General features: G+C 36.7%; 3 protein-coding genes across 3 annotated transcripts in view; all 3 read right to left on the bottom strand.

Moving 5' to 3' along the window:
* LOC123937515 (transmembrane protease serine 11B-like protein) overlaps nt 1–6,882 on the bottom strand; it is an 8,928-nt gene extending 2,046 nt beyond the window's left edge. The window contains exons 1-6 of the mRNA XM_045998422.1: nt 6,759–6,882; nt 5,243–5,361; nt 5,077–5,144; nt 2,048–2,208; nt 1,297–1,335; nt 613–787 (exon numbers count right to left, since the gene is read on the bottom strand). Of these exons, the coding sequence (XP_045854378.1) occupies nt 613–787; nt 1,297–1,335; nt 2,048–2,208; nt 5,077–5,144; nt 5,243–5,361; nt 6,759–6,882 (686 nt within the window). The remainder of the gene's footprint in view (nt 1–612; nt 788–1,296; nt 1,336–2,047; nt 2,209–5,076; nt 5,145–5,242; nt 5,362–6,758) is intronic.
* A 21,702-nt stretch (nt 6,883–28,584) lies between these two features.
* On the bottom strand, nt 28,585–52,866 carry LOC123936789 (transmembrane protease serine 11B-like). Its single transcript, XM_045997372.1, has 10 exons — nt 52,862–52,866; nt 44,513–44,631; nt 37,337–37,452; nt 37,184–37,251; nt 35,461–35,621; nt 33,982–34,020; nt 32,049–32,223; nt 29,868–30,127; nt 29,375–29,517; nt 28,585–28,746 (listed from the first exon to the last, which is right to left on the bottom strand). Exons 1-10 carry the CDS (start codon nt 52,864–52,866, stop codon nt 28,585–28,587), a joined length of 1,248 nt encoding a protein of 415 aa, XP_045853328.1.
* A 22,073-nt stretch (nt 52,867–74,939) lies between these two features.
* On the bottom strand, nt 74,940–143,638 carry TMPRSS11E (transmembrane serine protease 11E). The gene is made up of 10 exons (XM_045997371.1): nt 143,565–143,638; nt 104,210–104,334; nt 100,043–100,164; nt 98,491–98,558; nt 95,347–95,510; nt 91,846–91,884; nt 89,993–90,170; nt 88,547–88,806; nt 87,826–87,968; nt 74,940–75,101 (listed from the first exon to the last, which is right to left on the bottom strand). The coding sequence occupies exons 1-10, from the start codon at nt 143,636–143,638 to the stop codon at nt 74,940–74,942; spliced, it is 1,335 nt and encodes a 444-aa protein (XP_045853327.1).
* Nucleotides 143,639–144,179: the final 541 nt, after the last annotated feature.

Genomic DNA, 144,179 nt, shown 5'->3' with positions numbered 1-144,179 from the left:
ATTCATTTAAAAATCTTGTTTGAGTCCCTATACCATATACTAGGTAAAGTAATGGGAATATAGAAATAAAAATTAGTAGTCATACCTTCAAGAAATGGGCATAAAATGAAAGATGGGCATAAACACAGACATTTATAATTGCTTAGTGCTTTGTATCTCATTAGTGGGACAACAAAACAGGTGGAATTAAATCTGCATGCTCTAGGGAAGAGATTTCTTAGGGAAAGTAGCATTTTGGGTAAGACTATAGAGCTGAGTCATAGTTGCCTAAAAGACCAGGAGATGGGGACAGGCATGTGCAGAAGGGGAGGGAGGTATGACATAAGATGATGTGTTTTAGCAACTATGAGTGGTTAGGGATGTCTAGAGTATAAAGTGATGAGAGATAAGAATCATGTGAGAAAAAAAAATGTAGTATCAAGAATTAATGACTCTTGCATTTTTAGAGGTAATGCAGAAAAATCTTAGATTGGCTTTCTATATAAATTGTCTTCCAATCCAGGACACTTGAAATGAGAGTGCTACTGATAATGAAGCTGGGAAAACAGGTGAGAACCGCAACTGTTCCAGGGTCTTTGGTCTCCCTATCCTCGGACAACATGAAGAACTTACTTTTGAAAGCAGTGAGCTGCAGTCACCAAGTATCTTTCACTGATCAAAGATGCCCCGCAGTGGTGTTGGCCATTTTTTTTGAGAGTTGCTTGCCATGGCCATTCTCCTCTCTCAGCGTTGGAACCTCCCCTGATTCTGTCATACGTAGCTGACATCCTTGCTCGTGTCCCACAGCCTGTCAGAGTCAGTTTTGTTCCATTGAGAGTAGGGAGATAATGTTTATTTGATTATAAAGCAGAGAGTAAACTGAATTATTCTTGTATGGTCCTATCTGACAGTATCTTGCACTGAAGAGGATAGGTTATAATTTGCATGAGAATCACTAGCAGCCCTTGGATCACCTCCATACCCAGCATAGTATCTCCAAGATTCTTCAGCACTTGGAGAATATGAGAGCTGTGGAAGGCAGATAAAGTCACAGTTAAGTCCACCCTGATCTGAATTCTGACCATACCATTCTCAAGCTGGATGACTTTGGGCAGATTGTTTCACTTCTTTGTGCTTCAGTTTCCCCATCCTCAAATGGGATGATAACAATAATATCTACCTTTGGGATCGATGTGAGAATTAAATGATTTGTATGTAAAGCACCTGATTAGAACTGTGCCTAGTTAACAGTAACAACTCTTGACTGTTATGTCTTAGATCATCTCACACATTTAATTAAGAAGTATCTGAACTTACGGTTGTTGATAATCTTTTCAGCATCAACCTTACTGATTTCTGAAATAGAACAAAAAGCTCATGGTAAATATAATACCTAACATTAATCCATTGACCCTAGGGCCAATGAAGTAAGATGCTTAGTTCAGCAGAGCAGGAGGGGTCCAGAAAATAATTTTGAATCTCGCGATAAAATGTCAGTAGAAAAGAGAGAGTTTTGGCTTATTTGAACTGTTCTTTTACTTTATGTGAATATGTGATATGGAAATACCACCTTCATAGTTCCACATGAGAGACTTCTTTTTTATTTAATTGGAACTGTATTCTTTATCAACTAGGGTGGAAAATTGCCAGTAACTTTTCTTGGTGGAACAGGAAGACCTGCAAGTGAATCTGATTCCTGTCAGTGCACAAAAACAATTTTTAAAAGTGACCTGTCTTATAATGGCGGATTGTATGCTATTTTTGAATGTTATAGGAGATCATGAAAAAATATACAAGATACACTATTACTTTTAAGGACTGTTCAGAGCTTTACTATTTGCTTTATAAGGAGAAGCAGTTTTCCCCCCAGAACTGCTTTCAGTTATGCTATTATTATGATTTGAGTATTATGTTCTCAATAATAAAGAACACAAATTATTGCTCTGATATAAAATAATGACATAGTCATTGAAAAAATTGAATATCAGCTTTGTGCATGGTACTTGTGATGTATGTTAGAAATAACAAGATGAGACTAACACTGCTCCTGTTTAGTACATAAGCTTACCCATGAGCCTAAGAGAATTAGGATCTGTAGTCAGAGAGCCTGCATGGTTCCTCAGCATCTGATGTAAGATGCTTTCAATTCTTCTTCTTGTGTTTTCCTTCATTGATCTGGAAGCCTTGAATACTAGCCATATATGTGCAGTGACACTGTTGTTATGAGGACTAGAAACAAGATAAATGTTCCAACAAGATAAATATATTTCATATATTGTTTATTTTTTTTAAAGATTTTATTTATTTATTTGACAGAGATCACAGGTAGGCAGAGAGGAAGGCAGAGAGAGAGAGAGAGGAGGAAGCAGGCTCCCTGATGAGCAGAGAGCCCAATGTGGGGCTCGATCCCAGGACCCTGGGATCATGACCCGAGCCGAAGTCAGAGGCTTTAACCCACTGAGCCACCCAGGCGCCCCCATATATTGTTTAAAAAATAGCATTTCCTTCCTCATTCCCTGTTCTTTTATATTTTTATTTCTTCTGCTTTTTTATGGGTTTGCGTAGTAACTTCACTTTTGGTTAAACACAGGATCATCCATCTGCCTACACTTATTTGGTGACAATAAGCATGCAGCTCTAGTAATCTTAGAGGACACGTCGTTCCTAAATCTGAAAAATAGGGAAGGCCTGAGTGTAGGGTAGAAGTACCACAGAAGAGGGATTGAGCCCTGAATCAGGCTTTGTGCTTAGTGTGGAGTCTGCTTGGGACTCTCCCTTCCTCTCCCTCTGCACCTTCCACTCATGATCGCATGCGCTCTCTCGCTCTCTCTCTCAAATAAATAAAAAAATCTTTTTCTTTTTTTTTTTTTTTTTAAAGAAATTCCACATAAGAACTGGGCTCACTTATTCATGTATTCACCAAACATTTACTCAGCAACTTCCTATAGACGAGTGACGAATAGGTACTACTAGGTCTTGCAAGGGTGATTAACACATGGTTCCTATCCTCCAGGAATTTCCAGATGTCTAGGAGATAAGACATGTATACAAATTACTACAATAAATTAGGCAGAAGCAATGATATTTATTTTATCTTATCTGCAATGGAAGGGTAACTCCTTTTTTACTTAAAGAATCAGAGAAATTTTCATGGAAGAGGTGACATTTACACTGGACCCTAAATTATTGTTTCACTATTTCATTATCAAACAGAAAATTTCATCAGGCAGAGACTACCCCTGACTAACTGGAGAGCGGTAATTAATTAGCATCTACTGGGCATCTGCTGTATTTTCACATTTATTATCACACTTGGACTTCGTCACAACCTTGCAACGTAGGTGTCGTTATCTTCATTTTATAGACGGGGAAAAATGGATGCTCTGAGCGGCTACCTAATGTGCTTAAGATTACACAGCTACTGAATCAAACCAGATTCAGTACAATTGACTCTGTAACCCAGGATTTTTAAACTGTACTGTCTCTTTGTGCCCAGTCACAGAGACAACAATGTCTAGGAGATTGGGCTCAGATGGAAGAGGACATTTAAGGCTAGTCAAGCAGTAGCAGTAAAGAGAAGTTGTTGAATAAAACTGTGCTTGAGGAAGATGAACCTGACTCTGGTGTTCAAGCAAGATTGGTTTGGAATTCAGAAAGGGGTGAGCAACCTCAGAGGTTGACCAGCAGACATGTAGGAATTGTAAGCAGCTTTGAGGCTAGTGTCTGAAGTGGTACTATTATGCTTTGTCTCCTTCTGATGGATGACTAATGTTTTGGCATATAAATCAGTAACTAGTGCTAAGAAGCACTCAGTACACACAGGTTTCATTATCATAGGAGGGTGTACCAAAATGAAAACCTCTGACCTGAAGCCTCTCCATCACTTCCTTTGGGCCTGTCCTTCCCATAGATACCTAAAGTTACATGCACGGGAAGAAAAGCAGAAGCTCTCCAGGGGTCACGATGATCTCTGAAAGATACCTGAGCCCTTCCACTTTAGCCTTCCATCTCTTTCCAATACTAAAACCAACCCTCCAGGTTAATTCTAACTGAGATCTTGATGTGTTCTGCAAGCCCAGGAGTCCCATGAGTTCCAGGAGCAGAGGAAGAAGGCAGGCATATAGTCTGGTGCCATTGATGAAGGTAAAAGCAAAAATTTCCTTCATGGAAATAGGTTTATTTGCAAATATTCCCATAGATTTCTTCTTTGATCCCGAGTCTAGTTTTATGAGAGGCAGTGACTGTGCTATTTCATGGATCGATGAGGAGAACCAAAGTGATGTAGTAACTCACCCAAGGCTCTGGGCCTGCTACGTGACAAAGGCTAGGCTCAGGTTGACTAATTCCTGTTCTTGGGCTCCTCTGCTATCTCATGTATTCTAAACCCCCAGAAAGGGGACACACAGCCTGTTTTACGTATCGACTAGAAGGACCTCCTTGTCATCAAATCTTGATGTAGGTATGCTCTTCTCTACCCTGTAAGAATTCTAGGGTAGTTCCACAAGGTAGCTGACTTGCAAGTGAAAAGACATGAGAAAACAGGGTCTGTATTTACACTACTGCTAAAACATTAGACTATCAAACATTGGTCAAAGGGATCGTCTGCTATTTGCTGGACATAAAAACTTAAGAAACTTGAGTTATGAGGGGTTTAATGAATAATAAGTTCTCAATAGATCTAATGAATAGAGAGCCCAATCTTTGTTTTTGTTTTTTTTAAATTAAGATTTTATTTATTTGAGAGTTGGAGAGAGAACACAAGTAAGGAGAGCAGCAGGCAGAGGAGCAGGCAGAGGGAGAAGTAGAAGCAGGCTTCCTGTCAAGCAAGAAGCCGGGTGTGGGGCTCGATCCCAGGACTCTGGGATCATGACCTGAGCCGAAGGCAGACGCTTAACGAACTGAGCCACCCAGGTGCTGACCTTTGCTTTGGTTTTATATTGAACAATTATTCTGACATTTAACTTAGGGTGATACTGTTTATTAGTAATTTATTGACTAATGACTATTATATTTCAAAATTCTTCTTACAGAGGTACTTGAAATACATGTCTACAAATGGGTTGATCTCTTTTCTAACTGCTATTATTAGTTACTTACACCAGTGTGATGACTTGAGAATTGATATATTGTCTGTAAATACTAGAACTTTGAAATGCATCAACCATCTGTTAAAGAGAACATAGAGCCAAACATCAAATTCCAATAATATATTTATATTTTAGAAAACTAACAATGAAATAAATATAGGAAAAGACTAATTTACCTTAGTCTCAAGAATTTTGCTAAGATAGTTATTTTCCAGTGACGTCTCTCTTTGATAATTTCTGTTATATGGAATATCCAAAACTGTAAATCTACCTTGGTAGTAATAGGTTGTATTTTCTGTAAGTTAAAGTGATCCAAGAATTATTTAAGTGAAATGGATTTCAAATGCAAATATAGATTGCCTAGTAATACCAACTAGTAAATATTGTGCTTGTATTTGACATTGATATAGCCCATGAATCCTTCTGTCACAGTTGATTAGATATCCTGGGCATTGTGAGAAGTGTTTATTGGACCCATCATGCAGCAGATATAGATATAGACGAAGGTAAGAAAAAAGAGTAGTATCTTGATTGAGACAGATAGGACTATATAAAAAAATGAGATTTATGTCCCATAACCATCAGACTATGAATAAATATAGTTATCATTTATTATGTACATGGGAAGATACTTTATAAAACACATATGAAGTATACATTTTTTTTTTTCAGGAGAAATGTGGTATCAGAGATATCTAGTAACTTATCTAGTATATAGCTACTAAGAGACAAGGATCAAATTTGATTTGAATACAGAGTCCACACCTAACCATTTATATTTCCTTCCAAAATTTTCATAGACACTAAGCCATTTGGTATATGATACATCCTGCCCCAAATATGTGATAGATATTAAGCTGTTATATAGCACCTAGCATATAGTAATCACTAAATCAATATTAATACTATTTTGCAATATGATCATTGCTTTTAAAGACTGTGATGAAAGAGACAGGCTCAATATGGATAAAATCATTACATGGGACAATAAGAAGGATATAATTTTAAATGATAATGTTAATTGTTTCTCTACAGTTTCTATCTGAATGCAGAGAATTAAAGCACCATAATGAAAATAAAATATGACTTACTATTATAAATGTGGTGAAAATATTTTACATTGAGAAAGGCAATAGAAAAGGAAGTCAGAAAGTTCTAAAGAAAATGCTGGAAATGGTTTGTTTATGAACAATAATTTGTGAACCAACATTGTTAATTGTAGTTAGTCTGTCTGGGGGTCATGATTCTTTTATTATAAAGACCAAACTTTGCAATGGTAGGTTATTTGATGGTACCATAAGTAATAAAAAAAATACATCTTGAAACAATTCAACTTTCTTTTTAATTCAGTGTTCACAGTGCACCCTTTAGTTCTTTATTTAGATTCCTTTATTTTAATATTTTAATTATAAAGTCATATAATACCATCTAGGTAGATTACATTTTCTGGCCATCAGTTATCTATCTGTACATTCATGTCTGTATATTGTATACATTCTTTTACTCGTGTATATTCAAAAGATGTCTGCAATACAGTGCTTGGTATATGCATGTTTCTGGGATCTTGGGTCATTGATGGCCATTTTAAAGGAAGATAGATAATTTACTGTTTGCAATTATCTTTGTCTTTGGTAGAAATGGAAATAAAGTTTACAACAAACTGAAATAAATAAAAATGTATTCTTTACCAACCTACTGCCAGGAAATGAACCAGGAGACCAATAGTTATTCCCAGGATTGCCAACACTCCAAACACAATGAGGGCAATCATCCATATTGGCAAAGATGGACGGGAAGCTGTGACTGGCCTGCACATAGAGGATAAAAATATAAAAAGGTATATAAGAAATTCAGAAATACATCACAGTCATTCCAAGTCTTTATTTCTTTCCTCTTGCTCACTCCCACAAGCTCAGTTTAGACATCATAGTAGCAAAAGGTATATGAAGAATGTAAAGAAAATGAAGAAAGGAAGAAAACAAAGGAAAGAAAGGAAGGTAAGAGGAGGAGGAAGAGAAAGAAGGAAAGAAGTTTAAAATCGAACCTCTCTGGATTTATGCTATGAAATTATTTTTCAGGAGTTTGATGGTGTCTATCATCCTCCTACCAGTGACAGAGTTAGTATCAGTAAGTGAAGAACTTGCCAAGTTGGGGAGGAAGGAGGGAGGAAAACAGAAATGTCTTAGAAGTTCTTTATGCCAAAGCCTATCATAATTTTTTGAAGTATGATCATGATTCTATTTTATTTGCTATGTCCTTAGGTACAAAGAACACACACAAATATAAATTACTATATTGGGTGAAAGCAGTGTCCATCTTTCTTACTAGCTTATTTATGGCTGTAGTTTAAAGAGCTATTTTGTAGAAAAGCATGCTGTGTTCAACTTAGAGTAAGTATTCTTACCATGTTTCATTTGGACAACAAATAAGTATTGCTTAAATTGAAGTAGGGATTTGGGGTAAATTTCCAGATGAAGAGGCATGAGAAGATAGTCTAGAAAGAGGGAACAACAAGTGCTTAAAGCATGGCCAGCAATTCAATTTTATTGCAGCAAACTATGTGTCATGGATTGGCCAAAGATGAAACTGGATAGTATAATGGCTAATTTTAAGTGTCAACTTTGGCTAGGCGATATTGCCAAGTTGTTTGGTCAAACACAAGTCTACATGTTGCTGTGAAGTATTCTGTAACTATAATCAACATTTATAATCATTTGACTTTAAGATATAAATGGGTGGGCTTCAACCAATCAGTTGAAGGACTTAAGGGCTGCAACTGAGCTTTTCATGAGAAGAAAAAATTCTGCCTTGGAAGTAGAAATCCTGCCTGAGTTTCCAGATTGATCAACCATAAAATTGTGTGAAGCAATTCTGTTAAATAAAATCTATCTTAGATACATAGACCCCATGGTTATATGTCTAAATATATTTATATGCCTAGCTAGCTAGCTATCCATTGAGAGAGAAAAGAAGAGAAAGAGAGAGAGGAGGATTAAGAGAAAATAGAGAGAGGTATCCTATTGTTTCTGTTTCCCTGGAAAATCCTCTTCCTCTGTTGTCACACAAAGGTGTTTATATTTTGTTTTAACTATTGAGGCTCCTCCAAGTGTGACTGGAGGACAGCGTTTATCAAAATCACCTGGAAGTGCTTACTAAATATGCAGAAAATTATATCCTACCTCAGATCTAGTTAATTCAAACTCCTGAAAGGGTCTGTGAATTTGCAGTTTAACACTTAGTGACGAAGATTTTTGCTAAACTATAGGCTATCTTCACAACAAAATTGGAAAACTTTAATCTAGCCAGACCTATCACCAGGGCATTCAGATTAGAAGTGGCATTGAAGGGGTAGCTGTGTGGCTCAGTTAGTGAACCATCTGCCTTCAGGTCATGAACCCAGGGTGCGGGGATGGAGCCCTGCTTTGGGCTCCCTGCTCTGCAGTGGGAGTCTGCTTTTGCTTCTCCCTCGTCCTCTGTCCCTCCCCACTGCTCATGCTTGCATGCTCTCCCTCTGTCTCTCTAGCGTGTTCGCTCTCAAATAAAAAAAATGAAATCTTAGAAAAAAGAAAGAAGGGGCATTGGAGGAGGGTATGTGTGATGTATTGGATCTCAGATAAAAATAAATTGGATTGATGCTTTCAGGAGAACAAGTTTTTGTATCTGATTTTTTAAAAAATACATCCCCTGTTGATTTTTTTCCCTCTCTCTTTGAAAACTATTTCATACTTCTTTTTTCCTCAAACCTTTAGCACCTTTTATCCCGTCCTCAATCTGAGCTGACCTGGTCCACTGAGAAAATTAAAGGTGTCAGAAGAGAATATTTACAACTCCATCATCACATTTGTAAACTTCTCATCTGTATCCCACACTCTGCTTTTCCCTCACATTTCTGTGGGTAAATTGTGCCCCCGTCTTAAGGCAACCTCTCCATCATCTCATCTCATTCTCCAACCTTCTTCCAATCCATGTTCCAGCCATTTCATACTACTCAGACTTTCATGGACAAACAAACTCCTTCATACCTCCATGTCCTTATGCATATTCTGATTCTTCTGCCTAAAATGTCCACCTCATTTGAGGTCTACTTGAGGTAGACCTCAAGTCTACCCAGTGAGCTCCCACTCAGACTTTATCACTGAACTCTGTCATCTCCTCCTTACTGAGGTCTTCCATGGCTCACCCTAATACGATCTACACTGAGAGTATTTTGTATTTTACATGGCAGTCTTTTCACCTCTAATGGAGGCCATGCTATTGTCTGGCCCAAGTCATTAGTTAGTGTTGAGTTGTTACTGTTTTATACCTAGGCCATATTGTGGGGTCTAATACATTATAGATAGTGTTTGTTGAAGCAGAGAATAAATGAAGCCAAGGGCTATTGAGGACAACTAGATTATGAAGGATATATAGATCAGAGGGATACAAATTATGGAAAGCCTCCAGTGCTAATCAAAAGAGTTTTTGATTTTATCTGGTGGAAATGACTGACATGAGTAGATTCAGTGCTTAGAGAGATAAATCTGCAGTCTGTGTAATGATGGTTTAAAGAAGGGAGAAAAATAAAAGGGGAGGACCAATGAGCACAGAAGCAAATATAATCAATGGGAATGGAGTGATGGCATCTTGGATTGTGGTAGTAAGAAAAGAAACAAAGTGATGAATTTGAGAACATTTACAGTAGAAATTTGTCAGAATGTGGTAATTAATTAGCTGTCATGGCTAAGGTAAAGGATAGGGATATGTCAAAGATGACACAATATTTTATCTTGAGAAGTAAAAAAGAGTCAAATGAAGTCTACGAGAGATAACTCAGGGAAAAAATTTAAGTATTTTATACCTGAAATTTAAGAGACCTTTAAATTTCCAGTACACAAATGGAGATGTCGGACTGGTAGTTGACTGAGTGAGGCACCACAGTTGGGGTTAACTTAGGAGTCACCCCAAAACAGGGAACAAACAAAGCTGTGAAACTGGATTAGTAAATTTAGTGCTTATTATATAAAATAGAGTAGAAAATTGACATTTCTCTTCCTGAGACAAACATTTGTTTCCATTCTAACTACAACTAATTTATCTCAATTTTTTCATGCCTTACCTGATTTTCACAGTCTCATTATTTGACATCACTCAAAAGACTTTAAATTTTCAACATATGTTTCTTAAGAATAAAAATTTAAGACTTGTCCACCTTTCAAGGATGGGTAAGCACTTACTTCATCTTCTAGGCATTCAGCTCCACCTAGATGACTTTGCTGTCCACTTGGTTCTCTAATCTTTGCTCCACACCCTTTCCTTACTTTTCTGCTCCTATAAATTGTCATTGATTACTTTTCTTTTCTTAGAAGTCTCTTAACTGGGGATATATTTATATATTTCTTGTTTTGTCTAGTTTTGTTTTTAAATTTTTAGATGAGGATAGGACTTCATATAGATTTGGGCAAGTTTTTTCTTTTATCTTTACGATTTGTTTTAGGGCTGGTATTCTTAGAAGAACAGAAATAAATCTAAATCTATTAAAAGGTGATCAAGTAAGATATCTTAGAATTCATCAGACACTATGGCTTGAAAGAAGACTGAAATATCTTCCTAACTTTCATTTGTCTTTCATCAAAAATGCTGTAGAATTTTATGGTTACATTCCCTATCCTCTTTTCCATTTTGATTATTGTTTGTCACCAGCTCAGATGTTTCTCTCAGATGCAGCTACCATTAACTGATAACCTAAAGATCTTACACACCATGACACAGATTAAATATCTGTTTAAAAATGACAGACTTCCCACAGAGAAAAATCACTCAACTATTTACCCAATATTTCTGGTACTCCATAGTATAAATTCTTTTGAGAAACCACATAAGGGAGATTACTAGAAGAGGATATAGAATATCTATTGTATCTTGCCATAAAAAATAAAAACAAACAACAACAAACTCCTGTCCATAAAATCTTAATGCCACCTTGGCAAGGATCTAAAACACCACTTTCTCCTGTGAATTTTTCCATTCTGTCCTAGAGAACTACTCTAAGAAAACAATTGAAATTGATAAAATATGGCATTGAAATCTTTACTTCTACTTCTAGTTTACCTTTTCTTCCTCTTGTCCATTCATTATTCAGCCACTCATATGCAACCACAAGATTGCCCAAGGTCTCCTCAAAAGCACCTGCAGAAACAACTATGTTTCCAAATCCCCCCAAGCTCTTCAGGGCAAAATAATGCCTCAGTCTGTGGGAAGTTAACCACTAAATTATGGTTGAGCCTTTCCTAGGTAACTAGGAGTACTTGGAAACAATGGATTAATCCTTTGAAATCTTTCAGGTGAAGACTTTACACAAGTGTTAAAATGTTAAAGGAGAAGAATATGCCCTATTTAAAAAAAAAAAAAAGGACATCCATCCAGTGTAAAAATGATGTCTATCTTATAAGCAAAACAACAAAATAATCATCTGTTTACTTTCCACTTATTAAATGTGTATGATCACCCTTTCCTTTACTGACAGATCAGAAATGCAGCTAATAAGAAAACATCGGTGTTATAAATAATATGACATATCTAATAAAGAATTTGTATAACAGTAAATTATTTACTTTAGTTCAAAAAATGTCCTTAGTATATTCCATCACAGAGCGTATGCTCTTTCTAATCACGTTTTTACATGAATAGTGATATTGTAAATTATATGTGTGTGTGTATGTCATAAAGGGCTAATAAATTGACTAAAGATGCAAATTTTAGAGGAGTATTGGTATAAAGCCTGCATTTATATTTTATAGTTATCTGAACATTAAATATTTCATAAGTAAGTTCACTTTATTTTGTATATTTTGATGAAAATGTCTTGTAGGTTGAAACTGTTTTTTTTAAAAATAGCATTAGGGGTTCTGGGTGGCTCAGTCAGTTAAGCCTTTGGCTCAGATCATGATCCCAAGGTCCTGGGATGGGGCCCTGCACCAGGCTCCCTGCTCAGTGAGGAAGCTGCTTCTCCCTTGCCCGCTGCTCCAACCCTTGCTTGTGCCTCTCTCTGTCTGTCTCAAATAAATAAATAAAACCTTTAAAAATATAAGTAAATAAAATGGCATTAATAATCACTGTTCACTTAACATAATAATTATCTAATTAGATACTTTAAAAATAAATAGCACATGTCCATAAATGATTCTCTTCTAGTTCATGAACATTTTACAGATAAAAACGCATGGTTTATAAACGATTCTATATAAGGAACGCCTATGAAGCAATGGTACTGTGAGATTCAAGACAGTATTTTTGAAAGCAGTTTAGAAAGTACAAGATATTAAACAAATACAAAGGAGTCATCATCATTATCACCACCAATAACAATTTAGCATTTAACATTTAACAATTTAACATTTGATTTCTGAGAGGATTTTTCCCTCTGCTTCCTCCTTTGTATTTTACACCAGCCACACAGTCATTTTTCATTCACAGGATGTTAAGCTGCTTGTCACCCTTCTGAAGCATTCTCCAAAGCATGACATAAAACTACAGATCCAGACTCAAAAGCATATGTGTTACAGGGGTGTCTCCATGCAGAAAATCCAAAATGCTATAGAAAAAATTGCAAATCCCCCTCTGAACTCAGTTACTTTACTGCAACCCTTGGGTGGGAGTCATACTGGGGAAACAGTTAATTCTAATTATGTCTAATTAGAATTTGGGGCAAGGTAATGTCCACTTACCTATACATAATGTGCTGATATAATTTAGGCTGTTGGTCTTAATAAGATAAAGGAAACTTCTGCACTTCTTTTGTCCTGGTCAGTGGTTCTCAGGTAAATGTGCTAACCACAATGATACTTGGGATTTTAAGGGTTGGGTGCAATAGCAGCAAGCAATTAAAAGGAAACTCGTTTAACAAGTGTTGATGACATCTATGGAACTGTGGTTTAAAGGAAGAAATGAAAATTCCCTTTGAGTTGAATATTTAGAAAAAGAATAGACATAACTTGGATTGGTTGCCTGAGAGGTCCACCCAGGAAATACCACCGCAGATTGGTGAATCAGTGCTCTGACTCAGATCCCATCCAGCCCTTTCACGGAGTAGAACGCCTCCTCTGTGAAACCAGCTGTACCCACCAGAGCAGTCTCTGACAAATGACTTAAATATACATTATTTTTTTAGTATGAAAATTCTCCTACAGCATTACTCATTTGAAATGTGCTTAGTCTAAAAATTCTCACTGGGACTATATACATAGTATTGTAAAAATGGATTTACACTATATGTAATTAAATTTAAATTAAAAAAACAAAAAAATGAAGTGTGACACTATGTTAATATATTACCTACTTAAAAATACATTAGCATTTTTTAAAAAAATAGATATGTCATCATGATCAAAAAAAAAAAAAGAAATGGATTTATAGGTGGAGATAGGTTTTAGTGTAAGAAATACCAGTTCTCTTTTGGTAATTGTTCATGGGAAATGGTACTAATTAATCTAGTCAAGAGTTGTTTTATTGGGACAGCTGCGTGGCTCAGTGGGTTAAGCCGCTGCCTTCGGCTCAGGTCATGATCTCAGGGTCCTGGGATTGAGTCCCGCATGGTGGTGTGTGTATGGGGTGGGGTGGGGGGGGGTCCTTGCTCAGCAGGGAGCCTACTGCTCTCTCTGCCTCTGCCTGCCTCTCTGCCTGCTTGTGCTCGCTCTCTTTCCTCTCTCTCTCTGACAAATAAATAAATAAATACAATCTTTTAAAAAAAGTCTTTTAAAAAAAAGAGTTGTTTTACTAAATGAATATGAATTATTTTAGGTGACGTCAAATTCTTATAAAAACAAAAAATCAGGAGGTCGCTAAGATATTTTGGATACAAATATCACATCTTTAGCACTATCTTTCTTCTTTTTAACTATCTATTCATTCCATTCATGCATTTAATAAATATTTGTGGTAAACTTCCTGAGATTTACATATTGTTCCTAGTAGTGGAAATACAACAAGGAACATAGTAAAGTCCCTGCCTTCACAGTGTTTATACTTTAAAGAGAAAAGCAGGCAAGCACTCAAGAAAATAGTAAATGCATAATTTAATATGAGACATGTCATAAAGAGAATGAAGCGGAGTAATTGGGTAGAGAGTGGTGAGTGTGCTGAGAGGGTAGAGAGTGGCTTTCTTTAGGGTGGTCATGAAAGTCCTCTCGGAGGAAGAGGCTGTTGAGCAGAGACATGGATTATAATATTAATTAGCACGACTCATCTTCCTAAAACAGATATTCATGACATTTCTCTATTTAAAATCTTCAAAACTTTCAATCGCTTTCCGAATAAAATATAAAGTTCTCTGGTTGATAGTCAAGGCTCTTCAGGACGTCTTCTCTTTTTATTTATGTTGTTCCATGGTAGTTTGGTGGAACAAGGGGGATAAAATAATCTGAACTTCAGCTTTCTTACAGGTAAAAACGCAAGCTAGAGATGTTCTACTTGTTAGGTACTATGTCATCTGAGGCCATGTATACCAAGTGCTCAGCACAATATCCAGGACATTATATTATCTTAACGATGACTTTGTCTAAAGTATGACTTTAGTTGAGCCATTTCTCACGGTTCTGTTCCTTGAATGGCAAGTGCTTTCCTACATCCATGCTTTTATTCATGCTGTTTAATACTCTCAGAATTTGTCATTTCTACCCGTTCAATGTTTATTCATGCTTCATGGCCCAAATAATTGCCACTTTCTTCATGAAGCTTTCCCTGTAAAGCATTCTCTTTGATCTCTTTTTTCTGGTTTCTAATATTTACTGTCATTAGTACTTTTATAAATTATAAAATTAGTGATTTTAGATTTAATTATCTGCTATGTTGTATTGATTTCTATTTAAATATATCCTGCGAATGGTAAGATTTGGTAACATATGGGCTCCCATATGTTCATGGTAGGAGTTAGAATCAAGGCCGAAACTTTAGAGGGAGCCTCTGTTTAATTTTACAGCTATATCCTCTGTAATTAACAGTTTCACTTCTAGGTATCCACCTAGATTTCTATCCTGTCATAGGTAATTAAACAGGAATATATGAGGGGCGCCTGGGTGGCTCAGTGGTTTAAAGCCTCTGCCTTCGGCTCAGGTCATGATCCCAGGATCCTGGGATCGAGCCCCGCATCGGGCTCTCTGCTCGGCAGGGAGCCTGCTTCCTCCTCTCTCTCTGCCTATCTGTGATCTCTGTCTGTCAAATAAATAAATAAAATATAAAAAAAAAAACAACAAACAAACAAAACCAGGAATATATGAGGATGTTTATTACAAAATTTGCAATAGCAAAAAAAAAAATGGAAACAAATTATTAATTGGTAGAGGAATGGTTAAATAAACTATGGCATATCAATATTCTGAAATGTTATTCAGTTGTTAAATGAGGTTATAGTAAATATATAGTAAATATGGTGGATTGACTTACTCATGCTTCATTCTAGGTCCCTTTTTTTGCTGCAGAGATTGGAAAACCAAAAAATGACATCTTCCAGGCTCCTTTGCAGTTAGAAATCTGGCTGCAGTTTAAGTTCTGTCAGCTAGATGCACTCTGGAAAATAGTACTGAGGTTCCTTAAGACATTAAAAACAGAGCCACCCTATGACCCAGCAATTGCACTACTAGATATTTACCTCAAAGATACAGATTTAGTGAAAAGAAGGGGCCCTGCACCCCGATGTTCATAGCAGCAATGTAAAGAGCCTTCAGCAGATGAACGGATGAAGAAAATGTGTTATATATACAGCGAAATATTATTCAGCCATCGAAAAAGATGAATATCTACTATTTTACATTAACATGGAAGGAACCGGAAGGTATTGTGCTAGGTGAAATAAGTTAATCAGAGAAAGACGATTATATGGTTTCAGTCATATATGGAACATAAGGAATAGTTCAGAGGACAACAGGGGAAGTGAGGGAAAAATGGAAGGGGGAGAAATCAGAGAGGGAGACAAACTATATGAGACTCTTGACTCTGGGAAACAGATGGTTGCTGGAGGGGAGGTGGGCAGGACAGATGGGGTAACTGGGTTATGGGCATTAAGGAGGGCACATGGTGTGATGAGCACTGGGTGTTATACGCAACTAATGAATCATTGAACATTATACGAAAAACTAATAATGTAAAGGAAAAAAAAAGAAACAGAAGAGAGAAGCATGTCAGATGCCTTCTAAGGCAGAAATGAGGCCACTTGTGGATTTATGCTGGTTAAAGTTCATGGATATTTGATGTTTCCTATAGTAGAATTTCACTGTCCATTCTTCAGATTTTTGGGAGCTAAGAAACAATTTTAGAGTAGGCAGAGACCCGACCAGCTTGTGGGTGTCAGGAGGCTGCAGTGATGTTATCAATGCTTGTGCTCTTTTCTTTTCCTTCCTGCCTGCCTGCCTGCCTTCCTTCCTTCCTTCTTTCCTCCCTTCCTACTGCCTGCCTGCCTTTTTTTTCTATATTAATGAGTTAATTAGTTGGTATAAGAAAACACACATGTTGGAGAGCCTGTTTCCTCTTCTCTCTCTGCCTGCCTCTCTGCCTACTTGTGATCTTTCTCTCTCTGTCAAATAAATAAAATCTAAAAAAAAAAAAAGAAAACACACATGTATCTGCTATCTTTGTTAAGAAATGGAAATTTGTCTGTCACCCCAAAATCTCCCCCAATACCCTATCACAGCCTTAACTTCCCACCTTCCCCCAAAAGTAACCTCTACCCTGAATTTTTCCTTTCTTTTTTTTAGTAGAAATATAATTAAAATACAGTGTTATATTAATTTCAGGTGTACAATATAGTGATTAAACAATTCTACACATTACTCAGTACTCATCATGATAAGTATACTTTTTAAAAAAAATTTATTTATTTCCAGCGTAACAGTATTCATTGTTGTTACACCAAACCCAGTGCTCCATGCAATACGTGCCCTCTCTATTACCCTCCACCTGGCTCCCCAACCTCCCACCCCCCACCCCTTCAAAACCCTCTGGTTGTTTTTCAGAGTCCATAGTCTCCCATGGTTCATCTCCCCTTCCATTTTCCCTCAACTCCCTTCTCCTCTCCATCTCCCCATGTCCTCCATGTTCTTTGTTATGCTCCACAAATAAGTGAAACCATATGATACTTGACTTTCTCTGCTTGACATATTTCGCTCAGCATAATCTCTTCCAGTCCCGTCCATGTTGCTACAAAAGTTGGGTATTCATCCTTTCTGATGGAGGCCTAATACTCCATCGTGTATATGTACCACATCTTCCTATGATAAGTATACTCTTGATCCCCTTTACCTGTTTCACCTTTTCCCACCCATCTCCCCTCTTGCAATCACTAAGCTGTTCTCTGAATTTGAGTCCTTTTTTATTTTGTTTCTTAAATTCCGCATATGAATGGAATTGTGTGGTATTTCTCTTTCTCTGACTAACTTATTCCACTTAGTTTAATACCCTCTAGCTCTGTTTATGTTGTTGCAAATGGCAAGATCGCATTCTTTTTGGGGGCTGAGTAATATTCCATTTTTTAAAATTGTATCTTCTTCCTTTTCTATTCATCTAAGGAGGGAAACTTGGGTTTCTTCCATATCTTGGTTATCATAAATAATGCTGTAATAATCATAGGAGTTCATACATCTTTTTGAATTAGTGTTTTTGTATTCTTTGGGTAAATACCGGTAGTGGTATTATTGGATCGTATGATAGTTCTATTTTTAAGTTTTTTAGAAACTTCCATACTGTTTTCCACAATAGGTGCACCAATTTGCATTTCCCACCAGCGATGCATGAGAGCGCCTTTTTCTCCACATCCTTACCAACACTTGTTATTTCTTATGTTTTTGATTCTAGTCATTCTGATAGGTGTAAGGTATATTTCATTGTGGTTTTTATTTACATTTCCCTAGCTATTAGTTAGTTGAACATCTTTTCATGTGTTTGTTGGACATCTGTCTGTCCTCCTTGGGAAAATGTCTATTCAGATTCTCTGCCCATTTTTAAATTGGATCTTTGTTTTTTTGGTGTTGAGTTATATAAGTTATTTGTATATTTTGGATATTAACCCCTTACCAACTATATTATTTGCAAATATCTTCTCCCATTCAGTAGATTGCCTTTTGGTTTTATTGATGGTTTCCTTTGCTATACAGAAGACTCTAAAAAGCCAAATCAATCTTGAGAAAAAAGAATGGGACTGGAGGTATCACAATTCCATATTTTGAGGTAAACTACAAATCTGTGGCAATCAAGACATTATGGTACTGGCACAAAAGCAGCCACATAGTTCAATGGGACAGAATAGAGAGCCCAGAAATAAAGCCATGATTATATGGTCGATTAATCTACAACAAAGGAGGCAAAAATATACAATGGGAAAATGACAGTCTCTTCAACAAATGGTGCTGGGAAATTTGAATGGCTACAATGCAAAAGAAAGAATGAAACTGGACCACTTTCTTACACCATAGACAAAATTGACTCAAAATGGATATAAACCTAAATGTGAGACCAGAAACCTAAAACTCCTAGAAGAAATAGGCAGTAATTTTTTTTTTATATGAGCCATAGAAATACTTTTCTAGATATGTCCCTTCAGGCAAGGAACAAAAAAAGCAAAATTAAAGTGAGACCACAACAAAATAAAAAGCTTTTGCAGTGAAGAATACCATCAACAAAACAGAAAGTTGCTGGTGCTTTCTGATCTCTGGATCTTATCTATTAAATTCAGAAATGCCAGTTACAGTCCCTTCCTCTGGCATCAGTTCTCTAGTATTCTGTGAATTATCCTTGAGGCTTAGCCTAGAGTCTGGATCCTCAGTTGTTCTGACAGTTTTTGAAGTTTGCAGTTTTCTGCTTCAAACTTCTGTTTAACGAGCCTTTCCTGATCTGAACTCTGATTGATACAATTGTAGATCAATATAACGAAATACTGAGTGAAGGGGTGTCTGGGTGGCTCAGATGGTAAAGTGTCTGCCTTAGGCTCAAGTCATGATCTCCAGGTCCTGGGATGAAGCTCCACATCAGGCTCCCAGCTCAGGGGGAGTCGGCTTCTCCCTCTGCTCATGCTTTCTCTCTGTATCTTTCTATCTCAAATGAATAAATAAAATCTTAAAAAAATATATTGATTGAAAATATGAAATTCAGAATGATGATTCAATTATGATATCATAATTCATTAATACTTAAAAGGAATAGGAACTAATAATTCACATTTTAACTGGGTTTTAATAGATGTACTTAAATCCGTGTGTTTATTTATGAAATTTTTTTTTTATTTTATTTATTTGACAGAGAGAAATCACAAGCAGGCAGAGAGGCAGGCAGAGAGAGAGGAGGAAGCAGGCTCCCCGCGGAGATAAATAGATGAAAAGATCTTGAAGAATTCACAAATCAATGACTGCTCCTGAGGAGAAGGATAGAGACCAGAATTTCAAATAGTGATTAAAGCAATTTTAGCTTGATCTATAATGGGTTTATTTTTTTCATAAAGATAATGTATTAATACATTGGTTATATAATTAACTTTTTAAAAATGTGCTTGTTGAAGTGAAATCAAAGTTTGTCCTCAATATGATTTGAGTAGAGGAAAAGGTAGAATTAGCAATAAAATACAACTTCTCAGGGAGTCAGGGCCAAGTAAATATTGGCTAAAAATAAATTATATTTTTTGGCTTTGTAGGACTTTCCAGGATAAGATGATAGCTTGATGATAATAAGCTCCAAATCCATGAGAACACAGGAGATAAAAATCTCACAAAGGTGTGAGCTATTTTTTAAAGAATGGAAGGAGTTTACCAGGGGGGAAAATAGTCAGAGAAAGACATTCCAAGCAAGGAGTACATCATTTGGAAAGGTCCAGGATAGCATGTTTCAGAAATCTCAGGTAATGGTGTGATTGGAGAACAAATGAAATTTAAGGGCACAATGGAAAATAAAAGAGATGTCTCTAACAGCCAGATCCCAATAGTGCATTTCAGCATCATTCCTTTTGACATAATGATTACCTCTGTTGAACCAAACACAGGTCTAGGAATACAGAGATGAAAAAAAAAAAAAAAGCCTTTGAGAAGTTCGTGGTCTAGTAGGATATTCAGATGCATATAAGAAGTTTTACAACTTGTGAAATGTGTTATGACCAGCCATATGCCTGGGTCAATCAGGAGCGCCAGTGTGGGGATGTCAAGAATACCTTCTCGTGGGAGGAAACACCTGAGCTCTCTCTTGACTGAGGAATAGGAAGAGCGAATCAAGCTTTTTAGGGTTTTGCAAGTTATAATAAAGAGTCTAGGTTTTATTCTCTGAGGGTGTTGAGACCAGGACGGAGTAGGATGTTAACAGGAAAGAGAGGAGCTCCTAGACTAATTCTCCCTGATTACTAAGATTTTGTCCCTGCTCTGATTGTGACTTGGTTTGATTCCTCCTAATTCTCTTTCTTCAAATGACATGGGAAGAAAATATGGGCACAATCTCTCATTACCCTGGCAGGTAATTCCTGCCTTACTGAATCACTTTTTTGGAGATAAATATTACTTAAAAAGCATAAACATAGGCTTATAAAACCAGGATGGCTATTTAATTGAATTCTTACATAATATGTACTCCCATGTTTAGTGAAAATGAAGTTTTTTTACACACCATAAGTGTTGACTATGACAAATTTTAAATGAAGACAATTAAATTTTTTGAAGAAACAACATATGAAAACATGACAGGATTATTTTCTTTTCATAATTAAATATAATAACTGTAGAGAACACAATATATTATAATAATATATAATTGTCTTTTCTGGAATCCTTTAATTAGTCATTATAAACAGAAAATCTGAAAAGTCCTTTAAATGGCACTATGAAATTTTTCAAAAATAGCTTCTTCTGGAGCATTCTCTTGCATTAAAATTATTAAAAAATGAAAACTAGTATCAAACCTTATTATTATTATCAAACCAGTATTAAACCTCAGCCATGAACAGGCATTATGTAAGACACTCAACAAAACATCTGACACAATGGCCAAAATACTAAGTTGTAATGTCAAGGAAGAGAAATTGTACTTCAGTTGCACTATCTGATGACAATTTCTTTTAAAAGCATAAATGAAGAATAGTTACATTCAGTGGTGTGCTAGTAAGTATTGAACAGTCAGGTCTTAGGGCCAGGGTTTCAGAGCTTAAATGCAGTATTGGCCAGTTTCTATGGTGTAAATAACAACACCACGGCCAATTCAGAATACCCACATTACATACCAAACATTAATTTGGGAAGCGGTGAGAAGTAGTACTCTAATATATTTGTTTTTACCACACAGATACAATAGATGTAAATAACTTCAAGACTCAAAGTACTAGTAAAACTAGGACATGATGAGTTTTGGGTATTTAGTACTCTTAGTTTTCGACTGTGGTGTGTTACAAAAATGACTGACATAGTTCCTGAAAACTTAACATTAAAATTTGTACATCAGTGCAAGCTAGTTTCAGCTTACTACTGCTGCACTTTTAAATAGTGAAATTTGCAAAGATTTCACAAGTTTGGATATTTAAAAGGACTCGTAAGATTCCATGGGGAAAATACCTACATAAACTTTACATAATGTACTCCATAGGGAATACTTACATAACATAAGCAAGGGATACTGTATAGAAAGAGCTCAGGCCAGCAGGGGAGACTAAGAAATATTCAGGTGCAGCTCCCGCTGTCCTTATTCACATATATAGATATTTCGTCTTCATATTGAACCACCAAAATCCACAGGAACTTGGATCAGGAAACAAACTGGCCCAGAGTTTGCAAGGAGGGTTTCTGATTTTAAACCTCATATAAACCTCACATAATCCTTTGGCCTTATGTTAGCCAAGAGTCAAACCACATATCCAGGCATTTCCAAAGATAAAGATAGACTTTTGCCAGTCCAGTTGTAAATTCTACACAAAATCCAGTAATTGAAATTACAGAGGATAGTATTTCAAATATATCTTACTCTGGATGACCCAAGGACCTTTTTTTGGTGGGGTTGGGGGGGGGTTAGATGTAGAAGACCGAGGAAATATGAAGAATTCTGTTTTGAAATGCTAATGTAAGTTGCCTATTAGATCATCAAGTAGGAATTTCAGGGACATGAAATTGGAGGTCCAAGAAGTCAAAGCAAAAGTTAATACATTTAGGAGTTCTCAGCCAGTAGTTAGTATTAAAAGGATGGGCCTGGATAGGATAATCTTGAGTATGAGTGTAAGTAAAGAAGAGGAGAGAGCTGAGGACTGAGCCCTGGGGCACACCAACATTCAGAGTTGGGGAAGAGATAGAAGATCTAACAGCAGAGACTGAGAAGGAAGAGCTGATGGCATAAAAAGATTACAAAAGAGTATTCTTATTTTTTTTTCTGGAATCCAAGCAAAGAAAATGTTTTAAAGGGGTGCCTGGGTGGCTCAGTGGGTTAAAGCCTCTGCCTTCAGCTCAGGTCATGATCTCAGGGTCCTGGGATCGAGGCCCCCATCGGGCTCTCTGCTCAGCTGCGAGCCTGCTTCCTCCTCTCTCTCTGCCTGCCTCTTTGCCTACTTGTGATCTCTGTCTGTCAAATAAATAAATAAAATCTTAAAAAAAAAAGAAAATGTTTTAAAAATCAGACAGAGAAGGACAAATGCCATATGGTTTTACTTCTGTGAAATCTAAGAAACAAAACAAATAAGGAAACAAAACAAATAAGCAAACAAAAAAACCAGAAACAGACTCATAAATACAGAAAACAATCTGGTGGTTGCTGGAGAGGAGAAGGGTATGGGGACAAGCAAAATAGTAGAAAAGGATTAAGAGGTACAAACTTCCATTTATAGAATAAATGTCACAGAGATAAAAGATACAGGATAGGGAATATAGTCAATAATATTGTCATAACGTTTTATATGGTGATAGGTGGTAACATTGTGGTAAGAATTTTATAATATATTTATAATTATAAATTATATACATTTATACATAATATATACATATTTATACATAATATATATTTATAATATATTTATTATATAAGTGCTATGGCACTTATATAATATATCTCATATATATCCATATATCTCATATATAATATATCTCATATATAACTGTCAAATCAATACATTATATACCTAAACTAATATAAAATTGTATACTATTTGTATATTTGTATGTACATTTATTTTTGTATATTTGTATATACAAAATTGTATATTTTGTATACAAATACAAAATTTGTATATACAAAATTGTATACTTGTATATACAATTGTATATAAATTGCATAAAATTTTCAACTACACTGCAATGAAAAAATAAAGCAAAAAGAAAGTGTTTAATAGGGCATGATCAATAGTACTAAATGCTGTTGATAGGTTAAATAAGAAGAGGATTGATAATTGAGCCTCGGAGCTGGCAACATGGAATATACTGATGACCCTGAGAGAGATATCGTTTTAAAGCAGTGTCTTAGTCAATATCTTGACTGGAATGAGTTTGAGAAAATAGAAGGAAAGAAGATGAAACAACACTTTCAACCATATTTGCAGAGAAATATGGCAGGAAAGAAATGTAGGGTTAAAAAAAAAACAAACCTTTGTTTTTGTCTGGGAAATATTATAGAATTGTTGTGTCTATGGACATGATCCAGTACAGAGGAGAAAATTGATGACATGAGAGGGGTAGGTGACAGTGAGAGAAACAAAGTCCTTGAGAAGATGAATGCAGAGAGGCTATCACAGGTGTAGAGTTTGGCCTTAGATTGGTGTTAATCCAAAATTGATCCACTGTAACAAAAGGACAGACAGATGACAGTAATAGCTAACAGCTCTTGCATTTGCTATGTGTTTTAAGTGCGTTACATTTGTTAACTTCTTCAAAACTCCACAATAACATGGTGAAGTAGATACATTCTTATCCCCGTGTCATATCAAGGAAATCATGATATGGTGATGTTTTACCATTTGTCTGAGGTCATACATCTAGTAAATGGCAAAAGCTATGGTTTGAACACAGGCAGTTTAGCTCCAGAGTTCACTTGCCTATATTGCCCTTCAAGAAACAAGTAGACTGATGGATTTTTATGGTAAGTGCTAGTAGGAACTCTCATCTGATTCCTTCTTCTTTCTTGGTGAAATAATGAGCAAAATTATCAGGTGGGTGTAAGGAGAAGAAACTGTTAAATTAATGACAGGAGAGAAAGGGTGAAGGAGTTATTTAGGAGAATGTTGAGGGGGTTTTCACTATAGAAGTGTGAAAGGATTTTCAGGGATGTTAAGGACCTATTTGAGATTTGGGATCATGATTTTAAAGTGAGACTAGTGAGCATCGTGTGCCTTTTTCTCCAGCTGCTGTCACCAAACAGGATTATATACCAAAAAGTTGGAGAATGGAGTACAACCAAGTTGTGGTTTGGGCAGGCTGGCTGGTGAATAGAGAAGGAAGCAAGGGCAGTGGAGACATATGTCATGGTTGACTATAATGTTTAAACTCAGTAAGGAAAACATAAAGATATTTGTGAGTTTGCAAGAAAAATTCCAGCCAATGGAATAGAATTTCCAGTAGGCTTTGGACTGTTAGGTCTATGTCTAAGACTAAATAAAAAATTAAATTAAAAAAATATATATAAATTTAAAATAATTCTCAATACTTTTCATCACACATATATATAAAAATAAATTATGTATATAATTTATATATATATATATTCTTTTAAAGATTTTATTTATTTATTTTTTGACAGAGAGAGAGAGATCACAAGCAGGCAGAGAGGCAGGCAGAAAGATAGAGAGAAGCAGGCTCCCCACTGAGCAGAGAGCGGGGCTCGACCAGGACGCTGAGATCATGACCTGAACTGAAGGCAGAGGCTTAACCCTCTGAGTCACCCAGGCACCCTAATACTTTGCATCACTTTTTTTCTCTTTTGTGAGTGTTTCTTAAATGCATTAATATGAAAGTTTTTTTGCTAAACAAAATACCGAGTCAAAGATCTAATTTTCATCTGCTGATAGTTTGGAGATATTTCTACTATAAATGCAATCCTTGGCACACCTGGGTGGGTCAGTCAGTTAAGTGTCCAACTCTTGGTTTCAACTCATTTCATGATCTCATGGGTTGTGGGATTGAGCTCCAAGTCTGGGATCCATGCTCAATGTGGAGTCTGCTTGAGATTCAATCTCTCTCTCTCTCTGCCCCTCCCCCCAACTCCTCCCCCCCATTCACAAGCACTCACACGCTCTTTCTCTCTCTCAAATAAATAAACCTTAAAATAAATAAATAAATAGCAAATAAATAAATAAATACAATCCTTGAAAAAAGACGTTGTTATTAATAGCTCTTTATTAAGGCCGAAGCTAGCTGGTTAATTTGAGACTAGATAAAAGATGAAAACCCTGGGCATCTGGTGGCTCAGTGGGTTAAGCCTCTGCTTTCGGCTCAGGTCATGATCTCAGGGTCCTGGGATCGAGCCCCGCATCAGGCTCTCTGCTCAGCAGGGAGCCTGTTTCCCCATCTCTCTCTGCCCACCTCTCTGTCTACTTGTGATCTCTGCCTGTCAAATAAATAAATATAATCTTTAAAAAAAAAAAGATGAAAACCCTAACCCTACCCAATCAGTGCTAGGGTTCACTTAGTTCCAACTGATTTTCCCCCATACAGACTGAGATCTATGGTCTATGGACTGACTGTTTGTGCCTCCTCAAAATTCATATGTTGAAACTCTAATTCCTGATATTATGGTTTTTGGAGATGCAGCCCTTACACCAGATACCAGATCTGTTGGCACCTTAATCTTGGACTTCCTAAACCCAGAACTGTAAGAAATAAATATATGTTGTTTAAGGCACTAAGGTTCTGGTAATTTTTTAGCATCCTAAGCTAACTAAAACACCATGCTCATAATGCTGGGGAGGAAAGAAATAAGTTCCCAGATATCTGGCTTCTGAATTAAGTATCTATAAGACGAAGAGATAGCTAGTAATACCTCTTACATCTCTTAGCGATGGAATTAAACTAGAAAAGCATATGCCTTTTCCCCCTCTCCTTTGATAAATCGAATTGGCTTCTAAAAGGATTCCTTCTGTTATCCTAGTTAAGCTCCTGACCCAAGGAAAAGGGTGAATATGCATTCATTTCTTGCCAGGACAAGTGCAATAGATTTCTAGTCTTTCTTTGTGCTTTTCATTATGCACCTTCACTCCAACTCCAGCCCATTCTCTCCATCAAAGTTAAAGCAATCTCATATCAGGGAGATCATATGATAGTTGTCTTTCTCCGATTGACTTATTTCACTAAGCATGATACGCTCTAGTTCCATCCACGTCATCGCAAATGGCAAGATTTCATTTCTTTTGATGGCTGCATAGTATTCCATTGTGTATATATACCACATCTTCTTTATCCATTCATCTGTTGATGGACATCTAGGTTCTTTCCATAGTCTGGCTATTGTAGACATTGCTGCTATAAACATTCGGGTACACGTGCCCCTTCGGATCACTATGTTTGTATCTTTAGGGTAAATACATGGAGAAGCAACATGGGGGGGGTAGGGGGATAGGAGAAGAATAAATGAAACAAGATGGGATTGGGAGGGAGACAAACCATAAATGACTCTTAATCTCACAAAACAAACTGGGGGTTGCTGGGGGGAGGTGGGATTGGGAGAGGGGGAGCGGGCTATGGACATTGGGGAGGGGAGGCGAACCATAAGAGACTATGGACTCTGAAAAACAACCTGAGGGTTTTGAAGGGTCAGGGGTGGGAGGTTGGGGGAACAGGTGGTGGGTAATGGGGAGGGCACGTTTTGCATGGAGCACTGGGTGTTGTGCAAAAAGAATGAATACTGTTACGCTGAAAAAATAAATAAAATGGAAAAAAAAAAAAAGAAACGAAAAAAAAAAAAAAAAGTTAAAGCAATCTTCTCCAAGTGTGATATGAGGTCATCTCACTCACACCTCTGCTTAGAAAACTCAAGGGCCCCCACTGCAGTTAAAATAAAATCCAAGGTCTTTACAAAGTCTTATTTGACTTGATCCCCAGCCACCGCTCCCTATATTCCACCGTCCTCACTTACCTGCCGGGCTTCAGCCATGTTTGCCTTGTTTCCACCCACACGGCCACCTCATTTACTTCTCTCAAGGACTTATGCTTGCTCCTCTAGGACTTCTTTTTCTCCCGGGTGTTTTGTATGTTTTTGCCTCTTCATGGTTTAGGTACAGTTCAAATGTTACTGTCTTGGAAAAGTTGTTCAGACTGTCCAGTCTCCAGCACCCCTCATCTTCCCCACTATTTCCTATCCTATTATTTTGTTTTCTTCATTACATTTATCACAACCCGAAATCCTCTAATGTATATGTTTATTGCCCATCTTTGTCCACTGAATGCAGCATCTTTGAAAGAAGATACTGTGTCTATTCCTGATATTCCTGGAACACTCTAGGTGCTCAATGAATATGTGTGACCTTCCTGAGAAAGGAGTGGGGAGAGAAAAACACCATCATGTCCCACCTGGCTATGGATTGGCTTGACATCATGCATACCACTTGAATCATACTTTATAATAAAGAAAGAATGAAAGAGTAACATCAGAAACAATTGAAGGAAGGAGTATTTTTTTCTAATTTATTTTCACTGCTTTTGAAAATATCAGCTACTTTTTTTTTATTTTAGGAAATTACAAAAGGTAAATCATTTGCAGAGGCTACAAGTCAGCCCTCCATACATTTGTTTGTACATGCACTGTTAAGAGACTTATTATAAGAGCTGTCACACAGGTCCCTGCCCTCGAAGACCTCACATTATTTTTGCTATAAGTGAAGACAAACAAATATCAAAAAGATGACACGAATAAAATGTCATATAAATAATTGCGACCTAAAAATTATTTTTGTACTCCCGACTAATTTTGGATCTAAAGCCTACCAGGGGAAGTTCACATGAGGGCCACAACTGAAGAGTGACGTTAAGCAAATAATTTTTCCTCTCTAGTCTTTACTTTCCTGTACTATAAATTGAGAAACATTCTAGCTCATATTCCTTCTCCACTCCAAGATCGTATGATTATACAAGGTACACAAACTATCTCACGTATAAATAAAAATGAATGTCTATTAATTTATCTGACAAAATAATAATTTACAGAATGAAAAATAATTTCTTTGGTAGACCTAGCATATATATTCTCATACTAACAAAATGTGTTTCTTTAAATTTTGAAAAATAAATTAAGGTAAATTCTGAATACAAAGGTAAGATAAATCAGAACTAGACTATGATTTGGCTAATTGAATTTAAATTTAAAAATTCCAAAAAAAAAGAACAAGGCTATTAATAAAAATATTTTGGCCATCTTTTCCTTTTTTTCTTTGCTGTTTCCTAAGTTATCTGAATAGATAATTAAATGAATGGATAGTGTTTTAGATAAAATAAAATATTTATAAAGACCTTTATGTATTCGAATATAAGAAAAGGATTTATATCAACAATCAAAGAGAAAGACTTGAAGCAACAGATAAGAATACCCTGCAGTTGTCTTTATATTCCACTCCAAAGTTACTTTTCCTTCAGAGTCCAGTCTTGGAAGTAATCCAATCACGATAAGCAGTCACTCGTGTGTAAACACCAGGCTTGTTCTTTTTAGCGCATCCATCACCCCAGCTTACTATTCCAACAAGGTGCCAGATATTTCTAGAGTCCGGGTAAGCTAGTGGTCCACCAGAATCATTCTAGAAGAAGATAGGAAGACATGTTTCTTGCCCCTTCAAAGAATTTCCTTTTACTGTTTCTCTGGATTTATCAAAAGCTGCTGGGCATGGAAAATAGTTTACCCTCTTTTGGGCTCAGAACTGTAGAACTTGGGTTTATTCAAAATCCAGGGCAACTACAAACCAAAATATATTGCCTATAGCTGCCATAGGTTGGATTGGACAGAGCAGACTTGATATGAGTTCAGCCTTGAGTATGGAGAAAATGATGCATAATGAAGCATGAGGAATGGGGGAAGTGTGCACATGTTAGACCTCCTGCTGCATCTTTGGATAAGGAAGAGGTAGCACTCTATTGTGCAGATTTCCCAGAAAATAGGGCTAAATTTATTTTATTATCAGGTAAGTATTGTCCTTGGTATGGACTCCTAGACTGAAAACTTCATGAGAGCAGGGATTTTGTTCACCAGTACATCCCCAGCATCTAGCCTGGTGTCTGATACGTAACTGGGATCAATAAATATCCATTATGTGGATCAATATAATCTACTCTATGGAAATCATTAACACACACAAAAATTTTGTGTTGACAGAAACTTCCATTTAATTAGTACTTTGGGAGAAAATGATTTGATATGTCTACACATACCTGACAAGCATCAGCTTTTCCTGACATAAATCCAGCACATAGCATTTTATCAGTCACTGTGCCCGATAACGCATGCGGAGCATTACAAACTTCATTGTCAATAATCTTCACAGAGGCTTGCTGAAGTATTACTGGCAGGGGACCTAAAGGCAATACATTCTCTGTGTTATGGAAATCTTAACTCTGATTGTGGAGACAATGAACATATGCAGAATAAAGTAGATTTTTTTGGTCAGCAAGCGCCAGGCCAGGCCCAGCATAGATGGGTCCCTGTCTGGTGTTTACTGCAGCTGGCTGCCTCACGCATAATTCCAACTTTTCCAATTCTTATTCCCAGAGGCATTTTAAAAATTGAAGACAATTTGGCCCCACCCCTTGGTTTTCTTTTTGATATATTTACTGACTGATTAATTGCATGAGAGAGTGATTGATTAATTGATTGTTTAAATGATTATTCCCATGAAGCTATTACTTTTTTTACAGAAAAACTTACCATTCATATAAAGTGTTCCCCATCCTGTAACGACAACACTGGCATTTTCTGAGAGCTTCATTGTGGCTTCAGGAAGACAAATCTTATGAACATACTTTGTAAAAGAGACTTCTTCAGCAAGCCGCACAAGGGCAATATCATTATAAACCCCAGCGCTGCTATAATTTTCATGAAAAATAATGTTTTGGACTTTCTGTGTCATATATGGTTTATTTACTACTGTCCCAAAGTTGACGGTCCAATCATCTGAATTATTTTTCCTGAAAGACATAATTTCATTAAAATACATGCAGATTTGAGCAATAACGGTGTCCATAGTGGTTATTACCTCATAACTGCAAAGCACGAGGCTCCCAGCCAACACAAGAAAGTACCATATTCTTATTTTCAAGGATGTCTTTGACACAGAGATATGGCAAATAAAATAGTGCTAAAGACTATTAGATCTGTCAGACTTCTGCAGATCCTCCTAGCTAGAGCCACCGGTATCTTCTGCTACTAAAACCCTACCCAGTTTCTGAGCATTTGACTTGAGTAGGAGTCATATGAACAGCCTCAGTGGACAGGGCCCAGAATCACTCTTATTGCCAAACACCCTGGGTTCCAAGAGTCTGTGGCAGGCTCTCGACATCTTTGTGCATAAAAAATTGTCATTTGTTCTTACCCAATCACCCCATTATTAAGGGCATTTGGCTTCTAATTAAATTTTCTGATTATTTCTCCAGTTCTTCACTGAAACTCTCTCTTAATTTAAGACCTAACTTCCTGTTTAATTTTTCTCATCTTCCCTCAAAATGTCAGTTGCTGTTTTTGTTTTTGTTTTGTTTTGTTTTTAATTTTCAAAAACTTGATGTAGTGGTAACACTCTTCAGTCCTTCTCCCATTCTGAAACTTTCGGTGACTGCCCACACTCAGTGTGTTTCTTGAACTCTGCTCCCTTAGAATCAATTCAGACTCCATCTCCTGAGATTTGCATTTAAGAGGTCTGGTGTGATACTGAAGGACCCATACTTTGAACAAGTCCCGTGGGTGGTCTCCTGTGTATCGACTACCTTTTGAAAATTGCTTCAGAAACAGATCCTGCAACCATCCTTTATAAAGGAGACTTTCTCAGGAAGTAAGCAACTGGTCAACTAGAAATGTGCCCAATCTATACAACAAATTTTCCAGAGTGTATTTTCTTATGGGTTTTGTTTTTTTTTTTAACAGACCTTCTCTACTTCAAATTGTTCTTTTTGTTTGCTGTCTACGGAATACAACCTGTGTTGTTCCACCTCAACACATCTGAAGAAGGTGGTTTTCCAGATCCAAAAGATGTATTGTTCTTTCCCATCTACCTACCCCATCAATCAAATCTTTTATCTGTAAGGTCCAGGTTAATCTTACATCTGCATCCCTCAGCTGGATATGCTCACCTTCTTCATCAAATTTTCACAGAACTTATTGTCTTGTGGTAAGTGTGGCACCTACTACACTATGCTGATTAATACCTTTAATATATCACATTTAAATATTTTCAGTTAGGTAGTAAACACCTGGAGGACAAGGCAAATAAGCATGTAGCAACTGGAATGAGACATACCTGGCATCACATTCAATTTCTGTTAATTTAATAACTGTATGAACTTTGCCAAGTTACGTCACCATTTCATTCAGACCTAGTTTCCTCACCTTTAAATAGATTAAATTATACCTTCCATACAGAATTATTGTTATGATTAAATAAAATGTAAATGTAAATAAAGCACTTCATGTCAGGCCAAAGTAGCTATTTGCAAAATGTGAATTACTTCTATTCACCTTTCCTCTTTGACAAATTAATTAATTAATTTATTTATTTTAGAGAGAGAGAGTGAATGTGCACAAGCATGGGGTTGTGTAGAAGGAGAGGGAGAGAGAAATTTAAGTAGACTCTGTGCTGAGCCTGGAGCTTGATACAAGCTCCCACCCCACGCTGAGATCACAACCTGAGCAGAAATCAAGAGTTGGCTGCTCAACCAACTGTGCCACCCATGCGCCCCTCCTCTTTGACAAATTTAAATGCTTCTGCTGCCCTTCAGGTATGCAGGTAATTATACATTTCATTTGGCTTTGGTGAATGTTCACACATTTAGGTCAGTCCGCACAAATGACCCAAATAAGCCTGCACCCAGAATCCTACAGTTAGAATTTTGCACTTACTTAGCAAAGCAGTGAGCTGCAGATAATAGCCACCGGCTGCTGATCAGAGATGCCCCGCAATAATGTTGACCTTTCCATTGCATGCTGGCTTGCCATGGCCATGCCCCCACCAGGGCGTTTTTCCCATTTACAATTCGGTTGCCTGGTATGATACTGTTGGATGATCTTCCACAACCTAAAGAAAGGATTTATTTACACAGGAGCAGCTATCTTTGATTATTCCTTTTTTTTTTTAAGAGGATCTTTTTTTAAAAAATTTTATTTGTTTATTTGACAGAGAGATCACAAGTAGACAGAGAGGCAGGCAGAGAGAGGGGGAAGCAGGCTTCCTCCGGAGCAGAGAGCCCGATGCAGGGCTTGATCCCAGAACCCTGAGATCATGATCTGAGCTGAAGGCAGAGGCTTAGCCCACTGAGCCACCCAGGTGCCCCTCCTTTGATCATTCCTGACAAGAAATACATCTTAAGGCATTACTTGAAACCCTTCAGTGATTGTCCAGCAGCTACTCAGCAATGCTGTGTCTTTCCTAGAATGTACTGGGATCATGGTTCCTGACTCCATCTTGGTTTGGGTGACTTTTACTTATACTTTTTTTCACTCTTGACCATCTTTTGATGACTTTTATTTTATCTATTTGCTATAATTCTCATCTCTCCCACTAGACTGTAAATTTCTTAAAGGTGGAGACTTTATTTCAATATGTCTGTATCTCGTACAGCATATGAAGCACTATCTATGAAGTCCCATGTAGATAATAGCTACACCACTGAGTGAATGAATGCATGGATGTATCTTGTGTGCAACATGATACTCTAAAAAGAATTCATTTAAAAGATTTCAGAACTATTTTTTATCTTACAATAAATGTATTTGATATAGCCTACTTTTATATTTTCTTATTATCCTAAGTTGTCTTGTTTCCCTTCAGTCTTTTTTATTTTAACTTACTCAGACATTATATTTTTCACTCATGATTACATTCTTTGAAATCAGTTCTCATTTCATCCTTTGGACAACTCCTTACAAATGTTAAAATTCATAGGCCAGTGTTTTTCTTTTTTCTTTTTTTATTTCTTTTCAGTGTAAGAGTATTCATTGTTTTTGCACCATACTCAGTGCTCCATGCAATATATGCCCTCCCTAATACCCACCACCTGGTTCCCCCAAGTCCCACCCCCCACCCCTTCAAAACCCTCGGGTTGTTTTTCAGAGTCCATAGTCTCTCATGGTTCACCTCCCCTTCCAATTTTCCTCAACTCCCTTCTCCTCTCCATTTCCCCATATCCTACATATTCTTGGTTATGCTCCACAAATAAGTGAAATCATATGATACTTGACTCTCCCTGCTTGATTTATTTCGCTCAGCATAATCTCTTCCAGTCCCGTCCATGTTGCTACAAAAGTTGGGTATTCATCCTTTCTGATGGAGGCATAATACTCCATAGTGTATATGGACAATATCTTCCTTATCCATTCGTCCGTTGAAGGGCATCTTGGTTCTTTCCACAGTTTGGCAACCGTGGCCATTGCTGCTATAAACATTGGGGGTACAGATGTCCCTTCTTTTCACTACATCTGTATCTTTGGGGTAAATACCCAGTAGTGCCATTGCAGGGTCATAGGGAAGCTCTATTTTTAATTTCTTGAGGAATCTCCACACTGTTCTCCAAAGTGGCTGCACCAACTTGCATTCCCACCGACAGTGTAAGAGGGTTCCCCTTTCTCCACATCCTCTCCAACACATGTTGTTTCTGTCTTGCTAATTTTGTAGGCCAGTGTTTTTCAAAAGAAACTCCAGATATATATCTGGTATATCCAATAATTTAGAAAGATTACTTAATGGACTACTTAATGATATATTTCAAGATACTTTTTAGAATAATGATAGGGAAATATTTGTGAATGTTAAATTTATTATAGTTTCTAAACTTACAGTTGTTGGTAAGCATTTCAACATTAGCCTTGCTGATTTCTGAAATTAAAAAAACATAAAGTTAATAAAATATAATCAAGCAATTATCTTCAATCTAGGAACATTCATGCTACCTTCCTAGCCCAATTATACTCAAACTTTAACTATTCAGACTAGTTCACATATCAGTTAACAACCCTTCTCTCTCCTACTTTTTATATTTTGACAATCTCTACAGGTATCTACCAAGTAGTACAGGTCAGGGGAAAGGACATAGAAAACAGAGCTCTCAATTTTTTAATAGTTGTAGTAAAATATTTACTGAGGTGAGAAGCTGACATTCTTACTTAAAGAGGGACTGGGAATTAATTACCTTTGGATTTTTTTTCCTTATGATAATTCTCATCTCTCTGAAATGCTCAGAGTTATCTATAAAGAGAAAAATTCTAATTAAAATTTTATTTCATTGGGCCTATCCTCTTTAGAGTCATCTCATTACTATGACTGAATTATGAAATTTTGTGAATTTAACTTAAATTCAAGTTTCTTTTCTATTAGGAAGAGACTTAATTCTTTATTTTTATTATTATATTTTTTTAAATATTCACCCATTTATTAGAGAGGGAGAGAAACAGTGTAAGCATGGGGAGGGGCAAAGGGAGAGGAGGAGGATCTCAAGTCAACTCCCTGCTGAACATGGAGCCTCATGAAGGGCTTGATCTCACAACCCTGAGACCATGACCTAAGCCAAAACCAAGATCAGATTCTTAACTGACTGAACCACCCAGGTGCCCCTAGGAAAAGACTTTAGAGACAAAAAGAAAGAGCAGGGAACTACAAGAAGACCCACCAACAAGTGATGACTAAACCCCTAGGGCATAGAGGGGCAGCCTTCCTTCCCAACAGTTACCCACAGAGCAATTGTGTTGTTCTTTTGAGAAGCTCTAGCTCAAATTCACTTGGTCCACTGGTGACAAGGATTGTGAGGCAAAGGAGCTATAACTGGAAGTTGTCAGCCTTGATAGACTTCAAGTACACTAGGATCAACTCTCAGTCTGGAAAACCACAAAACTGAGCTCTGAAATACATGCTTATTACATAACAGGCCGTTAACAATCCAAATGAGAGATTCAAGAGCTTTGCAGGATCTTCATGATCTTTACAGACTTCACTTTCGATCCTGACAAGAGTAGAGGGGAGGAATAATGCTTGACCTTCCAAGCTCAAGTATATGCCCACACTTTAGTCCTCCTTCTTATCACTCTTCAAAGATTTTTATAGCACTGCCTCTTTCATGCCAACTCATTGGTAGGAGTACCAGAATTTAAGAAGTAAATTTTTCTTCCCAAAGCAAATTTTTGAAACTTCTGGATCATTTTTTTTCCTAGCAGTTTTTTTTTCCCAAAGAGCCAAGTAACAGGAAAACCAAAGTAACAGAAACCAAAGACCAACAGAAACCAAAACCCAAGTAACAGAAAATAGTGGAAATAAGAGAAATACCTATGAGTCTCAAGGAAGTAGGGACTGCATTCCAGAATGCCATGTTGTCTTTCAATATCTGATGAAAGATAGCTTCAATTTCAGTCTTCATGCTATCCCTCTTTGCTGGAGGAAATCTGAATGTCAACTGGAACTGTACACTTGAGCCATTGGAATCGGGACTAGAAAAAACAGAAATGTTCTAGTTTGCTGTTTCTTGATTTTCGTCAGCATTTTGTGAACACATTGAATTTCCTATATTTTGTCATATTTCCTTTACATATACTAAAGAACAATACACAGATAATGTCTCAGTATGTATAAAAGGTAAGAGTCTCTAAAAATCTTCTGACTAGATCACAGGTATTGGTCATGGAAGATGTGAATTACAAACTAGAAATTAGAGTATTTCAAACACAAGTCAGAAACAGAGTATTGGTTAACAAATGATTGATTTAAAATTTTATTAAAACAGTAAAAACCATGTCCTTGTGCAGATATTTCCTAATAACTTTAGAAAAAGAGATAAATGCAGGACCAGGAACCATTTGAAAGATGACTCCTAACATATATTCAGGAGTCAGTACTAAGCTTCTCCCTATCATTTCTTATACATCTCTACGCCAATGTAGCTGTACAATGAGAAAGCTCAGAAAGATAACTCTAAAGCATAAAGAGAATATCCAGTATTTATATATTCATTACATTCTTTTTATTAATTAGAAAAGGAGATTAATTCATTTGGGGAGACTTTCAAAACAAGTCACAATTTTTAAAAATACCCACAACTTCTATTTTCAATAGAAAGTTTTTGCTTGTAAGTAGGTAAGTTGATTGGTTTTCTGGCCAGCTGGATTTTTTTGTTTTGTTTTGGAAGTTCAGAATTTCCCCAGAATGGATATTGGCAATTACCAACTTATAAGTATCCTCTTGCTTTATCACTTATCCCCTGTGCTCCATGATACCCTCCTCCCTGAATCCCTCGTGACCATCAGCATACTCAAGCATGCTTCAAAGTCCTATTTAGACAAATTTTATCTTTTTTTTTAAAGATTTTATTTATTTATTTGACAGACAGAGATCACAAGGCAAGGAGGCAGGCAGAGAGAGAGGAGGAAACAGGCTCTCTGCTGAGCAGAGAGCCCGAATTGGGGCTCGATCCCAGGATCCTGGGATCATGACCTGAGCTAAAAGCAGAGGCTTTATAACCCACTGAGCCACCCAGGCACCCCTAGACAAATTTTATCTTAAATGACACTAGAATTCACTTTGCTTCACAGTCATTATAATGACAGTGATTACTAAAGAGACCAAAAGAAGATTATTTTAGGAAAGGTATGGCCAGATGGATGTGAATGGGAGAAGAGGAGCCTAGTAGGTTAGTAGCAAAACAATCAGATGGGACTCTTTTTTCACAGAGTTACAATTATCTTTCATCATAGCAGTCAGTTAGGACTGGCTGCTACCAGTAGCCTTACAATTACCCTTCAAGTGTGGGGATTACATATTTGTACAGAACAGTTCCTATTCTGAACAGAAATTTGTTAATTGCAATAACATTTTAATTTATGGGTCTTTCTTTTCTTTCTTTCTTTCTTTCTTTCTTTCTTTCTTTCTTTCTTTCTTTTCTTTCCATCTCTCTCTCTTTCTATTTTTTTTTCTGTTGTTCTTATTTAAAACCATGGCTGATGTGACATACCATCTACCTTCCTTTCCATAAGATCCTGATTGAATTTGCACTTACAGAATTTTGATGACCTGAGAGTTGATATATTCTTTATATATACTCGAATTTTGAAAAGCCTCCGACATCTGTCAAGAGAAAGAAACAAAGTGGCCACCATATCGGTTTCAATCAAATTTATTGTGAAATTATTAAAAGAAATCTCTGATTTACCTTAGTCTCTATATTTTTGCTCAGATCTGTGCTGGCTTGCGAAGCTCCGTTTTCACAACTATCATTGTATGAAACTCCAGAAATGTGAAAATCACCTCGGTAATAGAAAATCTTTCCTGTGAAACAAAGAAATACTCAAAGAATTTTAAAATAACAAATACCCTCAAATCCCTCCATATCTTTGTCTCGAAATTAATATTTGACCCAGATTTTTTAAATAATCAGAGGGAGGGAGAAAGAAAGTGGAAAGCAAGGAAAGGGAGTGAATATCCACTCGTTCTAGAAATGGCAACTACCAGATTTCATGAAGTGATACTCCTCCTTTCTTCATATGATAATAGATGTTACTGCCCTATTGAAGCCAGGATTATCCTCAGGATCCACCTCAAAACAGCAATCCAGGCAGTCACTAACAATCCACCTGAGTGTGCATTGGAGATGAAACCCATATTTCATATGCCATCTAAATTCTCATCCCAGTGATTACCCAATTACTCTTTCTAAGCACTTCTGATCAGGAAATATTACAAACATTCCCCTTCACTTTCTGGATGATCTACACCCTCTTATAATTTTTCTTCTGCCTCATTGCCTATCAGCCTGTTTTCTATTCCTTGTAGTCATTCTTTGAGGAATTCCCACTGCCCTTCTACTTCCGTCCAGTATATGGTGGCTGGTGTTTTGTGAGCATCACAAGGTCTCACATTCTCCATTCCTTCCAGTCTCTGAATGTAAATGGCTTTATCTAACATATTATTAGGCTACTGCAATTTAAAACAGGACAAGCCTAGAGGTAGTTCTTTCACATCATGCATGTACTTCTAAAAATAGGAAAAAGCCATTTGCAAGGATGTGGACAGAAGTAGAGGGCATTATCCTAAGCAAAATAAGTCAATCAGAGAAAGACAATTATCATGTGATCTCACTGATATGTGGAATTTAAGAAACAAAACAAAGGATCTTAGGGGAAGAGAGGGAAAAATAAAACAAGATGAAACCAGAGAGGGAGACAAAGCATAAGAGACTCTTTTTTTTTTTTTTAGAACAGCATCCATTTATTACTTCACAGTTCTGTAAGTCAGAGTTAAAGCAGACCTGGTTGGGTTCTCTGATTAGTGTTTCACAGACCTGAAGTCAAGATGTCAGATAGGCTAAACTTTCCTCTGGAGGTTCTTGGGTGAATCCAGTTCCAGGCTCATTCAGTTTTTTGTCAGAATTAAGTTCCTTGGATCTCTTGGTCTGAGGTCCCCTTTTCCCTGCTGGTTGTTAGCTGGGAGCCATTTCCAACTGTAGAGGCTACTGACATCCTTCTCACATAGTTCTCTCCATCTTCAAGCCAGCAAGTATACAGCAAATTCTCCTCATGCTTAGAATCTAACTTCCCCTTTTGCACCAGAGCAAACTTTCTGCTTTTTAAAGGGCTCATATGATTAAATTGCTCTCACCTGGATGATTTTCTTTTTTTTTTTTTTCATTTTATTTATTTTTTCAGCGTAACAGTATTCATTCTTTTTGCACAACACCCAGTGCTCCATGCAAAACGTGCCCTCCCCATTACCCACCACCTGTTCCCCCAACCTCCCACCCCTGACCCTTCAGAGACTCTTAATCATAGGAAACAAACTGAAAGTTGCTGGAGGGAAGGGAGGTGGGAGGATGGGCTAACTGGGTGATGAACATTAAGGAGGGCAGGTGATATAATGAGCACTAGGTATTATATAAGACTGATGAATCACAGCCTTGTACCTCTGATTAACTGAACTGAATTAAAATAAAAAAAAATTAAAAATAAGATAAATAAAAATTGGAACTAATATAAGATAGTATCCTGTTTTGGTTAAGCAATTAGCCATTCATATATTTTGAGAACAACAGTACTTTTGATCCATTTTAAAAAGTACCAGGGGACCTGAATGGCTCAGTCAGTTAAGTGGCTGCCTTTGGCTTGGGTCCTGATGACTTGGGTTCTAATCCTAGGGTTCTGAGATGGAGCCCTGCTCCCTGCTCAGTGGGGAGTCTGCTTTTTCCCTCTCCTTCTGTTTGCTCTTCTCCCTGCTTCTGTTCTCTCACACCGTCTCTCTCTGTAAAATAAAATCTTTAAAAAAAAAAAAAAAGTACCACATAATCTCTAAGGAATGCTAGTGATAATCTTTAAAAATATGATCTCTGAGCTGAAATAATTCATTATCCTGGAAGTCAGGAAAATCATTTCAATCTAAGATGTGAGAGACTGTGGACTCTGAGAAACAAAGTAAGGGTTTTAGAAGGGAAGGGAGTGGGGAATGGGTTGGCTCAGTGATGGGTATTAAGGAGGGCACATATTGCATGGAGCACTGGGTGTTATATGTAAACAAAGACTCTTGTAACACTGCATCAAAAACTAATGATGTACTGTATGCTGACTAACATAACATAATAAAATAAAAAATAAAAAAAAATAAGATAAAATAAAATAAAAAACTAGTTTCTTATCTTCCAATGGTCTCCTATATTTTTCCTCATGGCAAGTGGTATATATGAAAATCAAATGCTAGGTTCTAAGAAGTTACCTAAGGTCTTTCTAAAAGAATAATGCACACAAAGTTAGAGGAGCTAGTTTAAACCCTCCCACCAATTGGGTGTGCATGTTGGTATACCACTTTAGCCTTCTGGATATTTTTTCATTAATCACAAAGACTAAATTGCAAAAATAAACTTCAAGATCCTCTTTCTTAGCATTTCATGCTTTTGATCTATGAAGTCTATCATCAAATAGAAGAGCAAACAACTAGAATCTGCTAATTTTGTGTTACATCCAGTATGCTGAACTTGGGTATTTACAGAGAGGCAGATTTCTTTTTTTTTAGGAAACTATTTTATTTTATCACATAGATATTATTTACTTATTTGAGGGAGAGAGAATGTGTGTGTGTGTGTGAGAGAGAGAGAGTGTGTGTGTGTGTGCACTTGCACAAGTGGGGGGAGGGGCAGAGGGAGAGGGAGAAGCAGGCTCCAGGGACCCTGATGTAGGACTCTATCTCAGGACCTTGAGATCATGACTGAGCTGAAGGCAGACCCTTAACCAACTGAACCACCCAGATGTCCCAAGTAGGCAGATTAATTTGTCAAAAGTCATACATATCATGCCCATATTTAAAGAAACCATGATGTTTAGATATGTGTAGTTAGTTATATTACTGGAAAATCAGATTGATTTGAGGTAGAATTTTTAATTTTATTTTCCCTTGCTTATTTTTATAAACTGAATTGTCTCCCTAGAATTCATATGTTGAAGCTCTAACCCCCTATGTGACTATATTTAGAGATATGGCCTTTAACAAGGTAATTAAGGTTAAGTCAGATCATAAATCAGGTCATTAGGTTAAATCAGAAACCAGTAGAACTGATAGCCTTATAAGAGGAGATGTAAGAGAATATTCCTTCTTCCTCTCTCCTGAAAATCTGATCTTGGACTTCCAGCCCCCAAAACTGAGAAAATAAATATCTGTTGTTTTGAGACACCTAGTCTGTAGTATTCTGTTATGGCAGCTTGAGCTGAATCATACAATTACTTAGATAAGTTGAATGGGAATCTATCTGTACCCCACACTATGGTCTATAAAATCATAATCATAATTAAATCATAATCATAATATAAAATCATAATCATAATTAAAATCAATTTTACAGACATAGCAATGATCAGTATTTAGATAGTAATATGTCCATATCCCAAGGTTTATAATAAAATCTATATTTTAAGATAGAAATATATTTTACTACCTTTATAAAACATTGCTTTAGATCTATGGGTTGCAACACTATCTATTTATTAGAATAACTACAGAGCTTCTAAAAGGCATACATGGGTGGGCCCTGCCCCAGTTTCACTGAATCAGAAAACCTAAGAGAATGGACACTTCTTTGGAAGAGCTCCACAGTTGATTCTGAGAGGAAGCCAGGGTTTAGAACTACTAGATAAAGTATCTGAAGGATTTAGCAATTGTTTATAAATGTCTGTATAAGTTTGGAAAGAGTTTTGTTAAATAAAATAGTTAAGGAAGAGCTGAACCAGTCATTTCTAGAATAATGATCCTTGTGGAATATTAACCTGAGTTAATCCAAGAAGTAGAAAGTCAAAAATAATGTCTTGAAAACAATAGACATATTCAGACAGAGAAACTAATTTCATACCACTTGAATGATAGATTATTCTAGGTGTCATCCAACTCAAGTTGCTCTTAGTATTAACAAAGATTGTATTTTCGTTCCTAATTCAGAATCCTAGGGCAAATCCATCTTTCAGACTGACTCCAGATGATCTTAACAAGAGTTTTAAATGTGTATTTTTATTGCACAAGGAGCCCAGTTCAATTAACTTAAGTACAGGTAATATAAGCCCATCTAGCTTTGTATTTGAAATTGTAGGTGGTTAACCATGTAGAGAAAGTCAAGGGCAAATTTTAACCCCAAACATGTCCTGCTTGAGCCAGGATATCTGCAGTTCTCCCTTTTGCACCACTCCAGTCCATGAATGCATTGTTTCTCCAGAAGAAGGGACTTATTAAAATACAAATTATATTTTGGAAGGATAACTAATTAAGCTACTGGGCTTCTTCACAGGGCTTGATTTGGTAAACTTGGAGCAAATTTCCTTAAGGGGAAATTATATAATGAACATTATTTTTAAATGAGCAGAATCAAACAGAGGACAGAAGGATCCAGACTACAGAGAGTTCAGGGGTCAACATTGCAGGCAAGAGACTGTATGCATATCTTACCCATCTGAAGGACAAGTTTTGAAGTTTGAAACCAAGATGGTTAGAGAAAACATAAGGCACCTGGGTGGCTCAGTTTGTTAAACACCCAACTCTTGGTTTTGGCTCAGATCATGATCTAATGGGTGGTGAGATCAAGCCCTACCTAGGGCTCTGTGCTCAGTGAAGAGTCTTCTTGAAGACTCTCTTCCTCTATCCTTCCCCCAATGTGCTCTCTTGCTCTCTCTCTCTCAAATAAATACATCTTTAAAAGAAAAAAAAAGGATGGTTAGGGGAAACAAAGGGGAGACCAGGTTTAAGAAAAAGCTGGAATTTGTATTAGAAAAATGCATCCAATGCTTCATTATTGTATAGGGTAATATGTTTCAGAGAAATAAAACAGAAAAACTTATGATAAAGTAGAATAATACACTTGAAAGTTAAGGTCTGGGTTTATGTTCATCTATGACTCTTAAAAGCCTATAATAATAACCACTTTTCTTTTCTCAATCTTGATTTTTTGCATGTGAAAACAGTGATAGTAGTAAAACCTACCCTCCCTAGCTCAAAGAATTATCATGAGGATCAAGTGGAATAATGGATGTCAAATTTCTTTGAAAATATTAAGTAACTTCACAAATTTAAGGTTTTATTTTTTTAAAGGTAAAAATAAATTGGAATACCAATCTGAATGTGGTGTTAACAAAGATTTTAAAGATAAGATCAAATTTATAAAAACGTACAGTCACTTCTACTATCTACCGTTAGATGAGACATTTTTGTGGATGAAAGACCTAAATGTGAGACAGGAATCCAACAAAATCCTATAGGAGAATGGCCTCTTTTACCTCAGCTGCAGCAACTTCTTATTAGAGATGTCTTCAAAGGCAATGGAAATAAAAACAAAAATGACCTATTGGGACCTCATCAAGATAAAAAGCTTTTGCACAGCAAAGGAAATAGTCACCAAAACTAAAAGGCAGCCTATAGAATGGAAGATGTTTGCAAGTGTCTTATCAGATAAAGAGTTAGTATCCAAAATCTTTAAAGAATTTATCAAACTCAACACCCCAAACCCAAAAAATCCAGTCAAGAAATGGGCAGAAGACATGAACAGGCATTTCTCCAAAGAAGATATACAAATGGCCAACAGACACATGAACAAACGCTCAGCATCACTTGGCATCAGAGAAATACAAATCAAAATTACAATGAGATACTGCCTCACACTGGTCAGAACAGCTATAATTAGCAACTCAGGAAACAGATGTTGGCAAGAATGCAGAGAAAGGAGAACCCTCTTTCACTGTTGGTGGGAATGCAAACTGGTCCAGTGGTTTCCAGCCACTCTGGAAAGACAGTATGGAGATTTCTCAAAAAGTTGAAAATAGAGCTACCCTTTGACCCAGCAATTGCACTATTAGGTATTCATCCAAAGGGTACAAACATAGTGATTCATAGGGGCACATGCACCCCAAAATTTATAGCAGCAATGTCCATGATAGCCAAAATATGGAAAGCACTCAGATGTCATGTCCATCAACAAATGAATGCATAAATAAGAGGTGAGATATATAGATATAAATAGATACAGATATAGATATTTCAGACATCAAAAAAAGAATTAAATCTTGCCATTTGCAATGACATGGATGGAACTAGACAGTATTATGCTCAGCAAAATAAGTAAGTCAGGGAAAGATAAATATGATACGATTTCACTCATATGTATAATTTAAGAAATAAAACAGATGAACATAGGGGAAAGGAAGAGAAAATAAGACAAAAACAGAGAGAGAAAAGCCATTAACAGTCCCTTAACTATAGGAAACAAACTGTGGGTTGCTGGAGGGGAAGTGGGTGGGGGAGTGGGGTAACTGGGTAATGCGCATTAAGAAAGGCCCTTGAGATAATGAGTACTGGCTGTTATACGCAACTGATGAATCACTAAACTATCTCTGAAACTAAAAATACACTATATGTTAATTAAATTGAACTAAATTTTTAAAAAAGATGATACATTTGTGGATTATCCATTGCTATTTAGCAATTATATCTTAATAACCAGAATTGAGCCAAGAAGAGTAGGGATTTCCAGATTTTTAGATATATTTACTAAAAGATATAACAATTCAACTACTAATCTATTGCATAAGCTCCTTTATTGACATGCATTTTGGCCTCAAAATATTGAAATTTTTAGTTTTGTCCATACTCTCACAGTTGGTAATATGTTACAGAGTGACTCAAGGAGGCATTTGATTCAAAAAAATTTATAAACTTTGGTATTAAATAATAGAGAATTATTACATTGAAATAACAGTAAATAGATGAGAAATTTTCCATGAAAAAATTTAATATTCATGTCATTTCTTATCACCTTCTAAAAATAAAAGGAGATTTAGTAGCAAGGTGAAAATAAAAAATAGGCAATACTGACCAACAGCCAGAAAATGAATAAGAAGACCAATAGTTATTCCCAAGATTGCTATCACTCCAAGAAAAATAAAGATCACCATCCATGCTGACCAAGATCTTCTCTGGGAGGATATGCCATACCTATAAAAGGAAAAAAACGGTTCGAATCAGGTGATAGACATTCTAAATTTACCTGGCTCTCCTTCAACTCATACAACATAATATATAATTTATGAATAGGTCCTTATTTCAGCATGAAGCATAGAAGCCTTAAACATCTCAAAGAAGGTAGACCTTAATGCTCATTCATTAAACATACCATATTTGAGTACTGTGTTAGCTTCCAGGGATATTGCAGTGAGCAAGATTCACTTCAGAGATTCATGGTTTCTCTGAAGAGAAATTGATTGCTCTTTTTATTTATCTAAAGCAGGTTATAAAATACTAGGTGTGGTCTGATTGTATTTTTGACTATAATCATACCATGTATACAGACATATATAGATTTATAAACAAATATATAATATAACCATTTGTAAGTTTTAATTAAATGTGAGAGGAAATACCATGATGCCAACCTCAGTTATCCCATAACTGCAGTTATGTTATAAGATTATAGGTAGAGTTTTCTTTTTTGTTTACTTTTTTCTTAACTATATTTTCTAATGTTTCTACAATAAACATGGATTCTTTGAGTCATATAAATTAAGAGGTAAGTTTCATCATCAAAGCTAATTAATTAGGTGAAAAATAATCAGAAAATATGGTGACGTGGGGGTATAGCTCAGTGGTAGAGCATTTGACTGCAGAAAATATGGTGACTTGTCATCACCCAAATGGAGTGGTCTAGAGTTATAATTAGATCTTATGGTTACCCTCAGTCTAATCTATCTATAGTTTGGACACTAGTTATTTATCATTCATATTTTAAAAGACATGATGTCATGAAATTGCTGATTTGGAGGAAGAGCTTTAACAAGCACTCATAAAATTCTGATTTCAGGGGCACTTGAGTGGCTCAGTCAGTTAAATGTCTGCCTTCAGCTCAGGTCATGATCCTTGGGTCCTGGGATGGAGCCCTGTACTGGGATCCCTGCTCAGCGGGGAGCTTGCTCTTCCATCTCCCTCTGCCCTTCCTCTCCTGCTCATGCTTATTCTCTCTTTCTCACTCTCTCTCAAATAAATAAATAAATAAAATCTTTAAAAAACATCTTATTTCAAATTTCAAAGTAGCTTAAGCAGTTTCTTCAATCTTTCATATTCTGCATCACCCTAAACAAAACTTGTAAAACAGAGGAGTTTATAATCAGGGGATATATTTGGCACATTAGATTTCCCTATGAATATCAGAATCTTTTTGTTTTGATTCCTCTAGAACCAGTTTATTTTTCGGTAGAGAAGTTCCTTTAAAAAAACAAATATTACCTTATGACACAACTGTACAACTCCACCCAGTTTTATTCCCTCTCTGCTCTGTTCCCTATTCTTAATCCTACCTCTTCTTCCTACCCCTTTGATGACTTGTTAATTAGTGTTTCCCGGAAGCAGATTTGTCAAGCTCCTCAAAGAAACTCCCATTTCAGATGCATTCCATGTGTGCTTTCATACCAGAATCCTGCTGTTTAATCTCATCCTCAGAGCAAAGAGCCATTCAGGTATTGTGTTTTTTACACTAGATGAATCACACTTTAAAGGGAGTATGCAGTTAAGGTAATTAATAGCTATTTAGAGCCCAATGATTATCTGATAATAAATCTTTTCAAATAAGTAGAAATGTTTACTGTGATACTGAGGTCTCAAATTTGTTTTGGATTAGCCAGTCATAATTTATTCTGGTAGCTTAGTCTTTCTGAAACGTGCAAATTAATTTGAAGGACTTTTAACATTATGTACCCCAAATAATGACTCTAAAGTAGCTGAAATGGTTTCTATATAAGTAATCTCCAGATTACAGTTTATATTTCTTTGAAAGCTCCTTTTAGAAGCTCTGGGAAGTGCTAGAGAATACATTTTGTTAACAATAGCACTGATGCTTTTTTCCCTTTCATTATGAATTTCTTCATGTTATAAATAAGGATAGCCTTTTATATCTAAAGCATCATAGTTGTTTATGTTTTATTCAACCCTTCCTTTAGTAACTGTGATGCATGGACTCTAGGAATTGATTATTATTTTTGAATAATAGCTGAAATTATTTAAATGATGTTTTAAATATTTAAAAAGTTTCCACTCATGAAACAATTTACTTTCTCACTTAGCAGATTAATTTTGGCCTTTTTTTTTTAAACAGAAACGTGCATTCCAAAAATGAACTTATTTAGCAAACAAAACAGGTTAAAAATTAATCTTCAATGAATTTAACCAGCTCCATACACTTAATTAAACTATAACTGCCTCATTTTTGTATTGAATCTAATTCAAGTAAGGGCTTGTCACTCTTCTGGCATAATCAAACATTTCCCTTAATCAAATCATAATAATAATGTCAATAAAAATAATGGTAACTGCATGATTCACAATTTTAAAGCATCATTTTACTAATTTATCTCACAGTCTACACCAGGTATTATTTCCTAGATTAGATTTTCTTAGAACTACCTTCTGATATTGCATTAGCAGTTAAACTAGCAAAGCATTACAATAACTGTAATTTTCATTAATTAGAATTTAATTTATAGACGATTTGAATTAGATGTACCCAAATTTTGTTATACAGGGAAGAGTGTTAAAGCAGAATTCCAGTGCAAAATTCTCCAAATTTTATAAAGATCAACTTTTTTTTTTTTTCCATAGAGGACTTTAAGTCATTAGGGAAAGAGTTATGAATAAGGAATGGAGAAATTAATGATCAAATGAGTTGAATGGCTTCCACCAATAACTTTCCTCTGGAATTGCAGAAAAGCAGAGAGCCTACAGAGGGAATGTGTTTGAAAATCTATGAAGTTTTAAGGACGCACTGGAGTCTGCCAGCTGCCAATTCAGGACCTGGATTATAAGTACATTATTCCAAAAATTTATAATGAAATTTACATTTTAAAATTATTTCCAAGACAACATTTTCATATCAGAAAATATTATTTTAATTACATTACTAGAGAACAGAAAAAAATGGTAGTGTTCTTAAAAAAAAAAAGTAAGCAAAATTTTGCTGAGATTGGATTCTTTTATTTTTTAACTTCCAGAAACTTTCCCAAAGATTTTGCCAAAATTTTGGACCGCAGAAACAATAGCATTTTTTTAACAGTGTACAGAAATAAAAATCTAAATTATAGAAAGCAAGCAGTTAACGAAAAGCTAAAAGATAATCTAAGAACATGCTAGGTTTTGTAGACTTAATCTCCCAAATAAAATCCCATTTACCGGTACATAGTATTCCGATTGTTGTGGTGTTGTCAGGAACAAGGATGGTGACAATGACGATAGTGATAATTAAAATAAGGGCCTTCTGGTGTAGCTTTTAAGGAGATCAGTGTTTCCCAGGTTTTTGTGTGACGTCCAGTGTTGATTGGTTTGTTTTCATGGGCTGGGTGAAATCTAGAGAACAAATATGATGACACTTGTATGACCAGTATTAATGACTTTCATATTTCTATGGTTTCAAGACAGGAGTCATCCAGGGAATCACAAACTTCCTTGATTCGGCTATTTAGAAAAAAACCAATAGCCTACTCCTAGATTGGTCTTCTAGAAGGTAGACATAAGAAAGAATTTTGTGGTTAAATTGGGACAATCCTAAATCTGTGTTTGGCCAGTTCCATTTATACTGGCTTCTTTCCCAGCTGACATCAGGTATAACTAGGCGGAAGTTTCTGACAAATGAATTTTCACAAGGTACCAATTTTAATATAATTAATATCACCATTCTGATGTAAATGAAATTGTATTTCATTGTGATTTACATTTAAATTTCCCTAATTACCAGTGAGGATAATTATCATTTTCATTCTGGGTTTCTTGTTCTGAGAATTTTGCTCATGTATCTAACTATTGGGTTATTTATCTTCTTTCTTATGGATATATGTGAGTTATCTATTTATACTGGATATTGCAATTCTGTATGTAAGGCGCTTGGAAGTTGCCATTCCATCCTAAGAAGAAGTATAAAGCTTAACAGACTGTGAAATCAGCAACTCTTTTTTTGTGTCCATAACTGAGGAGAGGACACAGAGCAAACAACTGCCCCAAATACTGGAAAGATAGACAAGAACATACAGTTAATAAGTGAATCAAGACTCTAAGTATTCTTAAGTCTTGACTGAGTCAAGAGTCAAGGGCAGAAACCATCAGAGCAGAACCAGCGTCAGGAAAGAAAAACCTAAAGTGTAATTGACAAACTGCTGGAGATTTGGTATGAATAACTCTGAGAGTTAAAAACTCCAGAGGGACCCAGTCATAGGGGGAAGCCCATAGCATTGTGAGATTCAGCCAGACTCCACAATAATATTGAAGAAAAATCCACCTGGGCTTCTGGTGGGGAGACAGAAAAGGGAACATTTTGAAATATTCCAGAGCACTCTATTCTTCTTAACAAGGCCTGCCTTGGGATAGACAAAGCCTATCATACTGGGGTATTAACAGAACCTAACTAACCTGGGAAAGGGAAGTACCCAACCTCAGATAATTTTTCCATCCTGAGAACAGGAGGTAAAAAAATTGACAAACACATGTGAAGTTCATAGTCTAGAGGCATTGATTCACTAAAAGAGTAGACTTAATCATCAGACTGTAGAACACTCCTCCCTATACCTTACCACCACATTACTAAAGGCCTGTTTATGGTAGTTCCTTTTACCTGATATGTCACGCCCAAATATCAGGGAAATTTTACAAGACACACCAAAGGGGGGAAAAAAAGAAAAAGAAAAAGAAAAAAGAAAACCCTCAGTTTGAAGAGACAGAGACAGAGCAAGTCTCAGAACCAGATGTGACAGGAATGTTGGAATTACTATACCAGGAATTTAAAACAGCTATGATTGATACGTTGACAGCTCTAATGGGCAAAGTAGACAGCATGCAAGAATAGATGGGAAATGTAAGCAGAGAGAAATCCTACAAAAGAACTGAAATGCTACAGATTAAACAACAACAATAGCAACACTGTTACGGAAATGAAGAATGCCTTTGAAGGGACATAACAGCCCTAAATGTGTACCTAACTACAGCGTCAAACTACATGAGACAAAAAGCGATAGAACTGCCAGGAGCAATAGATGAATCTGTCACCATAGTTGGAGACATACATAGAGACACGTCTATATCAGAAGTGGACAGATCCAGCAGGTGAAAGATCAGTAAGAACAGAGTTGAATTAAACACCATCAATCAACTGAATAATTGATATCTATAGACTACTTCATCCAACAACAATAAAATACAAATTCTTCTCAAGATCACGTGGAATATTCATCAAGAGAGATCAAATTCTGGACCACAAAATACACTGACAAACTTTAAAGAATAGAAATCATACATTGGGGACACCTGAGTGGCTCAGTTGGTTAAGCGGCTGCCTTCGGCTCAGGTCATGATCCCAGCGTCCTGGGATCAAGTCCCACATCGGGCTCTGTGCTCGGCAGGGAGCCTGCTTCTCTCTCTGTCTCTGTCTGCCACTCTGTCTGCCTGTGCTCGCTCTTGCTCTCTCTCTCTGACAAATAAATAAATAAAAATCCTAAAAAAAAGAAATCATACATTGTCGGCTCTCACCTCACAATGAAATTAAAATAGAAAAAGCAATAACAGAAAAATAACTGGAAATCTCAACTTCTGTGCAGGTTAAATAACTTGCTTCTAAATTACACCAGTCATTCAAGAGAATTCTCAAGAGAAATTTTAAAATATTTTGAACTAAATGAAAACAAAAACAACTTATCAAAATTTGTAGGATGCAATGAATAGAAGGAAATTTATAGTATTGAATGCATATACAGTCAACCTTGAACAAAAAGAGGCTTAGGGATGTTGACCCCCCTGTTGAATTGAAAATATGCCTATAACTTGACTCCCCCCAAAATTAACTACTAATAGCCTACTGTTGACTGGAAGCTTTACTGAAAACATAGATAGTTGATACATATTTTGTATGTTATATGTATTATATAAAATGTCCTTACAATAAAGTAATCTAGGGAAAAGAAAATATTATTAAGAAAATTTTAAGGAAGAGGGGTGCCTGGGTGGCTCAGTGGTTTAAGCCGCTGCCTTCGGCTCAAGTCATGATCTCAGGGTCCTGGGATCGAGCCCCGCATCGGGCTCTCTGCTCAGTGAGGAGCCTGTTTCTCCCTCTCTCTCTGCCTGCCTCTCTGCCTACTTGTGACCTCTGTCAAATAAATAAATAAATTAAATAAAATAAAAAGAAAATTTTAAGGAAGAGAAAATACATTTAAACTACTGTAAAAAATCTATTGGTAATCTGTGCAATTCAAACCTGTGGCTGTTCAAGGCTCAACTGTATTTTATTAATTCTATCCTATTACATTATTCTTTAAATTTTATGTTATACATGTTGCTGGCATATAGAAATAAAATAGGTTTTCATACATTGACCTCTCCAGAAAACTTTTTTTTTTCTTGAACATTTTTTTGAATATTTATCATATACCTACATCATCAAGTCATCCGCAGATAAGAATAGAATTAGTACCTCTTTTTCATTGCTTATATTTTTTATTTTGTTTTGGTTGATTGGTTGACTGATTCCTAGAACTCTAGTATACTGCTGAAAAAAATGACAGTAGCAGGCATCCTTCCTCTGTTCTCAATTTCAAGGAGAGGTTTTCAGTGTTTCACTATTCAGTAGGATGTTTGCTGTCACTTTACCAGATTAAGTAAATTATCTTCTGTTTTTAGTTAGATGTATTTCATCATAAATTAACTTCAAATTTCATCAAATGCTGTTTTTTGCATAATTGAGATAATCATACTTCTTTTCTACCTTTATTTGATCAACGTTGTAAGTCACATTGATTGATATTTAAATATTAAACCGACTCTATTTGTGGAACAATACTAACTTGATTGTAACTTATACACATTTTATGTATCACTGGGTTTCATATGCTAGTTTGTTTAAGATTTTTGCATCCATGCTTCTGAGAGACGATGGCACAGTTTTCCTGTCTTTTAATATCATTGTTAAGCTTCATAATCAAAGTTTGTTGGCCTTATTAAACAAGGTGGGAAATAACTATCTTGTTGCAAATAAATTTTAAAATTTTTATGAAGTAAAAAATTTCTAGAAAAAAAGACCCTTAATTTGCCAAAACTGACATAATCACCACTATACTATAAAAATTACTAACTGCCTTTGTGGAGCATAACAAAGAACATGGAGGACATAGGGAGATGGAGAGGAGAAGGGAGGTGAGGGAAATTGGAGGTGAACCATGAGAGACTATGGACTCTGAAAAACAATCTGAAGGTTTTGAAGGGGTGGGGGGTGGGAGGTTGGGGGAACCAGGTCATGGGTATTAGAGAGGGCACGTACTGCATGGAGCACTGGGTGTGGTGCAAAAACAATGAATTCTGTTATGCTGAAAAGAAATAAAAAAAAAAAAGAATTACTACCTGCCTTTTCAAGAATACTACATTTTGGACTTTGCATAAACTTGAAATAAACTTTCCATTTTACCAACTCACTAAGATTCAGGAGTTTATCTCTTGAAATAGCTAATAACAGAAAATTATCTGTAACAAATACAAATATTATCTAATATTTACTGTCAATTTATATTTTTAAACAAAATTTAAAGATATGAAAATATTTTTATTAATCAGTCATCTCATATGCATCTCTTCTTCCTTTTGATTTGCTTCTAGTATCAGAAATAGAAGCTGTGGACTGGTATGGTTCTCCAACTTTCCATGGATGAAGAACATTGCTGCTGAAAGAGCATAAACTTTTCTCCCATTTTGAACAAAGTGTAAAATTTTAGTACTCATGCCATTTTTCTCTTCTCAGCCCCATAATCACAAAAGAGCTCTCAGTTCTTAAAGGAAAAGCACAGATGTCATGTTATAATTATGGTCCTGTTGAATCATCATTCTTTAAATGACTAAGTTATAGAATGTACATTTGTTCTAAGGACACTCCCACAGACATCATGACCTAACTTCAAGTCAAGCATGAAGTCTCAATGTCAGCTCGGATAAGAATTATTCAAATGCTTTGCAGCAACTGGAATTTTCCACCCCATGATGGTACTTCCTTTTCCTGGGTATATATTTTCCCCAGAAGCTTTATCTTGTTATTTGCATCTATATTCATTTATTTTCAAAGTCCTTCAAAACTGTCTTAAGGCTTTCTACTAAATCTTCTACAAAAACTCTGGCCCACAGTAATTCTATTATTTTTTTGTGATGAAATTTCACATACCTCATAGCAACTAATTATTATTTTCTATTCTATTTGTGCCATATCTATTTCCCCAAGTAGATTATAAAGTCCTGAATTGTAGGGTTTATGTCTTATATTAGTTTTTCATACATTCTAGTGTTTTTTTGTTTGTTTTTGTTTTCGAGAAAGAGAGTGAGAGAGAGCATGGGTAGAGGGGCAGATGGAGAGGGAGAGAATCTTAAGCAGGCTCCGTACTGAGCTTGGAGCCTGATGGGTGGCTTGATCCTGAGATTATGACCTGAGCTGAAATCAAGTGTCCAACACTGAACTGACTGAGACAACCGGGTATCCCAATTCCAGATTCTCAATAAACACTTACAGGTTGTCTAATTCTAACAACCGAAACAGAAAGCAAGCACCTCTTCTCCTTTCTTTCTATTGCTTGTTTCTATTGCTTGCTATTCCTACGTAGTATTTGGTTCTTCTTAATACAATTTTCTTTTGCATTTGCAGTAGTATTTTGGGTTAGCTTAGCTGGTGAACTAGCAGAGATTTTTTTAATTATAGCAAAATTAGAAGCTCAGTTTTACCACTAAAGCCCATATGATCCAGCTGTAGGGAATTGTTTCATATTTATTAAACTCATGAGACATACTTTTCTGTCCAAGATGTCATTTAGTTAACTTAGAATGGGAGCTACCCAGTTCTTTATGTATCAACTCCATAACTAGGAAACTAGCAATATTCTCAAGGGAACTGTGTAACCTAGTCAATAGGCCTGTTACTCAATAAGCAATGTATATGTATCAAAACCAAACATTCCAATACTTGACTGCCTACCTCCTATATGTTGCTAGAGAAAAACATTTCTTGTTCATTTGTAATTGAACAATTCGAATTTTTGTTGCTGAAAAATACAATTTGATTATATAATCTGTTCCTATGGAGAAAAATTGAGAGGAAATTGACATGCCTTGCCAGCCCTGGTAACATAGTGAACTGAAGTCCAACATTACTGAAAAGGTAAGAGACCAAACTGCTGTTCAATGAGTTTCGGTCTTATAAGATGAATTACTAAAAGTACTTACAAGTGAGACAGTAGCAGTGTGTTATAACTAGTGTCCATGGAATTTTGATGTCATAAAATGAGAGAAATATAAGAACAGATATTATACAGTTTATTTTTTAACCTGAGAAAAGCTGATATTTAAAATCACTTGTCCCTGAGTTTGACATCAATTTTAGGTTCAAAAAAATCCAGAATATATTACTGAAGCATGACTTGGGCAAATCTAAAAATTGAAAACAGTCATTACTTGAAGCCTATGTGTTGTCAGATTAATCTTATATCCACTTTATTTTTATTTTTAAATTAAATTTAATTTAATTTCTTTTCAGTGTTCCAAGATTCATTGTTTATCCACCATACCCAATGATCCATGCAATACGTGCCTTCCAAAATATCCACCACCAGGCTCACACAACCCTCCACCCTTCCATAACCCTCAGTTTGTTTCACAGCGTCCACAGTCTCTCATGGTTTGGATTTCCACCATCTCACTTCTCCTCTCCATCTCCCAGTGTCCTTCGTGTTATTCCTTATGCTCCACAAATAAGTGAAACCATATGATACTTGACTCTCTCTGCTTGACTTATTTCACTTAGCATAATCTCTTCCAATCCCATCCATATTGATATAAAAGTTGGGTATTCATCCTTTCTGATGGAGGCATAATACTCCATCATTTATATCCCCTTTAGATTCAGAAATTAGGGCAATGTGATAGAGTTAAAAAGAAGTACTACTCTTATCATCATCATCTTAATAATTATCATTATCATCATTCATATAAAAATAATAGCTGTCACTTATTGAAGGTATACCAGTAGCTTTGTATCATCACTTCCAGTGTTTTTATATACACAATTTCATATTAAAAATTTCAACAATTCTATAATTACTGACATTCTCATTTTACAAGTGAAGAAATTGAACTTCACAGAGTTGAGGGTTGCCTGGGTGGCTCAGTCAGTTAAGCATCTGCCTTTGGCTCAAATCATGATTTGAGGGTCCTGGGAATCACACTCCACATCAGGCTGGGCACTCAATGAGGAGTCTGCTTCTCCCCACCTCATGTGCTCTCTCTATCTTAAATAAATAAATAAAATCTTTAAAAAATCTTTTTGAACTTCACAAAGTTTAAATTACTTGTCCAAGATTACATAGATAGTGAGAATAAAATCAAGACAAATTTTTCTAAAATAAATGGGACTGGAATTTGAGTAATGATAGACTAAGCAATTTAGACCAACACTTCTGATAATTATAGTAAGAAAGATGAAAAAACATATAGTTAAAATTCTTTTGAAGAGATAAGAGAGCTAATAAGAAAATGAAGAATTCCAGGACAAAGATCTGGTTTGAAGATAAACCCAAAGAAATTAGCCTCTTATTTGGAGCTCCTATTTTTGAAAAAGGATGCTGGGTGTCTTAAAAGATGAAGAGGACATTTGGCAGTATCAAAGAGAGACGGTCAAATATGGAATCCAGGATCTGTTATGAGTAGAGTATTGGTAACCTTCACTATGATTTGAGTTGGACTTTTGGAAGGCAACATCCTAAGTATAAATATATCCTAAATCTGGATATCTTTATGGGAAAAGAAGATATTCCTGCTTCAGGGAGATCATAAATCTTAATGTAAAGGATAAAATAATAACCATCCAGAAGGCAATTTAGGATAAGATCTTTATGACCTTGAAGAAAGCAAAGTCTTTACACAAGGAGTACACAAAAAGTAATAACCATAAGAGAAAAAAAAAAGGCAAATTAGAGCACATTTAGTTCCTATTTCTCAAAAGACCCATTAAGAATGTGAAAGGAAAACCACAGAATGGAAAATACATTTGCAATGCATTTTTCTGACAAGAAACATATGCAGAATAGATAAGCACTACCATAAGTCAAATTTTTAAGAAGGCAGACATCCCGATAGGAAAAAAACAAAAACATAAACAAATAGACCCACTTCAGAAAAAAATGAGATATGTAAATGTCCATAATCATATGAAAAGATGTTCAATTTCATTAGTCATCAGGGAAATGGAAATCAAACCACTGTATATTGATCATTTTGGCTTAAGTTAAAAAAAATGTAGTAATACCAAGGGTTGTTGGGAAGAGGAGCTAAATCACTGCTGGTGGAAGAGTAAACTGGAGAAACCCCTTTGGGAAATGACTTGGCAGTTTCTACTAGAGCAGAATTTGTGCCTGCCTTTTAATTCAGCAGTTTCACTCCTATTCTAAACCCACCACAAATGACATTTGCACGTGCGCTAAAACCATATACAAGAACATTCCCAGCAACACCATTCACATAGCTCCATTGTGTAAACAATCCAAGTGTCCATGAACAAAAGAATGGCTACGTACTTGTGGTATTTTTATACAATAAAATTTTATACAGTACTTCAAGTAAAAGTTTAGATACGTGTAGAAACATAGATGACTCTCACGAATGAAAGAATCAGAAACAAAATAACATGTATTATCCATTTCTGTAATATTCAAATACTTAGGTCTGAATTATAAAGTTAGAAGTCCAGGATAGTGTTTGCTTTTTGGAGGAAAAGGCACATTGTTTGGGGGAAATTTTTGTGGATGGGGTAGGTGGCATGTTGCCTCTAGATGCTGGCCGTGCACTATTTTTTGATTAGGTGGTAATTACATGAGTGTTGGTTTTGTGACGATTCATTGATCTGTACATTTGTTTTCAGTATTCTTTTCTACGTGTGTTATTCTCCACAGCAAATTTCTGGAAAAAGTACAATACATGTTATTAAAAAAAGAAAGCAAAATAATAAGCCCACCAAGTATATGTACTAAAAATTTACTATACTGCACAACACCTTATAAGGTACGGTAGAGGTAGATATAAACAATAAGAGAAAAAAATTCACCTACCACCTAAAGAGATTACATATGACAAAACAAACCAAATACGTTTTTAACACATGTAAATATTGTTATTATAATAACCAAATGACTTTTTCCAAGAAAACTGACATGTCTAAGGGATAATATATTCCAATGCATTTTTCAAATGGAGTTTTCATAAAAAGAAATGAGTATTCATTATTTTCTTACTAACAAAACATAAAATCTAAAACACACTGCTGATAGTCAAACTTCTAGTCTCAATTTTTATAGTTGTAAATATATTTATGTGATAAATTTGGTTTTGTTCATATAGTAAATGCTTTAAATTTCTCCTTAGTAGTAAGTACTTCCCAAGTATTATAGAAAGAACTACTCAAACTATAGATACTATGCATTTTGTTATGGTTTGCAATATATTTTCAGCTTTCTGAAAATGCCAGTATTTTATACAACTTCACAAGTTTTGTTTTGTTTTTTTGAAGAGTGCATTCACAAATGGCAATTGAGTTCTCTTCTTTTATAATTTTTTAAAAAATATAGATATCTTAATTGTGCTCCCAGAATTAATTCACTTGAAGAGGCAGATTTTCATTCCTGGTGTGAACACTGATTTCCATCTGGAGTCCTACTTACATATTTCTTTTTGGAAAAAAGTCCATTTTTATTTTTATTTTTTAAAGATTTTATTTATTTATTTGACACAGAGAGAGAGAGAGAGAGATCACAAGTAAGCAGAGAAGCAGACAGAGAGAGAGGAGGAAGCAGGTTCCCTGTTGAGCAAAGAATCCCATTCAGGGCTCGATCACAGGACCCTGATACCATGACGTGAGCTGAAGGCAGAGGCTTAACCCTCTGAGCCACCCAGGTGCCCCAAAAGTCCGTTTTTAAATGGCACACTGAGTGCAATTTATTTACTACTGTCTTCATATTTATTTTTAAATATAGGACTACTTTTTGTAGGCATTGTGGCTAACTTAATAAAATAAGACAAAATGATGGGATTGAGAGGGAGACAAACCATAAATGACTCTTAATCTCACAAAACAAACTGGGGGTTGCTGGGGGGAGGTGGGATTGGGAGAGGGGGAGCGGGCTATGGACATTGGGGAGGGGAGGCGAACCATAAGAGACTATGGACTCTGAAAAACAACCTGAGGGTTTTGAAGGGTCAGGGGTGGGAGGTTGGGGCAACCTGAGGGTTTTGAAGGGTCAGGGGTGGGAGGTTGGGGGAACAGGTGGTGGGTAATGGGGAGGGCGTGTTTTGCATGGAGCACTGGGTGTTGTGCAAAAAGAATGAATACTGTTACGCTGAAAAAATAAATAAAATGGAAAAAAAATAAAAAAAATAAAAAAAAAGAAAGAAGGAACCTTAAAAAAATTAATAAATTTGTATGGTATATGTAACTACTAACAGTTACAAAAGAAATTATTCTTTCCCATTATTCTGATAAGAGTTCAACTCAGTTTTTCTGGATATTTTCTTCATTTGGTTCTTACAGTCTTGGAGAGCCTCCCATCATCTTTCTCCTTAACCCAATTCTCACAGACCTTTCACCACAAATTGCCTTGGAGGCCATCAGGTTTAATCCCCTCTTGCCTTTTATCCCTGTTCACATCAGTCATCTCAGAAACCTCTAAATTCCCAGCTCAGGCTTGTCCCATTCTCTAATATGAGTTCTTCTCATTCCTTTCTCCAACTTACTAAAAAGCCTTCTGGGGTGTTCTTTGAAAGTCACAGAATGATTTCTGCAAAATTTTCATGTCCTGAATCTCTTCTCCAAATAACATCTTCTAGCTCTAACTGGAAACTGACTTTCCTCCAGCATAAAGATTTCTTCACCACCATTTAAAGTGGTGGCTATTCTTTCTCCGCATCTCTTTCATCACTGTCCATATGGGTGAAGAGGATATTTCCTCGCTCATCATTGCCAATTCCAAATCATTATCCCTCTTTGCTCCTTGAAATCAATTGTATGCTACTGTAACTCTATGTGGGATGTATTAAGAATTCATATGGAAGGTGTAGTAGGCTGAATAATGTACACCAATAGGCCCTAATCCCTAGAACCTGGAAATGTTACCTTATAAGGAAAAAGAGTCTTTGCTGTTGTAAGTTAAGGAACTTGATATGAAGAGATTATTCTTGATGATCGAAGTGGGCTGTAAATCAAACTACAAGGGTCCCTTATAAGAGAGAGACAGAGGAAATTGGACACACAGAAGAGGAGAATGGCACGTGGAGATGGAGACAGAAATTGGAGTAATTTGACCACAAGCAAAGGTATATGGCAGCCACAAGGAACTGGAAAAGCAAGGGAGTGGATACTGCCCTAGAGCCTCTGAAGAAAGGTTAATATGGCTTTTAGCATGAAGAGTAGTGGACAATGACCCGAGATAAACCTGAGAGATAGTGAGAGACTAGATCCTGTTAGACCTGGTGGGCCATGTTAGGGTTTCTTCATCCTAAAGCAAAGGTGCAGTCATTGGATATTTTAAGCAGGGGAATGATCTAATCAACTTTTTGTTTTAGGGATATCAACCTGCCTAGAGAAGGGCTGCTGTATGGAGGGCAGCAAGAGAGGATGGAGAGAGCTCAGTTACACAGTACTTGTAGAAATCCAGGTAAGTTCCTTGGTCATGAGGGCAGAGCCCTCATGAATGAGATCAATACCTTTTTATAAGAGACCCTGAAGACCTCCTTTGCCTCTTCTATCATGTAGTGCCATAATGAGAAGATGGAAGTCTATGAACCAGGAATCAAGTTCCCATAAGGTACCAAACTTGCTAGCACCTTGATCTTGGGCTTCCTAACATCCAGAGCTGTCAAAAATAAATATCTGTTGTTTGCAGGCTACCTAGTCTGTGGTATACTATTGTAGCAGCCCAAAGGAACTACAATTGACCAATGAGCAAGGAAGGAGTTGGTTTCAAAGCCCTAGAGTCTTTGCTTCCATTTAGGACATGTCAGAGAGGCCAGTGTATGTTGAAGGAGATTATGTCAGCTTCAGAGGTCTATATGGTATTGATTGAAAGCCTTGTTTCAAGTTCTCCTCTTCCCAGTACTGCTTACCTCACTGTCTTAGAGGTGTTATTTCAGTGAGCTCTATCCAATAAACACATATACTTAAGTCTCTGTCATAGAGTACATTTTCTGGGAACTTATGAGAGAGAATCTCTAGCTTTTGAAAGAATTTAATTCATTTAGACTTATTATGATTGCTCATATATCAAGCTTGTTTCTGCCATTTTTATAGTTTTGTTATGCTTAATTTTCTTTTATTATTTCTGTTTTATAATGGATTGAGCATATTTCTTTATTTTTCTTTATTTTATAATTTCTTAGGTGTCTTAGAAATTACATCTTATTCAATTTGTGTAATGATTACCTAAAAGTTTCTAGTAAAAACTTAAACATATATCTCTGCCATTCCCTCTATAGAGTATCTATAGAAGAAGATTTTAGCACCTTTTTGAACAAAAATAATCTGAGATTTTGATTTGGGAATTCTTTTTTGTTTGCATGTTATACAAGAATATATTGGGAGTTAACCAGGTTTCCCTGGTACCTTTCTATAATCTCTCTTTGATCCTAGTTAGTTTTTGTAACATTCATTAACAACAGCAACAAAAAAGCCTGTATATTTTTCTTACCACTTGAATGCCAACTTTGGAGCTCTACTCATACCAAAAGTAAATTTTAGAAGCTAAATGTAAATAAAAAGTAAAATGATAAAAATAATAGAAAAGAATGTAGAAAACTTTGTACATTTTTTAAATGTAAAAAACTTGCTAAGCAAGACACAAAGCCTAAAAGTAATAAAGGAAAATAACTGAGTTTGACAACCTAAGAAAGTAAAGCTTAAATATGATAAATATCATTTATAAAGGTAAAAGAAAAATGAAAGACTGAGGGGAAAAAAAACCTTACTGCATATGTAAAAGAAAAAGGATTATTTGGGTGCCTGGGTGGTATAGTTGGTTAAGCGTAGGGCTCTTGATTTGAGCTCAGGTCATGATCTCAGGGTTATGACATCAAGCCCTGTGTCAGCCTCTATGTTCAGCACAGTGTCAGCTTGAAATTCTCTCTCTCCCTCTTCCTTGGCCCCTCCCATCTGTGCTCTCTTGCTGTCTCTCTGGGAAGAGGAAGGAAGGAAGGGAAGGAGGGTAGGAGGAAGGGAGGGAGGAAGGAAAGAAAGAAAGAAAGAAAGAGGAAGGAAGGAAAGAAGGAAAAGAAGAGAGGAGGAAAGAAAGAGGTTTACTTCCATAATATATAAAGGATTCAACACAGCTGCATGAAAAAGGCAAATAACCCAGTAGGAAAAAAACAAAAACAACAACAACAAAAAAACAGTAAGCACTATAAACAGAAAACTCACAGAAATACATTGAACAGTAAGACTTTGGGAAATTATTTTGCCTTAATTGAGTTGAAAAAGCTTAATAATTAATGAAATGTAAATTAGAACAATTAGGACATTAATTTTATTCATCAGATGGGGGGTTAAAAATGGCAAGTTGAAGAATGCAAGGAAAGTAGTAGGTTGTTACAATCTATACAGGATTATTTTACAATATATATCAAAATTCAGCAGTAATATTTCTAGGTAACAATCCTATTCATATATTTTCAAATATGCATAAAAAACGCATTACAAGTATTATGGCAGAGAATAATAGCTACCAGTAAAATTCTTTTCTCTTTCTAACCTTGTACTTTCCAGCTACTGTTTACTTAAATGTGAATGTGTGACTGATTTACTCTCCAGTGGCATGGGAGCAGAATTCATGTGTATTGAACTTCTGGTGCAGGGCCTTTAAGAAAAGCAAGTGTGCCTCCTCCATGATAACTTTCTTCTTCTGTAGGCTGAATGCAAAATGATAAGTGATCCTCATGGATGGTAGTGCTCCATGATGGAAGCACCCTGGGTCCATGAAACACTTTTTGAAGAAAATCACTTATGATCTGAATCACCTGCATTGGACAATCATGTGAGCAAGACATAAAATTCTATTACACTTGAGCCCTTCTGTTTTTACTTTGAATGTTATAAAAGTTTTGTGTTATCTAGAAAATACAATATGTTCCCTGCAGCATTCTGTTAATTAGAGGAAACTAGAAAGAGTTAAAGCTATCCATCAATATAGGAGTTTTTAAATAAATTATAGGAAATCTAAGTAATGTTTTCAGCACATATAAGAATGAAATTGTTAAAAGTTGCAATTTTCATGTTGGATATCTAACAATTTCCTTATAAGTCATTAATAAATTATTTTTAAAGTGTCATTTTTAATAAGAGAATTAAAAAACAGACGAAGCAAGTCTCAAAAAAAAAAAACCCACACAATGGTGCATTTTTTTTCCATTTTATTTATTTTTTCAGCATAACAGTATTCATTGTTTTTGCACAACACCCAGTGCTCCATGCAAAACGTGCCCTCCCCATTACCCACCACCTGTTCCCCCAACCTCCCACCCCTGACCCTTCAAAACCCTCAGGTTGTTTTTCAGAGTCCATAGTCTCTGATGGTTCACCTCCCCTTCCAAATTTTTTTTTTTTTTTGGAGGGTATGTGCTATCGTGAGTGCTGTGAAGTGTGTAAACCTGGCGATTCACAGACCTGTACCCCTGGGGATAAAAATGGTGCATTATTTTTAAGGGTTATTTTAATTCTTGCTTACCACCTTTTTGGCATTTACAAAGCAAACATCACAGACACTCCCTGTTAATCCTCATTGAAAATCAATTGCAGATTAAAAAATAGCCACAGGCATCAGGGAAATACAAATCAAAACCACAATGAGATATCACCTCTCACCAGTCAGAATGGCTAAAATTTACAAGTCAGGAAATGACAGATGTTGGCAAGGATGAGGAGAAAGGGGAACCCTCCTCCACTGTTGGTGGGAATGCAAGCTGGTGCAACCACTCTGGAAAACAGCATGGAGGTTCCTCAAAATGTTGAAAATAGAACTACCCTATGACCCAGCAATTGCACTACTGGGTATTGACCCTAAAGATCCAAACGTAGTGATCCGAAGGGGCACGTGCACCTGAATGTTTGTAGCAGCAATGTCTACGATAGCCAAACTATGGAAAGAACCTAGATGTCCATCAACAGATGAATGGATAAAGAAGAGGTGGTGTATATACACAATGGAATACTATGCAGCCATAAAAAGAAATGAAATCTTGCCATTTGCGACAGTGTGGATGGAACTAGAGGGTATCATGCTTAGTGAAATAAGTCAATCGGAGAAAGACAACTATCATATGATCTCCCTGATATGAGGAAGTGGAGGTGCAACATGGGGGTTTAGGGGGATAGGAGAAGAATAAATGAAACAAGATGGGATTGGGAGGGAGAAAAACCATAAATGATTCTTAATCTCACAAAAGAAACTGAGGGTTGCTGGGGGGAGGGGGGTCATTAGAGGGGGGTGGGGTTATGGACATTGGGGAGGGTATGTGCTATGGTGAGTGCTGTGAAGTGTGTATACCTGGTGATTCACAGACCTGTACCCCTGGAGATAAAAATACATTATATGTTTATAAAATAATTAAAAAATATATTTAATAAAAAAATAGCCACAGGAACTTCATCTACTTAAAAAAAAGAACACATACCTTTGTTCAGGAAATAATAACAAAAGAGGCTTAAAGATACTGTTCCAATTGTTTTATTTTTTAAATTATAGCGGTTGCTAGTTCATTTCTACAGGTAAGTCACATAAGAAAACCACAAAGTCTTTTTTGTCAGGTTTATGACCCAGGAATGCCTTTCTCAAAGACCTGAGAGCCTTATCCTTGAAATGTAAATATCATAAGGGGTGACACTCCCATCTCCCATTTTCCGTGGGAGGGTAGGAGCCCAACTTCAGTGGCACCTTACTCCTATTCGTAAAACAACATCCTGTCACAAAGATATGAAAAGTTTCATTTTTGTCTGGATGAAACCAGTTAGCTAACACAGATGGTCACCTCAATTACCAGGTGAAGTTAGGATGAACCATGTCTGACAAATAGAACTTTCCAATTCTGCCAATACTGTCTTCTCTTCCCAGTTTTCAGGCAGCCGTTTTACCCTCCTCCATATTCTCTTCAGATGTTAGTTTAACTATATACAGATGCTGCTGGAAGCGTAAGGTTTCAACAAATAATGTATTTCCTATTTAAATCCTGAAAACTTTTATTTCATTATTCCCATGCTTGTCATGGTTTAGAAATCTCAGAAATAGAAATTGAACTACAAAAATAATTAACGACCTAAAATATTAAGAGAAGGATCTGCATTTATGGGTGTTATGTATTCTTTTAGTATCTACTATAAAACAGCTTCTGTGTTTCTCCTCAGTCTGCTTCCTTTTGCAGAAAGAAACCTGAAAATCAAGAGTATCCATTCATTTACACCACCAGAAGTGCTGGAATTAATAAGAGAAATATTCTAGTGCTGATAAAGGCATCATTGCTATGTGTGCTGATACAAGATGTTTCTTTGAAAATGTTTTGTGAATTTCTTGAATGTCATAAAATTAAATTACTAAATCTATATGTTTATATAAAAGGATATTAAGATAATAGCCCTATTATTAATGTAGTGCCTTATTATAGTAGGATTGATGTGGGATGCAGAGACAGAAGAATAATTCTTAAATTTCCTTACCTACTGACAAGCCCTTAAAACAGACAGAGTGACCTCCACCTTAAGGCTTTGCTAAGGGCAAAGGACAATCCTAGCCTGACCAACCCCTACCCCCAACCAGGTGGCTCAGTGGGTTAAGCCTCTCTCTGCCTTCGGCTCAGGTCATGATCTCAGGGTCCTGGGATCGAGCCCCACATTGGGCTCTCTGCTCAGCAGGGAGACTGCTTCCTCCTCTCTCTCTGCCTGCCTCTCTGCCTACTTGTGATCTCTCTCTCTGTCAAATAAATAAATAAAATCTTTAAAGAAAAAAATCTTAAAAAAAAAAAAAAGAATTCCTTTAGGTGGGGCACCTGGGTGGCTCAGTGGGTTAAGCCTCTGCCTTTGGCTCAGGTCATGATCTCAGGGTCCTGGGATCAAATCCTGCATCCGGCTCTCTGCTCCGCAGGGAGCCTGCTTCCTCCTTTCTCTCTCTCTCTCTCTCTCTGCCTGCCTGCCTCTCTGCCTACTTGTGATCTCTCTGTCAAATAAATAAATAAAATCTGTTAAAAAAAAAGAATTCTTTTAAGAAACTTTAACTCTAAACGTCCAAGATAGTGTCCACAATCATTCCCAAGCATATAGCCCACTGATATATCTCTAAAGGGCCTCACTAGAAGGTTTTATTACTGGTAATGAATAATCTTTTCCCCAGATAATAGCTAGCTAGCCCCTCAAGATCTTAGAAACCTTGCTTCCAAAATTCCTTAGAGACTTGCATCATCCCTAACTCCCTCCCAATTTACAAGTATATAATAGACCACTCCTCACATCCCCAGGGCAGCAGCTCTTCCTGCCCATGCTTGTCCCTGTGCTTTAATAAACCACCATTTTGCACCAAAGATGTCTCAAGAATTCTTTCTTGGTCATTGGCTCCGGAACTCACCCCACCTAACCTCACCTATGTTCTAGAACTTCATCAGAATATATGATTGGCCTTACATAGTCTCTGAGTGGCCAATAGGGATATAGAATGATAATGCAGGGGCACCTGGGTGGCTCAGGGGGTTAAAGCCTCTGCCTTCGGCTCAGGTCATGATCCCAGGGTCCTGGGATTGAGCCCCATATTGGGCTCTCTGCTCAGCAGAGAGCCTGCTTCCTCCTCTCTCTCTCTGCCTGCCTCTCTGCCTACTTGTGATCTCTGTCTGTCAAATAAATAAATTAAATCTTAAAAAAAAAAAGAAGGAAAATGCAGCAGGAGTTGTGGTAAATGTAGAACTGTGCACCAGAAGAGGTTAGGGTTGACAACTGGTGTGTGTTTGCGTTGTAGACTATGTAAGATTGAGAAAGAAATGGGAAGGTACAAACATTTTGGTGCTACATTAACTCCTTTTGTGTGTGAACTATTTGCTTTCCCACCTCTAGAGGCTGGGTTGCCAACAGGATTGATTTTACTGCATTGAAGACACTTCACAGGGTTTGTGACTGATGGGGTTCTAATTTATATCAGGAAAAAAAAATAGGCAATGTATTCCACCAGGTAATGCATGTATGTTTTAATAGTAAAATATAAGAATTGATATTTGAACTTCTTTTAAAAAGTATTAGTGAGCCATTTAAAAAAATCAAGTTGAAAGATAACTGATGGCAGGTCTTTCAAAAACCCTTCCAATATACAACATTGATTTCTACCAAATCTGCCTGTTAAGCCATGATCATCAAAGAGTGATCCACCAGCAAATGATTATTTAAAATGCACATTCCGGGGCGCCTGGGTGGCTCAGTGGATTGGGCCGCTGCCTTCGGCTCAGGTCGTGATCCCAGGGTCCTGGGATCGAGCCCCGCATCGGGCTCTCTGCTCCGCGGGGAGCCTGCTTCCTCCTCTCTCTCTGCCTGCCTCTCTGCTTACTTGTGATCTCTCTGTCAAATAAATAAATAAAAATCTTAAAAAAAAAAAATTAAAATGCACATTCCTAGGCACCCCCAGCCCAAATGTATGAGGGTTTGGGAATGGGGTCCAAGACAAATTGTTGACAAATGAGCCTGGTAAGTTTATAGACACTGAAGTGTGGAAAACATTGTCCTAAGAGTATTTTAATGAGTTATAACAATAACAAAAACAAAAAAACTCCAGGAGCTAAGGACGTTACTCTATATCCTTTAAAATTGTAAAGGGTTTTAATCCTGAAAGGATGAGACCAGTGGTTTTCGACATGTACTAAAACTAGTAAAAGAATTATTAGTATCCCCTTGGGTACCCAGCTGCCAGATTTTTTAAGAATCCAAAGAAGGTCTGTAGTCCAATAATATTGGACTAATGTTATTCCCTGTTCTTGGTAGTTGTCCTATGGTTATACAAAATATTTACATTAGACATGGTGGGGTGAGTAATTTAATAGAACACTTTTTATTATTTTTGCAATATTTTGCAATATTGCAAAATATTTGCAATAATATTTTATTATATTTCTATAAGTCAAAAATTAATTTGAAATAAACTGTTTTTAAGCCACTAAAGCCTTTGAATAATCCTCACTAAATCTTTTATTACAAAAATAATAAATAAGTCCAGTATTTTGAACTACTATGGCTGTATTGTCAAACTTAAATGTAAAATATATTTATATATTTTATATTTATAAATATATAAAAATAGATAAATATATAAATATATTATTTATAAATATAAAATATATTATATAAAATATATAAAATATAAATATAAAATAGCTGGTTATTTTACCAGCAAAAGGAATTTATTAGGATATAGAGATTGTAATTCAGGGTAAGCCAACTATGTCACAACCTAGGCAAGTCTGAAGAAACAAAGGGAAGGCTTTTCTAGGTCCATCCCCTTTTTATAATATCTAGTTTGTAGTATAATAGAGCTATGGTGATAGCTCTCTTCCTAGAGCAGGTCATCCTTCTAAATTCTTTTTAGGCAGTCGAGGGGAGAAGTAAAGAGCTCTTCCTGAGTCTGCTGGGTTTTGGTAGCTTTTTAATCCAAAATAATCTTCATGCCAAGATGGACCATCTTGGGACCACCCGCTTCACTTAAGAGACCAAATATATATTAATTAGTATAAATCACAATATCACAATTGGATTAAGAATATATAATTAAAATTAATTCCATGTGTTTCTTGTTACCTTTTTAAAAATATGTCTACTAAAAAATTAAAATATAGGTGTGGCTTACATTATATTTCTGTTAGCACTGATCTAGAGATGATAGTCACTTTTATTATTTTGGCTTTTTTTTATTGAACCTTTTAGAATGTAATGAGAACTTTGAAATCTATTCTAAGTTTGGTGGGAAGCCATTATAAGGTTTTAAAACAGAAAACGGTGTGATCAAACGTATTTCAATAGGCTCCAAGTGGTGGTTGTGTGAAGCTAGAAACTAAATGTCAAGGCTGAGTAGGAGCAAGAGACAGAAAGTTGAAATGTCGTTGTGGTTGTCTGGGTGAGAAACATGGCTATTGGGACTGCAGAGGTCATAAGAAATTGTTGCAGTCTGAAAGTAGACTTGGTAGGATCCACTAATGTATTAAATGTGGTAGAAAGTTTGGGGCCTGAGCAATTCAGTGCATGGTGATGCCACTGAGATGGTAATACTCAGAAAAAATATGGAATGGAAGTTGGAAATCAAGACCTCATTCTCAGACACGCCCCATTAGAGAGGGCTTTTAGGTCTATGGGGAGCTGTTAAATAGGCAATGGCTTATATAAGACTGGAGTTCATTGAAAAGTTTGTAGCTGGAAATACAAATTTTGGCAGTTGAGAAAACTGGAGACCAATTATTGTCACTGAATGGCCAGACAAGTTGATTATTCCAATTGCTGTCTAAAGAGAGTAGCTGCAGATACAGGTTTCTAGTTACTGAATGAGTAAGTCACAGGGATGAAACCTACAGCATAGGAGATACAGTCAGTGGTATTGTAATAGTGTGTGTAGTGAGAGATGGTAGCTACACTCATGGTGAGCATAGCATGATGTAAAAACTTGTCAAACCCTGTGTTGTACACCTGAAACGAATGTTAGCATCGTGTGGCAACAATATTTCAGTAAACAAGTAAACAAATAAGCTGCAGGTTAACGATGTGCCTTGACAACCATGAACAGGAAGCTAATTGTAAGTAGCAGAAGCTCAAATGGAATGAAAGATTTTAGGAAGCTACTATTATAAATGCTTTCATGTTTATTTTTCCAGAATGAACTCTATTCCGCAGTAGTAAGAACAACTGAAAATGATTACTGAACTAATGAATCTAATGTCTCTGGAATTTTGGAGCTTCAGAGAATAAAGGAAGTAGCAAATGATAGTCTTTTCAAAAGGAAACAGATGATTAATTTACAAATAATGGACAAGTGAGGTTGAGTTTAGGCAAAATTCTAGAGGAGGTTATTATATTAAAAAAAATTCAGATGGGGGATGTGAAAGAAAGAGAGGAGTCAAGAGGTTTAGAGCCCAAAGAGCTGGAAGAATGGCATTGACTGAGGTGAAGAAGATATTGGGTATTACATGTTTGGAAACAAGACACATGGTGTTTGAAATGGTTACTAGACATCTTAATGAAGATACAATAGGCAATTGGACATAAGAACTTGGATTTGAGGAGAGAGTTCTGTGGTAGAGATAAGAATCTGGAAATGTCATCACGTAGATGGTATTTAAAACCATGAAACTGGGGGCACCTGGGGGCTCAGTCAGTTAAGTGGCTAACTTCGGCTCAGGCCATGATCCCAGGGTCCTGGGATTGAGCCCCTCCTTCTCCCTCTGCCACTCCCCCGATTGCATGTTCTCTGTCAAATAAATAAATAAAATCTTAAAAACAAAAGCAAACAAACAAAACAAAAAAAAACCCAAAACAAAACATGAAACTGAATGAGATCACTGAGGAAGAGTAACAAGGTCTTAGACCTGGAGTCAGCCAACATTAGGATGTCAAGGACGAGGATGGCAACCAGAAAATGAGACTCACCTATGAGTACAAAGTCTGAGAGTAGTAGGAAATCAGGAATATGCAATGCCCTGAATGAAAAAGAAGGTTTAGGAAGGAGGAAGCAGAGATCAACTGTGCCAAATGCTGTTGATGAGACATTCAAGATAAGAACTCTATCATTAGATTTAGCAACATGGAGACAACAAATGTCCTTGCAAAGAGCAGTTTTAGTGAAATTTTGGAGCCAAAATTTGATTGAAATATGCTTAAGGAATAACAGAAGGACAGGTATAGGAGACAGTAAATATAGACCGATTTCTTCAAAAAGCTTTCCTGCAAAGTCTTGGAGCAGCAACTCTTGGAGAAAGTTGAGTCAAGATAATTTTTTTGGGTGTATGTGTGTTTGTTTAAGATCAAGGAAATAATAAAAAGAAAATGACTAAGTAGGAAAGGGAGGGAAGAGTTGCAGGAGCAAATTACTTAAGTAGGTGAGAGAAGGTGGGATCTGTTGTATAGGTGGAGGGATTGGCTTTCAGTCAGAGCCCCTGGGCAACAGGTAGGAAGGCCAACTGTCAGGAGCAGCTGCTGACTTGGGAACAGAGGTGGTGAAGGGTTTCCTCAGAGAGCTTCAGTCTTCAGTGGAGGAGGTGAGAAGCAAGATCATTCCTGGAGAACGGGGATGGAGAAGGAGGCATTAGGGGAACTGAGGAGAGGAAAAGATGTGAAATAGACATCTAAGAGAACGGGAGGGCGAACAGCAAAGGATCACATGCGTTTAGGCAAAATTCTAGAGGAGGTTATTATGTTGGGGAAGCACCGAGAGTCTACTGGAGGCTTGTGATCCTGAATTTGAAGTTAGACCTGTCAGTGTGGTTTTGTATTTTTCTCTAAACATGTTCAATGGCATGGTATAGGAAGAGAGTAGGTGGAGATTTGGATTTTATCAGGGTTGTGGTAAAAAGCAAGTGTCATATGGTGGTGAAGCAAAGGAGAAGTCCATGAGTCAAAGGTATGTGTGGGGTTGGACTGTGGTATTTACTTAAGCTGGGTACAGCTGTGCCAAAGTGGTTTTGATTAATGGATCAGTGTCAACTAAGGAACATCTCCTACTTGCATGTCACAGGTCTCTGTCTTCCACTCCACCCTGAGAGTTGTACACTAAAAAATTTATTAGGACAAAAAAATTGTAGTCATGATTATTAAAATTGAGATCAACAATATGTATGAAGTATTTCCTTATACTGGAATCCATTCCACATGTACAGTGTAGAAATCAATACAGATGTGTCAGAAAACCATTAAGGACATTATGTATCAAGAAATAAAGAGGCACAAGAATAGGATCATCATATAATCCATACCTTTTATTCTGTATTTGATTGTGTACCCTGTGGGAAAGTGTGGGGAGCAAGATTATTTATCAAACAGTATGAGATACTTGGAGGTACTGTGGTAAAGCCCAGAATTATAAAAATAATAGCATAATACACTCATGAAGACAATACTAGTATTTTTTCTAGACAAAGTAATTCCTTTTTAAAAATTTCTCATGTATTGTTATGTTTGCTTATTTTTATTACTACCATCATTCTTCATTTAATAAATCTTTATTGAGTATGTGCCATAAATAATATACTTTCCAATCGGGGCGCCTGGGTGGCTCAGTGGGTTAAAGCCTCTGCCTTCGGCTCAGGTCATGATCCCAGGGTCCTAGGATCGAGCCCCGTATCGGGCTCTCTGCTCAGCAGAGAGCCTGCTTCCTCCTCTCTCTCTACCTGCCTCTCTGCCTACTTGAGATCTCTGTCTGTCAAATAAATAAATAAAATATTTAAAAAAAATATATACTTTCCAATGAACTCTGAAGTTTATAAAAGTGAATCAGTCATGGTCCCTACAGGGGACTGGCTAGTTGTTGAAATCAGATCTATTCACACATATCTAAAAGCCATGGGAAGCAAATATATGTACAGAGAGATTAAAAAAATGGTAAGAAGCCAACTGCAAAAAATTTGGCAGTTTCTTAAAAAATTAAACATGTGCTTATCAAATGATAATCAAGGCACTCTCAGCTTTTAATCCCAGAGGAATGAATGTTCACAAAAAAAACCTATACCACTGACACACAAATGCTGTAGTAGCTTTAATCATGATAGTAAAAAATTGTACACAATTCAAATGCCCTTCAGTGAGTGAATGGTTAAAAAAATTGTGGTATGTCCCTACCATGGAATACTACTCAGCAATAAAAGAAGGAACCACTGACACACAGGACTTGGATTGATGTCAATGGAATTATGTTGAGTGAAAAAGCTAACCTCTAAAGCTTTCATATTGTATGATTCCATTTATATACCATTCTTGAATAGACAAACTTATAAAGATACAGAACAGATTAGTGGTACCAGGTGTTAGAGACTAAGGACAGGGATAGGGAGGAAGCCAGGTGGCTGTGGGTAGCTTGAGATCAAACTATGCTATATCTTGTCCATGGTGGTAGTTACACAAATCCATGCATGATAAAATTACATAGAATTAAATACACACATACACATATAATTGCATGTCTTTAAAACCAGTGAAATCTGAATAAGATTGATGGATTGAAGGATGATCTCAATGTCAAATTCCTGGTTGTGGTATTAGACTATAGCCAAGCAAGATGTTTATCATTGTGAGAAACTAGGTAAAGGATACACAGGACCTCTCTGAATTATATTTTACAACTGTATGTAAACATATGAGTTTCTGAAAAAAAATTTTAAAGTTTTTTTTTTTTTAGATGATAAGGAATTTCAGAAAAAAGGATGTTATATTCACTTGAGGGAGTCAAGGAAAGCTTCAAGGAATAGTCATTAAACAAGAAACCAGCTCATTCTGTTAATCTAATTATCTCTTCATTTCAAAAATATTTATTCAAACTATTATGATCAAGTACCAATTGCTTAAAACAAGATTACAGTTTAATTACAATAGTTATAATAGATACCATTTCTTGAGCACCTACTATATTCTAAGAAGTGTGCTAAGCACTTTCCAACAGTATCTCATTTTAATCCCTACAATCAATCGTTTAAAGTAAATATCATTATCCCTGTCTCATAAGTGGGAATATTAAGGCTTAGAGTGTTCAATTAGGTGGCTTAAGTCACACAGTTAATATAAAATCTGGATTACTTCTAAAAATCGATGAGTAAACAACAACAAACCCATTTTCTGCATAATAAAAAAATAAATCAATACTTATTGAAAGCCTATTACATACAGAGCACTTTACTAAGTACTGTGGGAGGAGGGATTAAAGATATAGAAGGAACTCCCTACCTCTTATACAATTAATAAATATTATTCCAGTCATGACTTCTTAGCATTCTCCAATGAGATATTTTCAAGAATGCTGAAGCTCTTTACATGTTATCTTTCAAAAAGTTATTTTAAAAACATGATATACTGTATTATCTATTTCTCTGGGCACATTAAGTTTGAACTATTGCCCATATTTTCACTGTGACCCAACCTCTGTTTCTCAAATTTTTTAAAAATAAAGTATCAAAAATATTTCTCTGAGTACTATGATGTCATTGTCAAATTAAACTTCTAAAATTTCTCCTTAATTTAAGTCTCTTCAAGATTGTTTGCAGAAGAAATTACTCAATTACATATAAATTTTTAGTTTGGAAACTTACCCTCAGAAATCTGGAAAATATTAATCATGATGTAAATTTATATTCATTCATTTTTAAGTCACTTCAGAAAGAGGAATTGTATTTTGTTTGCTTGTTTTTTTATAAGAGCTTAATACAGAATTTCTACTATAGTTTTTATTACTTCAAGATCCAGACATCGGTTTCCTTCGATCTTTCTACAGCTTGTAGGTGCCACCTAGAGGCCCAACTGCAGAATGTACTAAAACAGGGAATCCGTTTGGAATGGAACACTGAGTGATTTTGTTTGAAATGTACTTAAATCTTTGTTTAAAATTCACCACTTGCATCAATTTTGTTTTTTTCAAAACATCTATTAAATGAAGCAAAAATAATTTATGCAAAATATTTCACACTGTCAATTCATGTCAGTTTCCATTTTATTTTAGCCAAGCACCTAAATCTGACCCTTTCATATGCCAATATTATTTGGGTGAGTAAAGGTCAAATTTTTCCTACTAATGTTGGTTTTCAAAGTGGTTATGGTCCAATACAGAACTTGGATGAGTAGCTGTATATGAGGAGGCAAGGGTAATGGAAAAATTTACTGTAATCTCACCATGTTAACATAGCATAGATAATGGCAGGAGTTGTAACTAACTTCATAATGGCCTAGATCATCTGCATGCTGTGTCTCTAACTGCTCAGTAGTTACTTACCAAAACTAAAATTATGAAAGTGGTTGATATTCGGCCTTTACTCTTCAGTTTGTCTGCAAGCAATTAGTAATTCAGTGCTATACTGGACATAGCAGGGTGGCAGCTTCCAGGATAAATTCCTATGAAATCTTCCCATCTCAGCCCAGAGAAGTCCAAGAGGTCAGTGGTCCAATCCTGGGCTGGAAATTCAGCAGCAGGCAAAGACGTGCCATCATGTCAAATGGAGTTCTGGCCTCAATTTGCATGACTGTATCTACACCCTAACACCTGGACCTTATTCCCTTCAAGGCTTTGTATGTGAAAAAATTTAAAACACAAATACAGAAGCACTTGGTGATAATCCTATTTCCTTCAATATTCTGGACTGATACTCTTTTCATTTTCTTCTATCAACAACAAAAAATCTTAACATATAAGGTATACTGGTTGTTTTCAAATGAATTTTCATAACCTCAGATCTGAAAAGAATTTGAAATACATTGAGTAGTATTATTTTCCCATCTTCCCCTTCTTCATGAACTATCATAATATCAACCAAATGGATGATATTATTACTATTATATATTGATACCCTCAACAGTGAAATATTAAAAAATATTATTTGCTTTAACTTAGAACAAGTACATTATATAGAGTTTGTATAATTACTATAGGCCACAGGAAAACAGAATCATCCGCACACTTACCTCTGTACTTGTTAGCTAGAAATGAAAATAAAACTGTGTATTTCCTTAATTCCCATTCTTTTTCTAACATTAAGTATTTGGTGTTCTGGGGTCTGTTTGCTTGACCTGTTGTAACAAATGTGATCATTTTCCTCATTCCATTAAGGGGGGAAAAAAAAACCTCTTAATACTTTTTTATACATAAAAAAATGTAGTTCTTTCCTTTTTACATTTCCTTTCACTCTGTCCTGCCCCTGGAAAGTGGAGATTTATTAAGATGAGAGACTCTGGGGAAATGAAAGAAGGAGTCACTTCAGGTTGTATATATGCATAAGAAATTTATGTCAACAAGCCAAAATTTTGATGACAAAACTTCTAGAAGACAAGTGAATGCAAATTGGGACAGAACATATCTGCAGAGCAGGACGCTCAGGGTGGAGCAGAGCAGAAAAGAAACAAGCGCATCAAGCAGACAGTTTAGTTAGATGGGTCCAATCCGGGTGATCTGCAGGACTTCTTTTGGGATTCTGTCTCTCTGAGAATGGTCCATACACAAACAATGTGTTCCATTCTACTAGGGTTTTCTCTCTTAGATACAAGTTTTGGAATGGATCCAGTCCCGGAAAGCAGTCACTCTAGTGTAAACACCGGGCTTATTGGGTTGGGCACATTCATCGCCCCAGCTCACTATTCCAGCAAGATACCAGATATCTCTGGCATCTGCACTGACCAGCGGTCCTCCGGAGTCACCCTACAGGAGAAGGGAGAAATTAGTCATTAATCATTCAGTTGGTTGCAGCAGCATTCTTTATTTTCCTGACTTGCGTTTAATGAAAGGGGCGGTTTTCAAAAGTTTTCAGTGTGCTCAAATGCAGAAGCCATACCCCCGTGTCAGTAATTCACAGACAAGAGAAGGTCCACTAGCTAGGGTATTGGCTTACATTCAGGGGTCGGCACACTGAGATTAAAGGCACCATCTCTTTGGAGAACAGTGTTCTTCTCTGGTACATCTGAGAAGATAATTCCTCATATCCCTTATCACTATGACATAGCTCCCAAAAGAGTCTATTACTGATAAAAGCACAGACAGTAGAGTCAGACACCTGGCTTAAATCTCAAGTCTGGTTCTTCCAGGTAGCTAAGACCTTTAATTTATATTTAATGCTCCTAATAATTCCTACCTCCAGTGATAATTTTGAAGATTAAGTAAGACAGTAAGTATCAAGTGCTTAGCATAGAGCCTGGCATAAAACAGAACTTAGTAAAGACATGTTTAAAACCAGAAATTCCAATTGTCTATGCATTGTGAACTCTAAAGGCCTGTTTCTTTATACAGGTCATAAAAACAAGGTACAAGCTGATTTTTCCTCAAAATCCTGGGGTCTCTAATATTGACCACCCACTAAGTGTTCAGCACTCTATGGAGCTCTTAATTAATTACATATTATCTCATTAACTCGTGTAATTCTGGTAACAAAATGTGAAGTGAGGTTTCATTTTCTCCATTTTAACAATAAGGAAACCAAAACTCGCAGAAATTAAGTAATTTGCTTGATGGCACATGCTATTCAGGGACAGAAATGAATTTAAATCCACAATGGTCTAACTCAGAAGTCCAGATTTCTTGCCCTGCATTGTATTAACTTCCTTGTGCATTTGCTTTTGTTCATGTAAAAATATATTTTTTTCTTTTTATATTTTATTTATTTGACAGAGAGAAATCACAACTAGGCAGAGAGAGAGGAAGAAGCAGGCTCCCCGCAGAGCAGAGAGCCCGATGTGGGGCTCGATCCCAGGACCCTGGGATCATGACTTGAGCCAAAGGGAGAGGCTTTAGCCCACTGAGCCACCCAGGTGCCCCTGTTCATGTAAAAATATTAACTAATACTAATGGTAACTGAATTTGTAATAATGTGTCTGTAATTTTTAAATCAGTTAACAGTTAAGTGTTTGCCTATACCCTCAATTTTTTTTTTAATATTTTTATTTACTTATTTGACACAGAGAGAGACAGCGGAGAGAGGGAACACAAGCAGAGGGTGTGGGAGAGGGAGAAGCAGGCATCCCACTGAGCAGGAAGCCTGATGTGGGGCTCGATCCCAGTGGGATCATGACCTGAGCCGAAGGCAGACGCTTAACGACTGAGCCCCCCAGGTGCCCTATACCCTCAAATGTTAAGAGAAAATAAATACATGCCCTCAGGTACATACAAATAAATCATTTTGGTAATTGAAACTCCAGCCTATTTGAAAGCACTGATTACGATGAAGAAATAGAAGATTCCAGAGATCCAAAATTTTTTTTCTTTTTTTTTTATAAACATATAATATATTTTTATCCCCAGGGGTACAGGTCTGTGAATCACCAGGTTTACACACTTCACAGCACTCACAATAGCACATACCCTCCCCAATGTCCATAGCCCCCTCCCCCCTCCCAATCCCAACTCCCCTCAACAACCCCCAGTTTGTTTTGTGAGATTAAGAGTCATTTATGGTTTGTCACAAAATTTAAATCTACTTAAGAGAAAGGTACAAAAGAGTCTGAGACTTAAGTAATCAAAGAAAAAAGTTAGCAGTGTAGTTAGCAGCCTTACAAATTGTATCAGGTGATGTCTGTAGACAAGTGTCAAATAGGCAAAGATTGTCCTACTTAAACTAGTTAGCTTACCCATGATTAGTGAATGGGGGGTTAAATCGGTGTATTAGAAGTTGTGATTGTTTATATGTGTTTTGTCTTAGGTAGGGAAGCCAGGGTAATGAGAACAGAATTATGATCTTCAGAAGAGGAACAAGCTCTCAACTGAGCTCTTGCACAAGCACAGGTCCCTGGGGCTCTACTTTTTTTTTTTTTTTTTAAGAATGTATTTATTTATTTGAGAGAGTGAACGAGAGACAGCACAAGCTGGGGGAGGGGCAGAGGGAAGAACAGACTTCCCCCTGAGAAGGGAGCCTTGGGGCTCTACTTTAATAAAATATTTAAAAATTGCCTGTGCCCTGGACTCCCTTGCCAGAGAAACACACCACAGCTTCACTCCCTTCATGGATCCTGGCAGGTTACACTTTCTCCTCTGCTCGGGGCTACCCTCTCATGTGCACTGCCTTGGCCCCAGCAAGCTGGTCCATCCACTTTGTCATTTCTCTGCGTTTTTAACAAACCCTAAGTAAGTAACCAGTCACCCTGGGCATTCTGCCTGCCCATACTGTCCTAGTTATTTTTCAAGACACAATTCTGCTGCTGTTGTTAATTCTCTGGGTACAAAGTTGCATAGCCTTTGAGGGGTCTGTTGGTCTGTTTCTGGCCCCTTTTTTCCATAAATCCTGTTCTTTTCAGTGAGTGGTTTAGTGCAAAACAGGAAATTTAATCAGGATTACATATCATAACAGAAACTGTGAAACTAGAAGCCAAACCAGGAAGTCAATTTAGTGGTTACGATGCGAAGTAATGAAGGAGTAGATTTGTGGCAATCCTTCGTCAAACAACTCTATCAGAGCTGTTTTTCCATTTTGTGTCTCTGTGTCACAGTTTGGCAATTCTCGTAATATTTCTAACTTTTTCATTATTATATTTATTATGGTGATCTGTGATCAGTGAGCTTTGATGTTACTATTGTAATTGGGGGTGCTATGAACTGTGCCCCATATAAGAGGGAAAACGTAATAAATGTGTGTATTCTGACTGCTCTACCAACGGGCTATTCCCCCATCTCTCTCCCTCTCTTCGGGCCTCCCTGTTCCCAAAAGCACAATAATATTGAAATTAGGCCAATTAATAATCCTACAGTGGCCTCTAAATGTTCAAGTGAAAGGAAAATTGTGTGTTTCTCAGTCTAACCAGAAGCTAGAAATAATTAAGTTTAGTGAGGAAGTATGTCAAGAGCTGAGACAAGCTAAAAGTTAAGCCTCTTGCATCAAACAGCCAAGTTATGAATACAAAGGAAAAGGTCTTTTTTTTTTTTTAAGATTTTATTTATTTATTTGACAGAGATCACAAGTAGGCAGAGAGGCAGGTAGAGAGAGAGAGAGAAGGAAGTAGGCTCCCTGCAGAGCAGAGAGTCCAATGTGGGGCTCGATCCCAGAACCTTGGGATCATGACCCGAGCCAAAGGCAGAGGCTTTAACCCACTGAGCCACCCAGGTGCCCCTGGAAGAGTTCTTAAAGGAAATGAAAACAGTTACTCCAGTGAACACAGGAATGATAAGAAAACAAAACAGACTGATTGCTGATAATGCAGTTTCAATGGTCTCGATAGAAGAAACAAGCCACAATATTATGTTAAGCCAATACCTAATCCAGAGAAAGGCTCTAACTCTCTTGAGTTCTGTGAAGGCTGCAGGAGCTCAGCAAGCTGCAGAACGAAAGATCAAAGCTGGCAGAGATTGGCTCCTGAGGTTTAAGGAAAGGATTTGCCAGCATAACATCAAAGTGCAAGGTGACAAGGCAGTTGCCGATGTAGAAGCTGCACTGGAAGATGTAGCTAAGATAATTCATGAAGATGGCTTCACTAAACAACAGATTTTCTATTTTTTTAAGATTATGTTTATTTGACAGAGAAAAAGTCTGAGAGAGCGCATGCAGGGGAAGGGGCAGAGGGAGAGGGAAAAGCAACTCCCTGCTGAGCAGGGAGATGGATGGGGCTGGATCCCAGGACCCTGAGATCATGACCTGAGCTGAAGGCAGATGCTTAGCCCACTGAGCCACCCAAACACTTAACCAACCGAGCCACACAGGTGCCCCAAAACAGATTTTCAATGTAGGTGAAACAGCTTTCTACTGGAAGAAGATCCTATCTAAGACTTTCATAGCTAAAGAAGATAAGTCAATATCTGGCTTCAAAAGCTTCAAGGACAGGCTGACTCTCTAGTTAGGAGCTTATGCAGCTGGTGACATTAAGCTGAAGCTAAGGCTCACATACCATTCTGAAAAATCCTAGGAATCTTAAGAATTATGATACATCTACTCTTCCATTGTTATAGAAATAGAGCAAGGCCTGAATGATTGCACATCTGTTTACAACATGCTTTACAAAATATTTTAAGCCCACTGTTGAGAATGACTGCTCAGAAAAAAGGATTTCTTTCAAAATATTACTGCTCATCTGGTTCCCCAAGAGCTCTGATAGAGATGTATGGCAAGAGTAATGTTGTTTTCATGCCTGCTAACATATGGTTCAAAGAATAATTTTGATTTTCAAGTCTTATTATTTAAGAAATACATTTTGTAAGGATAAAGCTGCCATAGAGAGTGATTCCTTTAAAGTAAATTGAAAATCTTCATCAAAGAAAGCACCATTCTAGATGCCTTTAAGAACATTTATGATTAATGGGAAGAGGTCAAAATATCAACATTAAATGAAATTTGGAAGAAGTTGACTTCAATCCTTATGGATAAATTTAGGGTTTGAGACTTGAGTGGATGAAGTCATGGCAAATGTGGTACAAATGGCCACAGTTGCCAAACTGTGGAAAGAACCAAGATGCCCTTCAATGGACAACTGGATAAAGAAGGTATGATCCATATATACTATGAAGCATTATGCCTCCATCAGAAAGGATGAATACCCAAATGTTGTATCAGTATGAATGGGACTGGAAGAGATTATGCTGAGTGAAATAAGCCAAGCAGAGAGGGTCAATTATCATATGCTTTCACTTATTTGTAGAGCATAAGAAATAACAAAGAGGACATGGGGAGATGGAGAGGAGAAGGGAGTTGGGGGGAATTGGAGGGGGAGACAAAGCATGAGAGCCTGTGACTCTGAGAAACAAACTGAGGGTTTTGGGGGGGTAGGAGGTTGGGTGAGCCTGGTAGTGGGTATTAAGGAGGGCATGTATTGCATGGAGCACTGGGTGTGGTGCATAAACAATGAATTCTGGAACACTGAAAAGAAATTTTAAAAAATAAAAATTTAAAAAAAATAGCAAGAGAACTAGAATTAGAAGTGGAGCCTGAAGCTGGGACTGAATTATTGCAATCTCACCATATAACTTTAATGGACAAGGAATTGTGTCTTATGGATGAACAAAGAAAGTAGTTTCTTGAGATGGAATCAACTCCCAGTGAAGACATGAAGATTGTTGAAATTATAACAAAGGACTTAGAATACAAATTTAGTTGGTAAAGCAGTGGCAGAGTTTCAGATGATTGACTCCAATTTGAAAGAAGTTCTATGGTGGATAAAATGCTATCAAACAGCATTGCATGCTATAGAGAAAATCCATGAAAGGAAAAGTCTATGTGGCAAACTTCTTTACCGTCTTATTTTAAGAAATTGACTCAGCCTCCCAACCTTCAGCAACCACCATTGTGATCAGTAAGCAGCCATCAATACTGAGGCAATATTCTCTAGCAGGAAAAAAAATTACAGCTCACTGAAAGCTCAGATGATGATTAGCAACTTTTAGCAATAAAGTATTTTTAAATTACAGAATGTGCATTGGTTATTTTATACATTATGTTATTGCATACCTAACAGACTACAGTCGAGTGTAAAAATAAATTTTATATGCACTGAGAAACCAAAAAAACCCATTTGACTCATTTCATTGTGGTAGTCTGGAATGGAAGCCACTGTATCTTCAGTGTATGCCTCTAACATTTCATAATGCCTGTTGAGTTAGAGATGGCACATATACAAGTTTTAATCTTATACTAAAAACTTAAAACTTATAAATAAAAATGTTTTTGGAGTAGGTGAAAATGTGAGACTGAATTGCACAAGAGTTTAATTATGATTATGTAGATTTGGAAGTCATTAAAGGGACAACTGAGTTCAGAGAAAATATAGTTTCTTTCAGTGAGAAGAGAGAAAAATTTCACCCAAGACCTGAGTCTTAATGGATAGTAAGTCTTAAGACTTTAAGACTTAAACAGGGAGAGAGAAAGAGAAACCAGGATAAAGAACCAGAAATGAGTGGTAGGAGAAAGAGGAGGGGAAATAAGCACATTTCAGGATCATAGAACCCAAAGAAGAATCTATTTTAAGAAAGAAGAGGTAGCCAAATGGCACTGAGGTGAGAAAGAGTAGGATATCCAAGTAAAGATTTTTGCATATGATGTTGCGGATGAATTTTGAGATTTTAAAGTATATGGAACTGGTCAAGTGTCAAAAATTGTGAACACTGGACCTAAAATGAGGGAAAAAAAAACCCTCATGCCAGAGATAGGAAAAAACTGGTTTTCCGAAGTAGGAAAGCGGGGTTTTATAACCACAAAGTGAAACTTCGTTCCTTCTCTTTAATTCCCCAAATTTATAAGGAAAAGGAACATTTGCATCAAATACCATAATGGAGGTGGCATTGTAGGGTAGAGAGCATATTTACAGATGAAATTATATGACATCTGGGATTTACTTCAAAATAGATCTGAAAAAATAGGGTGGAGAAGGAAGAGTTGAGAAGATCGTGTTAAGATATATGAGGGGCGCCTGGGTGGCTCAATGGGTTAAAGCCTCTGTCTTTGGCTCAGGTCATGATCTCAGGGTCCTGGGATCGAGCCCCACATTGGGCTCTCTGCTTGGCGGGGAGCCTGCTTCCCCCACTGTCTCTGCCTGTCTCTCTGCCTACTGGTGATCTCTGTTTGTCAAATAAATAAATAAAATATTTTTTAAAAAAAGATATATAGGGATGAAGTAAAATTGGCCATGAGTTGATAATTGTTGACTAGGTGATAAGTTCATTGGGGTTCATTATATAGCTCTCTTTACTTATACATACATTTGAAATTTTCAAATATATTTTCAAAATTTGAAATTAATAATTTAGAATACGAAAGAGTCATACAGTTCTTCCTTTCAGACTTTTAGGAAGGAAGTAACCATAAATAAAAGCGGAGATATTTGAATAAAAATCATAAATGATGATCACGAATGCAAAATCATACGTTTTGGTAATGTTAGAGGCAAGTAAGACCAGAGATTAAGGCAAGAGAAGACCTAGAATATCTAAACTATGATTCGATGACTATCAAGAAGCCAAATAAAATATAATTGATTCTTGCTATTCACAGCAATTCTTTTTTAGGAAGTTGTCATAAACCCTGAATTAGTGAATAGTGAATCATTGCTCCAGGGGGAAATAAAGGGTTTGATTTCCATGAGCTTCTGGTCCTATCTTCATCAACTGATCAACACTTAACCATATTTTATGTATGTTTCACTTAAAGACACATTAAGATCTATTATTAACTCATTAATGTTGAACTCAGCCAACAGCACTGTAACTCATGCCTGTATGATGCTTACCTAACACACAAATTTTCTCCAGATGGCACATCACAGCCTTCTTGTACCTTACTTCAGCACTACACTTGGGGACTATTTTAAACAGTGAAGTTACTAACAAAAAGCACAAAAATGAGGAAAATGTGGCACTAAATAGACCAAAAAAGAGACACAAATTTATGGTATGAGAGCTGAAACAAAAGGCAGTGCATCTCCTTTTTGACCTCAGGTGAGAACATGCACATTGGGTGACTCGAATTTTTTTTTACCACTCTGCTTATGTTCATGAATGAACACAAAAGTGCCTTGATAATTGATTTGGGATTTACAAACAAATTTTAGCAAATATGTGAATTCATAGGCACAGAATCTGCAAATAATGAAGACTATGGGTATATTTCCGTGTGTGTCTTTTATTAAATTGGTTTTATTTTAGTATTTTATTCACAGGATCAACTTGAATTTTCTGTAGAATTTTGTAATGGGAACTATCTATATTGTCCCATGTCTTCCTCCAGGAATAATCAGGGTCTCAGAGTGGACAAAGAAACACAATGAGTTAAGTCTAATCTTGAGTGTTTGCTAGGAATGTGGAGAAAACTCAGTTGGGTGAAAGAGTTTAATGTAGCAAATTGAACAATGCTGAATTGACTGACCCAGAGGTAAAAGTTGGGAAAGGACAATGGTGAAGTCAGTCATGGATTAAGGGAAGTAAAGCCAATGAAAGAAAAAAAAAGTAGTGTGTATATGAGAGAGAAAAAACATGAAAAGTTGAAAAAAAATCTTAGAAATGAATAATATACCACTGTATGGATCTAAACTGCAAAATATACAGAATAACATGTAATTTCAAAAACCAATTTGAAACTTAGAGAGTGCATAGTAAACATAAGATCTGTCAAATCACAAAATTAAAATTATAGGAGTATTTGCAACTGTACCCATGGAATCAGTATTGGCCTTGATTCTATCAGCAATGTAGATGAAGACATAGAGATCATAGCTGTCATAGCAGGCAAACAGTGCTAGCTTGTGTACTGGAAAGCTATGCTCTGGACCAAGATAGAATAGAATTACTTATTTTTTTACCCAAACTAAATTTAAAAGATAATAATTAATTAACTTTTTAAAAACTGGACTTTAGAAATAAATATAAAAAACACTGAAAAGTAAATAGAAGAAGCCAGGGGACCTAGGAACCTTAGGACTCAAGGAATGATAAAACAATGAGCTCCCTGAATTTACTTTTTTGCTCTACTTACCCTGAACATAGAGCTTAAAAAAATGTTAATCTAGCAACCTGCCAACAGATATGGGTGAAAAAATAGCCCCACGAAAACCCTTCTTTCTCTAGTCAAAGAAATTAAAGTGGGGCAACCTATGGAGGACAAAAAAACCCTTTTTTTTAATTTACATATACTTTTAAAGATTTTATTTATTTATTTGACAGAGAGAGACAGAGAGAGGGAACACAAGCCGGGGGAGTGGGAGAGAGGGAGAAGCAGGTTTCTCACTGCGTAGGGAGCCTGATCCCAGGGCACAGGGATCATGACCTGAACTGAAGGCAGATGCTTAACAACTGAACCACTCGGGTGCCCCTGGAGGATGAAAGCTTTTAGGTACTATCTGCTCTACTCCAACCAAACACAGAAAAACTGTGGCCCTATCCTAACCCCCATCAGCAAATGCAAAGTGGGGAGCCTAGATTTCTATCCCTACCAAGCTGTAAGAATATCCCCTCCTCTACCAGAGAAGACTGAGTTGGAAACTAAACTTTGATTTCTGCCAAGTGATAATGAAACCCTTCTTTTTCTTGCCTATGGTGACCAACTGGAAAGCATAGACTACAACCCTGTAGAAATGAGGCCTACCTTTCTCACTCAGGGTGATGTCAGAGGAGACCTAGTGCAAAGTCAGGACTATCCCCACTGCCAACAGTAATGAGGCCACTACCCCATGATGTCTGAGGAGCAGTAACAAGGTTCTCCCGGCCAGACTGGTATCAGAGGAAGCTTAATACAGAGTCTAAAATTCCACCTCCATCCAGCAGTAACAAAGTTCTTCTCCCCTATTTGGGTGTCAAAGGAAGATGAGTAGGAAATGAGGTAGAACCTACCTATTCCAACCAGTGTTATGTTAGAGGAAGCATGCTAAAACAGAAGAATTTAAGTAAGATCCAGTGTTTTATAATACTCAAAATGTCCAAGATATACCTGGAAATCACTTATCATACCAAGAACCAGAAAATCTCAACTCGAAAGAGAAAAGACAATCAACAGATAAACTGAGATGAGACAGATAGTGGAATTTTCTGACAAAGATTTTAAAGCAGGCATTACAAAAATGTCTAAATGAGGGGCACCTGGGTGGCTCAGTGGGTTGAAGCCTCTGCCTTTGCTCGGGCCATGGTCGCAGGGATCTGGGATCGAGCCCCACATCGGGCTCTCTGCTCAGCGGGGAACCTGCTTTCTCCTTTCTCTGCCTGCCTCTCTGCCTACTTGTGATCTCTGTCAAATAAATAAATAAATAAAATCTTTTAAAAAAATGTCTTAATGAGCAATTACCACTATGCTTGAAACAAATTAAAAAATAAGAAGTTTCAGCAAAGAAATAGCAGATATACAGAAGGATTAAATAGATATACTAGAACTGAAAAATGAAATAATTAAAAACCTGATTGGATGGGCTCAATAGGATAAGGATGACAGAAGAGAGAATCAGTGATCTTGAAGATAGAATGTCAGAAATTACACAATCTGAGCAGTACAATCAGGAATGGGGGTGGGGGAATAAAAAGAAGCTCAGGGACCTCTGAGACTGTGACAAAACAACTAACATTCCTATTATTAGGCTCTCAGAAGGATACAAAGAAGAAAGTGGGGCTAGGAAATTATTCAAAGAAATAATGGTGGAAAATTTCCCAAATTTGTCAACAGACACGAGTCTGCACATCCAAAAAGCTGAGTAAGGATATTTTATTTATTGCTATAATAAATAAATAAATAAACTGAACAAACCCGAAACAGGCTAACCCAAAGAAATCCATGCAAGACACAATCAAACTTTTGATAACTAAAGACAAAGAGAAATCTTGAACACAGCAATAAAGAAATGGCAGATCATCTACAGGGAAAAAACAATTCTAGTAATAGCACATCTCTCACCAGAAATTCACAGAGGCCATGATCTAAATGCTGAAAGGAAAGAACTGTCAATCCCAAATTCTATATCTGACAAAATTATGGTTCAGGATGAATAAGAAATGAAGGATTTTGTAGATAGAAAAAGTGAGGGAATTTGTCATTAGTAGATGTACATTTTAAAAAAAGGCTAAAGAAGTTTCTAAAACAGTAAAGAATGATATGAGAAAATCTTAGAAAACCAGGAAGGAATAAAGAACAAAATTATGAATAAACAGACTTTCCTTCAACTCTTGAAGGAAAGTGGAACTTGAAGCAAAAACATTATCTAATGTGGTTCTCAGTGTATGTAGAGGAAATATTAAAATTTACATCAGTACTATCATTATAAACGTGGAAACATAAAGAGGCTTAAGGGGAAGTAAGTTTTCTATTCTACACTACACTCGAACTAGTAAAATCTCAACACCAGTAGACTCTTATAAGTTGTGTATATACAACTGAGAGGAACCACAAAAATTTTTCCACAGTGATAGCCTAGTCAAAAACACTAATAGATAAATCAAAATGGAATTCTTTTAAAAAGCTACAGTATGATTTTATTTATATAACACTGTCAAAATTACAAAATTGTAGAGATGGAAAACAGATTCATGATTTGCAGGCGTTAGTGATGAAAGAGTGATACAGGATTTACATTGGCCATAGCAACTGCTTTCTAGATATGTCTCTAGAGGCAAGGGAAACAAAAGCAACTTCACCATAATAAAAAGCTTCTGCACAATGAAAGAAACAATCAACAAAACTACAAGACAACCTCCAGAATGGAGCAAGATTTTTGCAAATTATGTATCTGATAAAGGGTTAGTATCCAAAATATATAAAGAACTTATAAAACGTAACACCTCAAAAATGAATAATCCAATTTTAAAATGTGCAGAAGACATGAATGGACATTCTTCCAAAGAAGACATACAGATGGATAACAGACATATGAAAAGATGCTCAGCATCACTCATCATTAGGGAAATGCATATCAAAACTACAATGAGATATCACCTCACACTTGTCAGAATGACTAAAATCAATAATACAAGAAATAACAGTTGCTGGTGAGGATGTGGAGAAACACTTTCACTGTTGGTAGGAATGCAAACTGATGCAGCCACTCTAGAAAACGGTAGGGAGATTTCTCAAAATGTTAAAAATAAAATTGCTCTGTGTCCAGCAATTGTTCTTCTAGGTATTTACCCAAAGAATACAAAAATACTAATTCAAAGGGATACATGCACCCCAATGTTATAGCAGCACTATATACAATAACCAAGTTATGGAAACAGCCCAAATGTCCATCAACTGATGAATAGATACAGAAGGTGTAGGGTGTGTGTGTGTGTGTGTGTATGTGTGCGTGTGTATAACAGAATATTACTCAGACACAAAAGAGAATGAAATCTGCCATTTGCAATGATACTGATGGACTAGGGAGTATTATGATAAGCGATACAAGTCAGTCAGATAAAGATAAATACCATATGATTTCCTCATATGCAGAATTCAAGAAACAAAAAAAGCAAGCAAAGGGGAAAAAAGAGAATGTGAGGTAAACCAAGAAACTAAAGAACAAACCGATGGTTACCAGAGGGGACTGGGTGGGGGGATGGTTGAAATGGGTGATGGAGATTGAGGAGTGCACTTGTGGTGAGCATGGGGTGTCGTGTGGAAGTGTTGAATCACTGTATTATACACTGGCAGATAATATTACACTGTATGTTAACTAACTGGAATTTAAATAAAAATTTAGGGAAAAAAGAAAGTGATAGAGAAATAGGTGTTACTATAAAGGAGATCTTTGTGGTGATGGCATAATTCTCAACTGCAATGATGGTTACACAGATCTGCATATGTAAAAAATGCCATTGAACTAGAAGCACACATTGCACCAATGTCAATTTCCTAGCTTTATATTGTACTATAGGAATGTGAGATATAACATTTGGGGAAAATGAATCAAAACATGGGAGATCCCTCTGTATACTTTCTATAGATCTATAATAAATTCAAAATAAAAAGCGAACAAAAATTCTGCAGCATACTGCTAGTCAAACCACGTACCTGGCATGCATCTCTTTTTCCTTTCAAGGAGCCAGCACATAACATTCTAGGAGTTATGGCACCATTATAAGATTGGGGTTCATTACAGGTTTGAGTGTCTATGAGATCCACCTGTACTTGCCAAAGATGATTTTGACTACTACCTAAAGGGAAAAAATAGTCTTTATATTTGTATATATACATATATTCTATAAACCTCAGGAAAATCAAAATTATTGGATGAGATGGCAATATAGAATTTTTTTTTTCAGGTACTGTCATATTTTGGGAAAGAATTACTTCCTAACTACTTTAAATGAAAAGTTATGTACCTATAAGAGAATCTCAAGTTTTTCAAGTGAATTCCATCCTGTGTCAAAACTTGGAATGTTATTTCAATAGGAGAATGGTGACCTTATGATTCTCTCATCTTCACAATTGGGTATATTAATGATGCCCAATCTCTTACGTGATTAATTCCCTATTAAAAAGTTCAGCCATGTTTATTGGACACCTTACCAAGCGCCATTACTACAGTAATAGTGAGGCACTTGATAGTAACCTATAGCAATGAAGGAATGTGTGTGTCTTCTAAATGACCTAGTTCACAAATAGGGTCAGAGTTGCCCAGGTCCATATTACCAACCTGCCAACATATTTTGGCATAATGACACTCCATCCTTTAAATGCCTTAGAATACCAAATTGAGTTACTACGGTTTGACTTCTCTTCAAATGCTCACCGTCATTTTGCAGTGCTCCAAATCCTGTCACAAACATCTCATTGCTTGGGTGAAACTCATGGGATGCATCAGGGAGACAAATCCTATGTACTGCATTTGTGTAGGGAACAGGGCTAGAAAGCTCTGCAACTGAAATATCATAGTCATGTGATGGATACTTATATTTTTCATGGACAAATATTCTTCTAAGTCTTCGTTTCATCTTTGGAGGGTTTATTGTTACTCCAAAGGAAACAGTCCATCTGTCCGTGTCCTTATACCTGAGGGAAAAGTACAAAGAATAAATTCCACTTTACCATATTACCAATGTAATGACTTATATTAATAATAATTTAAGCCGCTGGAGTCAATATAAGTTTTCTTTTTAAAATTACAGTTTCTACGTATAGAAACAAACTCTTTCTAATCTGAGAATCAGGCTCAGGAGTATCATCAGGTAGAAAAGCCACAGTGGCATGGTTGTTGGAAGACACATGCCACTCTGCATCTGAGTTGTTCAGCCCAGATCGTAGGGCTTTTCGTCATTTCTAGGAATCAGTGACCCCAAGAGACATATGGGAAGCATATTTTGCACAGAATGAAAGAACCAAATGTATTTTATGCACCATGTTCCCTACCTACAAATACACATTTCTCTGAAAACTGAAAAAGCTATGCGTAAATATAACAAAGTGTTACTATCCTATATACACAGGCATTTTGCATTGTGTTGAAAGGTCTCCATTCTATGGCATACAACTAGTCAACTTACTCAGCTGTATAATTTACTACAAAATTTCTTCATACTTAACTCTTTCTTGTCATGTGGAATTTCCCCACTGAGATGAAACCGACTATCCCCAACCCCATCTCTCATAGATATACAGCAAAGATATATATATGGCTCTTTGACATCAAGCTCAAAGTCAAAAGATGATGTTAACATTTCTTTAAAACTCTAGCTTCCTTTGACAAACTATTATTTATTTATCAATGGATAATTTATCTACATGTACTTTGAAGCCATTTCCATTTCCAGACTATTAAACCTCTTACTAAGGCGCCTGGGTGGCTCAGGCGGTTCAAGCCTCTGTTTTCAGCTCAGGTCATGATCCCAGGGTCCTGGGGTTAAAGCCTCTGCTTTAGCTCAGGTCATGATCCCAGGGTCCTGGGATCAAGCCCCGCCTTGGCCTCTCTGCTCAGCGGGGAGCCTGCTTCCCTTCCCCCTCTCTGCCTGCCTCTCTGCCTACTTGTGATCTCTGTCTGTCAAATAAATAAATAAATAAAATCTTTAAAAAAAAAACAAACCTCTTACTAAGAATTATGAGTGTCCCCTCTTTGTGACATATATTTTATCTTTATATTAAACTCATTTCTTTCCAAATTCTTGACGTGGTTCCTTCCTGGCAAGCCCCAATGCACTTTGCTTATCCCCATTCATTCACAAGCCAGTCATTCAGGACTTACGTTCTAAAGCAGTGAGCAGCACTCACAAGCCATGTGCTATTAATCAAAGTCGCCCCACAGCGATGGATTCCATCCCATTGCAGGCTAGCTTGCCACGGCCATTCGCCCTCTTCCACCTGTGTGCCACCGACGATCCGCAGACTCTGACTTGCAGTTTTACTCCTCCTTGTCCCACAGCCTGCCAAAGAGAGATGATGCCTTACTGAACCGTGCTTTTGAGTATCAAATTGTGTCACTATCTCAAATTTCTTTTGTACTTTGTGCTCCAAGAGTATCAAACATTTTCTCTTCTTACTTTTCCTTTAGGTATAGTGGTTCATTAATTTAACAATTACTCATCTTGTAAGATTTAAGTCAACCATTGCCTCCTCTAGGAGGTCTTCTCTAACAATTCCTCTGCCCCCAAACTGGATTAGTTATGGCTCTTCTGATACTTCCATCATTGGTGTCATCTTCATCATCAACATCATCATCTATGTATGTGTGTGTGTATAATTATTCACATAGCTACATATGTCTACATATGTATGTATGCTAATATAGTTACCAGTATTAATTATATATCTATACTAGTTATACTATAACTATTATATATATACAGTACTTATATATTATTTATATATAATAATATAAAACCTATAACAGGTTTTATTATATATATACACTAATTACATATACATATATACTATATATACATTAACTCTCTATATACATATATTACATATATTACACTATATATAATTTTATATATAATGTATATAAAGTTTATAACAGGGTTTCTCAACACTGACAATATTAACATTTTGAGATGGATAATTCCTTGTTATGGACAGCTGTGCTGTTCATCACAGGATATTCAGAAGAATCCCTCACCTACACATATTGGATGCCAGTAGCATCCCCCCTGCAATCATGATAACCAAGATGCTAACCAGGCATGAATGTGTGGGGGTCAAAATTTCCCATTTGAGAACCACTGCTTTAGAATTATGTGTTCATGCATTAGTCTCATACACCTAATCTCATTAGCGTATGAGCTGTTTTAGACAAGGATTATATCTCATTCATTTTATATCCCTTTTGCCTAATATACCAGTAGCACACTGCATTTATAATAAATACTGGTAAAGAATATATACCATTGAGGTTAACAGGATTATTCTTGTTTCTCATGTTCAGTCAAATTTGTGAATTAACCAATATTCTAAGGTGGTGAGTAGCATATTTTCTTCCATCTTTTAAGATAAATACATTATGTACTAATTCCATAATTACCAAATGTATCCTCTAAATCATGGTGGGGTACTCTGCTGTAGAGGAAGGGAAATACTAGGCCTAGAGTCAGTACTTTTTAAATATGGGTGAAGATATTATCTGAGTCTTGAGTAATTTTATTGATACATACTCCAACCCCATAATTGCTTAAATTTACATAATATGAGATTAATGACATCAGGCAGATTTTATTTAGTGTAGAGTAATAATAAGTTTCTGCCTGTAGCTAAAAAATACCAACATAAAGATGACTTTCATATAATCTTTAAAAAGTCTTTATGAGAGTGTATTGTAGATATCTATTAGAACATTGAGTCTTTCTCCCTTCTTTAACAACTGTACAACTCATTTCCACTACACACCTGCGAGGCAGCTATATATTCACTCCATAGTTCTCCAAAATTTTTGTTCTTTAGTAATAAAATGTGTCTCAAAGATAAGATAAAGCATCCTGTGCTTTGCACAGACCAATCAAATTTTATTCTGACCCTGTAATATCACACTAAGTAAGCCTAAATGATCTAGCGCTAACTTTTTACATTCCAGTAATGCAATTTTAATAAATATATTACACTTACAATTGTTTAGAAAGTTGTCTGTTTCTGTCTTGTTGATTTCTGAAATACACAGAAATGGTGAATAGAACAGGGCCAGCACATCAGAATTTCATAATGCCTCTGAGTACATCAAATAGGAAAGGCTAATTAATTCCATTATAAGACAGAACCTCTAGGTTAAAAAAAAAAAGCAACACTGTTAGAATATCATAGACAGAGCGTGTTCATTGCCTTGGAAAAGGGAGATTCAAACAGTGTTTCTTAATCTTAAAGTTTAGCATGGATAATAGTCACATAAGGAGCATCTTTAACCTATCAATTCCTGTTCCTCTTCCCGGTAACTCTGATTAAGTAGTTTTGTGATGAAACCCAGGAATCTGAGTTTCATACCAGAAAGTAAGATGCAATATTTTCCCTTTGTGGGGAAATGCTATTCTAAATCATAGTATTGATTCCCTAAATGCAATGATATTTTTACTGACTATTACTTCAGTTTTTTTCTTTTACTAAATTCATAGGAATGTCTCATTGTATAACATATATGAGTTCCAGGTCCATAAATCTGTTTCTCATTTAAAAATAATGTTATCCCTTTCTAATTTTTCTTTCTGCTGGAACTTAGAAAGACAATTTTGCCCTCTTTTCAATTCTAACCCATGGCTCCTTAGCTTATTGACTTTTCAACAATCAGGCCCCAATTCTATGCAAACACTAAGCCAACTAACAGATATATAAATCTTTAAGCATTTGGGTGCCTGGGTAAGTTAAGCTGTCGGTTAAGCAACTGTCATCAGCTCAGGTCATGATCCCAGGGTCCTGGGATCCAGTCTGACACTGGGCTCCTTGCTCAGCGGGGAGCCTGCTTTTCCCTCTCCCTCTATTGCTAGCCCTGCTTTCGCTCTCATACTCTACCTCTGTTAAATAAATAAATAAAATATTTAAAAAAACAAAACCAAACAACAAAAAAAAATTCTAAGCGTTTAATGTCCTTATTCAATAGATTTCCAAAGACCAAAAGTCTTCTCTTTGAATATGCCAGGAGTTCTAAATACAGAAATTTCAATGTTAATTAATTTTTTAGCATTTAATAATATTGATATGCTAGAAGTCTATAGTCTAGAAATGATTCTTTTTGACCTTCTCCATTCTGGCTACTTTTGGGAAAAATGGCTCAAATAAGGAAGTGGCCATTTTTATCAGTAAATATTAAATTCTATCACCACTGATCTCTCCATTTCAAATAACCTGTTCTTCTCTCTCACCCTCTTCCTAGTTCTGGATTTGCATGTTGCTACTACTAACAGAGGCAGCTTAATGGATGTATATCTATATCGGGTCCTGGACTCAGCATGATTTTCTACTTGGTTTAGTGCTCACTGTCTTGAAATTCTTGATATTTTCTTATTTTTTACATATTTTTATATTTTTTAATTTTGTAACTTGTGCTTTAACGATGAAGTCTGATAGAATAATGGGTCATGGATGGCATGAGCAGAGGAGATAAGCACAACATATGTGTCCATGGATTCTTGGCACCCCATTTGCATGCATCATTTGTGATACCCTATGGACTCAAGAATTCCAGAGGATCCACAGTGTCCAGCAAATTCAAAATACAAGATAAGTGTGGATGTCTACCACTAAGGAACCAGGGAGCACTGACTGTCCCCAGGAGGCCATGTTTTCTGCTTGAAACAGAGCTTCCTTAGAACTCAGAAAGAAGGCAATAGCATTCTACTAGACACAAACCACCCAAAGACCCTGTTATAACATTTTTGCTCCCATTTCTTCTTTATATTAGCCAATCGCTTCTGCTGAATATAATGACATAGAGAACTTTCCAGTTCTTTCTTGCTTAAGCTAAAGGTAGAGAGCAATGGTAAAATGTGCACCTAACAACAAAGGAAATAAAAATTGTCGAACTAGCCTTGTATAGTGTTTCCATTGTTCTGGGAAGAGTCAAATTCATGCATGTGTGAGCTATGAAACACAGTTGTACACATACTTAAATGCTTTTGCATTTATATTTGAAACTGATATTTTACAATAGGAAGATGGATAACTGTTGTTAGTATTTTAAAATTTTAAATTTTTCATTTAGAATGGCATTGATTCGCAAACAAAAAATACCATGACAAGTCCAGAGAGACTGTAGAAAAAAGAAAAGTCATATTTTAATACCCTTAACAGTACATTTTTGTTGCTTTTTGAAAAGAGTCCAACATTTTGTACTAGCTAGTTCTAATTACTCAAGCCTTCCTTCCTAAGCAAGCAGGGTAGTTGATCATCAGGTCAGGCCTCAGGTTAGATCTAGCAACTTTTGTGCCAGTACACTATGTTCATACTTTCTACTTGTTCCATGTCCAATACTGTGTCACTAGTCACATGTGCCTAGTGATTTCTTGAAATGCGGCTAGTCTAAACTGAAATGTGCTATAAATATAAAGTATACACTAGATTTCAAAGCCTTAGTACAAAAAAAATATAAAATGTCTAAGGGATAATTTTCCTGTTGACTACTTGTTGAAATAATAGTACTTTGATATATTGGGTTAAGTGTTACATTATTTAAATGAATCTCATATGTTTAGTTTTGCTTTTTCAATGGGCTACTGGAAAATTTAAGATCCTATGGTTAGCCCACATGATATTTCTATAGCAATTGTTCTATAGCACACAACTTGACTCTTAACCAAACTCTTACTTCTACTGAGGATCTTCTGTCTTTCTTACTTTCTAGTAATGAGGATCTATCCTTGCTTATTTTGTTCTCCTATACCCAACAACAACAAAAAACTCAAACTTTTTAAATTAGTTGTAAACTAAGTATGAATAAAACAAGTATAAATAAATTACAAATTTTTCATTGGTAAATGGGCTAAGGGAAGAAGCTGTAACAAGGTTTATCAACGAAACTTGAAAACAAATATGTGGATGGCATGAACCTTTCTACACATCATACTCTCAGAACATAAAATGGAAACAACAAGATGAAGGAGAAGAATGTACAAAGCTACTTTCTCCCTTTATAATTGACTGCTATAGCTGAAGTGTAAGGTCCAGTGCAGGAAAAGAAACAAGGCCCAGAGGTAAGGACAAACTTGCATAGGAGGCATAAGTTTAGGGTAATATAAAAAATAAATAATTCATTATGACCAATTTAATCCCAAAGAAATGTTCTGTTGGTGGCAAGAGTCAATAATTGAAGGACATACAAAACAATTTTTAAAAATTCAGTGCCTAAGGGGCATCTGGGTGGCTCAGTCATTTGAGCTTCTGACTCTTGATTTCGACTCAAGTCGTGATCTTGAGTCATGAGAACAAGCTCCATGTAGGGCTCCATGCTGGCTGTAGATTGAGATTCTCTCTCTCACTCTGCTCCTCCCCTCCTCCCTACCCCCCCCCCATCAGTGCCTAGGACCAAAATTAAGATGGAGCTGTTTTATGTAAGAGAATTAAACTAAATAAGAGAAATAAATAAATATAATAAATAAATAAAATAAATAAGAGAAATAAACTTACTTTTAATTTCAACTGATTCAGGATCTAATTTAGGGGGTCCTACAGCATCTTGCAGCTTTTCAGGTAGAACTTGTTGGATAACTTTATCAATGGCTTCAGGATCCTCAGTAGAGCGAAATTTAAAAATCAACAGCATATGAGCCAACACTCCATGTTCCTCTTGACTGTGGACCAAAAAGATTTAAAAAAATTTGGCTTTAAAAGATATAGTTTGGAATTAGATTTACAGTAATATCACAATCTATTTTTTTCTTGATCATCCATTTGAAACACACACATAAAACAAACTCATAATGTAATTTAAAAGATCCAATTTGGGGTGTCTGGGTGGCTCAGTTGGTTAAGCATCTGCCTTTGGCTCAGGTCATGATCCCAGGGTCCTAGGATTGAGTCCCCACATTGGGGTCCCTGCTCAGTAGGGAGTCTGCTTCCCCCCTCCCTCTGTCTGCTGCTCTATCTGCTTGTGCTCCCTCTTTCAAATAAACAAACAAACAAATAAATAAATTTATTTTTAAAAGGTGAAATCTTGCCATTTGCGACGACGTGGATGGAACTAGAGCATATCATGCTTAGTGAAATAAGTCAATCGGAGAAAGACAACTATCATATGATCTCCCTGATATTTTTAAAAATCAAAATAGAAGATCCAATTTATTTTCTTCTATATTCCCATTGCTTACCACATATGGAACTTCCAAATCAGCCACCCCGATAGTAAGCTAGTACACTCACAGTCTCCCTAACACCAAAATATCTAGTTGTTAATATAAAAAGACACTCTCTTTTCAGTCATTTAATACTATCAGATATAATGTATGGTCAATATGGAATCAACTCTGGCTTTGGTTTTCAGGTTTAATTCCCTGTGGCTTAAATCCAATCATATCTCTTAAGCAATGTCAAGCTCTCCTAAACAACTTCTAACCCAAGGATATTAGAATGCTTAACCAAATTGTCTTGACTTCATCTAACTATATTTTCAAGATAGAGCATTAATCAACCTTAATGTTTTTAGAATGAATTACTTCTTGGAATCATCCTTGACTTCTCTTTCTCATTCTTAGTCAGCTATTCTACCCCTTTTTCTTCACATGCAATCAGTTCTCAGAGAGTCTTACTCCTCACTATAAAATGGATTGACTCCTTATATAAACTGTAAGTGGGAATATACATTAGAACTTCATTTTTAGAGGTCCATTTTGTTTGTCAGTTATACATTTGATGATCCATTCTCTCTGATACAGCACTCTTTTCAAATATACTCTCTTGTGTGTGCAAAGAGATTTATACCTATTTTTATCATAATCTTGTTTTTATATCAGAAAAAATATGTAAAACCCAAGTGTCCATCAAAAGGACATCGGCTGAACCCCTGACATATATTTGTAGTGAAATGCTATATAACGAGTTGTTGAGAAGATGTCTTATGTTTTCACCTCCTTTCACTCACTGAGCAAACCTGTACAACAGTTATTTATTCTGTCTTCTTTCTCTTAAACTATTCCTATACTGGCTGACTAATAGAAACAAAACAAACTCTCTCTACCCCAGATATTCAATTTATCTCTCACCTTCTTATCACAGCAGACCTTCTTGAAAGGATAAATTACACTCTGCCTCATATTTACTTTCTTGCATTCTGCTTCCTCCCTTTCCATTCCACTGAGTCTTTTCTCTACACTAAATGACTTCCTTATTGACATATCCAGTGAATTTTTTCCAGTCATATTACTTGGTTTCTTGGGAGTATTTTGTCAATGCTGTAAATTTTTGTCTTTCATGTCAGTGGTGCCTTTCTCATGATTTCTTTTTTTTTTTTCCCCTTCTTCTTCCCTGTATATTATCTAGGATCCTATTTTTTCCCCATCTCCTTAGCTATTGCTTTCTTCAGGCTTTCTTCATCATCATTTTTTCCTTGCATTACCCTTTTTCTGAGAAATCCCACTTACATCCACATGTTCCAGTACTCTTAGTTGATAATGAACAAGGCATATCTTCAACTCAGTTCCCTTTTCTTCTGCTGAGTGAGACCCTATTTCAGGTTCATGTGGTCCCCTAGTATCTCAGCTCAACATCTTTAATACTGATGTCATCTCCCCTACAAACTTGCATTTCTTCTTATTGATTTCAGAATAAATACTAATGAGTAGAAGATTAGTAAGAGGAAGAAGTAAACAAATTGGAAAGTGATTTGGAAGGTAACACCTGTAGAAGTTAGTTATTCATAAAGTGTGAGGGGCCTAGGAAATGGAGGAACATAGATTGATATCCATGTTTCCCATTAGTGTAATTGGGTTTTACTTGAGTTAGAGAATTTTCTGTGGAATTTCCATGTGGAAATGTGCATAGGCAGGTATGTAGTTCTAGAAATCAGAAAAACAGTTTGGATTGGAAATAGAAATTTAGATTTCAATAGCATATGAAGTCATGTGGGTGCATGAAGGCCCCGTGAGAGATTGAAATTTTAAGGCTGGGAGAAGTAGATACAGATCCAAGAGAGAATAATATTTCAAATGCAGGAGAATAGATGTCAGCTAAGTGATAGACTGAGAAGGAACTCTTGGAGTTTTTGTCATTGAAATAATACTGGAAACAGCTTTCATTCTATTTTTGAAAAATACAAATAATTTGTATTTAGACAAATATTATTTAAGATCCTAGTATAGTATTTTTCTTAAAATGGTGTGCTCTGAACTTCTATTTATTGATGGTTGACTATCAGATCAGATTTTCTTAGGTAAATATTTGTAGCCAAAAGGGGTAGAGAAGAAAATGGAGAAACAAGAGGTTAAGATACACCTCATCTACTACACTATTTTACATAGAGGACAATTGGCTACTAAACTAAGGGATATGGCTTAGGTCCCTATTTATGCTAATTAGTTTCCAAAAAAATTATTTGATAATATAACCACCAATAACACCTCTGTCTCTTGAAATTAGTCACCATACATATGCTTTCTTATAGGTTTAGAGAATGTATAAAGCAAATTGTAACCCATGACCTAGAACAGTTGTCAAATGAATGTTGGTTTAATTGAATTATATGATATCATTAACATTTCAAACAGTATTTATTACTGACTAAGTTCACAACTTTAGTTTTAAATTATATTCGGAAGTCAGCATCTTAGTTCTACATACCTGAACCTGATAATGTGAGACTTGATAAATTCTTCCCTCAAAGGAGATTTATGAAATGCATCTTTCACCTGTTCCAAAAAATGTTCAAAATATGTCAGTGAGAATAATTTCTGCAAGTCAATTTAAAGCTCTAAGGAAATTTTAAAAACAAAACAAAGCAAAACAGAAAGCATTAATCAACATACCACAATGCACTTAACTTGAAGACTCTTTTCTGGTGTTCCAATCAGTGATTTCAACTGAGCTCTGCCTTAGAAGTTATAGTACTGGGGAGACATAGTAGTGGGGCCCAGAGTGACATCTGCTGTGCTACACTCAGAAAGATACTAAAAAGAATAAACATACTTTTTTTTTTTTTTTTTTAAGGAAGAGCAACGGTTCATACCCTGAGATAGAGACTTCTACTGTAGGTAAACAAAGGAAATGAAGTAGTTCTGCCAAGTGATGGTTGGGTCATAGATATGAGTGTGTGACAGTGTCACACGGTTCTTAAAACTAGTGAAAAAGTTGCCAGATATCCTAGCATAACCTGCTTCCAACTCAGTATTAAAAATGCTCTTAGAAAGGCCCGTGTGAACTAGGATACTCCGTCTTCCTAATATGTTCTGTTAGGTTTACTTCAATAAGGTAAAAAATGCATCTTGTGGAGATATTTCTCACTACTATAATTAAGAATTCTGACCAACTTAAATTTTTAAGGTAGGAGTCAAGGTAAACATGTCAAGTATTTCTTGGTCTCAGTGTGTGAGGCCAAGAGACTAAGTAATCTGACAATGACTAGAAACCAGGCTCTTGCTCTCCTGGTCTATACTGATAATTTTTCCACTTTTAAAAACATTTGATTCATTTCTGAGGATGAATGTTGAAGCCTTTAAAAAATGAGCGTCCAGGGGCACCTGGGTGGCTCAGTGGGTTGAGGCCTCTGCCTTCGGCTCAGGTCATGATCCCAGGGTCCTGGGATTGAGCCCCGCATTGGGCTCTCTGCTCATCGGGGAGCCTGCTTCCCCCCCTCTCTCTCTCTACTTGCCTCTCTGCCCACTTGTGATCTCTGTCTGTCAAATAAATAAATAAAATCTTTTAAATAAATAAATAAAAGATGAGCATCCATGTGTCTCCTATAAACTTATGTACCCAAAAGTAGTCCCAGGTCAGATACTTGTAAATATAAAAATACTATTCAAGTATGTGTCTGAATAGTTTCAATCTTAGGGTTTTTTGCTCATGGTGTCTTCTATAGGACACAGCAGTCATATTTTGGTCACCCTCTCCCAGAATTTCTGGACTCTGCTGATCAAGACTGTAGCACTAGCTACGGAAGAGTGAGTGGGGGGGTACATGAAGGAAGGGCTAAGTGCACTTGCAGCAGCCCTGCAAGACATACTCTCCCAAGTCATGTAATGTCAGTTTTGTTTTACTTCTTTCTGGCAGGGCTGCTTCCCATTTTTCAAAGATATGCAAGATCAGTTGAATGGCTATTATGGAAACTAGGTACCCAAAAAATGGATATAAAGTGATAACAAATGCCCTAGAAATGGAGGGGAAAAGTGCTTACCATCAATTCAATTTTCTGGCTCATTTCTGTGAAGTTTTTAGAACCCTCTCTTCCAAAGTCGCCATAGAGTTTGTTACTTGTAAACGACAATGTGCTATAGTAATTGTAGGTCTTCCTTTGATCTATGAAGAGAGAGGGGAAAAAATCACCCTGTTTGTCAGATGTATGGAAGGCATAATTATTTCCATGTCTGATGATTGCTAGAAAGACTGAGACCAGAGAGAATGGCCCTATCCCAGGTCATCATCTCTATCACCTTGCCTTGGGCTTCATGGTTATCTCAGAATAAAAGACAACAGCATTCATCATTATAAGATTCAGAGTGTAAAATGCATAAGAAATGCTTGCTGTTCCTATGGGCTAATTAGTTATGTATTATCCATTTCTGAATTAGCCACGAGAGGCAGCAAGTCACACCATCTGAGCATAAAAACAAGAATGGACTTGGAAGTTTCCCAAGAGTAAATGCACTTTTATATTCCAAATGTAGATTTCTCCCAACTCAGTAAAATTACATATCAATTTTGACTACAAGGACTGTAGTGTAGGAAAATTTATTTGGATAAAGAAGATGAGGGTAAGGATGAAAATGTTTGCAGTTCAGCTAGGGAGCTAGAGCTGCCATCTGGCATATCCTTCCAGGGACACTTGCTTTCACCTGGCTCCCTTGTCACTCCACTTATTTTCTCCCACAAGCCACAGGGATGGCCGTGTCTTGCCATTGTGTACATTTTCTGCATCCAGTTAAACAGCCCACATTTTTGACCCAGTGAAAATTAATATAGCATCCATCTACCTTTCTATACATGAAACAAGTATGAACCCTAAGAAGATTCATTCATTCAACAAATATTAATGTTAACTTCCTTTTCTGTGAAAAAAACTAATACTCAGTATTCTGTGTTGAGTATTGGGAATACTATGGTGATCAAAATAGTTGTGTGTGGTTATTGTAGGATAAGGGAGTGTGCTTCACCTAACCTCAATTTCTCTCCTCTCCTTCTCTCTTGCTTCTCATTCTTTCCTTCTTCACTTGAACCCCAGGGGAAAAGGAAACTAACAGTGGGCACCTGTGTCCCAAGCATGTTCATGTATCTCATTTAATTTACCATTAACTCCTATGGGAAGGCAGTATTGTCCATATTTAACAGATAAAGACTACAGTCTCAGAAATGTAAATAAATTGCCCATCCCCAACATGACATAGCCAGAAAAGACAGAACTGGGTTTCAAGTCAAAGTTTAACTCTCAAAGCACAAACTTTCTTTATATACCACTTCTTGGAATGGGAAAAACCAAACCCATTCACCAAAGCTGTAGGAGATGTCTCTCATACATAAGAATTACAGAAAAAACTACTGGTAAATTTCAAAAGAACATCCCAGGTGTCCCAAGGATTTGGTTGGATTGACAAGGCTAAGGAACGGCCAGTGATACAAAAAGAGGTGAAGGGCAGCCTGAATGGTCAGTACCTTCTGGGAATTAGCACCAAAGTGAGGGGCTAGGGAGGTTTTGCCTTTCTCCCTCTTTCCTTATCTCCCTTTCAGTGAACAGCCTTGACATGAATGGGCAGAGTGACCTGAAATGCAGGTAGGACCCTGGAAATAGACATAATCTCAAGTAAAGTCATTAATTTACTGAAATATTAGACATTGGTTCTAAATTGGGCCTAAGAATCTGCATTTATAACCAATTCCCATATGTGACAATGCAGGTGATGGGACATAATCCCTCATTGGGAAGTTAGTGTCTAGAGAGGAGAACTGACTCTTCCACATTTTCGTCCTTTTTTTTCTTAAATTAGATTGAGGGCACCTCAGTGGCTCAGTCAGTTAAGCATCTGCTTTTAGTTCCGGTCATGATCCCAGGGTCCTGGAATCAAGCCCAGCGTCTGGCTCCCTGCTTAGTGGGGAGTCTACTTCTGTCTCTGCCTCTCCCTTCTGCTCATGCTCTCTCTCTGACTCTCTCTCAAACAAATAAATAAAATCTTTAAAAAAATTATTAGATTAATAAATTTGAAACTGCCATTCTAGAAGCCAAAAATTGTCAAATATCAACGATTTCATATACCTCAACCAAATTAACAACTTGTGTGTAGTCAATATTTTACTTTGCTCAATAGACTCAAACAGGTCACTAAGTGTCAATACATCTTTCCCAGTTGCTAGAATTATATGGCATGTGTTGTTCTTGGAAAATATTATTGGAGACTATTAACAGAAAATAAGAAAAATAAGGACAAACATTAGTTTATTGATAATTTTCTGAAAAAGTTTGTGAATCTATAATCTACAAGGATGTTGTTCATAATAGAGTCACCTTCTGTCATTCAATTCACAGAGGGACAGAAATGCAGCCCCAAAGGCCCCTGAACACCAGCTGCCACACACAATTCTCTGTTGTCCTGGGCTTTATGCCAAAATGATGTTTTTTTCAAGGTGAGTCACCTCCATCTTAATCTGTCTGTCTCTGTAACTATTTAGTTTAGTTTGGTTATTTAGGTATGCCAACTCCTAAATGTTCATGTGTTATATCCACTCTGTTTTTTGTTTCTATGTCCAAACAGAGGGCAAGTCACACATGTAAGACAGTAACCCATATCACAACAACTACAGTTTATTCAGGTGTGCTGTGTGGGCAGTGTGGAAGTTGGGTGTTCCATATTACTACACTGATCATTCAAACAATGGGATGCAGGAACAGGTGACTGGAAAAATCTGGCCAGGTTTTCATTGTATGCATGTGAGCAAGATGGCTTGGGAAGAGACAAAGGGAGAAGCAGTAGGACATGAGGCACTGAGGCAATGAGACCTCTAGCTTTAGTAGGAATTCTTTGTGATGTCAGACAAACCGAAGTATGCCCCCTTGAAAATATCATACGTTTGATTCACTAATCTTTATCATTCAGTATACAATAAATATTCATTATTTAATATGTGCCAAGATCCTTCTAAGTTCTAGGAATATTAAAAATAAACAAAACATAGTGTTAAGCATCTGTAGGGAAGAATTATGATGCTTACAATATAATGAGACTTGATATATTCATAACAGAACTGTAGAATTATAAAGTTATTTTAGCCATTTTTTTCTTTTTAATTAAAAAGACACTCCACAGAAATAACCAAATGTAGATACTCCAAAATTTAAGGGCTTGTGGGTGGGTAAACTCAACCAAAAAAGTCTTTACTTTAAATATATTTTCTTTAAACTACCCAGAAATTATCTACCTTGCTTTAGAAATAGAGATTGAAATTGAGATTATGTCTGTCAGTGGAAGAAGATAACCAATTTACAGATCACCTTGTCTCTTTAAAAGAAAGCAACTTGCGCAAATTCCCAATTAAATTAGAATCAAGTAATTAGCTTCTTTGGTTACAGTGTCTTGAACATCAAAGCATTAGCTAGTCACTAAGGGAGATATTAAGCCAATAGGTCATAGTGGAGTCAACTAATTATAACTTGAGGCAGAGTAGAGGGAAACTTCAGAAGAGTTGTTATACCCTGGAAGAACAGTCCTGAAGTACCCTGGGGACCTTTAATAACAGAGCAGACTCATGGTTCATCTAGCTGTGAGATACCTGATTACCACAGAGTGAACCTCTTTATAATTAACCTTCTCAGTATATTTTCTCCTCTTTAATCACATGCAGTACATACCAAGATGAGATTAAAAACAACAGAAACAGACACTTACTAAACAATGTATAATTATGAGCGTTTTTCCAGCTTACTAGTACAGAACAGAGACAACTTCTCTATGATCCTTGATTATGTAATTATTTTTTGGGCTCTCAGGATGTCAGTAAGTTGGAATAATTTTAAATCAAGATGATTGCTCTGCATCCTCAAACAACTCAACACATTTAACTCTAGCTCTCCCATGGTCTTCCCCCATTTAATATTTGATTATTGCATATTAATGAACATAAAAACTATCATGTTATTCCCAGCAGGAAGCATTGCTACATCAAAGACAGAAGAAAGAATCCTCCTTGGCTTATAAGGATTATGTGAGAGAGACAAGGCAGGTAAAGAATGCTTTGTACCAGCTCCGCAAATTAGTTGCAGTTAGGAATGAATAAGCCTGAGGTAAATCAAAACCACAATGCACCTGAGGAAATATTTGGGGGTAAGTCACATGATGCCAGGGCAGCCCGTACTTACTGTATCTCACATAATGAACAGTAAGTCCAATGCACACGGCCAGGACAATCAGGGAAATAAAGGTGATGAGGCCAATAACCCAGGGTTCCAAACAAGTTTTCTTCCTATTCTTCACCACAGCTGGCCTGAGAAAGCAAGCAAATAAATGGGTTATATCACAGGGCACACCACACCCACTCCTTGGGTAAAGTAGATATTTCTGGGGAGTTCAGGACCCTCACGTGGTAGAATACTGTTTAGTTTTAAAACAAATTCTGGTCCCCGGCTGCTGAAGCCAATTCTGGCTCTGGTTGCCTGATCTTAGGCAAGTCATTTAACATCTCTCTGCCTGTTTCCTCATCCATAAAGGGAAGATGATTGTGATAGTACCTATCTCATAGGATTGTTGTAAGGATTAAATGAATTATTATATATAAAGTGTCTACAACAGTACCTGGCATGTAGAAAATACTTAGTGTTAGCTATGATTTACTGAGCTGGTTATGTTCAAAATATTGAGTTAGACACAATCAGAGCTATGAAAGTATTTAAAGCCTGGTTTTACCACTCTAAAATCTTAAATGGTCTATGAAATATGTTACAGCTTGATCCATTCTCTTCCAGATAGAATTTCTATTTCTACTCTATTTTTCTGACTTATTTCCAAACAAACTTTGAGAATACACATAAGAGATTACCAGAATTCCCTTCTAGAGAACCTGAGTGCTTGTACTCTAAACTTCAGTAACACTACAGGAAATCCCTTCTTCATAAGATTCCCTCAACCTCTCCCATTTTTTTCTGCTTTCAAAAACATGCTACTGAAAAATATTGGTCAGTTGAGTTTTTGTTTAATTAGTACAGTTGCTGTTTCCTTGTGTTTTAGTAGTTGCTAAGCAAACTCAAAAGCTAGAGAAAATAAAATAAGTCAGAGTTGGCTAAGGAGTTTGAATATGAAGCTATTATTTTAAATTTCTTGAGGTATTTATCATGCTGGCAGAATCGCTGGCAAGAATGCTTATCTCCAGAGCACTGTCTGGTATGTGAGGGCTGGGACAAAGTGCGGTGTGATGCTGAAGGAGCACAGGGAGGTCAATCACAGTAGGGAGGATTCTCAATCCAGCTCTTCCCCTAACAGCTGTGTGACTTGGACAAATCATTTAAACTCTGAGCTAAGTTCTTCATCTGTCAGTAAGGGACAGTACAGACATTCAGTCTGAGGCACATGGTTGATTGTGAGATCCTGAATGAGATCATGAACGTGAAAACTTTCTGCAAATTGCACAGCTACTTTCGCAATAAATAATTTCTGCTTACAGGAATCAAGGGGATTCTGTTTCCAGTTATGCAGGACCAAGATGTGATATCATTTTGGGACCTATCACGTCATAGCTTGGCTTTGCCTCGATGTTTGGTTCTGTTGGAACTTTGTCACAGAAGTCAAGACTGTCATCATTACTACATGACTCTGCCCCTCCTGAAGGCACTGAGATACAGTGAAAGGCTCTAGAGACTCTGTATATAGAGTCTCCTGTATTGTTCCTGTGATTTTCCTATAGGACTATAACCAAGGACACGTCATCTTCCTCTCCCCAATTTCTTCAATGTTCAGTCCTCCCTTAAATGATATTCCAAACACCTGATCCTACAATGGCAATTACTGCAAGATAAAAAGATTGCTCCATGAGGAGGTCATTAATTTTTTATGTGCAAATGTGCCTAAAAACCCTAAAAATTCATTCCTGTTCCTTCATCTCTGAATGCTTGCTTTTCACCTGTTGCAGAAGAAAGAAGATGTGCATAGCAGACATAAACAAAACTTTGGGGGAAATATGGGGAGGGAAGGGCTCTCAACTAATGTCAAAACATGCCAGATGAAGAATATGAATTCATAATTATAGCAAATGTGCTATAATTATAAAAAATATATGATCACTATGTAGAGCTGTGAAATATGGCAGAAATTCTAATTGTTCTATAACTTTTGATCAAAACTGAAAAGTAAAACAACACAGCCATCAAATTGATGGGGTAAATCTAGAAGTATCGACATGGAAATAGCCAATGATATTTTACATTTTAAGGCAAAAATGTTGCAGAAAAATATGCATTGTATGTTCCAGGTTTTTTAAAAATAATTTTTAAAAAATTTTATTTATTTATTTGCTAGAGAGAGACATCATAAGTGGGGGAAGGGGCAGAGAGAAAAACAGACTCCCTGCTGAATAGGAAACCCAACTCAGGGCTAGATCCCAGGACCCTGAGATCATGACTTGAGCCAAAGACATTTGCTTAACTGACTGGGCCATCCAGGTGACCCCATCAAAAACATTTTGAATAAACTATTAGGAGAGTCTGATTTTGAGTCCTGCCGCCAACTTATTTATTGTATAATCTTATACCAGTAGATTCAATTATCTCTCTTATTTTTTCCATGTCAAAACCAGAGATAATAATTTCAGACCCCACCTAACATGATGAACTATGTAGAGATAAAAACAGTAAAGTTTTTTTTATTACTTTGTGTTCACAAGCAGAAAATTATCAGCAAGGTCTATTATTATTATCGTCATTATTTTAATTATTAATAATAATGGTAATGACCATATTACTGAGATGTTTGTCATTTGAGACTTTAAATCTTCCCTTCCTAGTCTGTATGGCATTGCTTTGCAAACTGATTCACCCTGTTTCTTAATTACTTTTTGTTGCTCTCTCAGCAAGAGATTAAGTACTGAATTACTTCAAACTATGTGTGGTAGAATTGTGCTCAAAAAGATAGGTAAAATGGAGGAATAAGTCCATTTTACATATCAGTAGACAGTTACATAATTAACCCTTCCTGTACACAAGTCCTTGTGATTATTGTGGCCTTTTGAAACTTATCTGAACCTTTTCATGTAAAATCACCTTCAGACTGGATAAATTCTAATAGTTTCAATAGTGTCAAATTTATTTCTTTCTATGATTTTTCCTTTCAATTTGTGGAGAGTTGTGAGTAGACGATGAATATAGCAGGTGAATATAACAGTTAAAATACAGGTACGTTTTTATAAACCTAAAATTGTCAGAAGACAAGTAATATGTCCAGAGTTGTATTATCACTATCACTTCTTCATGCGTCATTTTAAGAATAGTACTAAAAAGGAAAAGCAGCAACAGCAACAAAAGGGCAAGGGCAAGCAAAAGATACTAGCACAAATAAACCTCATGGCAAGCTCTAGAGAGTAAGTCAGGGCTCATAGGGCTTCAGAAGAAAGTTTATCAGAACAAACCCCTGCATAACACCACCATTGTAGACTGATTAACAGTAGGTGTCAAATTCTTTGCTCATTCTCAGCAATGGTAAGCGGCAATGATATTCTTAGTCTTCATGTTTCACCAACCCAGTCCAGCTGAGATTTTTTTTTCTATTTTTAACAGTTTTAATTTTATTTATTTATTTTTTTCCCATTTTATTTATTTTTTTCAGCATAACAGTATTCATTGTTTTTGCACAACACCCAGTGCTCCATGCAAAATGTGCCCTCCCTATTACCCACCACCTGTTCCCCCAACCTCCCACCCCTGACCCTTCAAAACCCTCAGGTGGATCGGGGGTGTCGCAGCTGAGATGTTTTAAATGAATATGTGTACATTACCTATAAAGTTGGTGGTTCCAAAGCATTATTATCAACTACTTAAGCCAGAAGTTGGCACACTCCTCTGTAAAGGTCCAATAGAAACTATTTTAGGCTTTCTGGGTCACACATTCTCTGTTGCAACTACTTAGTTGTGCCCTTGTAGCCATAAAGCAACCATTGACAATGCACAAATGCACGTGGTTGTGTTCCAATAATACTTTATTTCTGTGCACTGCAATTTGAATTTAATCTAATTTTCTCATGAATAGTTTTCTTCTTTTAATTTGCTTTCAACCAGAAAAGTATAAAAATCATTCTTAGCTCAAGCACTGTACAAAAACAGGTGGTGGGCCGTAGTTCACTGATGATTGACTTAAGCAATAGTCTACAAGTCAATGCTAATTGTGTTGGGAAGCTGTAATAATCTTTTCACTTTCTAGTCTCATCTGCATGGAAAATTTAATGTAGTCTGTCTCCAATCCCATTGCCACTGACTTTATTCTGGAATTTTCACTAAATTGTGTCCTTTAGCTTAATATCAGCTTCTCTTCTGTCCTCTTAATCTCTGAATCCTTCTCCATTCCAGTAAGCTATCTTTCTAGAAGTGATGTAGCCAATGGCTAAGACTACTAAAAACCCAAGTTGGCCTTAGTTAGCCTGGCATTCCTCTTTTCCCCATGAACTTTCAGGCTCTTTGCCTTTGCTTCTGTTTGCTTCCTACCTGGAATAACAGAATTTACTTTGTTTGCATCTTAAAAGCTCATCTGTATATAAGAGCCTGTTCAAAAACTCTCCTTCGCTTCAGTTAGGTCTACCTTGAGCATCATGTTGAAGTACATATTTTGAGCTCCTTAAGGGTAGGGAGTGAGCCTTATTATCTCTATATTCGCAAACAACATGCTCAAGATAGCTTCACAGAAGGAACTGAATTGGAATTGACTAAATCAGATTAAACTGATCATTTGTCAATACCACAACATGGGTCTCCATCTCTCTCAAAGCACTTCTAGTTTGCCTTAGTCTTAGAAAAGAACTTGGTATATACACACGAGGAAAGATGGATCAGACGTTGTGGAGAATAATTATTATTTAAGTAAAACCTGATTTCCATACAACACTTTACATAATGATCAAGTTTTGTGGTTAATATTTCTATATTACCTGTGTTTAAAACACATGATTTTCCAACTGTGATTTGATCTATCCACTGTAAAGTGTTATAATAGTATAGAAAGTGACAAATGCAAATGAGGGGACATTAATTTCAGGAAACACATTATTTGGGGCTATTGCATGTCTATGCATTGCAATATCAAAACAAAAGCATACAGAAAGATGTCACAATGATGTAACAACCTAGTACCTTATGACATTGCTAATCCCCTAAGTCAGTGCTTAGGATTTCAAATATCAGTTAATAAGCATTGATTCAATTTTTATTATGTTTTTGGCACTAGCTTATTTCTTTAGCTGATTGAGTTGTACCCACTTGTCCTATCCACACAAATACTTCAGGTGATTTCTTCTCTGTGGAAGACTCATACCAGCAGGCATTGGAGAGCTCTTTAATCTTTCTTATACCTTGTCAAATAAGACTACAAAATATACAGGTTGGAACTAAAATTTGTATATGTGTTCATGGATCATATATTCTCATTGTTTTTTCTAAAAAATAAATAAATACAAATTACTTCTAAAATTGCAAAGAACATATTTCTGTCCTGTGGATGTTACACAAACATATTTATAAAGTATCTACTAACATCAGCGAGACCCTTGGACTGGATTATGTGTGCATTCTCAAGAATGATAACTACAAATAGTTCTCATACAACAAGGTGGAAGTCTAATTACCAGAAAACCATTCCCATTTTCTCTTTACAACACTAAGATAAATGGTGAGTTGTTTTTATTAAAAATGTTTTAGTTTATATTACACCTTGTTCTAGATTAGCTTAAGATAACATAAGGAGAAAGATATATATAGATATATAGAGAGAGATATAGAGAGTATATATAGATGTATAGAGTAATATATATAAATATATAAATATACATATACATGTGTGTGCGTGTGTGTGTGTGTGTGTGTGTGTGTGTGTGTGTATTACTAAGACTACATGAATTCCCGTCTAGACAGTAAGTCAGGCCACAAAATTTGTAGCTTTCCAGCAGCCAACTCAAACACAAAAACAAAAAAACAAAGCAAACAAGTAAACCCTGTTCAGGTACATTTTTCATGGCAACCATAAGATAAACACTGAACAATTATTCAGTAACAATACAATTCTTTTCCTCATAAAAAATTACTGTGTAATGTGATGAACTATATTCTCCACAATATTCCTACCATTGAAACCAAAATTAGTTTTGTAATACTCTTAGTGTTTTCTTCAATATTGGCAAATGACATCAATTACTATTTAGTAAAAGAGTTTGATGGTGTGGGGAAGGGGAGCATTATGAATCATTCATACCAAGCTCTATGATAATTTTTAAAAATATCTAACAAGCTTTAAAGCTTTTGAAATCTTCTGCACAGTGAAGGAAACAGTCAATGAAACAAAGAGCCAACCGAGAGAATAGGAGAAGATATTTGCAAATGACAGTACAGGCAAAGGGTTGATATCCAAGATCTATAAAGAACTCCTCAAACTCAACACACACAAAACAGATAATCACATCAAAAAATGGGCAGAAGACATGAACAGACACTTCTCCAAAGAAGACATACAAATGGCTAACAGTCACATGAAAAGTGTTCATCATTAGCCATCAGGGAGATTCAAATCAAAACCACATTGAGATACTACCTTATACCAGTTAGAATGGCCAAAATTAACAGGACAGGAAACAAGTGTTGGAGAGGATGTGGAGAAGGGGGAACCCTCTTACACTGTTGGTGGGAATGCAAGTTGGTGCAGCCACTTTGGAAAACAGTGTAGAGATTCCTTAAGAAATTAAAAATAGAGCTGCCCTAAGAACCTGCAATTGCACTACTGGGTATTTACCCCAAAGATATAGATGCAGTGAAAAGAAGGGCCATCAGTACCACAATGTTCATAGCAGCAATGGCCACAGTTGCCAAACTGTGGAAAGAACCAAAATGCCCTTCAATGGACGAATGGATAAACAAGATATGGTCCATATATACAATGGAGTATTATGTCTCCATCAGAAAGAATGAATACCCAACTTTTATATCAACATGGATAGGACTGGAGGAGATTATGCTGAGTGAAATAAGTCAAGCAGAGAGAGTCAATTATCATATGGTTTCACTTACTTGTAGAGCATAAGGAATAACATGGAGGACATTAGGAGATGGAGAGAAGTGAGACAGGGGAAATCAGAGGGGGAGACAAAGCATGAGAGACTGTGGACTCTGACAAACAAACGGAGGGTTTTGGAGGAAAGGGGGTGGGGGGTTGGGTGAGCCTGGTGGTGGGTATTATGCAGGGCATATATTGCATAGAGCACTGGGTGTGGTGCATAAACAATGAATTTTGGAACACTGAAAAAAAATGAAAGAATAAAGGAAACTCAATATTAAAAAAAATCTAACAAAACTTCTTTATTATTTAAATGGATTTGTAATGGAGTTTTCACATTATAAAGTATCTAAAGGTTATTGAAATTGTAGGGATAAAAACATAGTATTACTTATTATAGTAGTAAGTACAGTACTTACTATAGTAGTAAGTTTTTAATAAACATTTTGAATAAGTATTGTGACAGAAAACCCTACCACTCGTGAACTTTTAACTTAAGCAAAACCCACAGCTTAATCATTCCTATATTTAACCAACCATAATGCTCAAGTGATAGTATCTTTCCTGATACCTACTTTAAAAGGAAGTTGGGAAGATCACATATGCGATCATCAGACTTTGTTAAATACATGTATTATATTTCTGGCAAGTATCAGTGGCAACTCAACAGTCAGGAATGTCTCTGATCTCCACTGTGTGATGAACAAGGTATTTATTAAGTTCCCAACCAGATATGGTGCAGCACAGGAAACTGCAAACTGAGATTCAGGTTGACACTTTGCCTGACCTCTAGAAATGTATAATCACAGATAGATGTGGTGCCACAAAATTTAAATATATTATTAAGTAATTAGTATGGGTTTATAGACTTATAAACTGAGCTATTTTCATCCTTAACTCTATTAAGATATTTACTTTCTTTTCTTCAAACTCTTTTTACTTTAAGATAAAAAACTGCCACAATCAAGGGGCGCCTGGGTGGCTCAGTGGGTTAAGCCTCTGCCTTCAGCTCAGGTCATGATCTCAGGGTCTCTGGGATCGAGCCCCGTATCGGGCTCTCTGCTTGGCAGGGAGCCTGCTTCCTCCCCTCTCTGGCTGCTTCTCTGCCTACTTGTAATCTCTCTCTCTCTCTCTCTCTCAATCTGTAAAAAAAAAAAAAAAAAAAAACTGCCACAATCTGAGTAAGGAACTTTAAAAGCAACAGTTTCCCACAGAAATGTTGACAAGGGATGCCACTGCAGCCAGTCATAAGGAATTGTACACACTTAAAAATATATTTAAAAGAATAAGAATTAACACTTACTGTGTAAGTACGTGGCGGCAGGTATTATCAGAAGAAAAGTAGTTGAGAAACCTAAGCTTAGAGACACTTTCGAAGCTATTAATACATAACATAGACTCTCAGAAACTTTTTGTAATGTTAGATGTCTTCCTACCAAATATTTCTCATAACTTTGTTTAGACGCCTCCCATGAGAGTTGGAGTGATAGAGTAGAATTAGCTCTAAACTGTTAAGTCCAGTGACCTGCATCTTAGACCTAAAGGTTTCTGCTTGAGAATTAAGTCCTTTCATCTAAATCTGAAGATTCTGAGATGAGAAACCTGAAAGCATATTCAACATCACATAAGTTCCAGCATCTCTTAACCCCCAATGTGTGATGTTGAGTGTCCTCTCATTTTCCTCATTGCTAAAAAACAATGAGGATTTTAACTGATCTAGATACTCTTTAATTTCCACCGAAGTTAGTGTTCCATGCCTCACATTACTTAAAAATGCTTAATATATTACAATTAAAATTTAGCATTTACTAAACAATTAACTTTAACATAATTTTTCAAATGTCTCATTTTTCTGGTTGCCACATGCCAGAGAAGTGGAATGCAGTAAGGAACTGCAAGTGATTTTAAATAATCCAAGTTTCATATGAGGAAGTCATAAATTTTATTACTTGTCTCCTAAGCCAGTTTTAAAATCCCTAGACCCACGAAATTTCATTTTATGTAAATCAATGATGGCCCTTGGAATTGGAATGTGTCAGTTGAAAGACACACTAAGAGTCTATGGTATACTCCGGATTGCTGTTTCCCTGGCAAACACTGTAAGCCACACGCAAAGAATCCCTCCAATAATCTAGAAATTCCTTTTTAGAATAAAACCCTACCTGAATCAATGTATCCATGAAGGACAATTGGAAAATGCATGGATTCTGTTAATGTTTAAATTATTCTCCCAGAAGTGAGATTTCCTGCTTAATGAATTTCCTGCCCCAGCTGCTGACCTGTAATAGGTGGAAGTATTGAGTCTTCACTTCTGAATGGAACACCAAATTAATACCGTAAAACTATAAGAAAGGTGTTATTTTATCCAAAAGAATAAAATATCTTCAGTTACCAATGACGTGGCCTTAATTTACATCTATTTGCTGGTGACTACCAGATCCATAACTGCAGCTCAGATCACTTGGCTAACCTTCAGACCCACACATCCATCTACTGCCTTCTTTTCATCACAATAGCATATACCTCTAGTCATTCAAACGTAACATGCCTGTAGTAGATCCTTGTCGGTGTCTACCCCAAATATCTTTTTCTTAATAATACAATCTTTGATATTTGTTGAGCACATAGCCATCTTAGAAAATAGAATAGTGTCCCCTGTCCACAGGCTTATCTGCCTGCCTCCAGACTTGTTAATACTAATTCCATTTTTTATAAGCCACTGTTACCCTAAATTGCTTGTCCCTCATATATAGCTAAATCTGATGCTATTACAATATGCAAAACAAATCAGTTGCAATCAAGGTAAACTGCCGCTTTTTTGTAATTATCTTTGGGAAACAATATCTTTGGGAAACTAATTTTTTATAGTTTATATGGGAAAGATAATAAAGTATTTTTACATAATATTCTCTAGCAGCTGATTTTAAGATACTCTTTTTTTTAAACATGTATCACTTTATTTTTTTTTCTTTTCAGCATAACAGTGTTCATTGTTTTTGCACCACACCCAGTGCTCCATGCAACACGTGCCCTCACTAATACCAACCACATTGTTCCCCCAACCTCCCACCCTCCCACCGCTTCAAAACCCTCAGGTTGTTTTTCAGAGTCCATAGTCTCTCATGGTTCATCTCCCCTTCCATTTTCCCTCAACTCCCTTCTCCTCTCCATCTCCCCATGTCCTCCATGTTATTTGTTATGCTCCACAAATAAGTGAAACCATATGATAATTCACTCTCTCTGCTTGACTTATTTCACTCAGCATAATCTCTTCCAGTCCCGTCCATACCTGATTTCAAGCTTTACTACAAAGCTGTGATCACCAAGACAGCGTGGTACTGGCATAAAAATAGACACATAGACCAGTGGAACAGAGTAGAGAGCCCAGATATGGACCCTCAACTCTATGGTCAAATAATCTTCGACAAAACAGGAAAAAATATACAGTGGAAAAAAGACAGTCTCTTCAATAAATGGTGCTGGGAAAACTGGACAGCTATATGTAGAAGAATGAAACCTGACCATTCTCTTACACTGTACACAAAGATAAATTCGAAATGGATAAAAGACCTCAACGTGAGACAGGAATCCATCAGAATCCTAGAGGAGAACATAGGCAGTAACCTCTTCGATATCAGCCACAGCAACTTCTTCCAAGATATGTCTCCAAAAGCAAAGGAAACAAAAGGGAAAATAAACTTTTGGGACTTCATCAAGATCAAAAGCTTCTGTACAGCAAAGGAAACAGTTAACAAAACAAAGAGGCAACCCACGGAATGGGAGAAGATATTTGCAAATGACAGTACAGACAAAGGGTTGATATCCAGGATCTATAAAGAACTCCTCAAACTCAACACACACAAAACAGATAATCATATCAAAAAATGGGCAGAAGATATGAACAGACACTTTTCCAATGAAGATTTTAAGATACTCTTGACTATACGACTTTAAGCAAATGATTTCCATTTCTTACTTATTGGATAAAGGTCAGGGTTTTGGCATCCAACACTTTGGATTTAGTCCAGGCTCTGCCTCTCACTCACTAGGTGGGTCTGAAATTACTCACTCTCTCAGATTCTACATTTCCCCACCTATAAATGGGACTACTGATAGGACCAAAATATAGGGTCCTTCTGAGGGTTAAATGAAACAACGCCCACAGAGCAATTGGCATCAGGCCAGGCACACGTCAGTGCTCCACAAATGTTGCCTGTTGTCACTATATCCTCCTTCATAGTGAGAAATTAATTTGTTTTCAAAGTGGGTTGAAAGTCCCTCAAATTGCCTCCTGTGCACCCAAGGGGATAAGGAGAAGATAGAGCAGCAAGGCTCCCAAGATTAGTTCCACTTCACCCATAGCAACTCTGCTCCATGTGTCAAGGGTTTGCATTAGGTCTTATGTGCAAAACAGAATTCAACTAAGAAAGACGTATATTCCAACTCCAGTTCTACCAATCACTTACTCAGAGATTTAGAAATCTCTGTCTTCCTAATCTTTGGTTTCCCTACCTGTAAATTCATGTTAATATTAAAATTATCTACTTTAAAGTATTGCTGATAAATACCAAATAAAAAAATAAATGGTAGAATCAACTATACAGAATATATACTTGTTTTTTCCTGTTATATGTACCCTCTCTGGATTTTGCTAAATGTGACCTGGCATGTCAGCTTTTAAAATGAACAACTAATTTTTAAAAGACCATATATTTCTATACATCTTCAAATGTAATAGTGATAACAATAGCAATAGTATTTCCTGAGTCATGTGAACATCTGTGTTAATTTAACCCTTCTACTTGATGGTATTGGATTAAGTTTACAGGTGAACAGGAAGAACAGATTCTATCTCTAGTGCTGACTGACTCACACATTCCTGTAACCACATGCAAATTACCTAATCTTTGAAGGTTGTATCACCTACTTTATAGAACACAGATAGCAATGCTTCCTGTCTACCAGCCTTGGAGGTCCACTGAGAAGACTATTCATTGAATAATAGGATTGTTCCTTGTAAATATAACTTTTATATCTTTTGGCACAATCAGACAGTTAAATCATCCTAGCAGTAGAACTACCAAAGTGGATACAAGAGACATGAGGATGGTACCCCACTGTAGTTAGGAACATAGGTTTGGAGTCAGATGGACCTAGATTAATTCCCAGTTCGGCCATGTATTACCTCTGAGCAGATAATGTTATCATCTGAACCGAAATTTCTTCATCTATAAAATGTGTACAATAATATAACCATAGGTTGTTTTAAAGATTAAACACTTGTGATGTTTTAGAACAGTATTTGGCTCATAGAACATGTAAAACAAATGACGGCAATTATTATTTTGTTCTGTACTGACTCACAGTTTAACTTTAAACAAAGTGCTAAGTTCTTCTATATCTGCTTTTGCAGCTTTGAAAAAGAGTTATCCTCTGACATTTTCAGATGAAAGATTGCAGGGTAGAATTTAGTCATGATACATGGTACTTTGGATTCCCCTTAGTTCTATTATCTCAGAATTACTATTATAAAAATCTCACAAATTGTCCAACTACACAGACCATATATGTAAGTGGGAGAAGTTTTGGCTCACAGATCCTGGCATGACTTGGTGTCCCCACACACATTTTTTTTCCCTCAACCTCTTAGAAGTTTCCTATTCTCTAATCCACTCATTTCCAATGTATTAAATTATGCTTGAAATTGTGAGATCATTCTTTCTAATTCTCACCCACCATCTTTGATGAAAAAAATGTCTGAAGGAGTGCATTTTGAGAAGTTCTTTGTGCAGTTCCTCTAAAACCTAATGCTGATCAAGCCATGAAAGGCAGCCAGAGCATGGACCACCTTCCATCTTAGATGACCTGCTCTGCAAATGCCCAATTCACCCCATTCTCAAGTACTAAAGCCATCAGGCATACTTATGAATCTCAATGCTGATATCGAAACGCATGTTTTTGCCTTTTTTCTTGTTCTATTTATTCCCTCCTTGTATCAAAGCAATGACATATTTTTGGAGGAAAGCGGACAACAATGAAAAAATAACAATAATGTTCATCGAGACAGTTACAGTTACTACAGACTGAGGAATCCTTCCATGATACACTGTACTAAGTGAACTTGATTTTCATGAAATATCAAATGCTGTAATCCTTTTTAGAAAACAGTGATGATGCAATTAAGGTGCTGTCCTCAGTCACTGATAACCTTTAAGATAGTGCAGAGAAGTTAGGTCGTATTTTCATCTTATTTAAATACAAAGACAGTTTTATGATAATTTAAAAAGGGTAGTCCATGCATCTTTAAAATGTTTCTTAAGTAAAATTATACCACCGCCCTTCCTCTTTCAGCATGTATGTACATTATTTCACATCAACCTGCGTACGATCTGTTTCTTTGCTAAACAGTGTATGACCATCTCTGCCTATAAATACATATGCAGTTTCTCCAGGTCTGTGTGCATGTGTGTGTGTATTCCTTATCTCTGTCATCATGCAAACTTTCCAAAGACTCTTCCTTTGGCTCTGCACACGTGATAGACAATATGTTCTCCATACATCTTAGAGCCAGGAAAGCCAAGCTCAGATTCTTCATCCAACACTTACTAATGCTGGACAGCCTGAGTTGCACTGATTTCGTCTTATTTATTTATTTATTTATTTTTAAAGATTTTATTTATTTATTTGACAAAGAGAGAGAGATCACAGGTAGGCAGGGAGGCAGACAGAGAGAGGAGGAAGCAGGCTCTCCTAGGAGCAGATCCAGATGTGGGGCTCGATCCCAGGACCCTGGAATCATGACCCGAGCCGAAGGCAGAGGCTTTAACCCACTGAGCCACCCAGGTGCCCCCTGATTTCATCTTTTAAAGGAGTTATTTCAGGGGTGCCTGAGTGGCTCAGATGGTTAGGCATCTGCCTTCAGTTCAGGTCCTAGGATCAAGCCCCATATCAGGTTCCCTGCTCCTTGGGGAGCATGCTTCTCCCTCTGCCTCTGTGTCTCTCTCTCTCTTTCTCTCATGAATAAATAAATAAAAACTTTAAAAAATAATAAATTTTAAAGGAGTTATTGCAGTAAGTGTTTCTCAATGTATTTCCAAAATTAAATGAGATCACCTTTTACAAAATACATAATAGGTGTTCCACAGGTAGTTTTCTTCCACACAGAATTTAATATACAATGAGAACTCAATAAAAATTGTTACATGGACCAGGACTGATGGTAGCTGATGAAGTGAGGCCCTGTCAAAACTTGGAGCAGGATCCCATAGCAGCTCTGGGCCTAAACCTCAATATGACTGACTTCAAGTTGGGGTGGGGAGGGGAGATATGCTTGGCTGGTTTTATATTAAGGTTTCCCTGAAAACAGATTTTTTTTTTTAATTTTCATTTTATTTATTTTTTTCAGTGTAACAGTATTCATTCTTTTTGCACAACACCCAGTGCTCCATGCAAAACGTGCCCTCCCCATTACCCACCACCTGTTCCCCCAACCTCCCACCCCTGACCCTTCAAAACCCTCAGGTTGCCCCAACCTCCCACCCCTGACTTTTAATTTAAACCAAGACCTTCCCTGTTAGACATAAACTCCCCAAATCATGTTTTGTACTCCCATCAGTTTCCCATACATCCTGAATTTATCCTTTCTTCCTTAATCATCACTACATTGCATAAATGAATGCTTTTCTCCCTTGGAGGGAAAGGTGACTAGGGAGAGATCACCACCTATTAAGATATAATTATACCAATTTAAATAAAACAAAGGGCTGCCTCTTCTAAAAGCTGACCTATTTCATTTCTGCTCTAAATCCTTTCTGTCTTACATGTTTCTTTCTTTTTTATGACTTTATGCTGTACCAGTTCTCAAACTTTAGTGTGACTAAGAATTACTTGTGTAACTTTTAAATAAAAATATCATTCCCATGCCTCAACCAGAGATCCATGAGAATTTCTGGGATTGGAACTAAACTTTTCTATTTTTAATAAGCACCCAATGATTCTAATGGAGGGGATCCATGGCCCACACACGGACTAAGATGTAGCTCTGATCCTACTAAGTAAAAATTAAAGTTGTCCATTTTTTTAGATTTGAATATTACTCATTTCATCTCTGTGTATCTAAATTTATGTAGATATTGTCTATAAATTCAGTCTGCTTATCCTTAATTCTTGTCAGTAATTGCTGGTAACTACAGTTGGCATATATACTCATCACCAATAAATATTTATTTAATAAATACATTCTTCTCTTCCCAAGTTTCTTCCCCTTAAACTTATTCCTGATAAAGTTTTCTTTAACCTTCTGCTCTCTGTGTGTGCATTTTTATAAAATCCATGTGTTATTCTTTTCATGCTGAAAGAATAGCAAAAAAATAAGAGTTTGGGGGGAAATGGAAGAATATGAAGAATAATATTTACTTGATCCAAATGTCTTCTTACCTTTTAATTCTAAAATATTGGTTTTCATTTAGAACAGGTGAAGTGAGGGAAAGGGCTCTTAGAAATTTGGCTAAAGAGGAAGGAGTGTGTCATTTGATAAAACCCCACAGTGTTTTTTATATACCTTCCCAATTATGAACAACATCCTTAAAAAAATTGTTTACATATTTCAATTACATCTCTTCCTTCAAAGCATTCCAGTTAGCGCACTTAGTCTAGAAAATGTGCATAATAAATTTAATCCCTTTCCACTCTAGCCCATTTTCTTAACATCTCCTAGGTTGACAAACATGGGTATGTTCCACTTTTTTATAGAGTTTTAGACCAGAAAGGAATTTTTTGTTTATTTTTTTGTTGTTTTTGAGAGATTATCTTCCCTCTACTCTGAAGTAGGACCAAAAAATAGGTGTATCTTTTGCTTCAAATTAGAGAGTACACTCAGAAAAATGCATTCCAATACCGCCACATAATAACTACTCTACACGAATTCTAGACTAACTCATAGCTAGCATAGACAAAGCCTGAAATCCACTTAGTATCTTCAGTTTGATAGTGATTATATGTTTAAATAAAACCACTCTTTTCTATAGCACTATTCTTACAGATAACATAATCAAAAGGGTGGGACAGAAAAAAAATCATGGATTATGAGGAAGTACTCACAAAAGGCAGGGAGGCTTAAGAAATCTAACTAAATTTGTTATGTCTGTAGCTCTTAGTAGCCTCATTAACATGTACAGAAGCGTATTAAACTTTTCATAACAAGTATGTAGAAAACCTTCTATCAATGACAGAGCCCGAGTGTTTTTCCCTATTAAGAGTCCACTGGAAGTTTTACATTTCCAAACGGTTTTCTTCTCAAACTAGAAGTTTTTAAAAAAACGATATACCAAAATATGAATTAGAGAAAATAGAATTTTAATCTGAAGATAAAATATTTTTCAGAGTCCAAACTAGTACATGGAAACCTTATTACTATTTAATTTCTAACTTTTAATGAAAACAATCTCAAAATAATTTTGACTTACCTGTTAGAGAAGTGATTGTGGCCAGGTACATCATTGGATTTATTTTTTAAATCAACTATAATAATTTAATCATATTATCTTCTTAAATTATTTCTTATTCTTGCAAACCATTTACAGTTTTTTAAATTTAACTATTTAAACAGAAATGAATGTAGTTTTGATCTGCATGACCTCAGACTTATTTTTTTCTCATGTATACCCTTGAAAATAAGAGTATTTTCCCAATAAAACAAAGTCCAAGCTAAAAACTTCTTGAAATTAGCTAACTAGCTAACTAAAAGACAGCTGTCAAAAATGATGTACCTCTATCCTTTGTTGAACTTATCTGAAAGTATATAGAAAAATATTTTAGGGTGAATCCAAAGATGACAAGGAACACTAATACAGAAAGAAGAGAAATGTACTTCTTGACATAAATGCATGTTAAATATCAAAAGTATATTTCCATATTAAACAAATAGTAAATTAAAGATCCACACATTCCCTGGTGTGGTTCTTGCCATTTTAAACTACAAGTAATCTTAAGACAAAGGAAAAGGGAACTCACTGATACATTGCTGACCAGCAGGGAAGAGTCCTGTGGAGACCAAGCTCTGCAGTCAAGTGCGTGCATCCAGGCTATATCAGCAATTTCGTGGGCTGGATTAAGGTGAGGAAAGAAGTCACTCATGATCTAAATAGAACCAGTCTGACGGGTCTTGACTAGTGTGGTGGGAACTGTGTGTGTGACTAGTAGGACAAAGTCAAATTTTATATGGAGCAGGAGAACATAAATAATTTATAAGCACTTTCTAGGAGCAGGAACTTAAAAGCTATTGCCTTAAGATTATGCTAGCTTAAAAGTGTTCATGTAAACCAGAATTTTTATAAAGGTCAGATGTTTAAATTTAGAAGAAATCTTGAAATCACATTGCTTTGCTTCCTCATGTTTTCAGTGAAGAAAAGTGAGTCATTACTGTCTTACTTCTGAAAAGCTAGTAATGTACTTAAAAAGTGTGTGTTTATACATGTATATATGCAGATACCTGTGTATTTGTGTCAGGCATAATCCTCAAATCACCGTCCTTAATCCCCATGAGTGAAATTAGGTGTTCTTCCTCTGGGCTCTTGTGATATCCTAAACCTTACTGTATTGAGTGAGAATTTTTTGTTTACTTGTATCTCAACTCTACTCGACTGAATTCTTAACAGACAGTAATCCTATTCTTAGTATATATGGGACCACAAAAATACGCATGGAAAGAGAATAAGAAGGAAAGAGGAAGAGAATATGTGTGATGGGTTCTAAAAAATCACCATAAAGAAGGCAGATTGGTACTCCATTCATTCATTCATATATTCATTCATTTTTTGGGCACTGTTGAATATTGCCACACATCCATTTTGCCAGTGGTTCATCTAAACAGATGCAGAAGTTGGGATCCATAGTAAGTGTGTGATTAGGCTACCAGGAATTAGAATCACTCTCTGGCAGTAACCAAGAAACCCGTATGTTGGTACACATTGTTCTTGGGACTAGAGAGAGCATCGAATGTACCCTTTTTATTCCAGCCAATGGATCACTTAAGACTGAAGAATAAATAGCCGTACATTTACCTGAAGCTATTAAACATATAGGATCAGGTTTCTGTCTACTCACTTGAAAATATAATTCAGCCAGAAATAAAGAGGCAACAATAGTAAAGTAAAAACTTCTAGGGTACAAGATCAAATTGTTCCTACTATATAGCCTTTAAAAAGTGAAAGCCTCACTAATGAATGTTAATACTGGCTTAATAATGCTATATTCTATTTTACCCCATAGTCAATGAAAATATTGATTATATTCTTGTTTTCAAGGAAAAACAGATCCCTCTTTAGTGTAACCTTGGGCCAAAACCTGGTCAGACTCATTTTAACAGAATCTCATTATTTTTTCTTTACTAAAATCCAGATTCCAAACTCAAATAAATTATTTATATGGTCCTATGGTTGTATATACTTAAGGTTATGTGCACCTAAAGATTTAGATGCAGAAAACGAGAGGGCTTTCATAATTGTTTCAAAACCTTATGGATATATGCTAGAATTACAGAAAACCAGAGATTAAGGATATGCAGATAGAGAATGAGTGGACGTCAACCAAAAGATAATCAATCCTAAATATATCCTTCCTATGTTAATGGCCTTCATTCAGGCTACTCAAAGAGCATTTGTGTGTGTTATCAAATTTCATGATATTACATATACTTTAGCAGACATTCGAAGAATAGAGAAGGAAGGAGGAATCAAACATTAGACCAAATTATCCACCAAATGGAGCATTTTATAGTCAGTTATTTCTTTAACAGTTATTCTTAGAGTTGTAGGATACAAAAACAAAGTCAATCATTTTTAACTTTATTGATCTCTAAGAGGAGAAAAGGGATTTTAGAGCAAATGTTTGTCTTTCGTTCGAATATTTATTTTCTTGATTGCTGTTTTTCTAAAATCATAAATTTTATTTTGTAATCCTTTTGCCTTAAACTGGTGTAAAGAAATATATTCAAAGAGTTATCCTCCTCTTTGTGACTGAGATCAGGGGAGTCTGTTCTCCTTGTGTCATTCCATGCAATGTGGAAACAGAGTCAGGAGAAATACATTTGTGAATTTGAAAATATATTTGTGAATTTGTGAAACCCATAGTAGATATGTTACATCGCGAAACTAGTAAAATAACAAGTTGACCACAGGTATTTTTACTAGCCAACAAACTATTCCATAGCCTTTCCTATACTTAGCAACGTCATAACAATGAGGCATCTGATGGCCATAAGCATGAGTATGCTAAAGAACTATAGTGCCAGTGTGACTAGTCATGGATTATTTTTATCGTTGTTTAAATATCCCCTAGCTTGAATCAAGTTCTTTTATGCCTGGTAATATATGCATGCTTATGCATAAAAAATATATAATTAATTTATGGAAGCCCTCAAAGTTATACCTAGGTTATGTAATGCTAAAATAATCCTTTTATTGGTCAGTTTATTGGGTTGTGCATTACAGACTGACCGATGTTAAACCTGTGAATGAGCGAGTTATCAGAGTAGACACAGCTATTGTCATTTGTGGCTCCATTTCCTCCTATCATGTATTATTTTGAAGGTACTTGTGCACTTTAATTTGTTCAAGCTGAGAAAACAAAGAGCATCAATATAATTAACCTTTGGACTCTATCCAGTAAGAAGAGATCACTGAAGAATGCTGCTGGAGAACCAGCTACCACTGACTCTCCTTTCCTCTGTCTTATTTTCTTAGCCAAAATGTGATTTATTTTTCACTAACCTTTCAATACCTATCTCTGAAACCTTTCCTTTTGCCCCTATAAGCCTTTTCTATTGAACGCCATCATGCTGTAGTTGTTTCTCAGCCCATTCCGCCCATTACTTTTTCAATGGAGAAAACTACATCAGCTAGCCTAGCCTTGTCTTGTAACGAGATATTGCACTCAGTAGGGTTCCTGGTATTGCGTTTAGGTTGCAAAAGAAAAGGCAGATGAGGATAGATGACTTCCTGCACTTTCAGCTGGTTGAAGAGTGCCACTCCCACTCTGAACATCTGGCTGTTCTCTGCAAAGAGTGTGCTGTACTTGAAGCAAAGCAGTCAAACACAAATGCCATTGATGGAACTGTTAGCCAAAGAAATTTCTGTGGTCCTTCCCTCTCCCTTTAACTGCATCCGGGAAGAATCCTTATCTCTAACCTGACTTCCACCTGTTTTTGTTTGTTTGTTTGTTTGTTTTTTAATTAATTAATTAATTAATTTTTTCAGCGTAACAGTATTCATTGTTTTTGCACAACACCCAGTGCTCCATGCAATACGTGCCCTCCCTATTACCCACCACCTGGGTTCCCCCAACCCCCCCCTTCAAAACCCTCAGGTTATTTTTCAAAGTCCATAGTCTCTCATGGTTCATCTCCCCTTCCAATTTCCCTCAACTCCCTCTCCTCTCCATCTCCCCATGTCCTCCATGTTATTTGTGATGCTCCACAAATAAGTGAAACCATATGATACTTGACTCTCTCTGCTTGACTTATTTCACTCAGCATAATCACTTCCAGTCCCATCCATGTTGCTACAAAAGTTAGGTATTCATCCTTTCTTTTTCTTTTTTTTTTATAAACATATAATGTATTTTTATTCCCAGGGGGGTCTGTGAATCACCAGGTTTACACACTTCACAGCACTCACCATAGCACATACCCTCCCCAGTGTCCATAACCCCCTCTCCCAACCCCACCTCCCCCCAGCAACCCCCAGTTTGTTTTGTGAGATTAAGAGTCATTTATGGTTTGTCTCCCTCCCAATCCCCTCTTGTTCCACCTGTTTTTTTTGACATGTTTTTGAGTAAAGGACCTGGGACAAGAAATCTGTCATGTAGTTAAGTATGCAAGAAATCTTATTAATCCAGTTTTGTTCAAGAGTTGCTTATCCAGACGATTTTTTAAAAGTCAAGTTTTAGTTTCACAAGATCCTTTTTTTCTTAATTACTTAAATAGGAGAGAATTTTATATAATTATTTTTACAATAAATTCAAAGAAGTCTGAGAGTGTAATTTTGAAGCTAAGGTTGGTGATGGATTTTTTAGGAGATACGTTTATGCTGTCGAGAATGCATACTTCTACTGCTCTAGCTTGATCCACAGGAGAACACAAGGTACCCACTTAGAGGTATCCATGTTCCCTAGATGAACTTTCTGAAGTAACTCGCTCAGAGGACCTTTAAATGAACAGAACAGGAAATAGTCTGAGTTCATAGCCTTCAGAAAGGCCTGGGGAGTTAGTATCCTATGTTGTTGATTGAAGGAAGATCACATTTACTTTGTTAAACCAAAAAGGCAGCTGGCTGAATAAATATTTTATTAAAACTAAGGAGCTGGGGGCACATCAGTGGTTCAATTAATTAGGCAATCAATTCTTCATTTCAGCTCAGGTCAGATTGTGAGGTTGTGATATCAAGCCCCACGTCAGGCTCTACACTGGTCATGGAACATGCTTGAGATTCTCTCTCTCCCCCTCCCTCTGTCCTTCCCCCACCCCACCCCCATCTTTCTTGCTCTTGCTCCCTAAAATAAATAAAGTTTTTAAAAACTGAAGAGCTGGATGAAATCATGTTTTATTGCTTGGTTACTTTTGTAATGTATCTCAATAGGAGCATAAATGCAAAATAGTTTTATTTTTACTTCAATCAAAGCTTCCAACCATAATGTGTTGAATTTCCTGTTCATAACCCTTCATAAAATCTTGGCACATTGCATCATTTTCTATTAATTTCAGTTATTAAAATTTTTGTCTAGTTTAAAACTTCAATTATGAATCTGATATAAATGAGATCACCTTCTTTTTCCCCTCAACATAAGCTTGAACTGTGATGCTCTGCTTGGAGTAGAGAAGTTGGGAGGGTCTGGTTACTCTCTCCTCCTTATTCAGCTCTAGTTTGGGTGTCAGAGAGGGAAGATCGGGGTAAAAAAACTTACATAATCAAGCGTGTTTTGGTATGCAGTGGTGTCCCAGGTCTTTCTGTGGTTTAATCCAGTTTTGTCTATGGCTAGTAGATTCTACTACTGAGAGGTCTGTGCTGGTGATGAGCTTTGTTTTCTTTGGGTGGAATTCAGCTTTACCCTAGCTCTCTCAGTCATTGAGGAATTCATCAGGGAGAATCAATTATGTCTACTTTGGCTCTGACACCAGTTCTTCCCCTAACTCTTTCTCTAGCTCAATTTTTCCTTAACTTAGAAACTATCTTGCCTCTTTCCTTTCCTTCATGTTGTTCTGTATATAGCTATGGGAACCACTGAGATCACTTTCCAAACCTTAAAGAACCATGGAATACCAGGGTTTGTTAGAGTAGGCTGTTTATTCCCTGTCAGTAACAAATTCTAGACTGCATCCCTTCCTACTCTGTTACTGTGAGCTACTCTAGGGAGCTCTTCTTTAAAAATCTATGACTAAAAGTGAACAGCCATGTTTGGTTCACACGTGGCTCCCCAACTTCAGGCGGCAAGTACTTAACTTCTCCAAGAAGACTCTTAACCACAGGATTCTGCCATAGCAGCTCCAGGTACACTTGTGTGTTCTGTAGCTTATCATCCAACCAGCAGAGGAAGGAGAGGTCAATCTTTCCTCTTGCACACACACACACACACACACACACACACACACACACACACCACACGATCTTTACACATGATTCTCCCAGTGGGCTTCCATTATTTGGCTTCAGTAAGAAAAAAATAACTTCTCTTTTTCCCTGCAGAAGAGGACTATCCTTTTCCTATGAACACTATGCTCTCCAGGAGTCTGCTGTCTTTCATACTCTTTTCCCTAGTTTTCTCTTTATACATATTGACAGCTGGGCACTGGGTATTGTTAGGATGACAAGTTATTTCACCTCACCTTTGGTGGGCGACAGTGTGTGGTCCCAATTTTTGGCATATCTTCAGAGTTTCTTATAGGGAAGGTGCTACTCAGATCTACTTTTTAGTTATGAATAAGTGAAAAAGTTCTATTCAATATCCTGAACACTTTCTTACAAATATATCTAATTATTGTCCCTAATTTCTGTAAGATTTTATACTTCCTGCAGTATTTTTTTTATTTATTTTATTTTTTATGAGCACACAGTATATATATATATATTTATTTATTTAAAATATAAAGATTAGGTAGTTAGCAGTGCAAAATTGGTTTGGGGAGTAGAATTCAGTGATTCATCACTTTTATACAACACCCAGTGCTCATCACAAGTGCCCTTCTTAATACCCATCACCCATCTAGCCCATTCCCTGCCCACCTCCCTCTATCAACCCTCAGTTTGATCTCTATCATTAAGAGTCTCTTTGGCTTTTCCCTCTCCTCTTTTCTCTCCTGACTTCCCATATGTGCATGTGTTTTCTTTCTTAAATTCCATATATGAGTGAGATCATACGGTATTTTTCTTTCTCTGACTGCCTTATTTCACTTAGCATAATACACTCGGACACCATCCATATCATTGCAAATAGCAAGAGTTCATTCTTTTTGATGGCTGAGTAATATTCTATTATATATATCTACCATGTCTTCTTTACCCATTCATCAGTCTATAAGTTCAAGAACATACGGGCTCTCTCCCTAGTTTGGCTATTGTTAATAATGCTGCTATAAACATCAGGTGTATATATCCCTTTGAATCTGTATTTTTGTATTCTTTGAGTACATAACTAGTAGTGAAATTGCTGGATCATAGGGTAGTTCAGTTTTACACATTTTGAGGAAACCCCACACTCTTCTCCAGAGTGGTTGCACCAATTTTCATTCCCACCAACAGTGTAAGAGTGTTCCCCTTTCTCTACATCCTCACCAACACCCATTGTTTCTTGTGTTGTTAATTTTAGCCATCCTGAGAGGTGTGAGATGATATATCATTGCAGTTTTGATGTGTATTTCTCTGCTGATGAGTGATGTTGAGTATCTTTTCATGTGTCTGTTAGTTATCTGGATGTCTTTTTTGGAAAAGTATCTATATCTTCTGTTCATTTGTTAACTAAGTTATTTGTTTTTTGGATGTTCAGTTTGATAAGTTCTTTGTAGATTTTGGATACCAACCCTTTATCAGATATGTCATTTGCAAATATCTTCTCCCATTCCATAAGCTGCCTTTTATTTTGTTGATTGTTTCCTTTGCTACACAGAAGCTTTTTATCTTGATGAGTCCTAACAGTTCGAATTTTTGCCTCTGATAATGTTTCTAATAAGAACTTGCTATGGCCAAGGTCAAAGTGGTTTCTGCCTATATTCTCTTATAGGATGTTGATAGTCTCTTCTCTCACATTCAAGTTTTCATCCACTCTGAATTTAGTTTTGTGTATATTGTGAGAAAGTGGTCCAGTTTCATGCTTTTGTATGTGGCTGTCTAGTTTCATTCTTCTGCAAGTGACTTTCCAGGACTTTGTTAAATAGTAACAGTGAGAATGGACATCCTTGTCTTGTTCCTGACCACAGAGGAAAGAGTCTTAGGTTTTCCGCAGTGAAGATATTAGCTGTGAGTCTTTTGTATACAGCTTTTGTTGAGGTATGTGCCTCTATCCCAACTTTGTTGAGGGTTTTTAATCAAGAATTGATGCTGTATTTTGTCAAGTGCCTTTTCTGCATCTATTGATAGGATCATATGGTTCTTTTTTTCCTGGAGTATTTTTTAATCATGATACTCCATCATTTCTTTTGATCCATTAAATGTATCTACTATTAATCCAAAATAATTTGGCTACTCCCACCTTATCTCCAAATAAAAATGTTGCTCCTGATTGCTCTTAACCCCTGAATTCAATTCTGCTTCATTGTCTTTACATTTGCTGTTTCCACTTTCTAGAATTCTCACTGGTTTTCTCAGCACTTAGTCTATCACTTCACTCAAGTCTATGCTCAAAAATCATTTCCTTAAGGGCCATTACATCCAAACAGTCTATCCCACTAATATCTCCCATCACTCTCTATCCTTTAGACTGCCTTCTTTTTCTTCAAAGTATTTACTAATAGTTAAAATTATTTTCAGTTTCCTCCAATAGAATGAAAGCCCTTTAGACTAAAAACTTTATATTGTTCACTTTAACTCTATCCCTAGAACACTAGATAGCACCTGAAACATGATGAGAATTCAAAAAGTTGTTGAATGAATGATTTTTTGAGAATTTCTTTTTGTCCAATCTCTTTGTGTCACAATAGGAGACTACTGGTACTATTAGATGGCTGGTTCTCTCACTCAAGTAAAAATAGTAATAGGTAACACCTACAGAATATTTGCCTGTGCCATATCCTCTTCAAGGCACTTCATATATGTTTTTTAAAGATATTTTATTTATTTGATAGAGAGAAATCACAACTAGGCAGAGAGGCAGGCAGAGAGATAGGAGGAAGCAGGCTCCCTGCAGAGCAGAGAGCCCAATGTGGGGCTCGATCCCAGGACCCTGGGATCATGACCTAAGCCTAAGGCAGAGGCATTAACCCACTGAGCCACCCAGGTGCCCCCATATATGTTTTAATCTTCACAACAAGCCTGTAAAGTAGCCATTATTTTTAACTCCATTTTGCAGACAAGGGAACTACAATACAGGGATTTATGTAATTTTTGTTAATTTTTATTTTATTGTGATAAGAACAGTTAATGTGAAATCTACTCTTAATAAAATTCTCTACATAGTTGCCAACATTTGCTATTTCTTATGTTTTTGATTCTAGCCATTCTGAGAGGTATAAGGTGATGTCTCATTTGGTATTGATTTCCATTTCTCTGGTGACTAGTAATGTTGAGCATCTTTCCATATGTCTATTGCCTATCTGTATGTCTTCTTTGGTGAAAAGTATATTCAGATCCTCTGCCCATTTTTTAATCAAATCTTTTTTTTTTTGGTGTTGAGTTGTATAAGTTCATTTTTTATTTTGGATATTAACCCCTTATCAGTTATATCATTTGCAAATATCTTCTCCCATTCAGTAGGCTGCCTTTTTGTTTTGTGGATGATTTCCTTCACTGTGCAAAAGCTTTTTATACTGATATAATCCCAATAGTTTAATTTTGTTTTTGTTTCCCTTACCTTAAGAAATAAATCTAGAAAAATGTTGTTACTGTCAGAGAAATTACTGTCTACATTCTCTTCTAGGACTTTTTAGGTTTCAGGTCTCACATTTAGGTCTTTAATCCATTTAAAGTTTATTTTTATGTATGGTGTAGGAAACGTTGATCAGTTTCATTCTTTTGCATGTAGCTGTCCAGTTTTCCAAGCACCATTTATTGAAGGGACTATCTTCTCCCCATCGTATATTCTTCTGTCTTTGTCATAGATCAGTTGACCAGATATATGTGGATTTATTTCTGAGTCCTCTATTCTGTTCTCTATTTTGGGGCCAGTGTCATTTTTTTTTTATTACTGTAGCTTTGCATTATATCTTGAAATCTAGAATTTTGATATCTCCTTCTTCATTCCTCTTCCTCAAGATTGCTTTGAATATTTGGGATCTTTTGTAGATGTATAGAAATGTTAGTATTATTTGCTCATTTCTGTGAAAAATGCTGTTTATATGCCACATTTTCTTTGTCCAGTCATCTGTTCATGGACATTTAGTTTGTTTCCTTGTCTTTGCTATTGTGAATAGTGCTGCAGTGAATATGGGAGTACTAATATCACTTCAACATCTTAATTTCAATTCTTTTGGTTAAATACCCCAAAATGGGATGCTAGATCTTGTGGGTGTGGAAGCTCTACTCTTAATTTTTTGAGGAGCCTCCATACTATATTTCATAGTAGCAGTTACACCATTTTGCATTCCCACCAACAGTGTGCAAGAGTTCCAATTGTTCCACATTCTCACCAATATTTTTTCTTTTTATTAGTAATAGCCATCCCGACAGGTATGAGGTAATAGCACATTCTGGTTTGGCTTTGCATTTCGCTGATAGAGATACAGAGTTTTGTTTTGTGTTTTTCGGTCATTTGTACATCTTCTTTGGAGAAATATCTATTCGAATTCTTAGCCCGTTTAAAAAATTGAGTTATTAGTGTTTTTGCTTGAGTTATAGGAGTTCTTTATATATTTTGAAGATTAACCCTATATCAGATAAGTGGTTTACATATATTTTCTCCTATTTCATAAGTTGCCATTTGACTCTATTGGTGATTTCCTTTGCTTGGAAGATTTTTAGTTTGATATAGTCCCACTTTTGTTGTTGTTGTTGTTGTTTTTCCAGGACTTATGTAACTCAACCTAGGTGACTATTGATAAGTGTCTAAGCTGGAGTTTAAGCCCAGTCAGCCTAGAACTAGGTTATAGGCTGCGTTGTTAACTACCATAATTTAGTAGTAGTGCATTTTTTATACTTTTATATACGTGGTGAATGACAATGTAAAAGACATCTTCTTAAACTTTTTAAATTTAAATTCAACTAATTAACATATAATGTATTATTTGTTTCAGGGGTGCAGGTCTGTGATGTGTCAGTCTTATATAATACATAGTGCTCATAACAACAAGTACGCTCCCCTAAAAGACATCTTCTAATACTAAAAGTGTCCAAGTTAAATAAACTTAAGTTGTGCTGAATTAATTGAAACTGAACTGCAGAGGGATAACTGGGTGGCTCAGTGGGTTAAGCATCTGTCTCCAGCTCAGGTTATGATCCCAGAGTTCTGGGATCCAATTCTGCATTAGGCTCCTTGCTTGGTGGGGATCCTGCTTCTCCCTCTGCCAGTGACTCCCCCTGTTTGTGCTCTCTTTTTCTCTCTCTGATGAACAAATAAATTAAATCTTTAAAAAAAAAGAAATTGAACTGCAGAACCTAACAGTGACTATTTAAATAAGTTCTAGCAGTTGTGTTTGGCACATATGTCTCTGTTTGGCAGTTACAAGACGAATTTAACTATAATGATGGAAAAGGCTAACTTCTATTGCAGTCTCTTTTTAAGGAAATAACTGTGTTTTTTTCCATCTTTTATTCCTCAAAGAATCTAACATAATGTCTTGAACGGCTGACTCACCCAAAAGCATTTACAGAGTGACCAGAAATATTATTGTAAAATATGTTGTTCTGCTTGTTTAAAACTGGACCTAAGTGAACAACTCTTTTGGTTTCCTTCTAACATCACAAACAAGGCTATTTGGGTCTTTGGAAGACATAGCTTCCCGTTACCAACCCAAATCCCAATATATTACAGTAATATGTTTTTCTATCTATTAGTGAATCTTTGTTTAGGCTTAATAAAGTTGAAACAAAATACACAATTGATAATGAGATCATGTCCTATGTGTGGAATATCTGGAAGTATGGGCTATAAATTATTAAAAATGTAACCCCAAACAGGCTATCAGAATGGATACGCCATTTATTCATGGTCTGAAAATATTTAAGGGAGAATATCCAGTATCAAGAGTCACCTTATAACATTTTTGTGTCTGAGATATGCCTGAAATGGAAAAGAAAGGAGGGCTAAAGTTGGAAAAGAAAAAGTCTAGACATCAAACATTCTTTTGTTTAAGTAACTTGAGGTACAAATCTATACATCTGTAGAAGAGCACAGAAAGGGTAGGGTAGAAACTTTCTTCATCAGTTTTCTTATTCAGGTCCATTACTCAGCCCCGATCAACTGTAAGTGGATGAGGCCTATCTCTCTCTCTCCACCTTAGAGGAGTTCACAATGATTGGATGTGTTTGTTACTGAATTACTCAAGAGGAAATGAGTCTCATATCATATTCACCTAATCAAGACAATTTCAGAATGATTACTAATGTCACCACCCTTACCTCATTCTTTTATTGAGGGAAAAAAGAGGGAAAATAAACCTAAATTTTCTGAATATTGAGATAATATAGATTTTAATGATAAAGTAATCAAAATAATCAGCTCTGAAGATACAATTAAATTTGAATACATTTAATTTATATATTTGTTAAAATATCTATTGTATTTAAGTGCTATACTGAGTTCTGAGGTTAGAAGATGGACTAATTAGTCGCTTTCCACAAGCAGGAAGTCATAGTAGGAGAGGCAGATGTAGATGCTCCTCGAGTAGTATGGAACAAAGGGCTAAGGGAAGAAAGACAATGGGGTAATTGATTCTGCTTGGCAGAGATTTTACAGAAGGACAAGAACTCACAAATAATTAAGATTTCACCAGGATAACAAAGAAAGTTCATTCCAGGAAGAAGCAGCAACATAAGCAAAAATACTGAGACTTAAATAGCATACACAATACATTTGTAAGATGTTCACAAAAAAAGCTCAATCTAATCCATCCCCCTAAGTAATCAAACTCTTTATGCTAGTCCCTTCTTGCTGGATCACTGTAACAAGCAACCGTGGAAATAAGTGCCCATACTGAGTGGACAATCCCCTTACTTCCAAGAAACCATTCTGCATCGTTGAACAAGACTGAGTTTTCATTCAAATATAGAAAATTACCACCAGGCCACTCCTTCCTTGTCTTTCCTGTCATTATACTACTTCACATTCTTGGAATGCATTCCTGAGCCATGTAAGGGACCCTGCTCTCTGCTTTGTAAGACACAGTACTTCACATAATGTTGCATTTCTTAGCCCGTTTTATAATTTTCTGTTCATGTGTGTCCCTCATGACAGTGTAGGCTCATTAAGGACAGAATTGTGTCCTTCTTTTTAACTATAGTATTCCTAAGGCCTGCCCAAGTGCCAGACCCATAGTCGGCACTCAATAAAAATCTATTAACTAAATGAGTGTCTGCATGCTTGTTGTTTTGGGGGTCTGAGATCCTCTTGCAGGGTGCTGGGTTCGGCCTGGCCAGGACAAGGATCAGTAGGGCTGGCAACTGAGGATTAGTTCCTAGAGTAGGACACACTAGCTGAGGAGGTCTGTGGTAGAAAAACAACAGGACCAAATTTGAACCAATGTCCTTAAAGATAATGGAGTTTCAAAGTCAAGAAAACAAAACCAAATGGCATAATCAGAGTTCTAAATAAGGAGAAGCCTAGGCTGTGCTTCTTAAATAGGGGACCTTGTTTACACAGGATATTTTTCAGGGTGCCTCACAGGACAGGAAGCCATAAGACCAACGTGGGCCAACTTCCTACAATGACAGATTTATTCACTGGTGAGTAATTTAAAACATTCCATTTCTACTAAACATGGAGTGAAATGCAAATTTTCACATATTTTAAAAATAGAAACAGCTTTCAAGATAACTCTAGCTTTTAGTGAGCCACTTCATTTGTATGCCCAAGTTCCTAGAGGTAAGTGCTTTTTCCCTTGACATTAGGAGCAGTACACATTTCTGAGAAGTGTAAGTGGGGTAAGAAGCTGAACAAAACCAAACTTTCAAATACACTGAACACAATCCAAGAGGAATTTTTTAAAAAGATTTTACTTGTTTATCTGTTTTAGAGAAAAAATGTGTGAATGGGGGTAGAAGCAGAGGGAGAGAGAAAAAAGGATCCAATAGAGATTCCAGGCTGAGTGGGGAACCTGATGTAGGGCTCCTCAGGGGGCTCAACACAGGGCTCAATCCATGACTGTAAGACCATGACCTGAGCCAAAACCGGGAGTCAGAATCAACTGACTGAGCCACCCAGGCGCCCCTTGAGAAGGATCTTAAGCACAATATTGGGCTGTCCTTAGCTTAATTTTACTACTTTGCATAAAGGTGAATTCTATGGATTAGAGAAAATGTTAAGTAGAGCTAGCTCTTAACTTTTTATTTTTTAACTAAAATTGACTTTTTTTATATACGCTATTACCAAAAAATGCATAAAACAAGATTTGGCACAAATTGATCATGTTGAAGCTGGGCAATGGATACTTGAGGCTTCATTATACTATTCCCTTTATTCTTTTCATGTACTTGAAAGCTTTCATACTAAAAGTTTAAAGAGACAAAAGCAATGTGTGCCTAGTTATAGAATAATGTTACATGCAGGTAAGCAAAAGGAAGAAAATGTACAAGAAACATGATTCCATCACCCAACTACCACCATTTTGTAGTATTATTTTTAAAACTACTTGTAGATAGCAATAGATAATTTTTTTAAATCTAAAAGAAATATAATTCCATTGCCCAGACACCATAATATTGTAAGGTTAATTTTATAGTCTACTCATAGATAGAAATTAGATATTTTTAAATTTGTATTTGACTCTGTAAACACATTCTACCTTATTCTCTATTGGATAACAGCACTCTGGTTTGGGAAATGGTGAGTGAGCCTGACTGGTCTAAAGAGAATAACATTCCCTTTGCCAACTATAAATTCAGAAACCAGCAAATGATATGATTCCCCCAATGATAAATGAGGCAATAGTTGCTAGAAACTTCTAGAAAAGTTCCTTCTCTTCAGTCTTTACAGCAAATGAAAGCCATTCTCTATTTCCCTCTCTGAATGTGAATGAGGAAACAAGTAGTCATGCTTAATTGTACCTAGACTCTATCTTACAATTATTTGGGGAACCAGCTATACGATGAAGCATATTTTGATGACAGAGCAAACAGAAACCACCTGATTCCTTGACAACATTGTTGGGTCACTGAATCGGCCAACCCTGAGTCATGCCTTACATCTGAGTTATATGAATTGAATTAATACATCTAATAACTGTTATTATAAAAACAAATGTATCACTTTTAATTCATTGTATCACTTTTATTTCATTTTGGAAATAAAAATTTCATTTAAAATATTTTAAATGAAATTTAAAGAAATAAATAAATTTTAAAATACTTCATTTTATTTCATTTAAAAATGTATCACTTTTAATTCATTTTGAGTTGGATGTTCTGTTACTTGCTGCCAAAACTTTCCTGACACCATGCAGCTTAGTCTTTTTTCTACTTTAAGATGTGTGGTGAACATATGTCACATGTGTCAATAAACTCAATAAATTCAATTCTGCAGCGTCATTTTGAATGTCTGTATATACTCCATTGCGTACCTCTACCTTTGCATCTCCAAAGCGTATGATGCAATCTTCTTATACTGCCAAATGCATGAAGTTCTTCAGCAGTGAATCCATTAAGGATACACTGGTTCCAATATCAGGATCTTTTTTTTTTTTTTTTTTTTTTTTTTTTTTTTTTTTCATCTGCTTTTCATTTTTATTTTTTTTTTTTCCTTTTTATTAATTTTTTCAGCGTAACAGTATTCATTCTTTTTGCACAACACCCAGTGCTCCATGCAAAACGTGCCCTCCCCATCACCCACCACTTGTTCCCCCAACCTCCCACCCCTGACCCTTCAAAACCCTCAGGTTGTTTTTCAGAGTCCATAGTCTCTTATGGTTCGCCTCCCCTCCCCAATGTCCATAGCCCGCTCCCCCTCTCCCAGTCCCACCTCCCCCCAGCAACCCCCAGTTTGTTTTGTGAGATTAAGAGTCATTTATGGTTTGTCTCCCTCCCAATCCCATCTTGTTTCATTTATTCTTCTCCTATCCCCCTACCCCCCCATGTTGCTTCTCCATGTCCTCATATCAGGGAGATCATATGATAGTTGTCTTTCTCCGATTGACTTATTTCACTAAGCATGATACGCTCTAGTTCCATCCACGTCGTCGCAAATGGCAAGATTTCATTTCTTTTGATGGCTGCATAGTATTCCATTGTGTATATATACCACATCTTCTTGATCCATTCATCTGTTGATGGACATCTAGGTTCTTTCCATAGTCTGGCTATTGTAGACATTGCTGCTATAAACATTCGGGTACACGTGCCCCTTCGGATCACTATGTTTGTATCTTTAGGGTAAATACCCAGTAGTGCAATTGCTGGGTCATAGGGTAGTTCTATTTTCAACATTTTGAGGAACCTCCATGCTGTTTTCCAGAGTGGTTGCACCAGCTTGCATTCCCACCAACAGTGGAGGAGGGTTCCCCTTTCTCCACATCCTCTCCAGCATCTGTCATTTCCTGACTTGTTAATTTTAGCCATTCTGACTGGTGTGAGGTGATATCTCATTGTGGTTTTGATTTGTATTTCCCTGATGCCGAGTGACGTGGAGCACTTTTTCATGTGTCTGTTGGCCATCTGGATGTCTTCTTTGCAGAAATGTCTGTTCATGTCCTCTGCCCATTTCTTGATTGGATTGTTTGTTCTTTGGGTGTTGAGTTTGCTAAGTTCCTTATAGATTTTGGATACTAGCCCTTTATCTGATATGTCGTTTGCAAATATCTTCTCCCATTCTGTCAGCTGTCTTTTGGTTTTGTTAACTGTTTCCTTTGCTGTGCAAAAGCTTTTGATCTTGATGAAATCCCAATAGTTCATTTTCGCCCTTGCTTCCCTTGCCTTTGCCGTTGTTCCTAGGAAGATGTTGCTGCGGCTGAGGTCGAAGAGGTTGCTGCCTGCGTTCTCCTCAAGGATTTTGATGGATTCCTTTCTCACATTGAGGTCCTTCATCCATTTGGAGTCTATTTTCGTGTGTGGTGTAAGGAAGTGGTCCAATTTCATTTTTCTGCATGTGGCTGTCCAATTTTCCCAGCACCATTTATTGAAGAGGCTGTCTTTTTTCCATTGGACATTCTTTCCTGCTTTGTCGAAGATTAGTTGACCATAGAGTTGAGGGTCGATTTCTGGGCTCTCTATTCTGTTCCACTGGTCTATGTGTCTGTTTTTGTGCCAGTACCATGCTGTCTTGATGATGACAGCTTTGTAATAGAGCTTGAAGTCCGGAATTGTGATGCCACCAACTTTGGCTTTGTTCTTCAATATTCCTTTGGCTATTCGAGGTCTTTTCTGGTTCCATATAAATTTTAGGATTATTTGTTCCATTTCTTTGAAAAAAATGGATGGTATTTTGATAGGGATTGCATTAAATGTGTAGATTGCTTTAGGTAGCATAGACATTTTCACAATATTTATTCTTCCAATCCAGGAGCATGGAACATTTTTCCATTTTTTTGTGTCTTCCTCAATTTCTTTCATGAGTACTTTATAATTTTCTGTGTATAGATTCTTAGTCTCTTTGGTTAGGTTTATTCCTAGGTATCTTATAGTTTTGGGTACAATTGTGAATGGGATTGACTCCTTAATTTCTCTTTCTTCAGTCTTGTTGTTGGTGTACAGAAATGCAACTGATTTCTGTGCATTGATTTTATATCCTGACACTTTACTGAATTCCTGTACAAGTTCTAGCAGTTTTGGAGTGGAGTCTTTTGGGTTTTCCACATATAGTATCATATCATCTGCGAAGAGTGATAGTTTGACTTCTTCTTTACCAATTTGGATGCCTTTAATTTCTTTTTGTTGTCTGATTGCTGAGGCTAGGACTTCTAGTACTATGTTGAATAGCAGTGGTGATAATGGACATCCCTGCCGTGTTCCTGACCTTAATGGAAAAGCTTTCAGTTTTTCTCCATTGAGAATGATATTTGCGGTGGGTTTTTCATAGATGGCTTTGATAATATTGAGGTATGTGCCCTCTATCCCTACACTTTGAAGAGTTTTGATCAGGAAGGGATGCTGTACTTTGTCAAATGCTTTTTCAGCATCTATGGAGAGTATCATATGGTTCTTGTTCTTTCTTTTATTAATGTGTTCTATCACATTGATTGATTTGCGGATGTTGAACCAACCCTGCAGCCCTGGAATAAATCCCACTTGATCGTGGTGAATAATCCTTTTAATGTACTGTTGAATCCTATTGGCTAGTATTTTGGCGAGAATTTTTGCGTCTGTGTTCATCAAGGATATTGGTCTGTAGTTCTCTTTTTTGGTGGGATCCTTGTCTGGTTTTGGGATCAAGGTGATGCTGGCCTCATAGAATGAGTTTGGAAGTTTTCCTTCCATTTCTATTTTTTGGAACAGTTTCAGGAGAATAGGAATGAGTTCTTCTTTAAATGTTTGGTAGAATTCCCCTGGGAAGCCGTCTGGCCCTGGGCTTTTGTTTGTTTGGAGATTTTTGATGACTGTTTCAATCTCCTTACTGGTTATGGGCCTGTTCAGGTTTTCTATTTCTTCCTGGTTCAGTTGTGGTAGTTTATATGTCTCTAGGAATGCATCCATTTCTTCCAGATTGGCCAATTTGTTGGCGTAGAGTTGCTCATAGTATGTTCTTATAATTGTCTGTATTTCTTTGGTGTTAGTTGTGATCTCTCCTCTTTCATTCATGATTTTATTGATTTGGGTCCTTTCTCTTTTCTTTTTGATGAGTCTGGCCAGGGGTTTATCAATCCTATTGATTCTTTCAAAGAACCAGCTCCTAGTTTCATTGATTTTTTCTATTGTTTTTTTGGTTTCTATTTCATTGATTTCTGCTCTGATCTTTATGATTTCTCTTCTCCTGCTGGGTTTAGGGTTTCTTTCTTGTTCTTTCTCCAGCTCCTTTACGCGTAGGGTTAGGTTGTGTACTTGAGACCTTTCTTGTTTCTTGAGAAAGGCTTCTACCGCTATATATTTTCCTCTCAGGACTGCCTTTGCTGTGTCCCACAGATTTTGAACTGTTGTGTTTTCATTATCATTTGTTTCCATGAATTTTTTCAATTCTTCTTTAATTTCCTGGTTGACCCATTCATTCTTTAGAAGGATGCTGTTTAGTCTCCATGTATTTGGGTTCTTTCCAGCTTTCGTCTTGTGATTGAGTTCTAGCTTCAGAGCATTGTGGTCTGAAAATATGCAGGGAATAATCCTAATCTTTTGATACCGGTTGAGACCTGATTTGTGACCCAGGATGTGATCTATTCTGGAGAAGGTTCCATGTGCCCTAGAGAAGAATGTGTATTCTGTTGCTTTGGGATGAAATGTTCTGAATATATCTGTGATGTCCATCTGGTCCAGTGTGTCATTTAAGGCCTTTATTTCCTTGTTGATCTTTTGCTTGGATGATCTGTCCATTTCAGTGAGGGGAGTGTTAAAGTCCCCTACTATTATTGTATTATTATTGATGTGTTTCTTTGATTTTGTTATTAATTGGTTGATATAGTTGGCTGCTCCCACGTTAGGGGCATAGATATTTAAAATTGTTAGATCTTCTTGTTGGACAGACCCTTTGAGTAGGATATAGTGTCCTTCCTCATCTCTTATTATAGTCTTTGGCTTAAAATCTAATTGATCTGATATAAGGATTGCCACCCCAGCTTTCTTCTGATGCCCATTAGCATGGTAAATTGTTTTCCACCCCCTCACTTTAAATCTGGAGGTGTCTTCGCGTCTAAAATGAGTTTCTTGTAGGCAACATACTGATGGGTTTTGTTTTTTTATCCATTCTGATACCCTGTGTCTTTTGATTGGGGCATTTAGCCCATTAACATTCAGGGTAACTATTGAGAGATATGAATTTAGTGCCATTAGTAGCCTGTAAGGTGACTGTTACTGTATATTGTCTCTGTACCTTTCTGATCTACTACTTTTAGGCTCTCTCTTTGCTTAGAGGACCCCTTTCAATATTTCCTGGAGAGCTGGTTTGGTGTTTGCAAATTCTTTCAGTTTTTGTTTGTCCTGGAAGATTTTGATCTCTCCTTCTATTTTCAATGATAGCCTAGCTGGATAGAGTATTCTTGGCTGCATGTTTTTCTCGTTGAGTGCTCTGAATATATCATGCCAGCTCTTTCTGGCCTGCCAGGTCTCTGTGGATAAGTCTGCCGCCAATCTAATATTTTTACCATTGTATGTTACTGATTTCTTTTCTCGGGCTGCTTTCAGGATTTTCTCTTTGTCACTAAGACTTGTAAATTTTACTATTAGGTGACGGGGTGTGGACCTATTCTTGTTGACTTTGAGGGGGGTTCTCTGCATCTCCTGGATTTTAATGCTTGTTCCCTTTGCCATATTAGGGAAATTCTCTCCAATGATTCTCTCCAATAGACCCTCTGCTCCCCTCTCTGTTTCTTCTTCTTCTGGAATCCCAATTATTCTAATGTTGTTTCGTCTTATGGTGTCACTTATCTCTCGAATTCTCCCCTCATGGTCCAGTAGCTGTTTGTCCCTCTTTTGCTCGGCTTCCTTATTCTCTGTCATTTGGTCTTCTATATCACTAATTCTTTCTTCTGCCTCATTGATCCTAGCAGTGAGAGCCTCCATTTTTGATTGCACCTCATTAATAGCTTTTTTGATTTCAACTTGGTTAGACTTTAGTTCTTTAATTTCTCCAGAAAGGGCTTTAATATCTCCAGAGAGGGTTTCTCTAATATCTTCCATGCCTTTTTCGAGCCCGGCTAGAATGTTCAGAATCGTCATTCTGAACTCTTGATCTGACATAGTACCAATGTCTGTGTTGATTAGGTCCCTAGCCTTCGGTACTGTCTCTTGTTCTTTTGTTTGTGGTGATTTTTTCCGCCTTGTCATTTTGTTCAGATAAGAGGATATGAAGGAGCAAATAAACTACTAATAGGGTGGCAAAGACCCCGGAAAAATGCGCTGTAACCAAATCAGAAGAGACCCCAAATTGTGGGGGGGGGGGGGGAAGGGGATAAAAAACAGGTTCTGAAAAAAAAAAAGAAAAAAAAAAAAAAAAAAAGAAAAAAAATTTAAAAAATAAAAAAAATAAAAAAAATAAAAAGAAGAAAGAAAAAATATATATATTTAGATGAACTAGTCAAAAAACGTTAAAAAAAGAAAAGGGTAAAAGTTTTTAAAAAAAATTTAGCAGAAGAAGAAAAAAGAAAAAAGAAAAAAAAATTGAAAAAAGAAAAAAAAAGAAAAAATTGAAAAAAGAAAAAAAAATTGAAGTAGCCGCAAGACTAAAGAATCATGGGGAGAAAGCCATGAGTTCCGTGCTTTGCTTTCTCCTCCTCTGGAATTGCTCTGCTGTCTTAGGAATTGAATCTGCTTTCTCCTTGATAGATGAACTTCGTCCTGGCTGGATATTTTGTTGATCTTCTGGGGGAGGGGCCTGTTGTAGTGACTCTCAAGTGTCTTTGCCCGAGGCGGGATTGCACCGCCCTTACCGGCGGCCGGACTAAGTAATCGGCTCGGGTTCGCTTTTGGGAGCTTCTGTTCCCTGAACGCTTTCCGTAGAGTTCCGGAGGACGGGAATGAAAATGGCGGCCTCCCAGTCTCCGGCCCGGAGGAGCCGAGAGCCTGGGGCCCCACTCCTCAGTGCGCCCCCAGAGGACAGCACCCAATCACTCCCGTATCCCCAGCCTCTAGCCGCGCTCCGAGCTCACCCAGCCCGCGACCAGTTCAAGGTAACCCCGAGCTGAGAGTTTAGTCCTCGGCTCTGTCTTTGCAGCCGGTTTCTCCGTTCTAATACCTGCGAGCTCTCCGACACTCTGACACCCCCGATCCTTCTGTGACCTTGCGGGGCCTGGGGCCACGCTGGCCCTGCGTGGGCTTCACCCCGGTTTAGCCCCTGGAGCAATGTCCCTCAGTGGAACAGACTTTTAAAAGTCCTGATTTTGTGCTCCGTTCCTCCGCCGCTTGCCGGGAGCCGGCCCCTCCCCCCGCGGTCTGTCTTCCCGTCGTTTTAGATTCACTTCTCCGCCAGTCCTACCTTTCAGAAAGTGGTTGATTTTCTGTTTCTAGAGTTGCTGTTCTTCTTCTCTTCGCTCTCCCGTTGGATTTGTAGGTGTTTGCTATGTTTAGATAAGCTATCGAGCTGATCTCCTGCTACCTGATGTAGTCTCAGGCTGCTACTTCTCCGCCATCTTGACTCCTCCCCCTCTTTTTTTTTTTTTAAAGATTTTATTTATTTATTTGACAGACAGAGATCACAAGTAGGCAGAGAGGTGGGCAGAGAGAGAGGGGGAGGCAGGCTCCCTGTGGAGCAGAGAGCCCGATGCGGGGCTCGATCCCAGGACCCTGGGATCATGACCCAAGCAGAAGGCAGAGGCTTTCACCCACTGAGCCACCCAGGCGCCCCTCAGGATCTTTTTTGAAGGGAAACTGCCCTTCCACTGAATGACCACTGTAATAAAATAGCAACTATATGTTAAAAATTACTTTATCTAAATTTAAGATTTGACATCAAGATAGCAACTCCTTCTTGTGAATCCAGAAAGTTTACATGGTATTTTCTCTTTTCCACCTATCATGAGCACACTCTGAAGGCACACACAAGAGTCGCGTCTGTCTACAATGTCAACTTGGTTCAATCGAAAAGCAAAGTTAATCACAAGTATAAAGCAGTCTCAAGATTCCAAACTCAGTGACATTTCACCATGTGATTAAACTTGGCTTCTTACATAGCACACAGAATAGGACACGAGACAAATTACACAACAAACAAGAAGGGCCTCAGAAATTAACGAACTGAACATGAAGTCAGTCTGTGGACACAGAGCTGAGACGAGGCCTCGGTCCAGTCTGAGTCAGTTCCGGCACTTACTGCTTCTTATTTTCAAGCCGTGAAGGATCTTGTTTCTGTTCGGAGATCAATCAGGCAGAGCCTTTGATGTCAGTTGCCTTTTTTAAGTGGTCAGATACAGAGAGAGCTCCTATCTGAAGAGTTTGACAGTTTGCTGCCCAAATCATCCCCTTTCTAAAGGAATTTAACTGGTCTTGGGCCCTGGAAGAACTCCTCTGGTTCTGCTCGTTACCAGTTCCAGAGTGTCAGCCGATGCTGGTCCAGGCATACCTTGTAACTGCAGTACCTTTAACTGTTTGCATCATTCCTTGACACAGCGCCCTGCTTGACATAGGAAACTCCATATTGCTTTTACACTACCCTTCATCTAAGAAAAGGTTACTATACCCTGATGCTAGAACAATTCTGTCACCTCCTATAGAAGACTATGCAAAGCTCCTCCTCCCTGAGCTCCAGGGAGGTGCCGTGGCAAGAGTTTTGTCATGACTGTTTTCCCAGCATATTCATGCCCAACATTCAGAAGTGTCAGAAACTAGTGCCCTCCAAAGAAACTGGCTAGTATAGGGGAAAGTAGGTTTTGAGAAGGTCCCATTTAGGTTTTTAGGTTTGTTTTTTTTTAACTTGATATGTCTTGTTAACCCATTTTCCCTTGACTGGATGCCATTTTCTCAAAAAGGATATTGTATTACCAGATTAGGATTAGGATTATCTGAAGAGAATGGAAAATAATTAGCATTCCTATCTGTATCAAAGACCCCAATATGGGTAGAGAAATTGTGAAAGATGCAATAGTTCATATGTGAACAGTCACTTCAATAAATAGTTATATCAAAAACCACATCATGATTGAAGAAAATTGTTAAACCATAAATATTGCAAAAATCA

Source organism: Meles meles, chromosome 2 (genome assembly GCF_922984935.1).
Source record: "Meles meles chromosome 2, mMelMel3.1 paternal haplotype, whole genome shotgun sequence".
In the NCBI taxonomy this organism is placed as follows: domain Eukaryota; kingdom Metazoa; phylum Chordata; class Mammalia; order Carnivora; family Mustelidae; genus Meles; species Meles meles.
This window is presented reverse-complemented; position numbering and strand designations above follow the sequence as displayed.

Excerpts from the sequence above, each read along its gene's own strand:
- LOC123936789 (XM_045997372.1), bottom strand. Across the intron at positions 32,224-33,981 it reads TGAAATGCTTACCAACAACT|GTTGTGGAAGATCATCCAAC; the intron begins GTAAGTTTAGAA and ends TCCTTTCTTTAG. Across the intron at positions 28,747-29,374 it reads GAAAAGCTGATGCTTGTCAG|AATGATTCTGGTGGACCACT; the intron begins GTATGTGTAGAC and ends ATCTTCTTCTAG.
- TMPRSS11E (XM_045997371.1), bottom strand. The coding sequence starts at position 143,638 with ATGGAGTTTCCTATGTCAAGCAGGGCGCTGTGTCAAGGAATGATGCAA. Across the intron at positions 104,335-143,564 it reads AAAGGTACTGCAGTTACAAG|GCCAGCTGTGGTGAAGAATA; the intron begins GTATGCCTGGAC and ends TTGCTTTCTCAG. Across the intron at positions 91,885-95,346 it reads TGAATCAGTTGAAATTAAAA|AAATCAACAAGACAGAAACA; the intron begins GTAAGTTTATTT and ends TGTGTATTTCAG.